At 39.0% G+C, this 144,179-nt stretch overlaps 5 protein-coding genes across 6 annotated transcripts in view; 4 read left to right on the forward strand and 1 right to left on the reverse strand.

Annotated features, from left to right (window-relative positions):
• The first annotated feature begins 19,209 nt into the window (after positions 1-19,209).
• On the forward strand, positions 19,210-20,383 carry LOC139149975 (tripartite motif-containing protein 2-like). Its single transcript, XM_070722120.1, has 2 exons — positions 19,210-19,560; positions 19,799-20,383. The coding sequence occupies exons 1-2, from the start codon at positions 19,210-19,212 to the stop codon at positions 20,381-20,383; spliced, it is 936 nt and encodes a 311-aa protein (XP_070578221.1).
• Positions 20,384-28,096: 7,713 nt separating this feature from the next.
• On the forward strand, positions 28,097-80,311 carry LOC139119635 (DNA helicase MCM9-like). The gene is given in 18 exon segments (XM_070683498.1): positions 28,097-28,327; positions 63,016-63,112; positions 63,974-64,115; positions 64,806-64,917; positions 65,339-65,427; positions 69,751-69,924; positions 70,217-70,293; positions 71,269-71,398; positions 72,017-72,067; positions 72,433-72,550; positions 72,553-72,591; positions 72,964-73,140; positions 73,564-73,643; positions 74,184-74,406; positions 75,063-75,159; positions 75,472-75,655; positions 77,245-77,323; positions 77,672-80,311. Coding segments are annotated over 18 exon segments (3,084 nt in total). The 5' UTR covers positions 28,097-28,272; the 3' UTR covers positions 78,832-80,311.
• A 1,270-nt stretch (positions 80,312-81,581) lies between these two features.
• On the reverse strand, positions 81,582-92,920 carry LOC139119800 (uncharacterized). Its single transcript, XM_070683742.1, has 5 exons — positions 92,825-92,920; positions 84,833-85,006; positions 83,215-83,322; positions 82,275-82,399; positions 81,582-81,738 (listed from the first exon to the last, which is right to left on the reverse strand). Exons 2-4 carry the CDS (start codon positions 84,989-84,991, stop codon positions 82,313-82,315), a joined length of 354 nt encoding a protein of 117 aa, XP_070539843.1. The 5' UTR covers positions 84,992-85,006; positions 92,825-92,920; the 3' UTR covers positions 81,582-81,738; positions 82,275-82,312.
• Positions 92,921-93,172: 252 nt separating this feature from the next.
• Positions 93,173-109,406, forward strand: LOC139119884 (uncharacterized). Its single transcript, XM_070683863.1, has 9 exons — positions 93,173-93,336; positions 95,499-95,655; positions 96,687-96,855; positions 97,437-97,546; positions 97,878-98,044; positions 99,073-99,092; positions 99,493-99,629; positions 101,699-101,877; positions 103,662-109,406. The coding sequence occupies exons 2-9, from the start codon at positions 95,513-95,515 to the stop codon at positions 106,766-106,768; spliced, it is 4,032 nt and encodes a 1,343-aa protein (XP_070539964.1). The 5' UTR covers positions 93,173-93,336; positions 95,499-95,512; the 3' UTR covers positions 106,769-109,406.
• A 25,320-nt stretch (positions 109,407-134,726) lies between these two features.
• LOC139119971 (caprin-1-like) overlaps positions 134,727-144,179 on the forward strand; it is a 12,562-nt gene continuing 3,109 nt past the window's right edge. For both annotated transcript variants that reach the window (XM_070683980.1, XM_070684064.1), the window contains exons 1-8: positions 134,727-135,001; positions 138,018-138,100; positions 138,498-138,602; positions 139,240-139,316; positions 140,912-141,107; positions 141,330-141,428; positions 143,375-143,707; positions 144,132-144,179. The exon at positions 144,132-144,179 is cut by the window's right edge and continues 368 nt beyond it. In XM_070683980.1, coding sequence (XP_070540081.1) covers positions 134,742-135,001; positions 138,018-138,100; positions 138,498-138,602; positions 139,240-139,316; positions 140,912-141,107; positions 141,330-141,428; positions 143,375-143,707; positions 144,132-144,179 — 1,201 coding nt within the window. In that variant the 5' untranslated portion in view covers positions 134,727-134,741. The remainder of the gene's footprint in view (positions 135,002-138,017; positions 138,101-138,497; positions 138,603-139,239; positions 139,317-140,911; positions 141,108-141,329; positions 141,429-143,374; positions 143,708-144,131) is intronic.

The following is a 144,179-nucleotide window of genomic DNA, read 5'->3' on the forward strand; positions in this document are numbered from 1 at the left end:
CTTCCCCTCTGTCTTTTGCTACACGCCAACGACGCCAAAGGAGTCTCGCCATAATGAGGTTGGGAGGATCCGGACTAACGGAAGGAAACCAATTGAAGAGGAATTTTAGTCAGACGTACGACACCAGGATGATAAAATTTGCCTAAGTAAAATTTGCTTCATGTGCATTATAACGTTTGTCTAGTCAAGCTTATAGGCTGATTTTCACGGTGTTTGATTTTGCTCTTGTTTTTGGGAAAACTATTTCCTCCAAAAACTAGTTTGAGGGTTTTCTTTCGGTTTTGTTCTTATTTTTTATCATCATTTATATTTTTTGCACAGTGCAATGAAAGCATTTGTTCTTAGGTAATATGAAAGACACATGTCAGCAGCATATCACTCATAGTTAGTTACTCGACAGGACTGTCCATGCAGCTCTATAAAGTACTACAAAAACAAGACAGAGAAACATTTATTACTGCAAGAGTATTTATTTGAAAATTATAATACTTATTGTTATACATGTTCATGGTGTTGTGAAATATAATAAAGATACTGCAATATGACTTAGTATAGTGTCTTTTTAGTGTCTTTTTTAATTCAGATCCTCAGTCATGAAAAGCAACACAGAATTACTGCAATAACAATACTGACTAAATTCAAGGTATCTCTTGTAGAAATACCCAAACTGCAGACCTTTACGATCCATCACCAAATTGACTAATCACAGGGCCAGGTTACTTACCCATATGACCCCATACATATATCATCTCAAAAACAAAAACTATTATAAATGCTTGGCAACCCTAAGATCAAAATTCTTTTACTCTCGAGAACACAATTTGTTATTGTACTCTACAATATCTGATAATGCAACATTTATTTAAAATGGGATCAAAATCCTAAATATTTATAATGGTGTATTTCCCCTCTTATCACTTAACATCGAATTCAGTTTAAGTTTGAACCCATCTAAAGTGCGGTAACGTACCCACTGACTTGATTCAATTCGTATACTGCCACTTGACGTAGCCGGCCCTGCGTATAACGCTGTATGTTCCTGGCGTTACACGGTTTGGAGGCCGTGTAGCGCCGGGAACACACACCATTGTACGCAGGGCTACCACTTGACGCAGCTGAACACTGGGATGAAACTGTGGACAGTTGAAGGCTGTATTTTTTTCACAAAAAGAATTCCTTCGCGGGCTGTTCTATAAGTCGCCATGCATAAGATCGTCATATTCTTGGTACGTCTACAAAGCTAAAACGTCGGAATTTCCCAAAATTGAAGTAGGCCGCGATGCATGTAAGAAAATGTCGAGTGTCCCCCGATGTCCCCCATGGCGCAACGGCCATAAAATGCTGGCCTTTGTGTCCACCAATTGTTCATCGACAGTGTTGTTCACGTGGGATGAAAAAATCGGCTAAAAAAGACACTGTACGACGGATTTGAATATAGCTGAATGAAATCATGGATATTCTGACAGAAACAACATGGCGGAAACTCTGAGAGGACCGCTGAAAGTATTGCATAAAATCTACCGGAAATCCGAACTTTCCACCCTCGCTGGTTGCCATGACGTTAACTGAAAGTCCAAACTGTTTCTGCTTCCAAGTTTGACCCGAATATGTGTCTCCATCGCCTTTACACAAGAGCCGAAAGCACCCGGTGCGGGACGAGTGCCCTGAGAAAAATCCATGTTCGTGTCGAACGGGTCGCTTATGCAAATGTCAATCTGCGCATGCGCAGTGCTCCAAAATACATCTCTAAATTAAGAGTGAACACGAACTGGTATATGCAGTGCAACAAGCAACTTGAGTTGCCCGTCGCATTGCCTCGTTTGTACGATGTCATCGTGTCACTCGATTACCATGGACGAAAACAACAATTGTCTGCGCAGCGTAAAAATCTCCGTGCTGTGTGAATTTATCTCTGCGCTCATGGAAATTCTCCGCGCTGTGTAAAATCTCGGTGCTCTTAAAAAATCTCCGCTGTGTAAAATAAATCGTGGCGGTGTGTAAAAATCTCGGCGCTGTTGAAAACTCTCCGTGCTGTGTAAAGATCTCCGCGCTGTGTAAAATAATTCGCGGCAGTGTGTAAAAATCTCGGCGCTGTTGAAAACTCTCCGCACTGTGTAAAAATCTCCGCGCTGTTTGAAAATCTTGGTGCCTTTTAAAATTTCTCTCTACTGTTTAAAATTTCTCCGCAGGCTGTTTCAAATCTCCCTGCTGGGAGACAATTCTCCGCACCGTTTCAAATTTCTCTCTACTGTTTGTTCTCTGCGCTATTCACTTCCGTGACTATTCAATAAGGAAAATGAGGGCAACTTCACACAGCGTATGCGTACAGCTGGCGATGTTTTACGGGCGAGTATTAGCCTGCTAAATACGTAGTGCTTACAATCGCCTTGTCAGACGTAGACAAAACAATTGAAATCATAAAAGTCGACAGGAAGTGGCCCAAGGATATATCCTTTACAATCGAATTAATGTAAGAGAACAATTTACAAAAACACTGAACATTTGCAATGTGCAGATTGCCTTAAAGGATGGTTACCTATGTACACTATGATGAGTGATTCCTGGAGATTCCAGCATCACCGACAGCTTCAGATTTTATAATTACTTTCTGGGAGGTCGTTCACAATTATTTGTCCAGCGGAGGCTTTTCATAATTTTGTTTACCACCTGATTTTTAAAGTTTCATACTTCAACTCGGACAATTGCGTATAGTGCGTACTGTACCCTGCCTAAATCATCAAGTCATACAATATTTTCACAGTACATTGACCGTATCGACATCGATAAAATACGAGTCGGGATAAAATAGAGTAATATATTTACAAGTTTTTCCTTCGCGACCGGTCGTAGAGTCGTGGCGATAAATGCCAAGAGAAATAGAATATTTTTTCAAAGTTTTTCTTTGAAGAAAAGGTCGTTGGGTCGTGGCGATGCATGTCAGGAGAAAGTTTAGTAGTTTTTCAAAGTTTTTCCTTCACGACCGGTGTGGGGTTGTGCACATGCACATGGAGAGAGTGTACGTTGGTGTACATCGCCCCATCGTGTCAAAGAATGATGGTATCCTTGTAGCGTTTCTAATGGCATCTACATTGCGTTTGAAACAGCCACAACACAACATTAATATTAGTTGAATTCCATTTGTCAACAACAACATCACGACTAATAAACATAAACAACAATACAGACAACAATAACAACAACAACTAGATTTCTTGGTTTTATGGTTTTAACATTAAACTAAGAACAGGCCGAGGTCATAGCCTGCCTGCCAGGATCGCTAGTCTCGTCTGATTAGCATGGCCACCAGCGCGGCCTCTCATTTTGTAGGGAAATCAGATCGTTAATTTTGACACCTACCATAACGCAAGCATTTAAAGATTTAGAAAGTACCCATTTCGATAAAGCTTATATGGAACAACCTCTCAGTTCATTCTGAGTTCTGCTCTCCAGGAATCACTCATCATAGTGTACATAGGTAACCATCCTTTAAGGCAATCTGCACATTGCAAATGTTCAGTGTTTTGTAAATTGTTCTCTTACATTAATTCGATTGTAAAGGATATATCCTTGGGCCACTTCCTGTCGACTTTTATGATTTCAATTTGTTTTGTCTACGTCTGACAAGGCGATTGTAAGCACTACGTATTTAGCAGGCTAATACTCGACCCGTAAAACATCGCCAGCTGTACGCATACGCTGTGTGAAGTTGCCCTCATTTTCCTTATTGAATAGTCACGGAAGTGAATAGCGCAGAGAACAAACAGTAGAGAGAAATTTGAAACGGTGCGGAGAATTGTCTCCCAGCAGGGAGATTTGAAACAGCCTGCGGAGAAATTTTAAACAGTAGAGAGAAATTTTAAAAGGCACCAAGATTTTCAAACAGCGCGGAGATTTTTACACAGTGCGGAGAGTTTTCAACAGCGCCGAGATTTTTACACACTGCCGCGAATTATTTTACACAGCGCGGAGATCTTTACACAGCACGGAGAGTTTTCAACAGCGCCGAGATTTTTACACACCGCCACGATTTATTTTACACAGCGGAGATTTTTTAAGAGCACCGAGATTTTACACAGCGCGGAGAATTTCCATGAGCGCAGAGATAAATTCACACAGCACGGAGATTTTTACGCTGCGCGGACAATTGTTGTTTTCGTCCATGGTAATCGAGTGACACGATGACATCGTACAAACGAGGCAATGCGACGGGCAACTCAAGTTGCTTGTTGCACGCATATACTATATGTCGGGTCATTTTTTTCAGATCCCCTGGCTCACTGGCAGAACACATCTGAATACGTCATATGACGTTGGTATGACGCGTTGTGACGTCTCATAAGCTTCGGCGTTGTCGGAGCAAAGTTAGTCACTTTAATGATGGGTTGGTTTATTGTAAACCACATTCTTGCACAGTCTACTTCAAGTAAAATCAGAGTCAAATAAAATATGATAGAATCCCTTTCAAACACGTTAACCAAATGCAGTGGATTCCAATTCACGTATGGTTTTCTCAACTCAAAAGTTCCTTCATTTAAATTGCATGCAGCATGTAGTGGACCCAATTCAAAATGGTTTGCCCCAACCAAGTCCAACACACAGACTTTCCCCCGACACGAATGCGTTCAGCTCAAAAAGCAATACAAATGCAGAATCATCAAATGAGTTGAGCTTCAAAGATAATCTAGGGAGTCCGATTCAAATAAGTCGCAGCGCAAAGCGAATGCATTTCAAGAGAGTTGCATGAGGTTCGAGCGAGTTGCATGCAGGTTCGCGAGTTGCATGTAGCTTCGTGAGTTGCATGCAAGTTCGTGAGTTGCATGCACGTTCGTTAGAGTTGCATGTAGCTTGGTGAGTTGCATGCACGTTCGTGAGAGTTGCATGTAGCTTGGTGAGTCGCATGCAGCTTCGTGAGAGTTGCATGTAGCTTGGTGAGTCGCATGCAGCTTCGTGAGAGTTGCATGTAGGTTGGCTCAATATGCAAGTTCGTGAGTTGCATGTAGCCTCGTGAGTTGCATGCACGTTCGCGAGAGTTGCGTGTAGCTTTGTGAATCGCATGCAGTTTCGTGAGAGTTGCATGTACCTTCGTGAGAGTTGCATGTAGGTTGGCTCAAAATGTAAGGTGTTAATTTTGGCATGGATTACACGCCATAGAATGTCACCCGAAAGAAAGCGACTACATTGAATTTGAACCGTATGAAGACTTCTGTGAAAGAAAGACTGTTGGAGAGATGCTGTTGATGCCGTGTATAACAGTGAGCAGCGCACCCAGTTATGCAAGAGTTGACGAAGATATCATCATAACTATAGCTGTGCCAAAAGAAGAAAAACCATCACAGAATGCAATGTCACTGTTAGCAGAGACTATTGAATCAACAATGAAGGCCCCCAACGGCAGCACAGAGAAAGTAGGGGTAGTGGATGATCAAAATGAATGTTTGACTTTGAAAACACTGCAAAAATTGAAGGAAAACACGAACTGTCAGTGTCTGTTCGTAATAAACCAGTGAAAGGATCACCTGTTAGAATTCAAGTTATTCCTAAGAAAGGTTTGCTTTGTAAATTTGGCGAGGAAGGTTCAGGGGTTGGTCAACTTAACTGTCCCTACAGTGTGAAAATTGTACGAAATGATACAGCTTTAGTTTGTGATCGTAACAATAGTAGAGTACAGTCGTCTTTTAATGTAAAATATGATAATATGGTTCAGTTCACGAAGCTAGATAAATCGAATCCCAATGATGTCACTGTAACCGATGACGGTAATATATTCATATCAGATGAAAGACGTAAGGAAATAATTGTCTGCGATGAGAGTGGCAAATTAGCTCAGTTTTTGGAAAGGAGAATATTTCTACACCCGTCGGAATTGAAGTCAACCCCATCAATAGCAAGCTGTATGTTGTGGATTATGGCGCACACTGTGTTCACATATACGATCAAGATGGCAGTCACATCAAATCGTTTGGGCGGAAAGGTAGCAAGGTAGGCGAGTTTATGTGTCCATGGTTTATTTGTGTAGACGGTGATGGTAATGTCTACGTGGCAGATAGCGATAACCATCGAATTCAAGTGTTTGATATTGATGGTCAGTTCATGTATTCATTTGGCTCCAAAGGAAGTGGTGATGGTCAGTTGAATTATCCCCTTGGCGTTGTTTTGGATAAACACGGCTATGTCTACGTCTCAGATCATGGTAATAACAGAGTTGTTAAGTATGAAGCAGGAGGTAAATTTGTCTGCCGTGTTGACTGTGATGGCGATGGACTCAGCTCGCCTCGTGGTATTTGTGTAACAGATGACAAACCGTATGGCAGAGTACTGGTCGTTGATAATGGAAATAATTGTGTCAAAGTTCTTGCGCAATAACTTCATGACAATAATAAGATGATAACATTGTGATTAAAGTTCATAGGCATTTTGAACAGACACTGTTGAAAAAATTATTTCATAAGTGTTTTTGAAAATGAATTCAGGAAAGAAAACTAACAAAATTATGTAGAGTAGTGTTTTCTCAGAAATTCTATGAGAAAAGCTTGAATATTTGTTTTCTCAACATATTTATTCTCTTGCAATTTCCCTTCTGGACTGTTACATTGTTATTGCGAAAATAAAACATTGTGGTTTTCAGTTACAGAGGTAATTTTATCAGTGAAAAATGAAGAAGGCATAATTTGATAGACACTAAACTTCAAGCCGTATTCAGAAGTGTGTCATCAATGCTGGTACATGTAATCGAGGCTGATTGCCTATACTGTACTTGAATAAAGTTACCTATATTTTTTCAAATTGTTTTCAAGCATAGTGTATTCTTTGATTAATTCTGTTGAAGTGATCGTTTTACATGTTGTAATACTTTATAAGGAAAATGTACTAACAGTGTAGTCTGACCATAGTGACAGACGAAAGTAAATTTGTTCGTACGGTAAGAAGTGCCAATGCAATGCTTGTTGGTATTGCATAATCAATTTGTGCGTCTGCACCTGACAGTGCCCAAGTGTATCTTCACCAGAATTTAGGACCGTTTTCGAGTTGGAAGCCATCTCTCTAGCCAATCGTCATTAGCTTATTATAAAACATTCGTATAAAAGAATACGAATTTCCTTTCCTTGGTTGATCAGTATCCCATGTTGGAGAGAAGATTATATACCGACCCTTGTGTATCCAAGAAAATGGAGAACATCAGGCGCTGTCCATCACAACTGGAGTTGAAGTTTAACATAGATCGATAATTTCCTTCATCATGCGTTGACACAACCTCCGGCATGTTTAATGGTACGCATCGCACAAGAACTACGTAACACAGTTCAATGTTCATTTTAGCGGTAAACCTGTACAATTGGGCAAAATTACCTCACATAGATCTACAATTTAAAAATAATAATGGCGTCTTAGCGTTCAAAAAGCTAAAGTTTGTATGGCTTTTGACTCGTTTACTTCTATGAGTAGAGAACACATCATCCCTGCCACCTCATTTATCATTTGCAGCAATGCGAAGAACTCTGGATTCTAAGGGAAAGTGCATCCCCAAATCCCGAAGTCGGAAAACTGTGTAGAGAAGAAGATTGAATGTTAAGGAGTTGTCTGGTAGCACCCTCTCTAACTCATGGATTATTGTATCTATCGTTAAAACGTAATGATATACAAGTAAAAACCATAAGTCTGTGAAAAGGTTAGGATGGACGAAATTTATTCTAGAAAACGTGTAACTACTGAACACTGATCGTCGTTCATGTTGCAATAATGAATAGGCGTAGATGTCTGAGAAAGGCTGAACGGAATGGAGTTCTTGGTTAAGACATTGGTTATTTCGTAAAATATGAGAATGGTTGTTTTGTTTTAAAATTTAAATTTGTATTTTCCCGATTCTGAAAAATAAAAACAAAGCATTGACTATAACTTCGAAAATAACCACTTGTCTGATTTTTTCAAATTATCCCCTATTTTGACAGTTCTCTCCACAAACGAACGGTAAAAATCAAAACTGTGCATGCTTCATTATACCTTTCGCACTCAGCAAAGCGACTACTTTTACACAACATTTTTCAACACTCTGGGACCTGAATTAGGCACATTTATTGTCAGTATCCAGAAATTGTGTATGTGAAAGATATCAAAGACGAAGATGTCGTTACCTGCGTTTAATCACGAATGTTTGCACGTGAAGAACATAAGTAAACATGAAGCGTTCCGTGCATGTAAACGACACATTCAATGGTCAACGATAAATAATATGGAACTTTGGACACATGCAGACAGTGTTGACAGGTTTAGCCATGTACGCATTTTGTCACAATTTTTGGAGTAGAAGAAGACATTGTAGATAGAACAAAAGCGCCAGAAAATAAGTCGAGTATGGAGCTTTGACATTAACATGGTTGTTTTTTTTTCATTTGAAATATTGCTAAATCGGCACTTTCCTAAAGTTTTTAATATATAGCTCATTTGATTTCTTGGTCAAGGTTTGGTCGACAGTTCACTCGTGTGTTCATAGACCTGTCTGCTCCTTGTGAATAAATGTTTTCGAAATCTGCGCTAAAATTTAACCTCTTTGCAATTTAGCATTTTTAAGTCTTCTCAAAACTTTCACCATTGAATAGCCTTTCAAAACAAAGGAGAATACCGTAAAAGCGCCGTACAACCGTGTGTCCCAGCAGGTTTCTGCACTGTGCTTAAAATTGAATGTAGAAACGTATCGGATGTCTGTAGGATAGAGAAAATTAATTAAGGCCATGGCGTTTTTAATGGACCCATGTGTTTTGTAATGCCAGATAGTTTTAAATTGCAGATAATGCCATTCTGTCCCGTATACGGTATTAGTATCGATTCATTGAGCAACCTGAAGTCTCTCGGGAGACATTAACTTCAGCAATACTTGTGAATGAATGAATGAATGAATGAATGAATGAATGAATGAATGAATGAATGAGGCCTTCTGCACGATAGATTTAAATTATTCAGTGAGGTCGTAGTCGTGTCAAATCATTTTTTGTTAATAGTACACGAATGTCACTTTAACGAGTGCTTTCTATGGTTTCAATGAGGTACGCCCGAAAAATTGCGTGAATTTTTTTCCAACATATATGAACAGTCCATACAATACTCGCCTGTGTAAATAGCGGTGACAAAAAGTTTGCATCGACTATATAGTTAAAACTAGTTTATTTGCCGCTCTATTCAGCTGTTTAAGTCAACGACATGCGCTGTCTAAAGTCCGCTTAGCTTTGGTTGAAATATAAAGTCGCATGATTTGAATACCATTTTCTGATAACGACGCCTGACCTGTATACCAGCTGAGGAGCGCTATGACCGCAAAAGAGACAAAATTTCTTAAGGAAACCGAGGAAAATTTTGTCTGTGTGGGATCTGTTCAAAGTGGTACAAGAATGCTAAAGTTTTACCGTGTCTACACAGCTTTTGTGAATCGTGTCTAGGTAAGCTGGCTGAGAAAAATGGCGTTATAACCTGTCCAATATGTCGGCGTTCACATGAACTGCTTGGTGTCGACGCGTCGGACATTGATACCAATGTTTTCCTGAACGGTTTGGTAGAGTTGCGTCGGAAGCCAAAATACCAAACAGGTTTAGATAAATGCCAAGGTTGTAGTAAGGAAGAGGGTTGCTGTGTAAGTTTGGAGGCAAAGGTTCCGGGATAAGTCAGTTGTTTACAACTTATAGGATGAATAAAACTACTTTAGTTAAAAACCATGGAAACAGTAGGTTACAATCTTTCAGTACAGACGGACGGTACCAGGATATATTTCAGTTCAAAGAAGTTCCCAAAGCAAAACCTAATGATGTTGCGTGTTTTGAGGGCGGGACTGTCTTCACCACAGATGAGCACTATGCCCAGGTCATCGTTTGTGATGAGAATGGAAAATTTACAACTTACAGGTATTTTGGAAAGAACAAAATTAAATGTCTTGTCGGCATCGGCGTCAGACTTGTAAGTAGCGCGGTATTTGTTGTAAATACCGGCAAACACGAGTGTATTCACATTATGACCAAGACGACATTCATATAAAATCGTTTGGAAGGAAAGGATCTCGTGAGGCTGAATTTGTGGCAGTTGTTGCGTTCTGTACACATTCTGTTGAGTTTGAAATCCTAATACATTCTATCTTAATATACTTTTGAACCAAGAAGAGGAGAGGAAAAGGTACTGTAACAACAGTAAATAAGAAAAGGTACAGTTCATGTGAGACTATTTCCATGAGTCTGTATTGTGCTTTGAGTAATGTGTAATCCATGGTATTCCAGATTTATTCAAATCTTTAGGTTGAAACCTAATTTGAACCAAAATTGTGTCCATTCCATCGTTGGCTATGCTCGTTATTGGTTTGCCAGTCCCCATCAACGTGTACTGTTACATTTTCTTCACAGTCTCGCTTCCAGACCAGCGACGCTTCGCGAACCAATCAGGGTAAAGAGCACAACTGGCGTTAGGGATAGCTTCCATGGGGGATAGACGAAGCGAGGATCAAGTCGACGCTTCGCTCCTTGATGCCGAGTCCTTCGCCACGTTCAAACCCTGCGAGTAAGGGATGGACCATTAGACCTTGGGAGGGGGGGGTGGTCACAATGAAATTGTGAAAATTTTTTTTTACTATTGTAAATTTCTGAAATTTTTTTTTTCCAATTGAGATTAGCTGTGCAAATTTTTTTTCAGAGTAAATTTTCAGATTTATAATTTTTTTTTCGTTCGTCGCTGTCTGAAGATAAAGAGGGCAAACATGTGGTGCCAAGCACCACAAGCGGCCACGCAAGCAGTCACGGGGGGGGGGGGGGGGAGGTCAGGAGAGGGGTGTCCCCTGCTGCTGTTGGAGCTTTTGAAAAATAGAGATTAAAATGGTGTTATTTGGTGGCACTTGGGGAGTATTTTTGCGGGGGGGGGGGAGGTAAGGAGGGGGTGTCCCCCTGCTGCCGTTGGAGCTTTTGAAAAATAGAGATTAAAATGGTGTTATTTGGTGGCACTTGGGGAGTATTTTTGCGGGGGGTGGTCAGGAGGGGGTGTCCCCCTCCTACCGTTGGAGCTTTTGAAAAATAGAGATTAAAATGGTGTTATTTGGTGGCACTTGGGGAGTATTTTTGCGGGGGGGTCAGGAGGGGGTGTCCCCCTCCTGCTGTTGGAGCTTTTGAAAAATAGAGATAAAATGTGTTATTTGGTGGCACTTTGGGAGTATTTTTTTCGGATTACACATCTTCCTCTGAAACATGGTCTTCTTGCTCCTCAGTAGCTTCGTATAGTTTTGAAAATTGACTATTTTGGTTTCCTGGCTTCCCTTTCTACTGCGTGGTGAAATGCCTACATTCACCCCACCAAACATCATGCATATCTCATGATTTACAATTGATTTTGACAAGCTGAGAAGCTAAAATAAGCTAAATAATATAGTGAAATTTGCATATTTGTGTTTTTAGAGCAATTGTTGCCCTTTTTTGATCAAAACATCTATTTCTCTGTAGCAGCATGTCCAAATTGATTGGATGTGTAGAAAATGTGTTGAAATTTCAATATTTGTCTTTTTGGGCAATTTATGCCATTCATGGTCAAAAAATCTGTATTCTCTGAAAGGGCTTGTCCAATTTCTTTGAAATTTGCTGCACAAAAACGATTAACCATGCAGATTTATTCAGTATTTGCTATCGAGAAACTTTCAAAGTTCAACCCTTTTATGTGTTTTTGTGTTGGGATTTGTTGGATAGATGGCATTCTACGTAGTGTATTGTTGAATGTTAAAAACATGTGTTGCTGTTGTTATTTGAGGCTGTTTTTGAGAAAAACGAATTGAAAATGCCTTTTTAAAAGCAAAATAATACATAATGACTTGATATGTTGTTTTATCATTATTGACGTGTTTCTACTTGTTCACCCATTCTTGCATTCATCATTGTAATAAAATGCTGTGAAAAATATGAAACTGATGTGGCCTGCACCTGTTTACCTTGATCTTAAAAGGCAAATACAACTTTCTGTCTTGACAACCATACCATAGTTTCAATGTTTTACCTAGTGTACCTGCTTGGTTTGTACGCAGGAAACAAGTAGAAAACAGGCTCTATAATTTCATAATTTTCAAGTGATCAGAATACAAAAGTCCTGAAAAGATAAGATAATCACAACTTCCAGTATAAGGGATACAGTCACTCTAAATGTATAAATTAAAATTAAAAATGTGCCTGGAGGATGTATTAAAAATACAGAAAGTTGCTTACTGTCGGTAAAATCTAAAAAAAATTCAAAATTTTAAAGACTTTTGCAGATTTTTTTTACGCCTTTGTCTTCTTATTTATTTTTTTTTATTTTGCAAACTAGTTTGAAGATTTTTTTTTTCCTAACTTTCTGCTCTGAATTTTTTTTTTCTGTTTTTGACCACCCCCCTCCCAAGATCTAATGGTCCATCCCTAAATACACAAGTCATTGAAAGCGAGATCTAGACTACAGTTTCAAAAAGCAGTTTGAATGTATGAAATGCGAATCATATTTTTCCTTTCAATATCTAAATAATCATAATCTAGTATTTGATCATCTGCATAGTAATTTTCCTAGTTTGACTGACTTATGAAAATGTGTAAGTGATGAATAAGAGAGTGAGTATGTGCGTGAGTACATCAACGAATTAAAATACTATTGAACACATATTTTGTCAACTCTCATTGGATCATGGGAGATGAAACTGACAAGAGATTATACGGCAATTCCCAAAACGCTAGTGGCAAATCTGATGGTCTCCGTTTTGTAGATTCGCCAAAAAATACGAAATTAACCCGTCCGCTCTCTCCTTACTGTAAGATTGGACATTCGAAGTTTGTTTTTTTACTAGTTCTGAACTCCCTGCTTGGCTTTTAACTTATAATCACAAATCCAACCTCAATCGACGTAAACTAAGGTTTCCGTTTTATAGATTCGCCCTACAAATTTTTAACTGCAAGTACGTTTGACATCCGAATTTTGATATTTTACCAGTTATGAAAACGCTGCTTTATTGTACATTGAATGAAACAACCATGGTCACATGGTCATTAAGAGAGTCATCGTTAAGGTCTTCTTTTTGTTGATTGTCTCTACCAAAACTACGAAGCGAACACTTTTACCCTCCTTTTGATATCCAAATTACGCTTACTTTTAATAGGAAATTCTTGCTCTGGTAGTGTTTAAAAAAACCAGTTCGGATATTAGTTCCATTAATTAATCCAAATGTTATGAGTTGTCATGGAAATCAAATATTCTTTATCTAGTAGAAAAACATCTTAAATTGTCGGCCGTCAATGTACAGATTGAAGCTGTCAGCGTAACACATATCTAGCTTACATCACTGTGTCATGTTTCAAAGTCTGCTATCCATCCTCGTATGTCTAACGTCAGGAAATAATCTAAATGTATGTGAGGTCACAAGTTGGATGATTGATGAAGTGCATAAAATGACTATAGGTGCTTACGATGAAGAAATCGTCACGAGAAATGTACTTTATCGCATTTTTGTCGACTCTCCCCTCCATCTCCAGAGGAAATTTCCTGACATCACGAATCTTATTCTGTGCAGACAATGATAAAAGCAACTTAATTAAAGTAGTAACCTATACACTTAGGGCGTAACTCAGACATCATCAAAATTATAGACAGAAATACAGTGATCAGTGGTGTGACGAATTCATTACCTATTATATTCACTGTGTTTTTGTTTGTTCTGCTCAGGTTCACAAGTGTATTCGATGAAAACAAATACATTTATTGCGATTTTTACGTACGAAAAACACATTCGGATCTAGCCTCTTTTCGTGTAAGAGATGGAGTAGCATTTCCATTCCATTTTAATTATCGATTGCGCAGAACTCCACCAATCTGTTTTTTTTTCTAGCTGATGTGCACGTGTATGAGCACTTAGTATGGGAACCGATTTATTGGGTCAACCCTGTGGAGCTGGAATTTCAGCTAATATTTTGCCATGAACATTACAGTAAACCGAGATATACTGAAATGTGGAAGTGAAAAGTAAAAGGTGTTTTTAGTATCATGTGGTGACGTGTTTGTCTTGAACTTCGTATTCAAAGCTGAGCTATAAGTCAAGCAGAAATGCAATCGCACATGATCGTTAAGAATTTCCAAGTTCCCATAGCTGAGGTTCTTGAGTTAGTTTATCAATGTAGTCACTGTTGTGATGATAAAGAATAACACACCGGCAGATCAAGTCGATACACTTATGTTTGTATAATCCCTCACTGTAACAACTTTCATTATCATCTTCATTATGACATCGCATGGGGTAAATTAATATTGTTGAATCACATGTTCATTATGTTGCATGGATGTATAATTATTTTCAATATTTCGTGATCTAACATTCTACAGCCTGTACAGGTGATGTAATGTCGCTTCAATTCAATATATCGTGATCTAACTTTCTACAGCCTGTACACGTGATGTAATGTCGCTTCAAACTTTCAATTGCTGTCAATGGTCATAGAATATATAGTTTTAACATAAGACAAAAAATACATTCATTCTCATTCGTTCAGGAAATTTAGGTCTCTCGTTTTGAGATCAATTCAAGTTACAAAGTAAAGATCACCGATATATGTTCACTTGATTTTGATGTAATTTCTTCAAGTCACTCTGGCTACACACATTGAGATTCTTATCTGGCATATTTCAAGATACTCTTGAATTGTCTTGTAAATTTCGGCAATTTCTCGTGCTGCAACGAGAAACGACGTCACAAGTTCAGTGTCAGATAAAAACTAAGATGATCATGATGATGGTGATGATGATGACTATTCATCTCATCATCATCATCATCTTCATCATCATCGTCCCCATGCGTTGAACGCGCCTCGGGGACAAATAGTCGGACTCTCAAATTTCTACAATTCGTTTCTGTTCTAACACTTTTCAGGGTTCATTTAAAGCTCTTGGAGAAAGAAAAACTTTAACCGTCCTAGTTTTTCGAAAATTAAAGTTTAAACCATTTGCATGTACATTGTGTGGCAGTGACAATTCGAGTATGACAATTAAAATATACTGGGCCACATTCACAGGTGATGTAAAGATGCGATTCATAATATCGTGCGAAATCGTGTGAAACCTTTGAATAGTTTCAACGCATTGCTCTTAGCTCCTGCTGATTACGATCAAACAGTAATGATTTGCTTCATTATTCGAATAGTTCGCCAATAATTAAATGACTTTATCGAAAAGAAAAAAAAATAGATATAGTCTCTCTCTCTCTCTCTCTCTCTCTCTCTCTCTCTCTCTCTCTCTCTCTCTCTCTCGCCACACAGTGTAAACAAAGCAGCTGGTCAGAACTTGAAACAAGGCTCCATTTCAATGCTTCCGTACGACTCTGTACGAGTACTGCTACTGCATTACGCATGTCATGTTCTCTCTCAAACGTGCCATCTCCAAGAATCCCTGAATCAGGGTATCCAATACATCACTTACCCTCGATATGAAACCGATTATTTCTGACTCAAAACTAATTTCGTTGCCACTACACCCTCAAAAAAGACTCACCAATTAAATAGTGATTCGATTGGTTCTAAATCTTACCACTGACACCTCAAGAGAGCGCTATTGAATTTTCACCCGGTATAGGGGCTGAACTAATTACCAAAGTCACTTAACATACTTCAGGTATTAAACTTTGTTAATATCTATAAATGTAGCTATATGGCATCATGTCATTGTCCTTTAACCATTGTTGTTGACAGTGTATAGAATGACATCGTAGTATTGGGATACGGCAAGCTATAGTCTCGGTTTACCCAGACCGCAGTGGGGCTCTACTTCCGCCCGCCCACTGTGTGGGCGGGCGGAAGTAGAGCCCCACTGCGGTCTGGGTAAACCGAGACTAGGCAAGCTACCGACTTAGGGAGGGGGCTAAACGTTTTTTAGGGGCAATTCATCTAAATTCAGCACCGAGGGTAAATTCCCCCGTTTCCGCCTCCTACGACTACGGGTTTAGAGATAGTCACTACCCTTTCAGCATTCTAAATCAAAACACATTACCAGTAATTTGTGAATAACATATTTAGGGACTGAAGTACACCAGTTAAAAACTGCTGACTGCATTTTACTATTCAAATAATAATTCTCTCGAAAAATAGATCGGATTTTCCTCTCATTATGCTTCTCTTTTGTGTCTGTGGTGAGACATAATTAAGATAAATGCGTGGAAAGAAGAGTGTAAAGGGATTTAAAAAGACTTTGAGAACCTGCTACGACATCTGTAGGTTTTTTCTCTGATGTATAAACGGTACAAATCAGCATCGACAGAGAAAAAATACGAAGACTTCACTCAAGTCAATGCCATTGGACATTCGCTGCACATTTGTAAGGTTTAATGCTTTGGTAGTCATAGTTGCATAAATTAAATAAAGAACCTTTGCCAACTACGGCTTTCCTTAAAATACAATAGGGGATAAAACTGAATCCCCGGCAATGGAAATTCAATAACCTCTTCGGCGTGAACTTTTTTACAGCGTTGTGGTCTACAAAAAGTTAAAGAGTCTATGATAGCTTTCAGGTCGCAGACTATGAAAGCCTCTACGGAGAGATATTTAGATATAATCGTATAATTACAGCATTACCACCGAGCAACTACTATTTTGTTGCACCGCTACTACAATAATTGCAACTCATTTTATGGTGATATCGTTCACATTTGTTGACTCTGTCATCAGGTTCTGGATTGTACAGCGACAGTAGACTAACTTTCAAACGATGTCCTCGATTTTTCAACTAAAAATACTAATTAAATGAATGAAAACGAAATTGCAATTTTTTTCTCAGCAAGGTTTAGATTAATCCAATTAACCCAAACTACTCGACATAATGACTTTACTTTTGTGATATGCAGGGATGTACACCTTGTTATGCAGACATGACATTTCATTTGAAAATTTTGCAACTATGTATAACTCGGTAAACCTGTCACCAAGTTATCTTTTTGGATAGTATCTGTATCGTGAGAAAAGAAATAAAACGTACAATTTTAATTATATGACTCACTAATTTATCTTCATTAATCGATCTATTCTGACGGTAACCTTATTATTGTTTGTTTAATAGGGCGCATTACACAGTGCGCTGTACACACACACACACACACACGTGCGCGCGCGCACACACACAAGAAGAGACGGAAACAAAATAAAAACAGCAGTTTGAGAAAATAGAGCGCAGAACTGTCCGGGAAAATGATGAACTGCAACGATGAAAATCAAACGTAGAGAATTCGTAATTGAGTATGAGTATAAAGTAAAGACTATTCTCAGTAATTGATCGAGAAAATCGTTGAGAGTTTTTCGACGATCCATAAAATGTAATTGATTTGACGTTGGCCATGGATATAGTACAATTCAAGTGTATACCTCGTAGCAGGCAAAGCCGTCGTTGTCCTCAATATTTCACATTTTCCTCGAATACAAGAGAGATTTTGGATATTCTGTAAAATAAATTTAGCTTGTGGTGAAAACATTTTTAAGGACACCAAAATATAAACTAAATATGGTAGAGAAATTGTTGTTTTGACCAAAAATGAGAGGCACTTTTCCAAAAGCTTTTTTGTAGCAAATATTTCTTAAAAGCAGAGGTACAGCACTTCATTTTGTTTTGCAAAAGTAGTAAAGCTAAAACACACTAGCAAAACATCTATATTAGCATCAAAATGTCACAGGGTAGAATGCACCTCGGGGAGAGATATTCGGACTATCAAACTTTTACAATTCTCTTGTGATCTACCATGCACTTATTGGGGTATAATTTAAAGCTCTTGGTGTATTGTCATCGATTTATGAAAGAAATCGAAAAGTCTAATTTTTCTCCATAGAGTTAACACAGGGATGGCGGCCATTTGAATTTTAAATATCGATAAATCTGTGGTTGTGTTTCTCTAGTACCGAAATTTGCATGATGACCCCCGAATTTTATTCTTGATTTTAAATGGTTGAAATATTCCTAGAGGAAAGTTTGAGCAAAAGTTAGTAAAAAGACGATTTGAACTAATTTGGGATAATTGGATCTTCATATTTCCCAAATTTCTCAAAAGTATCAGGTGCTCTACAGCTGAATGTTGCAATATTACAAATTACTCATAAAAACAAATGTATAGCTTAAGATGGAAAGCAGATGAGCTTACATTTGCAGATCAAACCAACATTACTTCATCATCCAATTATCCCAAATTAGTTCAATCGTGTTTAAAAGTCTTTAACTTTCGAGGCGCGTACTACTTCCTTAATCTTATTTGACGCTACTGTAACACTGTTGCTCATGTTGTTTGAATACTAGGGAGACGAATTTACGCTGAACTTTGCCAACTAAAATTAGGCCTACACATGATGCAAAATTTCACAAAATCTGGCGATCATATTTTCTGAACAAGTTTGTAGAATTTCAATATTTAAAGAGGCAGCTTTGTGTTTGACCATGCGTATGTGAAGGTCACAATGAAACTGTTAAAGACTTGGTTCAAGTCTGTGATTTGTGAACGTTTGATTGGGTGAACGCGATGATTTGTCTTCTATTTTCTGTATTTTTTTGTGAAAACGCGTGATTTTGTGAGTAGGGTGCACGCTACACACGGGAGTTTCTCCCGGTGACCAGTCAGAAACTTACTCTCCACTGCGCAGACTCAAAGGTTACGCGTTCAATCGCTAGGAAAACCTAGCCTGGGCTGCCAAATTCCGAATAGGTTGTATGAATTAGGAGGGACATATTACAAATGATATTACTTTTTTAAAATTCACCGGCTTGAACAAAGTCTAGATTTGTTATTTTGAGGTGGCACTTGTTGCATAATTCTACCAATGTGTATATGCAAATGGCACAAAGTCCAAGTAGTGTTGTCAGCTTCATTGTTATAAGCCTTTCAGTGCGAACCCGTTATCAGTTTATGCACTGATTCCTGAGAAGGTGAAGCTATGGAGACAAGGTACGAAAGATGTATCTAATTACAAATATCACCGCTGGTGGCAGCTCCATACAGCCTATACTGCTGCCACTGAAGCCACACGTTACCTCCGGGACGTTACCACACAGATTAAAAACAAAAATTGCAAGCATCACATATATTATTTTTCTATTTAACTCGAAAAGACTTTTCCATACTCTATTTCTTGTACATTTTTCACACGTGGCCCTCAACATTTTTCGCAAACCCGCCACTCCAAATATAAAATGGTGTGCCCCTGAATACGGAAGTACAGATTAGGCTACATGTCAAAGTTCACTGATCCAGGGAAAGCAAGCGCCATGGCTGCCAGTCAACCGGAGAGTCTGGAAAAATTCAATGAGAATTTTCTCCTGTGTGGGATCTGTTCAGAGCGGTATAAGAATGCTAAAATTCTACCGTGTCTACACAGCTTTTGTGAGCCGTGTCTAGGTAAGCTGGCTGAGAAAAGTGGAGTTATAACCTGTCCAATATGTCGGCGTTCGCATGAACTTCCTGATAATGGAGTGTCGGACATTGAAAACAATGTCTTCTTGAACGATTTGGTTCAGCTCCAAGATAGTGAAGAAAATGACCAAGGTTCCAGAAAGTGTGATGGTTGTAGACAGAGTGACCAGGTACAACATTGTATTGAATGTTCCATGGCATTTTGTCAGATTTGTGTGACAACGCACCAACAAATTCCTCTGACAAGCTCACATCGGCTGATGTCTCTTGTCGAATATCAGAAGGCAAAGTCCGTTGACCCAGTTTCTGTGCGGCCTCCGGTACACTGCACCAACCATTCAAACTACGAGATCGAATTCTACTGTGACACTTGTGACAAAGCAATCTGTTTGAAATGCACTGTGTTAGACACCATCCCTGACAGAACACAAGTACAGGTGTGTGAAAGACGCTGCCAAAGAATTCACAACAGAGCTGTCAGCTGCTATCGACAAAGTGAAAGTGAAAGAAACTCAAGCAAGAGATAGCAAAGCGAGTATTGCATCCGTACTGCAATCTCTGGAGACATGCGTACAGAGAGTAGAAAATAAAATACAAGAACACACTCGTAGTGCCATTGAGAATATTACTGGTATGATTCAAGAAAGTGGCGACCAACTCGTGAAAGAATTGAGAGAAGAGTATAATGCGAGGAAGTTGAATCTGGATGCACAGTTGAAAGAACTGGATATAATGGAGAGTGACCTGAGTAATGCGAGAGAATATGCAGAGAATGTGATGCATTATGGGAACACATCGGTTTTGATGTCGGCCAAAGTGGGTATAGCGAGTCAAATGGATCAATTAGTGAAATTAGAAGCGGAATGTCACCCGAAAGAAAGCGACTACATGGAATTTGAACCGTATGAAGACTTCTGTGAAAGAAAGGCTGTTGGAGAGATGCTGTTGATCCCGTGTAACAGTGAGCAGCGCACCCAGTTATGCAAGAGTTGACGAAGATATCATCGTAACTATAGCTGTACCAAAAGAAGAAAAACCATCACAGAATGCATTGTCACTGTTAGCAGAGACTGTTGACTCAACAATGAAGGCCCCCAACGGCAGCACAGAGAAAGTAGGAGTATTCGATAATCGAAATGAATGTTTGACTTTGAAAACCAATGCAAAGGTTGAAGGAAAACATGAACTGTCGGTGTCTGTTCGTAATAAACCAGTGAAGGGTCACCTGTTAGAATTCAAGTTATTCCTAAGAAAGGTTTGCTTTGTAAATTTGGGGAGAAGGGTTCAGGGGTTGGTCAACTTAACAGTCCCTATGGTGTGAAAATTGTACGAAATGACACAGCTTTAGTTTGTGATCATTACAATAATAGAATACAGTCTTTTAATTTTAATAGAAAACACGATAACATGGTTCAGTTCATGAAGTTAGATAAATCGAAACCTCAAGATGTCACCGTAACCGATGACGGTAATGTATTTATATCAGACGAAGGGCGTAAGGAGATAATTGTCTGCGATGAGAATGGCAAAGTAGTTCGAACTTTTGGAAAGGGGAACATTTCTAACCCCCTCGGGATTGAAGTAAACCCCGTCAATAGCAAGTTGTATGTTGTGGATTACACCGCACACTGTGTCCACATATATGACCAAGATGGCAATTATGTCAAATCGTTTGGGCGGAAAGGTAGCAAGGTAGGCGAGTTTAATCGTCCATGGTTTATTTGTGTAGACGGTGATGGTAATGTCTACGTGGCAGATAGCGATAACCATCGAATTCAAGTGTTTGATATTGATGGTCAGTTCATGTATTCATTTGGCTCCAAAGGAAGTGGTGATGGTCAGTTGAATTATCCCCGTGGCGTGGCTGTGGATAAACACGGCTATGTCTACGTCTCAGATCGTGGTAATAACAGAATTGTTAAGTATGAAGCAGGAGGTAAATTTGTTTGCCGTGTTGACTCTGATGGCGATGGACTCAACTCGCCTTTAGGTATTTGTGTAACAGATGACGAACCGTTTGGCAGAGTACTGGTTGTTGATTATGGAAGTAATTGTGTCAACGTTCTTGCGCAGTAATTCCATGACAATAATGAGATAATAACATTATGATTAAAGTTCATGAACACTTTGAACAGTAGCAAAATAATTATTCACCAACGTATTTTCTATTTAGTGAAGATAAGTGTTCTGAAAGTGAAAATGAATCCACGAAAGAAAACTAAAAAGAAAATCATGTAGAATACTACGTTTTACCCAAAATTTAATAATAAAAAAATTGAAAATTTGTGTTTTCATAATATAATGCTCTCATTTTGCGGTTTCCCTTTTCGACTGTTGGGATTTAATTGGACAAGCGGTTTTGACTGTGATGTCTTCGCTGGATGACTGATTTCGAATCCGATCGAAAATCTACTGAATTGTAATTGTGAAATTAAAAACACTGTGGTTTTCATTTACATTAAAGAATGGACAATGCGTATATCATCATGATAATTGGATGGATCTTAAACTTCAAGTCCTATTCAGAAAAGTGTCATTAATGTTGATACATGTAATCGAGACCGGTACCCTGTACTGTACTTGAATAAACTTATCGACATTTTTCAAATTGTGTGCAAGCATAATGTATTCTTTGATTAATTTTTTTGGGGTAAGCTTATGTATCATTTTGCATGCCATAAAACCGTATGTGCTGTCAGTGTATTTTGACCATAGTGACAGACGAAGTTGATTTGTTCGTAAGAAGTACAACTGTGATGTTATTCTTTTTCATAATTAATTTGAACGTCTATACCTTACCCGATTGCATGTTCACTCCAAAGTTAGGACGGCTTTCGAGTTGGAGCCACCTCCCTGGCCAATCCTCATTAGGTTTTAATGAAATCAAATGATATATTCTGATAAAAGGAATCAAATTGCCTTTCGATGATTGCCCAGCATTCCATGTTGGAGAGAAGACTCTATGCCGATCGTTGTGTATCTGAGAAACTGGAATATACCAAATATTTCATGAGGTTGAAGTTTTACACACATTGATGATTTCCTTTATTAGAGTGATGTGGTTCACAACCTTTATGCTGCACATCGCACAAGAACTATACGTAACACTATTCCATTGTCATATCTCTCATTTTAGCTGTCGACTTGTACAAATGAGAAAAATTCCCTTAGGCCTACTGGCTCTACATCTTTAGAAGAATGGCGTCTTAGCATTCAAAAAGCTAATAAGTTTGTGTGATTTTGTACTCGTTTACTTCTCTAAGTAGGGCACATTACGTCTTTCACGTCATTTATCACTTGCAGCAATACGCAGAACTCTAAATTCTGAGGGGAAGTGCATCCCCCATGTACCAAAGGTAGCATATATTTTCTTGCATAGCAAACCATAGAGAGATGAAGCATATATGATAAGGGGTTGTCTGTCAGCACCTCTAGCAAACAAATTATGCACCGTGTTTGTCAAGCGAAATGATGTACAAATAAAAATCGTAAGTGCGTGAAAAATTTAGGATGGAAGAAATCTATTCTGGTCCAGGAAAAGGAGTTGCTACTGTAATTAGATGTCGTTCATATTTTAATAATAATAGATGTCTGAGAAAGGCTGAACCGAATGATATAGTTGACTGAGACATTGGAATTTGGTAAAACATGAGAATGGTACGTTGTTTCTTTTTAAAATTCAAAATTGTATTTCCCTATCCTGAAAAATAAAAACAAAACATTGAATATGGCTCTGAAAAATAGAGGGTGATTTTTTCAAAAATTGTCCACTATTTTAACAGGCTCCATAAACAAACGGTAAAAATCAAAGTTGTGCTTTATTACTTTCGCACTCAGAAATGCAACCCAGTACCTTCTTACAAAATTTGTAAACAATTTTTGACCTGAGTTTGGCACGTTCATAGTCAGAATATCCAGAAATAGTGTATATATTATGCCAAAGATATCACGGGTGAGGATGTAGTCACCTGCCAGAATGTTTGCACTTGTAGAGCCAGTAAGCAATAATCGAGCGTTCCTTGCGTGTAAATGAACTGCTGAATATAGTCATTACAGGCAGGATCGCTATGTCCATAATTCTGAAGACGTATATCAATAATGTTACGCTTTCCAAGCACAATGTACACCCAAGCGCTCTTCCCATAAAAAACAGACAGTGCAAAGCTGTAGCTGTGAGAATTGATTTTGTTGTAATGCGCTCTTGGCATTTCTGCACAATTTTTGGAGTAGATCAAAACGAATTTCACAAACAGAACAAAAGCGTCAGAAATTAAGTTGAGTACACTTTATGGAGCTTTGACATAAACGTGGAGTTTTTTCATTTGAAATATTGCTGAATCGGCAATTTCCCAGAATTTTAATGTGTACATCATTTAATATCTTGGTTATGCTTTCGTCAACAGCTCACTTGTGTGTTCGTAGTCCTTTCTGTCACATCTGGATTTCATATCTTCGAAATCTGCGCTGTTGAAATTAATCTCGTTTGTCGATTTAGCATTTTTAAGTCTTCTCAAAATTTTACCATTGAATGGCCTTTCAATCAAAAGGAGAACACAGTAAAAGCACCATACAATCTGTATTTCCCAGTAGGTTTCTACCATGTGTATGCTTAAAATTGAACGTATTACGGAAACGGGCAGATATATGTAGCATAGAGCAGATAAAGACCATGAGATCTTGTTTATGGTTCCATGTGATTTGTGATGCCAGATACAGAATTCTTTAAAAGCAGATAATGTCATTCTGTCCGTATATTAGGTATCGATTTATTGAGCAACCTGTAATCTCTTGGAGCCATTGTTAATAATTTAGTCTGTACTGTATGTCCCACGTTTTTCATCACGATTTTCAAGTTCCATTAGCTGTTACTGCAGGATAACGAATTTTCCATATATCTTATTCTGTATGTAAAATAAGGGTTATTGTTATACTTATCAAATCAAGTATGTTCATCAGTTGCCATTATGTGAAGAAATGTCCAATGTTATTGTTTACAACTGATTTTAGTACGGACCAGAATTCATCCAATATATACATGTTGACACATTGTGTTGAGTTTGCAATCCTAATGCTTTGTTGTGATGACGTAATTGATTTGGAAGAGGAAACTGTATACCTGCAACAAATAAATAAATTACGAAAGGTACAAAGTGTTTGAGACTATATTTCCAGGACTGTGTATAGTGCTTTGAGTAATGTACAAAGGTATAATCCATGGTATTCGAGATTTATTCTAACCTGTAGGTTGAAACCGAAGTGGAACCAAAAACTCTACTTCCATCAATAGCTTTACAACGAGCCCTAACAAATGTTAGATAGGAAAAGAATTGATAAAATTTGAAGTCCCAATATCTGTCCCCGAGGCGCGTTCTACCTTAAACCAACTGACCACTTTAATACCGGTAGTTTATTTGCAGTTAAACGTCATTAATTAGTATGAAATAATTGATATTTACTGAATTAATTCTTAAACGATGGCGCAGTTCATTCTCGACAGGGATACAGTTCATATTTGTTCAGCTAAACCGCTAGTATGTCACTGTTTTCTGTAGGCCACACCACATATGTTGAAAAGTACCCTGCAAAGGCTGAGAAAAGCCAAATGGTTGGCAATTTGAGATCGAATGTTCGCTTTGATGCTAGGAATAACTCTAGTAAAACCAGCGGGAAGACGTCAGTAAAGAGAGGATTCTGCGTTCGGTGCCTTTTTTCCTCACCTACCTCGATGATACCTTTACACTTCGGAGCACAGGGAATTTCTTACCTTCTCCGCTACGTCTTTTCAACAGTTGAATACGTATGAGATGTCCAATCGAATACACCAGTGATATGCCTCGACTTTTCCAGGTGATGGATGTGCGGATAGTTGCCGTAGATCTCAGGTGTCTATTTTTAAAAGTTAGTCCAAACTATATTTTTATCTGAATGGGTGTGCTAGGTTTTGACGAACAGTGACGGATAAAGCAGCTAACATCCTCTTCCGTCAAAAAATATTAGGGTTTTATGTTGAGAAGAGATCCTTACGTAAAATACATCAAAATACAACTCTCTCTCTCTCTCTCTCTCTCTCTCTCTCTCTCTCTCTCTCTCTCTCTCTCTCTCTCGTGTTACTTTTAAAATTTAATGTAGATTTACAGCGGCAGTCCTTGATCCGTGGTTCTCGCAATAGTACTTGTTGATATTGATATCCTTTGTTGTTTCTTTGAAGTTACATGCAGTTGATCAATTTGTTTTAGAATGTGGGCTAGCTGATGAAAACCTGCTCCTTTAAGACCAAACTACATGCACACTCTATTTTGATCGAAATCTGGCCATATTTGGTACTGAAATGAATGACCAAAATACGAACAAGCGTCTCACTGAGGATGACTTTCTAGAGCGATGAAAAACCTTGCACCTCTAAAGGGAACGCTATGTCATCGTGTAAATGTCTGCTTGTTTTGATTCTTTAAGATAAAATCGGCCATCTTTGATCATGATATTCAGCAAACTTTGGAGTCGTTCTTCAATCGCACAATTTTCAATTTATAGACTCATACCATACACTGTAAGTTCTCGGCCCTACCATGTTACTTTGAACGGTCAAAGCTTCTGAAAAATGATTGTCACTTAATTAGTCATATCGCTGTATGTTTATAATTCAAATGTCTGCGGGAGTTTCAAGATATTTTGGGTACTTAAAATACAAAACGTCACAGCCTACGGAGCTCAAACACTACGTGTGCAAAAATGTAAGACTTACTGCTTACACCAATTTTCCATGCTTGAACGAATACACATGTGTAGATTTTCAAGACTGGTAGCATTAAAACTGCCATTTATTGAAAATCAGTTTTATCAGCTGCTGGATAAATGTTACACGCAAAACCTTGAAATATGACATAACAGTGATATACAATGCAGACACATCCCTAGATCCTTTCAACAGATGGTCTCCAGCAAACAACTAATGTTAAAACACAAGCATCGGCAGGGCTCGAAATTAACTTTTTCCCCGGTAGTCCCACTGGGCTACCATTTTCTGAAGTTGGTAGCCCAGCGACAAGGTCTGGTAGCCCATGCATGAATGAAGAGGGTTTTTTGTAAAGGATATTTTTATTTATATCTAGACAATGAACGATTTATTTTGCATGATTCTATCCAGTAAGTGAATTTTCTAGTCATTTGACATCAATACCTGCAGATCATAGCCTTAGGAGAACGGTATAGCATGTGCAGTGGACAACGGTGACGCCTCAAAGTTTGACGACCTATTCACACATACGCAGAGCTTATATGCAAATTTTGATGTTCGCAATGACAACGACTTTTCACTCAGCATGTGTAAACATAACATGGCTAAAAATAGATTGGCTATGAATTTCAGGATGACAACTTGGTACAGTCATGTTCCTAATACTTTCGTGGCAATTTTGACTATATTTCCCCACCATATCATTGCGAAATTTGTGGATGGCCCGACAGCTTTTTCTTTGCAGTTTGAATAATTTTGTGTTTAATTGTGATTGATAAATTGTGATTAAATAACTATGAAAATGAATTTTCATTGGCCATCATTTCCTGAGCCTGTTATCCAAGTACATCAGTTCAGATATAAATGATATTTTATTGAAAGTTTGTCGCAACAAAGTCGACATGTCCTTTCTGTGTCCAGCTGGGTTGACTGTATGAGCGTCGGTCATCTCACAGCGATCAACATCATGTCGCCCACTAAGTAATTTCATGTCCCAGGCTTTGGTAGTCCGTGTGGGCTACCATTTCATTCGTTTTGGTAGCCCTAGGGAAAAGTTGGTAGTCTGTGGACGCGGGACTACCGCTAATTTCGAGCCCTGATCCGGAAGGTATGCAAAATAGTTTGTAAGGCAGAGATCTTGCGATCGGGAGAAAGTTCAACATTGACTGTCTAAGTGAGTTTTAATCCTTTGTTCTCCTTTGATACTGTGAAAGTTGTGTTTAGTTAATGAGTTTATTCAGATGTGAAGCTTATAAAAAAATTTAAGTCAAATACAAAAGTTAAATCACCAAAAATACATTTTGCTTTTACATCATAGATTTTAAGTCAGACCTAATCAGTTTAATCAGGAAATAAGGAACTTTATAATTACTATAAGACAAGAAGAAATGAGAGACCTTTCACACGGATAGAATACTGCGGAAAATGAAATTTCATCAATTCTTGACCGCGGACATCCGGGAACTTGCGGTTTCACGTCATTTTGCGTCACACTGCCGTGAGAACAAAATATTGAAGTGTGGATTTTTCAACCTTTGCACCAGTATTCAAAGTTTCAACATTATGTCAATGATAAACACTAAGTTCTGTCTTTTGTCACATAATTTCTCATTGTTCACTGTCCTGTATAGTCAAATCCCAAGTGCGTGAGATGAAAGTGACGTCACTCCGCGGTCAAGAATAAACCTTCTCAAGACTGATTTACTCTCTACAGGCAAGCTTTTTGAAAATATTGGGTTAAAAGTCAACCCGAAGCTACTTTTACCGAAACGCAGAGTATTTATACCATATGAACTTGTGTAACAGTAAATTCCATTTCAGGAAAGACAGTTTCCAATGCCTGAAAACGATTGTGTTTTTTGGTAAAAAAACACGGTGTGAGGGCGTCCGTGAACGGGCTGAGGTCAAAGGTCGGTATCGTCTCAAAACAATATGTCCGCGCTCACTTTGACTATTCTAACTACGGTTCTTAGGCTCGTTTTCTGCCTTTGTCCGAAATAAGGTGATGTATTTATGATCAACTGACAAGTTTTGCCAAGTGAGATTAACCTCCGTTCATGTATTCAGCCATCTTTGCACTGCCAGAACTGGTTTTTGTGTCGCTGTCGTCTCAACTTCGTACTCCATTTGCGGGAAATTTGAAAATAACATGGCGGGTACGGACGCAGACGATTTGAACACAGAAGAGACAGAGGAGTACATGGGTAAGTATGAAACAATCTGACGTCAGAAGATGCTGTTGACTATTTAATTAGAGTTGCTTTCATCAAAGAAAGTTCATTTACCGTTTTGTAGCTGCAACATCTTGTCCATGTCGAGGAATTTTCTTTGCCGCAATGGGCCATGGGGTGGATTGGGATTAATTTGAAGGTTTTGAGAAGGCTGGGGTAGACTGGGAAGGTTTCTTGAAGCCCTTTTTGGGAGAAACCATCGTTCAGAAGTACATGTACTGCTGCTATATGACGTGCAGACTAACAAAATTCACGGCAGTAGCAGTCAGAGTTATGCATGCAGTCGTGAAAACCGGGGCTTCTCCGACGTATTTGCATGGAGGGTAGCTTTGCGTGGAACTTGGAAGGGCTGTATTCATGGTTACATCTCCCCGGGGCCCTGTTGCCATGCAGAGCTATAATACCCTCCATACAAGTGGCGGGAAAGCTGCGGGTCACATCACTGCAGTTTCAGAGAAGTTTGACGCCAACGGCAGTCTAATTTGAGTCAAGTGCGTGAGTTTTGAAAAATTGGAGGAGGAGTGTGTTCATAATATCTAACACTTCTGTAAATCTAGCTTTGTTCAATCTGATTAAATATGATGTAGAGATGGGTCTGTGTATATGTAATCATGGAGGTAGTAGATGATGTAATCATGTTGTGGTCTGTCCTCGGTCCTCCCATGTAGTACAGTACAACACCATTGTGTAAAAGTTCACGATGTACAGATTGAGTTTTGCCATCCCAACAGTGTACCAGTACATCAATCCCATCACAACACATGGAGTTCTAAATCAATGTAAACCATGGAGATATCTTTTTAACCTCTATGCTTAAACAAAGGAAATATAAAAGACACATCAAAATTTCCAGCTTTGAGTCCTGTAACTTGTGACATCTTCCAAAATATAATATTTAAGGCCAAATAAAAAAATATGTGCTGTTCCGATTACATGGTTTTCGAAAATAGGGTAGGTAGGTAGGGAATTTTTTTTTCAATTTTTTTTTATTCCTCAATGTGCATTTTGTACGCGTTCAAACAAACTATCAGTAAATAATTTCCTCATGAAACACACTCAAATTGAATATCAAACTATTAAAATAAAATAAAATCGCGTGATTTCATGGGTTTCATGTTTTTTCATATAGTTATGCTTACTTCCTGGTTTATGAAGCTCAAAAAGTCTAGGGTCGGAGGATAAAATTGGGGTAGGTCGGGTAATCGGAACAGCACATATTTTTTATTTTGGCCTAAGCGATACTGCCCCTTGGCCCATAATGGACGAAAGCAAATTTTACACGATATAACATATGAGGCAAAGCTGAGTACATTACGAGTTCAAAGTTTGCTTGAGTCATATATCAGCTGTGATGGGGTACGTTATATTTGGCAATGCCAGTAAATGTTTAGATGTAGAAAACATCTGTGGCCACAATCTTGGATAGTGAAGTTGGAATACATTATCAGTAATAATCTGGATGGATGACGTCACAAAATTCACTGGTATTGATAAAGCTATAATTCAGTGAATATTATTCAACAGTTTGTCTCCCCTCTTGCAAGAGTGTGGCAATCTATCTTACAGTGTTTTATCTGCCTTACTTTTGTTGTCTATGCCATAACAACATCAAATGATATGCTGATTGTAATTTCATCTTTATAAAGCCCATGACAATTTTCACAGTATGGAAAGAAATTTTGATGAAACATTCCCTGCCTTGACAGTGGCACTACCACATGATACGATCTTTTGAGAATGCTTCATTGTACTATTGTTTTATTTCTCATTATCAAATGGAATATACTATGTTCTTTAATGTATTTGTTCCTCTGTATATATAAGCAGTGTATACACTAACTATCACTTTTAGTGATAGTCAGTGATGGGCAATCTATAAAGAAACTGTGAACTTTCCACATCTCATGGGGTAACAGAATGTTGAACAATTTTTTTTCGAAAATTCGAATTTTTTCACCAAATAAAAGTTTGATGACAGTGTCAATATGAAACCTCATATCTATATAACTGTATACAGTAAAACTTGCTGCTACATGTAGTATAGCGCCCTCACACAGCTTTGCTGTCTTTTCTTATTCCACGGGTAATCATTGGACAAGTGATTATTTCTCTACAAGGGAAAACGTAATGTTCATCTTCATACCGGTCAATTCAACTTAATTTGCATAATGTAACTTTAGAGAGCCTGGGATATACCTGGTACATCATTTGTGATGTGGTCTTACTTTTAATACCAGTATTTGAACAGATAAATGTATGAGTTGATACATTACTACTGAACATCCAACTGAAAATATCATATTGTAAAAAATTAAATGACTACCTCGGTCAAAGCTTTCCATATTGGAGACTTGTTGTATAGTAAAACTACCTATAAAACATTTTTATTGCGTCCAAACTTGTACATTATTCAAGTGATTGAATAGCCTGTATACAGAAAACTTGAAAAGAATCAAACTTGAAGAAAAGTAATGTTTTCTATATATGTATATCCATCATAATTTGAAAGCACTTTTTTTAAAAATTAATATGGACATGCAGGATAGAAATACTTTTAATTTCTTGTGGCAAAAGTTTGCCACCGGATATGAAATCTGGTGGCAATTATGAAAAATTCTGGTGGCAGTTCAACACATTATGTGATCAGTACAATACAACATTTTGTCATTGCCACATACTCATTCTAATTTATAAATTCTCGAAAATATGGTGAGTACACGTCACAAAAAGTCAACCTATACTGCATGCCTCGAAAAAAATTTTCAAACTTACTAACCGTGGGACACGTGAATTTCATTTTTACTTGCCCGAGAGGAAAAAGTACTTGCCCTAAATTTCTAATAACTGTATCAGTAATTTGTAACAGAGAGCAAGAGTTTGGCCATATGAAGTGAATTCAAAGAGGGAAAAAACAGATTCAAACAAGAACTACATCTTGTTAAAATGAAGGACTATTACCAAATCTGAAATGTCCCAGAAGAAATGTGAGAATACTTTAGTCTTTTCTGTAGATTTTTGCTATTTAGAAAACATCTTTGAATTTGGAATTTTTCCACAACCTAGTCCAAATTAAAATCTTTGCATAAGAGTAATAAGATTGTGTGATTTACAATGTGCATGGCTGGCTGCTGCTCTTTATTATCAAGCTGAGATCACAAACAACTGCTCTGCTAGTGTTTATCTGCCAATGCATACGCACATGTACATCTGCAACTCTTTTACCTGTTTACATGTTTGCTCACTGAGCACAGCAGTCTTTCAAAGTTTATTGATAAATGTATTCGTCAAGAGAGCAGATTCAAGTTTCGTTTTTGTTACTCTCTAGTGCAGATTTGTTTTCTGTAAGTGAGAGCCGATCCCTAAAAACCAAGGTCACGTAATTTGAAACTGTCTGCATCTCACGCACTACGTAGCTGCAATATGTGGCCTCCTTGGTCGACTGAGCCTGTTTCGACTACGATGTAAACTTGTACTTTTTCATCTGGGTGTTGATTTACGTTGAACAGTAAGCATTGCCGAGATCTATGGCTTTGAATAAGTTTACATCCATTTACAAAGCACATGGTGCAATTACACTATCGCGTGAAGCCGATCGACTGTCATACAACTCATACGCTTGCACAAAGAGAATGGCAACCACTGTCAAGAGCATACCACTTTACGGCACACATACAAAACAGTGAGTTCACTCCGTGTCGTCGGAGAGAACATGTCGCAAAACTCTATTTTTACGACTTTTGTGTTTTACAACAGCAAGAACGATTATTTTGCGATGTCGGGCGGATTTTCAAGGGTTTTCAGAAAACACTTCTGAGAGTTGAAGGACTTACAATGATTGTAGACGTGTACAGACCTAATGAAATACGTTTTCAAGCTTGAATTGTCCAGAGCTTAGTTAATTCAACCGCTGGTGGACTTGCCCGTCGGACGGGAAGCATATTATTGATTTTAATTGCCCGACCGCAAAATTCGCTAGCAACGCTTAACGGGCGTCGGGCGATAGGAATTTTGAGCCTGTACTGGCTAATGAATTGCAAGTATTTATTATTATTAAATCACGCATGCTGCAGTTTGGCTTTGTTTTCAAAATGTCACAACATGCTTTTATCTTGTGCCCTATGACTGCATTATGCGGCTATCACAGAGAACAACAACATGTCAAGTGTACAAAAGCTGCTGTCATCGATATGGAGATTAGCCAATCACAAGTTTGGATTCACGCTATGTTTTCATTCATGCCAAAATGTCGCAATTAGTTTGGGTTTTTTTTTTAATGAGTTTTTTCCGCCGTCCGACAACGCGTGTTCCCGAAGCGGGGTCCAGACACTTCGCACCAAAACCAGTTCGCCCCACACAACTTCGTCCCAAAACCATTTCGCACCAAAACCACCTCGTCCCAACTACTACCTCGTCCAACGCCACTTCGCCCCAAGTACCACCTCGAACTAAAACCACTTCGCTTAAAGTATATTCCGTCAATTCGTCCTAAATCATCGATGCCACGATGTATCATACCGTTGTTTTTACCTGCAACTTGGCTACCACGAACCATTTATTCTTCCATGAAACCATAAACGGTATATTAGAAAAAAAACACGCAAACTACTAAATGGTACATTTCAGGTGCCGTGCGCGGTATCGCACGATGCGATGTCATTTTCTCGAAATGTGTACAATTTCAAGATTTCAGTACGTCCTGGGATGATAGAAAGGTGATTAAAACTTCACTGGCAGTGGTTGGTTATCTTCAGCTTTTAACGGTTAGCGATAAATTGGGGAGTGAAGAGGCATCGTTTTTGGGGCGAAATGGTTTTGGGCGACGTGATTTTTGGGGCGAAGAGGTTTTGGTACGAGGTTGTTTAGGTGCGAAGTGGTTTTGGTGCGAAATGGTGTGGGACGAGATGGTATGGTGCGAAGTGGTTTTGGTGCGAAGTGTCTGGGAACCCTTCAGTGTTCCTTCATTCAAGCCGTAGGATCGATGACATGATGACCCAAAATTTAGTGGCAGAAAAATACCACCAGAAAAAAATTTTGGTGGCAGATTGACAGTTTTTGGTGGCAAATGCCACCATTGCCACCGATTATTTCGAACACTGACATGTAGATGTGAAGGGGTTTTATAGTTCTACTGTCTGGGATATGCTTCAACAACAGAATTATGCCAATGTCAGCTTTGTTACTAAATATAGCCGCAGGTGTACAACTTCGGACACTACTGCTTGAAATTCATACAGATTTTGTTGTTGCATGTGTGGCTGTTGTTGCATCTTGTAGTCTGAGCCATAAATTAGTGTGACCTACGGTAATAGTAGCCTTTGAAATACATGTACTAACTGGCAGGTTTTATTTTCATCATTCTCTTGCAGAAAATGTGGACAATATTTTTGCATATTAATGAAAGAAAAATGACATCATTTGCGATCAGTGCTATTATCATGTGCTCTTTACACTGACTGAATGCCACAATACACCATTGATGGTTTAATGTGTGATATTCACTCACCATTCAGATTTGATTTGATATTCTCATAGTTCAAAGATGTGTCAAAATTTCAAACGTCCAATTTTCTATTTCGGCAAAATATGTAGTGTACCAGTCAGTTACAGTCTAGAGTTGTTATTTTGTTGTATAGCATACACCAGTGTTGCCGCCAGGACGGGCCCTTGCGACAATGTCCCCAAAACGAGACCTGTGTCCCGCATTCTTGCATCTCGCGGGTCACCTCGGGCGCGCTTTTGAGCCACTCTGTGGCGGTGTCGTTTGCAAGTAATATCTGACACTGACGGCGACCATTGTTTTGCATGTTTCTTTTGAGGCTTTTATTTACGTACTTTCAGAGCTAATTAAAACCGTCACTTGATATTACAATGTGCTTTCATTTGTAGTCCGACAGAGCTCTGATTGGCGGCAGATACTGCTACAATTACTTCCGTAAAATTAAGTCGTAGTCCGGACGCTTGAAGTTTGTTTTGAGAAACAAATAAGTCGCAAAATGATTCAAATTTGATTGACGACTGATGCATTTTCTTTTTGTTTGCGGAAAATTCCATTCTGTTGCCATGCATCGACAATTAAACGGCATTTCAGTAGGCAAGTTCAATATGGCAGAACATCAAAAGCGAATTACATCATTTTTAACGAGTCTAACTCGGAGTTTGTCAACCGATCGCGATCGCAATGACGATCAAACACCGTCTGTTGCCCAGGGTGATGACTCACACTCGACGCGATCTGATTGTAACACATGACACAGTGCGATCCACCGGAGTCGAAGAAAAAGAAAACCACTGAACGAAAGTTTCAACAGAGTTGGAGGAAAAATGAAAAGTATTCTAACTGGTTGGAATACAAGAGTGAAAAGAAACAGATACATTGAAAGATTTGTCGTGAAACTGGCAAGCGAAATACGTTTACTGAACAGTCTGGATGTGAACATTTCCGTATATCAACATTGGACCGCCATATGCGCGGTAGTGATCACTTGCAATCAATTGAAGAAGTCGCCTTGCGTAGAAGTTTCGACACCGCCATCAATCGAGCTCTGTCAGAAAATGATAAAGGTATTGCAGTCGGTTTATTGGTTGGCAAAGGAGGACATTGCCACACGAAAATATGAATCACTTCTTGAAAATCCTGAAATTGCAAGGCGTTCAAACGGTGGATAAGTTGGAGATCGGACAGAATGCAAGTTACACCTCCCGACAAACTGCCTAAGAGATGCAGGATACCATCGGAACAGTGATTGCTAATGTTTATGTTGTCCCCAAAATACACAAAATGTCCCCAAAAATAGACAGTGGCGGGACACAGTGTCCCCTGGTTTAAAAATCCTGGCTGCAACACTGATACACTGTATTCTAAACTCCATACATGGTGGTGGGGGAGGGTGTTTGAGGTTCAACACAATAAGGTTCATTTGCCATGTGGGGGTTCAACACTATCCAGGGTCAGTAAAGGTCAGAAGTTGAATTTCTATTGGAACTCATGAAACATTTAAAAGTATTGACAGAAGATTTAGGAAATTAGACCATAAATGATCTTATGAGTATAATAAAATCACTGTGTATTATAACATTTATTTGAAGCAAGTCCTTCAAACAAAGAATTTCTTTGGTGTGGCCATAGTCCTCCATTAGAAAAAGACTTCAGGGCTGTCTTTAGATTTTTCTGGAAGTGTTATTCAAGTTGCTAAGAGTGGTAAAACTATTCATTTGACTGACTCTCTGTAAAAATCCCCTCTGAGCTACAGAACCACCTGCTCTGATGTGTTGAAATCAATTTCTTTGTTTGGTCTTTTCAATTGTGGAGGGACAACAACTGATTTGTGTGTGGCAGTATTTATGACCATTGCATTTTTATGTTTGACCTCAGACATAAACTCAGCTACCTTACATAAATCTCAGCCAGTCTCAAAGTGTCGTTCACATTTAACGCACTTTAATTTGAGTTGCCCTGCTACTCAGCAACAAGCATATTTTGACTTCGTCAACGTTATTTGCTGTCAGTATTTTTACCGAGAGATGTTTTCCATGTGAATTCAGACTATTCTACTAATACCAAGGTAACGGTACATTGTAGATATTACTGCTGTCTTCTACTTAAACTATTTTTTCTGCTTGTGGAAATTTTGATCACCGTTTTTCCATCTCGGAGTCATGTCTAAACACTTGAGGAGCACTTAGTGAGGAATTAATAATCTTGGCCTCGTCCATGTATATTTTATTGACCACAGTTACATGCCAGTCTGTGATATCAGTTGCTACAAAGCCTTGCATCTGATAAAGCTGTGTTGTGTGTTTAACAGTGCCAGGTCTATGATATCAGTAATCTTAGTGAACACAATTGTCTACACTGAGTTTAAGATTCCAGGTGATTGAGAAAATAACTTTATCAGAATTCACTAACGGGGCTATTACCAATCTGTTATTAGTTACGGCAGTGATAGCAACTGGATGGCATTGCTGATAGTTTGTTCTGCAGTGCAGTATTGAACACTACATCAGTAAGTGTGACGCATCAGTTACATTGGTTTCTTGCATGGGAAAATGTCTAACGCAAACTTCCAGGTGTTTTTGGATACGATACCCCATGTCCAGCTTCGTATGAAGGAAATTGGGAATTGTCCTTCCCAAATGATCAGCTGGCACGGAGGAAAGCAGTGAGAACAGCTTTACTGAACTTTGCCTGGCGATGGGAAGATATTCCGGATGGCTGGAATCAGCTGGACTGTTACCTAATACGGAAAATTGGTGCAAACTGGAGGACATTTGCAGGACAGGAATGGCAGGAATATTTCGGCAACACATTCTTTATGATATATTTCTGAAAAGAATCCTGCTGACGGAAAAGACAAATCCATCAGAAGCTATTCCGTCTGTGATGAAGGAGTTTTCAAAGAAATGGGAATATTTTCCTGGCAGGTGGAAGCATCTTGAGCGAATGCTAACAATGAAATTTGGTGATAACTGGAGAAAATATACAAAACAGTGGAAGTCCTATGTTGAAGACATGGAAAATTTCCATGAATTTCTCAACAGTATTTCACTCACACATTCCCGGATGTTTCTGAGTCGTGACGATTCCTTCATTGATTTCCCAAGGGAGTCATCTTCCAAAATCACCCAGTCTCAAGTGGTTTCCCAAAGTCTGCAATTTTTCCATGACCGATGGAATGGTTTCAGCTGTGGTTGGACACATCTTGATCATCGACTGTGCTGTGTCATTGGCAGGGACTGGAGAAGTTTTGCCAAACGTAAATGGCGTGGATTTATAATTTTGAAAGATGCAGCTGTGCAGATCAGCAAGCCTGTCACTTTTACAGGCAGTGAAAATGTCAGATACAAATAACTGAAAGGTACATACATGTACCCACTTTTAAAATTTCTCTTTGTAGATGTGACAAGTTTTTAAAACTTGAACAAACAGTCTGAAAGGCCAGCTTGTACATGTACATGTACATGTATATGTACATTGATTTCTTATTTTTGCATTACACATGCTCTTTACCTGTATATACATGTATGTATTCCAAATATTCAGACATTTTGACATTTTGCAATTCTTCAAACATTTTGGCAGAAATATGTAATTTGAATCTCACACTAAAGTCTAGAGTGGACAACACCCATTTAGATCTAGAGTAGACATAGCAAGAAATAAGTACTTATCAAAGAATGTACAGCTGAAATTCTGACAAACTTGATACATGCATTTTCAAAACCAGCACCTATACAAATACTGTCTTTCAAAACCATTTCCCTTTTTCTGATGGAAAAATATTGAATTTTTTGTTCACAGACATTTTGTATGAATTGCAGCTTATGGTACAATGCAGAATGTAATGTACAGCATCAAAAAGGACAATTAAATTGGTGAAATGATTCAGCCATCATCAACACCTTTGCATCATCATCTTTTTTGTTTGTAATTCAACAAAGTTTTATCTGAAAAAATATGAATGTGTCTCAATTCACTGTTTGTAACCTTTATGTCAACTTTCTACATTGCAAATCTGACTTTAAACATTAATTTCGTTTCTTTAGAGAAAGAGACCAAATTCCAGTATAGTTATGCCAGGAGTGCCTATGCAAAGAATGTTATGTCAGGTTTTTTAGAAGCTTGTAAGTGAGTCAACATAAAAACACTGTTGTCATCATTCACTATCTGTGCACAGTTGATTGAAGAATTCAGTTCACTGTAATCCATGCATATCATTGTGTGATTGGACGATGTGGTATCGATGTTTTCTAGTCAGCCCATCCTACATAAAGCTCAATTACTCATGAATGATATCATATGAGATCTGCAAAGTAGATAAAAATTATCTCTTTTGCTTTACTGTAAACTGTAAATTAAAAACTGAGTTTGTTGTGCCACAGAGAAGGACAAATATTTTCCTTGCATTTCTTTGCAAGACAAGTGGAATATGATAAAATTATTTTGTATTTGGTGCTTCCTTGAACAAGTACAGTAAATATCCCTAGTGATTTTATTTCATGGAGTCTAAGCCTGGTCATTGCAAGTAAACAGTTATAAATAAAATATTTCAAAATAAGTAAAAGTAGATCAACTAACGATGCCTAACCTCTCTGTTTCTCTTTGTGAGAATGATGTGACAACTGTAAGTTACTCAAAGCATAGACAGTGTCTATGCTCAAAGACACAGCTCTAAAGTGAGTTGTAGATTTGTATTATGACTTTATACTGCAACAATGTCAAAATTGAAACCTTTACATTTACCAATGATTGAAATACAGTTCTAAGAAATCGTTTAATAACTGTAACTTCTTTAGGTATGCCCTAATGTCCTAAGAATTGTGGATTCCAGTTCAACTTTCTTAATTTTCTTGGCCTGGGGTGCCTCTTTATAACATTAGGTGAAACACCTTGAGGGTTATGTTGTAATGTGTTTATAGTTATGTTGTAATGTGTTCATAGTTATTTTGTAATGTGCGTAGGCTTAAGTTGAGGTGTAATTCTGCTTGCGTTGAATCCAGTATCAATTTTATCCCAATTCTTGGCAAACCTTATTGCTGGACAACAGGATTATTATGATAACAGTGTATTGTGACAGTGACAGTGTATTGTGATCTAGGTGTATTAATTTTTGACAATCTCTGTTCTGCACACTGTCTGATACATGTTACAAGCATACAAAGCAGCAGATCTTGTGACATTGAAAGCCAGTTTAATTATCCCTTTCACCACCATGGTTTGGCCCAAAACCAATTGTTATCAATTGTGATTACGGACCCGTTTATAGGGCATAGGGGTGAACAGGTTTGGTTAATATAACACGTGATGAACTGAACTGTTTGGAACTTTTAAAATTTTGTACTTTAATTTTGCTCAGTCATGAGGTGTGTCAAATCTCAAAATTGAAGTTTTAGCAAGGAATTTATTCATTTACATAAATATAAAGACTGCATTCATTGGTTTTCAAAGTGACTAGTTATTGTGAATGGCAACATTCATTGTGCTCTGTCATCATGACAGCAACTTTTAAGTTTAATACCAGTATGTCTTCATATAAGTCCATGTTTTAAATGGATTATTGAACTGTCATGTAGGACATGGTTTCTGATTTACAAGCATTATTTAGGAATCAAAACTAATGATGAAATATTTGCACTGTCATGGACCAGTTTTTAGCTCCGCTGTCAGCGACGCGGAGCTTATCAAATAGGTTGATTTTCCGTCGTCGTCCGTCGTCGTCCGTCGTCCGTCGTCCGTCGTCGTCGTCGTCGTCCGTCAACAATTGCCTTCTCCTCTGAAACTGCAAGTCCAATTGCTTTGAAATTTTATATGCAGTTCACTTGTGGTGACTACACTTAAGTTTTTTCAAGTTGTGGTGAAATTTGCATATTTGTATTTTTGGGGCAATTTTTGGTGTTTTTGGTAAAAAAATCTTCTTCTCTGAAACCGCTTGTCCGATTGCTTTGAAATTTGATATGCAGTTTACTTAGGGTGACTTCAGTCAGATTTGTTCAAATCGTGGTGAAATTTGCATATTGTATTTTTAAGGCAATTTTTGTCATTTTTGGTAAAAAAATCTTTAAAAATCTTCTTCTTCAAAATTACCAGTCAGATAGCTTTGATATTTGGTACATATGTCCCTAGGGATGATCTATTTCAGATTTGTTCAAATTGTGCAGAAATATGCAAATTTGCATTTTTAAGGCAATTTTTGCCACTTTTGGTCAAAAAATGTATTTCTCAAAAAGTACTGGTCTAATAGTTTTGAAATTTGGTATACAGGTTTCTATAGATGAACTGAGTAATATATATTGAATTTCTGATGAAATCTGAAATTTTGTATTTTTGGGGCAATTTTCGCCATTTTTGGTCAAAAAATGTGTATTTCCAAAACTATTTATCTGATAGCTTTGAAATTTGGTATACAGGTTCCTACAGATAAACTACATGATATTTATTGAAATTGTGATGAAATCTACAATTTTGTATTTTTGGGGCAATTTTTGCCATTTTTGGTCAAAAATGTTTTCTCAAAAATTAGTGGTCTGATAGCTTTGAAATTTGGTATACAGGTTTCTACAGATGAGTTCAGTAATATATAATGAATTTCTGATGAAATCTATAATTTTGAATTTTTGGGGCAATTTTTCCCATTTTTGGTCAAAAAATGTGTTTCTCAAAAAAAGTACTGGTCTAACAGCTTTGAAATTTGGTATACAGGTTTCTATAGATGAAGTTATGAACTAAATTTGATCTCTTGAAATTATGATGAAATCTGCAATTTCATTTTTTGGGGCAATTGTTGCCATCTTTGGTCAGAAAATTTTATTCTCAAAAAACTACTCATCAGATAGCTTTGGTTGACATGTTCTTAGGGATGATCCGATGTGATATATTCAAAGTATGATGAAATCTTCAATTGTGTATTTTGCAGCTATTTTAGCCACTTTTTTCTGGCCTCTGCATTGAGCTATCAAAGATTTCCACCTTCCTAATCAACATGTGTAAAAATAGTTTTTCTCTACATAAACACAGCGGAGCTATATCGGCCGCTAGGTCGCTTGTTTGACAGTAGTAACCTTGACAACAGTAGATTTTGGTATTTCTTCAGGATGTCATTTTGTGTACAGATTATTCACCCATTTTAGATTGCTGTAGAGATGTACACAAACTTGCAATCATGATGTAAATAAATATTTCAACACAGTTGTTTTATCCTTGTCCATTGTTTTATGAGGCATCATGGGTAATACCATACACAGATAGATAGGTGTGAAAAGGCTCACAATAATACAATAGTGCATACAGGTATAACCGCTCTATTCCTCCAGTCTCTGAGGTACCTGATAAAACTGAAAATATGTGCATAGTGTACATCCAACGGAATAGATTCATTCGGATGATTCCACATTCCTGATTTCACACGTCACCAGGAATGTTTAAACTGAAAATCAAGCTGGTATTTATGCCTGGCTATGAATTATGTGTACAGTTTTAATCAACAGGTGTTGTACTGAGTGAAGTGATGATCAAGCTATTCCTAGGGCTGTACCTGTACTTCTAATAATTTGTGGATTTACAGTTTGTCTTTGTGATTTTATCACCTTTTGAACGAATCTGTTTCTTATTCTGAAGAGATTTAGTATGATTTCTCCTCATCTACAATGTACACCTGTTTCAAAATCATCTCAATGCAGTCATAATTAAATTGTTAATTTGTTGGTCACTGCATACACATGAACTGAGAGAAAACATTGATTTCAGCATGACCATTGGGTCCACACTGAGATAAAAAGACTTTTATAGCAGAAAAACAATAGGTTTTAATGATACATGTATTGCACAGATAAAGTTAATTGAAGCCAGTATGTCTGTGTTCTTTGTGATCTGTGTATATCAAACATATCGGGTAGAAATGTGCAGTCTTGATTTTAAGAATAATACCTGAGTCTTGTTTTTAAGAGTAATACCCGAGTGTGTACATTTTTACCAAGTTTTCTAGTCATACTACTAGTTTTCACTCAGATATTAATGTTTTCATTCATATTTAGGTATGGCAGAAATGTTACCACAGTTTCATAACCATTCATCTACTGTTATACTGGCATTGTCCTAAATCTTTATGAAAACACTGGACATACATGTATGTTATACCTGCAACAATGAAATCATGAATGCAAAAGTACGTGATATGAAATTTATTTCAAGGTGATAAGGAATACATAGATACCACAAAAAGATTCATGATACCATTAAACTGATCAAGGTCATTCTCAAGTATCATATCAATGAAAATTCTCACAGTCAACTCATCAAAATATCAGTGAGATATCCGTTTGCTTAGCAACGTTTGAGTGTAATCCATTTTTTTATTAAACCTTGAAGTATTAGCAAAGTCATTAAAAAGTTATTTAAGCAGAAGTCAATCACATTGACCACTATGGCTGTTGACATTGCATATCTGTTTATTAAAAAACCACAATCCTTCATGTCAAGTTGAAATGATTTTAATCGTTAATCTTTGACCTTTGCTTCTGTACATTTGTGTATGAAGTGCTGATGAACTTTGGAGGGAATAACATAATATTTTATACATGGCTTTTCATTTAAGTTACAATATCTTTACTGAACATTTAGGATCATTAAAAACACATACCTTGGCATCATGCATTTCCTCTACAATAGAATAGAATAGAAACATTTGAATCAGCTAGTGAAACAAATGTTCCTAGATTTATTGCAATGCTTCTTGGTAAAAATTTTGTGAACTTCTACTCAGCCCAGACATCTCAGACCTGGCCAAGTGCTTCCTTATATTCAATTTAAGAAGAACCGTGACACCAGAACTCTGATTAGATAGGTATTTTGAGGAGTTAGAGAGAATGCCTTCAAGTTATCATCTGATTGTAGGTCATCCAGTATTCATCACAGAGTTGCCATAGCAACAACAACGTTTGATAGTTTATAATCTTATGATATTTGCTATGAAGGAAAGTTGACAATAAGTGTGAATGTTAATTATGTCATTTTGTGATGAACAGTGGACTGCTTACAATGTGTGTTCAGGTAGATCCATCGTGCCACAATGATGTTGTGTGAAGTCAAATACTGAGTGACAGTGGTAGAAAGTTCACATTCGGATATCAATTCACATTCATTTAGAAGCTGATGTATTTTCTGTTCACACAGACAGTACATATACATCTCAGTAGTAAGCAGTGTCAAAGCTAATGTAGCAGGTCTATTGCTTCTCTGTAATAGTGTAATTTACCAGGATGGCCTCTTTAATATTCATAGACTTTATCAAATTATTGCCATTTAGTAGCATTGATAATACACTGATCCAAGCTGATAATGTAAGGTTATTCACCAAATACTGAGATTTATGTTTTGGGACATAGGACAGCGGAGGTATTGTCTGAGATCAATGGCATACTAAAGTGTATGCTGTACAATGATACAAAGCCCGGTAGTTTGTAAATAGCCTTTTTGGTCAAATTTTCAAGAAATGTCAAAAGTATTGCCATTTCGGAAGGCGCCGTTGTCCAGTGCGTCAATTGATCTCATACTGACTAGGAATACCGGAATATGTTGAGGCATGTCCACCAAGTGTAGAAAATGAACTTGCGTAATGCAATTCACATGAAGACATTGTGGATCAGCAGAGTTATTTCACATAAATCCAAGTTTTGGGACTAGCCATAGCTGACTGAATGACTTAATGATGGTTAGATGTATATTTTTTTTGGGGAAAAGTGGATCTTGTCCTGTTTTTCCAAACTTGTTTATACAAAACTTTTGAGGTCAAAGGTCATGTAAACATCCAATGTCTGTCTTTGGATCAAACGTGTGAGATTTCTTTTCCATAGTCTTGATGTTTTTGTCATTTTTTACAACTGAATGGACAGTGTACAGTAGTAAAATGAAATATAGGAAAGTTGCTGATTGTTATATATTTCTAGTGGTTTTTGTAAGTAATATTGTGGAATATGAAGTTGAAAGTGTAGAATCTGTGTAAAAGAATAAACTTATGTAAACCTTCAGTTTTCATTCTAATGTAAAAATGAAAAACATCAGTCACGCCCAGATTTCTCTTCTCTTACCTGTATGGCTTAGTTACAAATTTAGAAAGTTATATTCTGTATATTCTGTATATGCTGATTATTCAATAAAGTATTTAACAACTGAGCAGAACAAACTATGACATTTCACTCAGTGCAAAACACAGTTCAGCAGTAGTAGATAAAAGATATGAAAAGAACTCTCATTGGCTGACATGTGGATATACACTCCAAAATGTATTTTTGGAGAGATTATGAATTCACATCATTCTGTTAGAATTGTGTTGTAGCCTCCTGGCAGAGTAAAGCAACGTCACTTGAGTGTAAAGAGTGTTGTCCTCAGTGATGACCATGACTGCACTGCATGGCTGTGATGTTCTGTGATGTTGAGGATTAGTGACCAACTATGGCAGTTTTCTTGTAATTTCAATTTCAGTATTGGCAGCATCATAAACATTTATGACAAATATGCTCAATACACAACCATAGTAACCGCTCACACATGTCCACCCATTGTTGAATTACCGTTTATGAAGTATATGGCATGACATGCATACAGTGTGTATAATCTGTAGTTTTATCAATGTTTAGCATGTAGTGCATTTTCTAAAACTGTATATTTACTTATTTTAAACAGAGCAATATTATTTCAGTTTCTATCCTGCCCTTCTGCTGAAGCTGTCATTGACCATGTATGCCTGCTACAGCATGGCATAAATGACATTGTGTTCAGAAAGCACTGTTTCTCAATACAGGCATAAATGACATGCGTATGTATACGTAGGGTATTCCCCTCTTTGTCTCCAGACAGAATAATTCTGTTGTGTAAAGATACTGTGCTATCAGGGACCATATAGAGATGGTAGAGTATATTTATCACAAACTCTTTAGGCTTGTTATTAAGTTTATGTTATGTGCTGTTGGTAATGTACGGATGAAATTTTTTTATGTACCAAACTGAATTAAAGACATCTCACATGTAGCATCTCTATATATACAGCTGAGTTGCAAACAAGTATCTACATATTTTGTACATGTTACATTATTAGTTTATCATGTAAGAAGATAGGATCACCTGGTGATATAACACTTGATACAGTATCTGTACAGTACAGTGTAACTGATTTGGCAAAAAAACAGAGGTCAGCCTTTTTATCAGTCACTTGAAAGAAATAAAGCCACATAATTGCCAATGTGCTATGCATGGCCGAAACTATTACATTGTCTTTTTTGGATGAAATGTGTGCACTGTGGTTTTGAAAAGTCAAGGCTAATAGATATCACTGTCATCATGACTGATAGCAATCAGAATTAGGCAGACAGTCCATGTAGCCGACAATGAGATGCTAATAATATGCAGAATGTACAAGTTTCAGGTTTCGTCGACCAACTTCCCCCTCTTGGGTACAACTTCAAACTCTGAAATACCAAGTCGGTGGCTATCGTCTGTTACATAATTCAATAGCAAACTTGTGGAAGTTTCCAAGTTCGTGGGACCCTCTGCCAACTTGCCAACTTACTTGCCAACTTTCAATGGGGAAGTTGGCGGGGGCCTCTGCCAACTTGCCAACTTACTTACTTGCCAACTTTCATTGGTGGAAGTTGGCGGGGGCCTCTGCCAACTTGCCAACTTACTTGCCAACTTTCAATTGGGAAGTTGGCGGAGGCCTCTGCCAACTTTCACCCATTAAAGTTGGCAAGTAAGTAAGTTGGCAAGTTGGCACAGGCTTCCGCCAACTTCCACCCATGAAAGTTGGCAAGTAAGTTGGCAAGCTGGCACAGGCCTCAACCAACTTCCACCCATGAAAGTTGGCAAGAAAGTAAGTTGGCAAGTTGGCAGAGGCCCCCGCCAACTTCCCTGTATGAAAGTTGTCAAGTAAGTTGGCAAGTTGGCAGAGGCCCCCGCCAACTTCCACCCATGAAAGTTGGCAAGAAAGTAAGTTGGCAAGTTGGCAGAGGCCCCCGCCAACTTCCCTGGATGAAAGTTGTCAAGTAAGTTGGCAAGTTGGCAGAGGCCCCCGCCAACTTCCACCCATGAAAGTTGGCAAGTAAGTAAGTTGGCAAGTTGGCAGAGGCCCCCGCCAACTTCCCGGTATGAAAGTTGGCAAGTAAGTTGGCAAGTTGGCACAGGCCTCCTCCAACTTCCACCCATGAAAGTTGGCAAGTAAGTAAGTTGGCAAGTTGGCAGAGGCCCCCGCCAACTTCCACCCATGAAAGTTGGCAAGTAAGTTGGCAAGTTGGCACAGGCCCCCGCCAACTTCCGGCAGACAGTCCATGTAGCCGACAATGAGATGCTAATGATATGCAGAATGTACAAGTTTCAGGTTTCGTCGACCAACTTCCCCCTCTTGGGTACAACTTCAAACTCTGAAATACCAAGTCAGTGGCTATCGTCTGTTACATAATTCAATAGAAAACTTGTGGAAGTTTCCAAGTTCGTGGGACACTCTGCCAACTTGCAAACTTACTTGCCAACTTTCAATGGGGAAGTTGGCGGGGGCCTCTGCCAACTTGCCAACTTACTTACTTGCCAACTTTCATGCATGGAAGTTGGTGGCGCCCTTTGCCAAGTTGTGGAAGTTAGCAAGTTGGTGGGACCCTCTGCCAACTTGCCAACTTACTTGCCAACTTTCAATGGGGAAGTTGGCGGGGGCCTCTGCCAACTTGCCAACTTACTTACTTGCCAACTTTCATGGGCCGAAGTTGGCGGGGGCCTCTGCCAACTTGCCAACTTACTTGCCAACTTTCAATGGGGAAGTTGGCAGAGGCCCCCGCCAACTTCCACCCATGAAAGTTGGCAAGTAAGTAAGTTGGCAAGTTGGCAGAGGCCCCTGCCAACTTCCCTGTATGAAAGTTGGCAAGTAAGTTGGCAAGTTGGCACAGGCCTCTGCCAACTTCCACCCATGAAAGTTGGCAAGTAAGTAAGTTGGCAAGTTGGCAGAGGCCCCCGCCAACTTCCACCCATGAAAGTTGGCAAGTAAGTAAGTTGGCAAGTTGGCACAGGCCCCCGCCAACTTCCACCCATGAAAGTTGGCAAGTAAGTTAGCAAGTTGGCAGAGGCCCCCGCCAACTTCCACCCATGATAGTTGGCAAGTAAGTAATTTTGCAAGTTGGCAGATGCCCCTGCCAACTTCCCACTATGAAAGTTGGCAAGTAAGTTGGCAAGTTGGCACAGGCCCCGCCAACTTCCCTGAATGAAAGTTGTCAAGTAAGTTGGCAAGTTGGCACAGGCCCCCGCCAACTTCCACCCATGAAAGTTGGCAAGTAAGTAAGTTGGCAAGTTATCAGAGGCCCCCGCCAACTTCCCTGTATGAAAGTTGGCAAGTAAGTTGGCAAGTTGGCACAGGCCCCTGCCAACTTCCACCCATGAAAGTTGGCAAGTAAGTAAGTTGGCAAGTTGGCACAGGCTTCCGCCAAGTTCCACCCATGAAAGTTGGCAAGTAAGTAAGTTGGCAAGTTGGCACAGGCCCCGCCAACTTCCCTGTATGAAAGTTGGCAAGTAAGTTGGCAAGTTGGCAGAGGCCCCCGCCAACTTCCCTGAATGAAAGTTGTCAAGTAAGTTGGCAAGTTGGCAGAGGCCCCCGCCAACTTCCACCCATGAAAGTTGGCAAGTAAGTAAGTTGGCAAGTTGGCAGAGGCTTCCGCCAACTTCCACCCATGAAAGTTGGCAAGTAAGTAGGCAAGCTGGCACAGGCCTCCACCAACTTCCACCCATGAAAGTTGGCAAGAAAGTAAGTTGGCAAGTTGGCAGAGGCCCCCGCCAACTTCCACCCATGAAAGTTGTCAAGTAAGTTGGCAAGTTGGCAGAGGCCCCCGCCAACTTCCACCCATGAAAGTTGGCAAGTAAGTAAGTTGGCAAGTTGGCAGAGGCCCCCGCCAACTTCCCAGTATGAAAGTTGGCAAGTAAGTTGGCAAGTTGGCACAGGCCTCCACCATTTCCACCCATGAAAGTTGGCAAGAAAGTATTGGCAAGTTGGCAGAGGCCCCCGCCAACTTCCACCAATGAAAGTTGTCAAGTAAGTTGGCAAGTTGGCAGAGGCCCCCGCCAACTTCCACCCATGAAAGTTGGCAAGTAAGTAAGTTGGCAAGTTGGCAGAGGCTTCCGCCAACTTCCACCCATGAAAGTTAGCAAGTAAGTAGGCAAGCTGGCACAGGCCTCCACCAACTTCCACCCATGAAAGTTGGCAAGAAAGTAAGTTGGCAAGTTGGCAGAGGCCCCCGCCAACTTCCCTGAATGAAAGTTGTCAAGTAAGTTGGCAAGTTGGCAGAGGCCCCCGCCAACTTCCACCCATGAAAGTTGGCAAGAAAGTAAGTTGGCAAGTTGGCAGAGGCCCCCGCCAACTTCCCAGTATGAAAGTTGTCAAGTAAGTTGGCAAGTTGGCAGAGGCCCCCGCCAACTTCCACCCATGAAAGTTGGCAAGTAAGTAAGTTGGCAAGTTGGCACAGGCTTCCGCCAACTTCCACCCATGAAAGTTGGCAAGTAAGTTGGCAAGTTGGCACAGGCTTCCGCCAAGTTCCACCCATGAAAGTTGGCAAGTAAGTAAGTTGGCAAGTTGGCAGAGGCCCCCGCCAACTTCCCTGAATGAAAGTTGTCAAGTAAGTTGGCAAGTTGGCAGAGGCCCCCGCCAACTTCCACCATGAAAGTTGGCAAGTAAGTAAGTTGGCAAGTTGGCACAGGCTTCCGCCAACTTCCACCCATGAAAGTTGGCAAGTAAGTAGGCAAGCTGGCACAGGCCTCCACCAACTTCCACCCATGAAAGTTGGCAAGAAAGAAAGTTGGCAAGTTGGCAGAGGCCCCCGCCAACTTCCACCCATGAAAGTTGTCAAGTAAGTTGGCAAGTTGGCAGAGGCCCCCGCCAACTTCCACCCATGAAAGTTGGCAAGTAAGTAAGTTGGCAAGTTGGCAGAGGCCCCGCCAACTTCCACCCATGAAAGTTGGCAAGTAAGTAGTGGCAAGTTGGCAGAGGCCCCCGCCAACTTCCACCCATGAAAGTTGGCAAGAAAGTAAGTTGGCAAGTTGGCAGAGGCCCCCGCCAACTTCCCTGAATGAAAGTTGTCAAGTAAGTTGGCAAGTTGGCAGAGGCCCCCGCCAACTTCCACCCATGAAAGTTGGCAAGAAAGTAAGTTGGCAAGTTGGCAGAGGCCCCCGCCAACTTCCCTGTATGAAAGTTTGCAAGTAAGTTGGCAAGTTGGCACAGGCCTCCACCAACTTCCACCCGTGAAAGTTGGCAAGTAAGTAAGTTGGCAAGTTGGCAGAGGCCCCCGCCAACTTCCACCCATGAAAGTTGGCAAGTAAGTAAGTTGGCAAGTTGGCACAGGCCGCCATCAACTTTCATCAATGAAAGTTGGCAAGTAAGTAAGTTGGCAAGTTGGCAGAGGCCCCCGCCAACTTCCACCCATGAAAGTTGGCAAGTAAGTTGGCAAGTTGGCACAGGCCCCCGCCAACTTCCGGCAGACAGTCCATGTAGCCGACAATGAGATGCTAATGATATGCAGAATGTACAAGTTTCAGGTTTCGTCGACCAACTTCCCCCTCTTGGGTACAACTTCAAACTCTGAAATACCAAGTCAGTGGCTATCGTCTGTTACATAATTCAATAGCAAACTTGTGGAAGTTTCCAAGTTGGTGGGACCCTCTACCAACTTGCCAACTTACTTGCCAACTTTCCATGGGGATGTTGGCGGGGGCCTCTGCCAACTTGACAACTTACTTACTTGCCAACCTTGATGAGCCGAAGTTGGCGGGGGCCTCTGCCAACTTGCCAACTTACTTGCCAACTTTCAATGGGGAAGTTGGCGGAGGCCTCTGCCAACTTCCACCCATTACAGTTGGCAAGTAAGTAAGTTGGCAAGTTGGCACAGGCTTCCGCCAACTTCCACCCATGAAAGTTGGCAAGTAAGTTGGCAAGTTGGCACAGGCCTCCACCAACTTCCAACCATGAAAGTTGGCAAGAAAGTAAGTTGGCAAGTTGGCTGAGGCCCCCGCCAACTTCCACCCATGAAAGTTGTCAAGTAAGTTGGCAAGTTTGCAGAGGCCCCCGCCAACTTCCACCCATGAAAGTTGGCAAGAAAGTAAGTTGGCAAGTTGGCAGAGGCCCCCGCCAACTTCCACCCATGAAAGTTGGCAAGTAAGTAAGTTGGCAAGTTGGCAGAGGCCCCCGCCAACTTCCCTGTATGAAAGTTGGCAAGTAAGTAAGTTAGCAAGTTGGCAGAGGCCCCTGCCAACTTCCCAGTATGAAAGTTGGCAAGTAAGTTGGCAAGTTGGCACAGGCCTCCGCCAACTTCCACCCATGAAAGTTGGCAAGTAAGTAAGTTCGCAAGTTGGCAGAGGCCCCCGCCAACTTCCACCCATGAAAGTTGGCAAGTAAGTAAGTTGGCAAGTTGGCAGAGGCCCCTGCCAACTTCCCAGTATGAAAGTTGGCAAGTAAGTTGGCAAGTTCAAACAGGCCCCGCCAACTTCCCTGAATGAAAGTTGTCAAGTAAGTTGGCAAGTTGGCACAGGCCTCTGCCAACTTCCACCCATGAAAGTTGGCAAGTAAGTAAGTTGGCAAGTTGGCAGAGGCCCCCGCCAACTTCCACCCATGAAAGTTGTCAAGTAAGTTGGCAAGTTGGCAGAGGCCTCTGCCAACTTCCACCCATGAAAGTTGGCAAGTAAGTAAGTTGGCAAGTTGGCACAGGCCCCGCCAACTTCCACCCATGAAAGATGGCAAGTAAGTTGCCAAGTTGGCAGAGGCCCCCGCCAACTTCCACCCATGAAAGTTGGCAAGAAAGTAAGTTGGCAAGTTGGCAGAGGCCCCCGCCAACTTCCCTGAATGAAAGTTGTCTAGTAAGTTGGCAAGTTGGCAGAGGCCCCCGCCAACTTCCACCCATGAAAGTTGGCAAGTAAGTAAGTTGGCAAGTTGGCACAGGCCTCCGCCAACTTCCACCCATGAAAGTTGGCAAGTAAGTAAGTTGGCAAGTTGGCACAGGCCTCCGCCAACTTCCACCCATGAAAGTTGGCAAGTAAGTTGGCAAGTTGGCACAGGCCTCCGCCAACTTCCACCCATGAAAGTTGGCAAGTAAGTAAGTTGGCAAGTTGGCAGAGGCCCCCGCCAACTTCCACCCATGAAAGTTGGCAAGTAAGTAAGTTGGCAAGTTGGCACAGGCCTCCGCCAACTTCCACCTTATGAAAGTTGGCAAGTAAGTAAGTTGGCAAGTTGGCAGAGGCCCCGCCAACTTCCACCCATGAAAGTTGGCAAGTAAGTAAGTTGGCAAGTTGGCAGAGGCCCCTGCCAACTTCCCTGTATGAAAGTTGGCAAGTAAGTTGGCAAGTTGGCACAGGCCCCCGCCAACTTCCCTGAATGAAAGTTGTCAAGTAAGTTGGCAAGTTGGCACAGGCCCCCGCCAACTTCCACCCATGAAAGTTGGCATGTAAGTAAGTTGGCAAGTTGGCAGAGGCCCCCGCCAACTTCCACCCATGAAAGTTGGCAAGTAAGTAAGTTGGCAAGTTGGCAGAGGCCCCTGCCAACTTCCACCCATGAAAGTTGGCAAGTAAGTAAGTCCGCAAGTTGGCAGAGGCCCCCGCCAACTTCCAGCCATGAAAGTTGGCAAGTAAGTAAGTTGGCAAGTTGGCAGAGGCCCCTGCTAACTTCCACCCATGAAAGTTGGCAAGTAAGTAAGTTGGCAAGTTGGCAGAGGCCCCCGCCAACTTCCACCCATGAAAGTTGGCAAGTAAGTAAGTTGCAAGTTGGCAGAGGCCCCCGCCAACTTCCCTGTATGAAAGTTGGCAAGTAAGTTGGCAAGTTGGCAGAGGCCCCCGCCAACTTCCACCCATGAAAGTTGGCAAGTAAGTAAGTTGGCAAGTTGGCAGAGGCCTCCGCCAACTTCCACCCATGAAAGTTGGCAAGTAAGTTGGCAAGTTGGCAGAGGCCCCCGCCAACTTCCACCCATGAAAGTTGGCAAGTAAGTAAGTTGGCAAGTTGGCAGAGGCCCCCGCCAACTTCCACCCATGAAAGTTGGCAAGTAAGTAAGTTGGCAAGTTGGCATAGGCCCCGCCAACTTCCCTGTATGAAAGTTGGCAAGTAAGTTGGCAAGTTGGCAGAGGCCCCCGCCAACTTCCACCCATGAAAGTTGGCAAGTAAGTAAGTTGGCAAGTTGGCAGAGGCCCCCACCAACTTCCACCCATGAAAGTTGGCAAGTAAGTTAGCAAGTTGGCAGAGGCCCCCGCCAACTTCCACCCGAAGTTGGCAAGTAAGTAAGTTGGCAAGTTGGCAGAGGCCCCCGCCAACTCCCCTGTATGAAAGTTGGCAAGTAAGTTGGCAAGTTGGCAGAGGCCCCCGCCAGCTTCCACCCATGAAAGTTGGCAAGTAGTAAGTTGGCAAGTTGGCGGAGGCCCCCGCCAACTTCCACCATGAAAGTTGTCAAGTAAGTTGGCAAGTTGGCAGAGGCCCCAGCCAACTTCCACCCATGAAAGTTGGCAAGTAAGTAAGTTGGCAAGTTGGCAGAGGCCCCTGCCAACTTCCCTGTATGAAAGTTGGCAAGTAAGTTGGCAAGTTGGCAGAGGCCCCCGCCAACTTCCACCCATGAAAGTTGGCAAGTAAGTAAGTTGGCAAGTTGGCAGAGGCCCCCGCCAACTTCCACCCATGAAAGTTGGCAAGTAAGTAAGTTGGCAAGTTGGCACAGGCCCCTGCCAACTTCCACCCATGAAAGATGGCAAGTAAGTTGGCAAGTTGGCAGAGGCCCCCGCCAACTTCCACCCATGAAAGTTGGCAAGTAAGTAAGTTGGCAAGTTGGCAGAGGCCCCCGCCAACTTCCACCCATGAAAGTTGGCAAGTAAGTAAGTTGGCAAGTTGGCACAGGCCCCTGCCAACTTCCACCCATGAAAGATGGCAAGTAAGTTGCCAAGTTGGCAGAGGCCCCCGCCAACTTCCACCCATGAAAGTTGGCAAGAAAGTAAGTTGGCAAGTTGGCAGAGGCCCTCGCCAACTTCCCTGAATGAAAGTTGTCAAGTAAGTTGGCAAGTTGGCAGAGGCCCCCGCCAACTTCCACCCATGAAAGTTGGCAAGTAAGTAAGTTGGCAAGTTGGCAGAGGCTTCCGCCAACTTCCACCCATGAAAGTTGGCAAGTAAGTAGGCAAGCTGGCACAGGCCTCCACCAACTTCCACCCATGAAAGTTGGCAAGAAAGTAAGTTAGCAAGTTGGCAGAGGCCCCCGCCAACATAGACCCATGAAAGTTTGCAAGTAAGTAAGTTGGCAAGTTGGCACAGGCTTCCGCCAAGTTCCACCCATGAAAGTTGGCAAGTAAGTAAGTTGGCAAGTTGGCATAGGCCCCGCCAACTTCCCTGTATGAAAGTTGGCAAGTAAGTTGGCAAGTTGGCAGAGGCCCCCGCCAACTTCCACCCATGAAAGTTGGCAAGTAAGTAAGTTGGCAAGTTGGCAGAGGCCCCCGCCAACTTCCACCCATGAAAGTTGGCAAGTAAGTTAGCAAGTTGGCAGAGGCCCCCGCCAACTTCCACCCATGAAAGTTGGCAAGTAAGTAAGTTGGCAAGTTGGCAGAGGCCCCCGCCAACTTCCCTGTATGAAAGTTGGCAAGTAAGTTGGCAAGTTGGCAGAGGCCCCCGCCAACTTCCACCCATGAAAGTTGGCAAGTAAGTAAGTTGGCAAGTTGGCAGAGGCCCCCGCCAACTTCCACCCATGAAAGTTGTCAAGTAAGTTGGCAAGTTGGCAGAGGCCCCAGCCAACTTCCACCCATGAAAGTTGACAAGTAAGTAAGTTGGCAAGTTGGCAGAGGCCCCCGCCAACTTCCCTGTATGAAAGTTGGCAAGTAAGTTGGCAAGTTGGCAGAGGCCCCCGCCAACTTCCACCCATGAAAGTTGGCAAGTAAGTAAGTTGGCAAGTTGGCAGAGGCCCCCGCCAACTTCCACCCATGAAAGTTGGCAAGTAAGTAAGTTGGCAAGTTGGCACAGGCCCCTGCCAACTTCCACCCATGAAAGATGGCAAGTAAGTTGGCAAGTTGGCAGAGGCCCCCGCCAACTTCCACCCATAAAGTGGCAAGTAAGTAAGTTTGCAAGTTGGCACAGGCCCCCGCCAACTTCCACCCATGAAAGTTGGCAAGTAATTGGCAAGTTGGCAGAGGCCCCCGCCAACTTCCACCCATGAAAGTTGGCAAGTAAGTTGGCAAGTTGGCAGAGGCCCCCGCCAACTTCCATCCATGAAAGTTGGCAAGTAAGTAAGTTGGCAAGTTGGCAGAGGCCCCGCCAACTTCCCTGAATGAAAGTTGTCAAGTAAGTTGGCAAGTTGGCAGAGGCCCCAGCCAACTTCCCTGTATGAAATTTGGCAAGTAAGTTGGCAAGTTGGCACAGGCCCCCGCCAACTTCCACCCATTAAAGTTGGCAAGTAAGTTAGTTGGCAAGTTGGCAGAGGTCCCCGCCAACTTCCACCCCTGAAAGTTGGCAAGTAAGTTGCCAAGTTGGCAGGGGCCTGTGCCAACCTAGACTCATGAAAATTGGCAAGTAAGTAAGTTGGCAAGCTGTCAGGGGGCCTCACCAACTTTCCAGTTGTCAAGTAAGTTGCCAAGAGGGCAGACGCCCGTGTCACCTATTATTGTCTTCTCATTTACATATTTTTCGTGTAACCCCATGTTCGTGTCGGCTACATAGACTATCTGCCCAGAATTACCGTACTGCTGCATGTAAGCATTTTCCATTGTTTTCATTCTGTGGTGTGATATTGTTGGTTTAAAAATAAAGTAAAAATCCTGATGTAACAGCAATCATGTCAGATGCCTATGATGGGAAACAAACACTTATTTTTTTACCTTAATAGTTGAGGAGTGAATACACACAGCAGAGATTGGATAAAACCAAACTATTTTCTTTGTACATTCAACAATCACATCATCTCAATCAGAAAGCCAATTAATTTATTACACAACAATGTAGCGTCTCCTTACTGGCCTGATTAATTTTAATCTGTTATTATGCTTACCTAGTGATTGAAGTGTGTTAACTAATTGAGATAGACACTTACTGTTCATCTGTGATGGGACAACACAAATACCATGGTGTTATTTCCTCTATTTGCTGATATAGTTTGTAGTATTATCTGAACCATTAATGACTTTAATTCTTAAATTCCAAAAGACAAACCAGGAATAAACATTACTTCACACAGAGAGCTAAAGTCATAGTATGGAAGGTCTTTGAAAATGACCATGACAACAATGTGATGGAAGTAATGTGTTTACAGACAATTTGACAATCAGTATCTGTCAATTTGTGATATAGACTCCGCGGTTGGGAAAAAATTGAAATCCTTGATAATAATGAAACAAAGTCTATTTTAAAATGGACAAACCTTTGTTTAGCACAGCAAAGTGACCATGCATGTTACATGTAGAAGAGGTCATCAACAATGGTCTTTCAAATTTGATTTTAAACCTTTTCCTGCCAGACAGTAATAACTGTATCACTTCCCCATCAGCCAAGTCAGTAAAAAGCGGTATTGAGCCAAAACATTACGTATTTTCACCCACTTGGCTTGGTAAGTTATAGCATCTTTGTCCAAAAAAAATCAACTTTACAGTATTATGTTTTCAACCGCCTTCAAATGTACAGTATTATGTTGAAATACATCGTATGGAATACGTTGTGTTTCATTAATTTTAACAATCTTGACCTGGTGGTGAAATATGGACTTGGCAGGAAAAGGGTTGAATCTGATTAATTTCTTCAAAAAGTTGACGGGGTATACAAAGTTTAGTCACATGGAAAATAGAATGTGGATATCATTATACAAAAGATAACTACATGGATGTTGAAAGTAAGATACATGCATGCATGTATACTGCCAAGTATTTTGATCAGTAGTCATTTTCCCAGGGCACAGTAGGGTGATATGTATTAGCTACTAAAAGTGGCATTCTGAGATATGTCAAAGTTCAAAGTTATCTACATGTACCTACTCTAAATTTAAACTTCACTTGACATGTGAAAAGTATCTTAAATGTATTCCAAATATTATATACCGAAATGCATTATCGCGTCTTAGATTATCATCACATTGCCTCCTTATTGAGAAGGGCAGAGAACTTGGCATTCTACGTGAACAGAGATTATGTCCATTTGGTTGCAATTGTATCGAGGATGAATATCACTTTACTCTTGGTATGTCCAAAATATGAGAATATTAGATCTAGATTTATTTGTCAATTTTTCTACTTACCTGCAAGTAAATGGAAATTCCTCTTACTATTACAGTCAGAAAATCCAAATACCTTAGAAAACCTAGGAAAGTATGTCTTTCATTCTTTCAAAAAGCGCCAGAATCTTCTTGATGACATGTTTTTGATAAAAGAAAAAATGATTTTTGTTTATGTGAGATATCATCTCAAGTGACTACATGTTCTTTTATAAACTGTGAAGATACATTGTACATTAAGGCCAATGGCCTGTAGTACTGAATAAATATCACTACTGTAACATGTATTAGCTACTGTGGTTTTATATGGACAAAAGGCAAAGATGTCATGCCTGTGTTCACTTTGAATGACACAGCGACTACTGCTGTCCATTTCAAAATGCTAAATCACTTTGTATACAAACAATGGAAGGCAACAGAGTTCAGAAAATCATTTCATGAACAGTTCAAAAGTAATAGATATAGCTTCAAGAGACATTTTACAATGCTTTGCAATGCTCTGATCTAGTTTTACCATGTTATACATACTGGTATATAATCAAATCTCTGCTTTGAATCATGTAATACATTGAACACATGTGATGAGTTGGTGTCTGATAAGACTATGTACAAACTTCATGTAACTGATGTTGATATAGATTTCAGTCACTATCAAAGCGATGCCTAAATGAAATAACTCTGATTTTCAATCTTTGTCACCAATCTGACCCCTGTATAGACATTGTTTCATAAAATTCAATGTTTAGGTAGTAGGCTGTTCCCCAACCTTTCCTCAATGAAACTTTCAACCCATTGTCTTACCAAATCAACAATAAAAATCGGGGGTCACCATGCAAAGTTTGGAACTAGCGAAACAAATTACCCAACATTTTGCGATATTTGAAATTCAAAATGGCAACCATTCCTGTGTTACCTCTATGGGAGGGAAATCAAATTTTGGATATTTGAAAACTAAAATGGTGAAAGTTTCGAGAGCTTTAAAATGGGCCCCCACAAGTGGTAGATCAGAAAAGAATTGTAGAAATTTGAGAGTCTGACCATCTGTCCCTCAGAGGCGCATTCCACCTGAAAATCAATGTTTCACAATCCATTTGTTTTCTCCTGTGAACTGTGTACAACACATGTCAGCAGAGGACTTTAACTAACGTACATTGTATTTTTCTGACGATAAATTAGACTTAAGTCGTCTTGAAAATTATTCAACAAATTATGTCGTAATTGTAGATAGAATAGTCTGTTGGAAGTGGTATATTACAAAAAAAGTGATGAAATCAGGGAAAGTGTCAAATGTGTTTAGAGTTGTTAAAATGTACAACAGTTCCCTGTAGTAAGCTGTCAGTGGACATCAGCATGTGTACTGCTTTATACAGTAATTGGGAAGTATATGATATGGTTAGATGTTATCCATCGCTGGACTACATAAGGGGAGAACCATTTAATTTCTGGGGGGGGGGATGGAGGATCTGGGGAAAAAAAAATTGTCGGCAGGTGAAGGACGGAAAAAAAAATTTGATCCAACAATGGCTTGAGAAAAAAAATTGTTCCAACAGACAGAGAGAAAAAAAAATTTGTCGCCATGTGCTAAAATCACCAAAGTTTGGGACTGATTTAAAAAAAAACGCTGGAGGGCGGCCGCATACGGCGGCACTAATATTTTCAATATTTTAGAGTGAATCCTGATGTAAAAAATCTGGCATATAAATAAACTTCAATACTACACAATGTTCAAAGTTTCATTGTGATGACAGTGTTTTAAATATGTTGCAATAAAGCATTGACACAGTCAGTATTAAAGGGGAACCATTGGACTTGCTGTGATCTGTATCTACTGAAAATTTAAAACAAACGACACAATTCAATGAACTACTTTTAAAAGCAATATATTATTCTCAAAATATATGTCTTTCCTTGCAATGAAAATACAATAACAAATAATGAAATACAACACAACTTTTGTAAAACATGACTTCTTTCCTGAGAAGTTGACAGTACTGATTTTATATAAACACAGCTATAGTACTGACTTTCACAACTGTATGATCACTACACTTCTATACTAGTCACTATCAGCCTGGTTTAACCAGACGGCTGATCTGTTCAGTGGATGGAACAGATCAGCCGTCTGGTTTAACCAGGCTACTATTACTCTACTGGAGACTATGGCAGTGGCTTCATGGATGACAGTAGGCAGATCCCATATCTTTTTGGTTCGGTACATGCAGGTACCTGCTGAGCACCTGTAAGAAAGGAAAATTGAAAGAAAGGAAAATTGTTATTTTTATTAAAAATTGTCTGCAGTAGTTTTGTGTTTGATTAAAAGGTTTCTCACTTTGGAAAGGGACAAAAGCGTTAATATTGGTGATTTTTATATGCATTTTTATATTACTCCAACATAAACAAAGTCATCACTCAAAATAATCTGCTGATATGACTACCTTTGTCTCCCCTTTCTTGTCTGTTGAATAAAGTGACAATGTCAGTTGAGTGGATGTCCTTTGCCATCTCTCTTCGGCACTTTGCCTTGACATGTGGATTGGTATTGAGTGATGCTGATATCGCAGCTCTTTTCTTCTTTCTTTTTTCGTTAGCAGCTCTCCTGTTATTGGCTGCTGCCTGCTGGCTAGCTCCGTACAGTTCTTTGTATTTCTCATGCACAGCTGATATGGTGGCCATTTTCTCATTTACCATTTGCACAACTGCCTTGACCTTGCGTGTAGAGAGTGGTAGAAAACCATACTTTCTTGGTATGACGCAGATTTCTTGTTGAGTTTTTCCATGTCTGCTACACAGCTTGAGTACAGCTGGTCAAGTTTGTCAGTCTGGTTTTTTACTAGTTATTTGTTGTACATAAAATTTTAATAGCAGAACCATGAACACAACAAGTTATTAAACATCCGGTTGTGAACCAATAACGTGTATGTATAGCATATTGTAATATTATATAGGGCTCAGCCCTTGGTGTCGCGCCAGGGGTTATTAAAGATTGGCAATGTTATTTGTATTGATTCATGATAAACTGTAATTGTTACTTCATAAACGTTTATATGACAACTATGCCCAGTTTCCCTCTGATGAAAGCAGTTCACGTACTTACACGACGTCAAACCCTGCAGCAGGGCAGGTATAGATTTTCTGTAGCGTGTAAAAATTTTGGACAAAAATTGGCAATTTTTACAATGATAACAGCCTATGGCGTTAAACAAGGGACGTATTATGCAATAATATCATTGCAATGGTAACCGCACTGCCCACCTTCCACTTGCAAGCTGAAAACTATAGCGTTCCGTCTAAAAACTTGCAATTTTTGAATCTAATTATTGACACAGGGGCGCTCTTCTATAATTCAATCCCAGCATTCTTTGCGTATGGCCCCGTTCATATGCACGACAGTTTTCTCCGTTTATCTATATCAACGATACTTTGTATCAGCGACAAGGTGTATAATAACATTTACTGGCTAATAAAAGAGGTATATTTTATAAAAGGCATGTTATATAATAGTAATTTGTTTCGTATTTGTTTATTTACGAGTACTCAAAAAAACCACACATGGCGGCGCCCATGAAGAGAAAGAAGGGTACACTTCCGGTTACTCGCATAGTATATTATGAATAAGCGCATGCGTAGTCAGTAAGCCGCTGGCGCGACTATTAAAAATTGGCAAGCGAGAAAAAAAAATTTGCTTTGCCACTGCATACAGAAAAAATAATTTGATGCAGGACTGACAATAGAAAAAAAAATTTGCTGTCACAGTCATGGGAAAAAAAATTTGTTGCCCCACCCATTTCCTCCATCCCCCCCCCCCCCCAGAAATCAAATTGTTCACCCCTAATCCTAGACTGGCCCCAGTCACTTGGCTTTTTTCGGCAGCAATTACTGGCTGATGATCTTTGCCTTCACCCCATGATCTACGCAACAAACTGCCAGAGTATAATGCTGAAGTCAATTCATTCAGTTCACTCTATATTTTGATATTTATATGGTGTCAGACTTTGGGTAACTCTAGACTTATCCCTGCAACCATATTTCACAGGTAGGGCATAGTTTGCCAAATTGCTGACAATACTGCACTCCAAGAAGAAATGCTGATACAGTTGTGTACAGTAAATAACCTCGGTAATGCGCTATATTTCAGAGATGTCTGCCATATACTTAAAAAGCACTCTGAATTTGGAAATAGGCACAGAATGATTGATATGTTGCAAACATTTGTTTGAAGTTCAGTTTTTGGTAAATTTTGAAAAGCTTGGAAGTACATGTACCGGGTGCATGTACCGTAGAAACAAGATAAATGTTACAGGTATACTGATAAGAACAAGCTTTATGAAATTGACCTAAGATAGTAAGTGCCTCAAAAGTGAAAGGCTTAAACTTTTGCTCAAACTTTCTTCAGTGAAACTTTTAACAATATACCTTACGGAACCAAGAATAAAAATCAGGGGTCTCCATGCAAATTACCTACCATGTACTGATATTTGAAATTCAAAATGGCAATCATCACTGTGTTAACTCTATGGGGAAAAATTAAGGTTATTGATTTTCAAGAAAATCAGGCAAATTTTTTTCTTATTCTAAAGCGCTTTTAAATGAGCCCCCACCATTACAGTGATTACAGTGGTAGAGCAGAAAAGTGTTGAAAAAAATTGAGAGTCAAACTATCTATCCCCAGGGTGCATTTTACTAAAGTGGAGTGTCCTTATAGCTGTGATTACATATCTTGCTTGTCTGGACAATTTTTAATATATTTATAACACACATAATTCAAAACTGTCATCTCACTGTAAACTGTACTATTTATTTCACATTGATAATCTAATGCCATTGTCCTACATCAAACACAGTGGTTGAAATTCTCATCTAGCAAAATGTAAAATACATCAAACGGGCCAGATGGACTCTCAGAGTTGAATTCAAAATGATTTGTGTTTTGTATCCGTGGAAACTGCAGAGGGCATACTTGAAATTAGTTGATGTACTCACAGCATACATGTAGCGGAGAAATGAAATGATGAAGTTTGTGCGTGTTTGAGTATTCTGTGCAATCGCTGTGTGTTTGAGTATCTCTGTAATTGATGTGTTAGAATAGTGATCAGCCTTGATCAGTCTGTTTATACCAGTAAAATGTGTGAATTAGTGCTATTACAATGTACCTGTATACAACTGTAGGGTACTTGGAAATTATACAACTGTTTAGGAGCATTGTACTTTATTTGAAAGTGAATGTTTTGCTGTCTCTGACACCATCGGTATACCATGTTTATTACATCTATGACTTTTGTTGCTAAAGATGAGTTTGGAATGCTAGACTCATTCCTACAGAACACAAGTTTCATTTAGTACTGTATAGCAGTACAGATTTACCATGGTGTAGTGAGCACTTCATGTTATTGTTGCTATTGTGACAAATCTGTATTTCCTATCCCAAACTGCAAACTTCAGTCTTTATATTTACATAACTTACATCGCTATATACTGTAGATGTCAATCATATACATATCTAACATTTGAAATGGTCATTTGCTTTTAAGCTGAGTTAATGGAAGGTTGAATCAAATTCTCATTGCAGATGAACATGGACAATAAAGTTTATTCATTCTCTCCCAGTTTTTATATTTTACATTGCTGTGACATCCCTGCAAGCATTGTGCTATACATTGCTTATAAAGGGTTCTAAAAGTATGTTTTGTCCATACAAGGGGGAACTCAGTGTTTGTGTCTTCAACACTCTGGTTTGATATGGTTTCCAATTGTTATGAATGGTACAGTATCTACATGTAGAAATGTGTAGTTAATTCTCAACGTACTATACAGATAGTTCAGCCATCACATCACTCAGAGTTTTGTTTCTCATACTGGTATCTTGATGCTCCATAGTGAGGGTTGACTTTCAAATTTCCTCCAAATGTAAGATTAATGACAGATTTGTTGAACACATCGGGGGATTATTATTGGAAATTAAGCCTCACAGCATCTATCTATAATTTAAGTCAATTTCCGACTCATCAATGATCCCTTTATCATCTGGAAATGAATAATGCCTTTGATATTTTCTGAGTTTTCTATCAAAGAATAGAACTAAGATATTTAGACCTTGTCATATCCACATTAAGGTCAAGATACACTGAGGTCAACATTTCCTGACAGTGTTCCGGAAATTGCACTTAACCAACCATATTTAACAACTGCCTGTTTTAATCCCACATGATAAAGGTTTCAAGGCAAACCAAATCTGATTACTTGACGACGCGATGTGATTTCAGTATTTTGTACTGCTCATTTCTGTCCATAAAAACTGTATATCTTGGTAGCTATGGCGATGGTCTTTCTAGCTTGCTGCAGGTGTTTGCTTTGCTGTTTTTACAAGTGTTTGACATTTCAACAAAGAATTTGAATGTTGCTGACGTGTTCCAAATACCAATGCATCTGAGATGTAAAATAAATGTGACGTTAAACATACTTTATTTATCCGTCTAAGTGCCTAGGGTCCAGGGAATGTAACTTTCCTCAGAATTTAGGGGGATACCCGCTTAGCCAGACCCCAACCCGTCCTGTTCGCATATGATCGGTTTTATTGCCATTGAACAAAAGGCATAAAAATGTGACATATGCTATGTTGTTCAGAATTGCTAATCATATTTTTCTGATGTCAAACCATAGACAGTAGAGAAACTATCTACGGTCAAACACATAAGCAGCTACCAAATATCTAAAGAAAACTTCTACCAAGGCAATAACAATGTATGATGAATAAGACTCACACACAACAAACATTTCAAAATTATTCATTTCCTATTCACCCAAACCCTGTGACAAATCAGGGCAGACACTTGCCTGAACATGGATGCTTACTCTAATAAATTGTTTGAAAAGTAAACATGATATTAGAAATTTTATGTAGATTTTCTAATCATCAAAAGATGATAACTTTGTTTTTGTTTCTTTAAAAGGTATCTTCAAGTCATACATACAAGAGCAACACGAGAAAGACATTGTGAATGTCCTCCTTGAAGATGATGACACAGCTCACTATGCAGTCAAGATAGAGTAAGTTACTTTCTAATGCTAATCTTGATACAGTATGGATCGGACATTTCTCAGAACAAGGGAACTTTCAAATGTTGTCTGTGAAAATCAACTCAGGTTTCATGTCATGATAGGATGCAATGCTGATGCCATTTAGTCTGTGTATAGGATGATGATGAGACAGTTATGAAAAAGCAAAAGAATTAATTCATCAAAATTTATGACACTTTTAGTTGTCTGTAGATTTTCCATCAAATGAATTCTGTAGCTTTTGGCTAAAATTTACATATCTGATATCTTGTTTGCATTAAAGTCTGCGAATGCAAAGCTGAATTTCTTAGTTTAACCGTTGGTGGTGCTGTTAAAAGAATTAGTGCAAGCTTAGAAGTGGAGAGAAACATGAATTGGAAGTGTTTAACTCAACTTTGAAATTTGCTTTGTAACCATAGTTGCTTTTCAAAGCTAGTATTCAGCAACTGCTTGTGTCAATTTGGGTATTTCAACCAATCTCTTTACGTTAGCCTCGTACTAGAGTGTGTGGTATGTGACATTTACTTTTCCTCAGTGAAAACTCCCTTGTAGCAGTGGTTGTGGAATACCATGCCTTTTATTAAAGTTCCACTCCAACCACTACACATACAATTTATTATGGAAGGGCATGCCATCATCTGAATGTCAATCATTGTACACAATATTTTCATGATGTACCATTTTGTTGAATGGCTACGTTTTACATTTGACTGGTACAAAGCTATGTCAATCACATAGTCCTTTGTATTCTCTTGACATTCTGTCACATTCCTTACAAATCTTAATATTCTAATAATTTTTTCACTTTAGCAGCAACTCTGAAAGTAAACCAATAGATCTATTTTTTCACAGTGTGATGACTCTCTTTGAAAGCAACATGGAAACCAGTGATCTATTGTTGTCTCATCCGTTGAAATTGCTACCCATTTTTGACTCTGCATTGAAATCTGTTGCTATGGTAACTTACAAGGACCACCCTGATCAGAATGAAATGGTGAGTGTTGCAAAAAATAAAATAATTACACTATTGAAATTTTATTATATTTGCAGTGTTCATGGCCGATACGATCTGCCAGCAAAATGACACAAGAGGCTATCATACCATTGCTATGGTTACTAGTGTGTACGGTGTATCTCCAATTTATCATAGAAAGTTAGCATTTCATCTCATTTATAAACCTGACAGTAGAGCATGTTGCCAAAGCTTTGTCTTCATTTACCTTCTCACAACATGATGATTGCAATATTCTTAGTTTACAAATCTTTTTAGCATTACTCACAATGAGTAGACTCTGTTTCCATTGATTAATGCTTTGTTTTCATCGTAGAGTCAAGAATGTCACAAATCAGTCAGATGCAATGAATCAAAATCAGTTTGTGTGGAAGTAAAATGTCAAATGGAAGTCAAATGTGGAAGTAACATTTCAGATGATTAAGGAATTCTACACAAATAGCATTGAAAGTTCACATGGAACAGAGCCTTCCAGTGGCTTTCAAATATCTCCCGACACATTTACTGAGCCATAATGTATAAGATTTTCAGAAATACTTGTTACCATCTAGCTCAATACAATCTGTCTTCCATCTTTCATCACTGTCATTTGAATCTATTTCTGTCCCACATCATCACACACCCTGTCATTACCATTTCCCTCTGTAACTTTTTTGTAATCATCTATCCCAGATGTTGAAGAGTAATCTTCATGCCAGACTGACAAATCTCCCAGTGTGTCCAGAACTGATCAGAGACACTCTACCCAGGACATCAGATATCGGCAAATTTCTGTCAATCATTGGTAAGATTTACCAGAACAAGTCAGAGTGGTATTATCCAAATTCCAATAAACTCTTACTCACTGTCTCATCAGTTTCTGCTAAATACCTCACAATTTCTGTATAATGTGTGGCATAGATTTGAAAATAAATCTGCATTAGTTTTGAATTATGATAACACTATTAAATATGAATATTCATTATGTATGGTTGTGCATAATGAATTGGTTTTTGTCAGATATTAGAATATACTGATACTAGTACTAATTTCAGTGACAATGATTTGGAAGTAGGAAGGATAGCACCAAAAGGTAAACACATCAACTTGAAGAAACATAAAACAGCCATTCCCAGCTATTGATTCATGAGATTGATTGTACATATACGGTTGAGAGAAAATTCATATTGACATGCAGAAATCTGATGATTTATGTACATCAACAGGTACTGTCATCAGGACTTCCACTGTGAAATTATTGGAATTTGAAAAGGAATTCATCTGCAATAAGTGTAAACATGTCTTCACAGTTCAGGTGAGTGAAATGTTATGGCAGTGTGCCCTCTATGATGATTTTATGTGCAATGATGCAAACAAACTTCTGGTGACACAGGCAACAATTTCGGTTTGCATTTAAAGATAACCGTATAGGGTGGATGCAAAGATTAGTACACAATTCTGCAAATCGACGCAACTTTCCAAAGAGGGCACACTGTTGATTAGTGAGATGAAATTAATCGGTGAACTGAATCACACTGTTTTGAAAGACAGAGACTTACAAAATATCCTGGGAATGTATCGTATCAATCCAGCCAGTCTGATGAATAGTTGAAAAGATTTATTTTGTGCAGTTTTCAAGCATTTTAAAACTGACAAAGTAAAACATTTGAAGAAATAATTTATTTAAATCTTCTCGTATCATTGACCATTGAGTGTAGTTTTACATCTTACATTACTTCAATTTTTCTTTATAATTAATAATGAAACTGCTTGGTCTATTATTTATTTATTTATTGTACTTGGGCCTCAGCCCAAGTACATTTGTTTTCATTCCGTGGGAAAAAACTCTGTAAGGTATAACCATTTCTGGCTGAGACCAGGGAGGGCAAAATGTCTTGGCTTCATCTTTCTTGGCATAATAAATGGCGTAATGATGTTAACTGAATGGAAGTGCTGCTCTCAGCCAGTCTTGAATAAGTGAGATGTGAATATTAATGCTTCTCTATCTGAGTTTTTGCCACAAAATCTTCTGAATATAATCAAAATGTGCATCGAAATGCAACAATTAATGCACCCTCCGTTTCCTACGCGATGGCACGACCCTTGCTACAACCCACTGGACGAGCCAATGTGGGAGGGGTAATTTCAGTTTGGTTGAACAGGAGGGCTCGAGACCAGAATTTAACATTTAAACTTGAAACATGTTTAATCGCTGACAAGATGTGGACTAGTCTTAATCAAACTGAAAGTGTAAAAAGGAAGGTTTTATATCCGGGCACAATGAAAAACATTACGACTGGAAACTGTGCCCCCAGTTGAGAATAGTAATGCCCACAGCGATGGAGAACACTTATCCTTGAGCTGAGAAAACCAGACCATCATTTCGAAATAGAGCTGCAGATTCGAGAAGCTCGTTCAAATAGCTAGGTACACCCCATAAAGGGGTGGTTTCGAGTTTTGAGGGAAATTTCGCCTCCTTCATATAGAAATCGTACGTTTGTTTTTCCAGGAGAACACACCATTTGACACAAAATTTGCATGTAAAGGGGTCGCCAGTAAGCACGTGGTCAAATCTGGCATAAGAAACAATATGAAATGTTGGGTAAAGCCAGTCCAAAATAAACTGATTTGAACTTTGTGTTTTGTAATTTATACCACTGCAGTAACATTACCTTTTTTTGGCAACATCACACAATGTAATACGTTTTGAAACTGAATACTCCGACGTATTCTGTGTCTCCTTTGCTAAAAAATACGGTATTGCCGATTACCATGTAAGGAGATGATGACGTCAAGACAGATTTGCAGTGCGTTTGGTCCTGGATGGTGCACGAAGTTTTGTCAAGGTGGCTTGTGTATTTATTTCCTAAATGGGAGAGATTAGGGTCGATCTAAACGAAGGCCGAAGAATGTTATGATACTCTAAGCGAGCTGAACTCTAACGCGAATGGTTGGATAATTTGGAGGATGTCTAGAATGATCTCGTCTCATTAAGATTATTTGGCGGTCAGTATTGAATTTCAACTGCGTCACCAGTTTGCGAAATGAGTATTCCGTCGAACGGTCAACGAACGATATTTTAGAAATCTGGAGACATGGCACATCGCATTTTTATTTTAGTATTCTATATTTAACAAAAGATTTAAGAAGCAATGATTTTGTCGAAAATTCTGAAAAAAATATATGAATATTTGATCGCGAACACATTTTCACTTGGGTCAACTAGCCCTGCGTACGATACTGTGTGTTCCGCTACAGCTAATCGCCCCGCTCACCACAGCCCTGCAAAGACCCGTACGTAGGGTCGGTGACTTCAAATCCATTTTGGGACTTGATGTAAAAAGCCAATTACTGCCGAAATTCAGCGTTCTTGGGCCCAAGTCGTATCCCACCCTACCTCAGCTACTCGATCGCTTCCAAAAATGACAGTCTTTTATTCACTTCTCGTAAATAACCGTCGATGTCGGCAACTCTCTCGCTAGCCCTGCGTACGATGCTGTGTGTTAGCTGTAGCACATACATCGTACGCAGGGCTAGGGGTCAACATGGGGTCGCAGCCATGTTGCCTCAAAACTTATTTCTGTCTGCACTCAAAACTCAAAAATGTCGGATATGAACCGGAAAAATCGATGCAATTTTGTCAAACTTCGGCGAAATTTTCAGCCTATAGACAAAATTTCATCCAGGTAAGGTAAATTTACTGAAATTTGATCGACAAATAATCCTGAGCTTGAACGTGACAGCTCGCCTTCTTCGGGAAGTCAAGCATCCAGCTAGCTGCACATACACAGTTGCCCATATGGCCAGGTTTATGAGATTGTTTTCAAGCGACGGCGGCAGACCGTACGGGGCTCTAGATATGAACCTACCGCCAGTGTAGCTGTAATAACTGTTGCGTTGTTTTTAGTGCCCACGGACGAAGTCCTGGGGGAGTTATAGGTTTGGTCATGTCAGTCCGTCGGCCGTCCGTCCGTCCGTTCACGCAGATATCTCAGACATGCCCTGGTCAATGTCTTTCAAACTTTGCACAAGAATAGTACCCAACCCCATACAGATGCACGTCGATTTGTTTCACAATGCGATCGAATTTGGCCGTGTTAGAGGACTTTTTAGTTTACACCTCCATAGACTCCCATGTATAAGGCAGTTCTCCATAGACTCCCATGTATAAGGCCAAGAAAAATAAAAATTTAGTTTCTCATCGTATTCATATTGCCTAAAGGATGCAGTGACACAGTTTTTTGTCCCCACGGATAAAGTCCAGGGGGCTTATAGATTGGGTCATATCCGTCTGTGAGTCCATCAGTGAGTCCATCGGTTCACGCAGATATCTCAGACATTTTGACAAAATATCATGTGACCTTGGTGACCTTTGACCTCAAATATACATAATTGTCCATAACTCAGTAACCACAAGTGCTAAACCTATCATATTTGGTATGATGGGACACCTTATGACGCCACATATTGTACCCCATTAATTATGCACATATCTAATTTTGAGCGAGCCAATAGAGCCAGAGGTCTGATTTTTGGTATATAGGGATAACTTAGCAATATAATTTGTTTGACAAAACGTCACGTGACCTCAATGACCTTTGACCTCAAATATACATATTTGTCCACAACTCAGTAACCACAAGTGCTACACCCTTCATATTTGGTATGATAGGGCACCTTATGACAAAATATATTGTACCTCATTAATTATGCGCATATCTTATTTTGAGCGAGCCAATAGAGCTAGAGGTCTGATTTTTGGTATATAGGAATAACTTAGCAATACAATTATTTTGACAAAATGTGACGTGACCTCAATGACCTTTGACCTCAAATATATATATATTTGTCCACAAATCAGTAACCACAAGTGCTACACCCTTCATATTTGGTATGATGGGACACCTTATGACACCACATACTGTACCTCATTAATTATGTGCATATCTAATTCTGAGCAAGCCAATAGAGCTGGATGTCCGATTTTTGGTATATAGGGATAACTATAGGGTAGAAATCTAAATATGCCCATCTAAATATTAGACATCTACCATCGAGAACAAAAGAAATTTGCTGTAATTTGAATATTTAAGGAGTTTAAGCAATGTCCACTATAAATAAAGAACCCCTGCCTCAAACTCCACAAAAGTTGCTAGACATATTTTGCCGTTGTCATGCCATTGCTTCGTTTAATAACCAGTTAATCAAATGCCTAATTGACAGGAGGAAATTCAAGACCATATTTGAATAGTAGTATATATTGTCCTCAAAATTACTCTATCACGGCCCAAGTACTCATTGCCTTCAGCAATACTGCCTTGTTTTAAATAAAATTACCATTGATTTTCAATTCAGCTGAAGAGAATCAAGGACTCGGCAAAATTGATCATCTCGTGTTGTTTTTAATTTACTTTGTTACGTCCAGAGCTATATTGATACCAGAATCCCCTCCAAAAAACTTTTCAATACTGCCTACATACTTTTCAGTAAGTCACAAGTTTTTGTAACACTAATGTAACTAAGACATATACAACTCTGGCAGATAAAATGTGATATAATCCACCATATTCCTTGAGAAATATACCAGAATAATTTCCACAATTTTTTGAATGCGATGTCTATCTGTTTATACCTTCAGGCAGATTTTGAGCAGTATTACAAAGAATGCAGGCCTGTACAGTGTACCAATCCTGAGCAGTGTAATTCTGTCAAGTTCATGTGTCTCTCTGACTCAGGATCATCCCCAAGCAGTTGCCGTGACTACCAGGAAATCAAGATTCAGGAACAAGTTCAGAAACTGGCTGTTGGGACTGTATCCTTTGATAATGTGTGTTACTTTGTTCTCAGGCTTATTTTCTAGGAATGATACTTCTGTGGCCTTCTAGTTGGCTATACTCAGTTGGCTACATCTATAGTGCTGCCCTCTACACCTGACATACTCAAAATCTCTTGATACCAGTATGCAGCCATATATTGCAGTGAGATAGAGTGATACAAGGCACATAAAGATAATCGATGTTGGCATTACAAAGTTAATAACTTGAGTTGCTTTTAAGCACTATAGCAGTGTTGAAAGTGATATTGTCCTTATCTTAGTTGATCAGATACCCAGATCAATGTGGGTGGTATTGGAAGATGATCTTGTTGACTGTTGTAAGCCTGGTGATGATGTCACAATAAGGTCAGTGTATAAATGATGAAGTTCATGGTGGTGATGCATTAGATTATCCATTCCTTGGGGACATATACTAGTATTCAGACCCTCAAATTTTTACAATACCTTTCTGGTCTACCGATTGTGGGAACTCATTTGAAGCTCTTGGATAAAATAAATTTTTCACAACCTTATTTTTTGTGAAAATTGATACTAACATTTCTCCCATGGAGTTAAAGGGAAACAATCGTTGGAACTGCGCCTGTGTGAGTTTCTTGTTAACAAACAATGTATTTCATGAATGATGTCTAGATGCAGCTCATCATCAGAGGCTGCAACATTTAAATTATAGGATGTAGATTATGACAGACATGTTTCAACTTTCATAAATCACCATCGTACGTACCTTGGATACAGTGTTAACATTGCTCATATGGGTCCCACATGACCTTTAAGCACAGTTCTGATGACTGTATCCTTTTAACACGGGGATGGTGGCCATTTTGAATTTCAACTGTAAAATCATTTTAGGTAACTTGTTGCTCTGGTACCAAAATTTGCAAAGATAATGAAGAGAATGGTGTAAAGTGAGCAAAAGTTTTAGTCTTTCAATTTCAAGCACATACCCCTCGTTACTAGCTTAAATTAGAAAACACTTCAACAAGAGTTGACTCTTTATTAGTTTAAAATTCAGGTAAACTCAACCTGAAACATGAAAATTCAGGAGATTTTCCCACCTTCTACATTGCAAAATGAAAATGAAAGTTTATGAAGCTAAATCTAGAAAACAGGAGCTGTGTCAGTTTGTTGAACTTGAACTAATGTAGTACTATCCTTGCTGTCATTTTCATTGTTAACACTTCATTTTTACTCTTGATTATGAAAGAGAGTAGTTTTAATTTACATCAAGCAATGTATAAGGGAGTTTCAAACTTGAATTTCATGGTACATGTATTACCATGATTTCAGCATATCACTAACACATAATGTTTGTTCTAACAGTGGTGTAATCATGAGACGATGGAGTTCTATCTATGCAGAGAGTAGACCTGATATTGAAATGGTGATGAAAGCCAACCACATCCTTGTGAAAAATGATCAGAGATCTTTGATAGCTGTCACTGATGAATTGGTGAGTTAGTAACCCTTCATTGTACCCATATTGGTGAGTTAGTAACCCTTCCTTGTACCCATGCTGAGTTAGAGAACCCCCTCTCCTTTCACAAACTCTGAGTTGGAGAACCCCCTCTCCCTTCACCCATTTTGGTCAGTATCGCAACCAAATACTGTTATGGCATGGAATGCATTCATATCAAATTGCAACACGTCACATTGATATTACAATAACAAAAGTTACCTTTACAAATGAATACCTAAGCCCCATCCCTTCCCAATGTCAGCCTTTACAGGTCAGATACATTGACTGTGAATTGGATCAAATGGAAAGCAGCAACACAAAAGCTACAGCATATGTATTTGATAACAGTTACAACTTATCATATAGCCTGGTCACCAATTCGAACACTGCCAAGTCATGACATCATCTTTGACAATCATTATCTTCTATCCTAGCACTATGATACCACACTTGTGTTCTGTGTCCATATGATGCGGTGCACTGATGTGTTTTTGTAAATGATGGTGTGTGGAGCATTCAATCTCATCAGTTTGTTTGCTGGTTGATTTTCCTCCAGTCATGGAACTCTCCATGCTATCATGAAGTCATTCTCACAATTCTGTTTCATTTCAGAGAAAAGAATTTGAAGAATTCTGGGAGAAGTATGATAGTGAACCAATCACAGTAAGTTATTCTGACATGTCCAATGATCAAAAAAGTGGATTGCTGTGTATGTCTGTGATTAGTGCAGGTGTCAAAATGCGAAATAATTACTGACACAGTGGAGTGTCGTACATGTATCTTTGCATGTGTCTGTTGTAGATTGTACCGGTAGTGGTGATGATTGAAGGAAGATTTATCAGTAGATATGGATTTACCGGTATCTTCTTTCTGCAGTTTTAAATTTTGGAAAGCTTAACGTTGTTGAGGTAAATTTAGGGTTGTAACATAAATGTCCAATCTTTGTATTTCAATGGAGGAGGACAAGCTCTCATGAAGACTTTACATAACACCAGGGGTTTTAATGAAAGTTGTTTCCATGGTTACAGGGTCGTAACATCATCCTTGCCAGTTTGTGTCCTCAAGTTTATGGTCTATATGTTGTCAAGTTAGCGGTTGCCATGGTGCTGGCTGGTGGAGTTCAAAGGATTGACTCATCAGGAACTAAAACCAGGGAGAATCTCATCTGTTGCTTGTTGGTGATCCAGGTTAGAAAATACATCATTTGTACACTAATATAGTCAATAGTCTTGCCTTGGCTACTGATCACAATGGAGACTCCGTTCATGTTGTAGTACTGAGATTAATGTGCGCATATCAACTTAGAGGGCGCCATTTATGATAATGCTTATGACACCAAATTTTAAAATGCTTCAAGTTCATATATATTTGTGGTGTCTTTGTGTTTAAAACTCTTTTTTTTCATAAAATTATCAATTCTACTTATTTTATTTGTTTATCTTCCTTGAAAAAGATGAGTTTTACATCCTTTACTATCATCTCTCAGCTGTCAGTACATGCTTGAGTCTTTCTCTGCATGATTCCTGTGTGTGACTCCAAGAGTGACTGTTCTTTCACAGGTACAGGCAAGTCGCAGTTTTTGAAGTATGCTGCAAAAATCACACCCAGATCTGTGTTGACCACTGGTATAGGATCTACCAGCGCTGGTTTGACTGTCAGTGCTGTCAAAGATGGCGGAGAGTGGCAATTGGAGGCTGGTGCCTTGGTCTTGGCTGATGGAGGACTTTGTTGTATTGGTAAGATTTGGAACTTAATAATGTAATGTTTGATTCAATAGTAAACTACTTGATCATTCAACATCATATCATTTAAATTTTTGAATCAATCATTTCCAAGTTTTGATTGCTGTAATTGTAATAACGTATTTCAAATTTTGATGAAATACTAGTTATAGTTATCTCATATAAATTTGTAAGCCAGAAACACTTGCGTCTCCCAATCATATTTCATGACATTATTATAATCTTTCTATAACTTTTGACGGCCATTTAGTTATTGTACTTGTGAAACTTTCAGTAAATTTTTATCTTGATCCACGTTAAAATATGCAATGACTGTCTGCATAATAGTAACAAAAACCAATCAGCCTTCGCTGATTTTCAAGGGCCTCATTTGAAAGTGGACTATGCACTGATGCAAATTATTTTTCACTTTAAAAGATGAATTCAACAGCATCAGAGAGCATGACAGAGGTAGTATCCATGAAGCTATGGAACAGCAAACAATCAGTGTTGCCAAGGTAATGATGCTTTACATTGAACTCCATTTTAATATCTCTATCAAGACATGGCCTAATATTTGGAAATGGTAATTTCAACATTATCTTCATTTTTGGTGCTTCATTTTCAGTATATTAATTAAAGAATGCAACATTGATAATATTTAAGTTTTCTTTTGTGCCAAACATATGGAAACAATTTTAAAATATTGTTGTACCTGGTGAACACTGGGTCCATTTAAAAGCAATGGACTAAGGGGCTCTTTTATAGCTTTTTGAAACAGCTGAACTTCCAAAGGTTACATTGATGTGTAAAGTAGTTCAGTTTTTGCACAGCCTATTTCTTCATCAACGCATGAGTCAAAAATAGTTATTCTCTACAAAACACAGCGGAGCTGTATCGGCCATTAGGTCGCTTGTTCAGTCTTGTGAAAACAACCTTCACGTAACAGTACCAGTACATCTCTGTTCAGTTTTAACTGAGTATCTTGTCAGTGTGTTCCTTTACTGGGCTGGTACATCTCTGTTCAGTTTTAACTGAGTATCTTGTTCTTTTACCAGGCTGGCCTTGTCTGTAAACTGAACACCAGGACCACCATCTTGGCATCAACAAATCCCAAGGGCAAATATGACCCTACTGAATCACTGAGTGTCAATACAGCATTAGCTAGTCCACTACTCAGTAGATTTGACCTTGTACTTGTCCTACTGGATTCTAACAATGAAGAATGGGATAAGATTGTCTCATCTTTCATCCTGGAAGGAAAAACTCCAGAAGAACACGGTTAGTGCTTTTATAATTACCGGTACTTTTATTAAGTACATGGTATTTTTAACCCTTACACTCCTCCCGGTACATGTATTCTCCTGTGTAGAGATCAAAGTTTTACCAGTAAAAGTAAAGGGGTTGATACCAGACTGGGTTGCTATAAATGGTTACCATTGTTGCAAGATTTGAGTTGATACCAAGGTTTTGCAAGACCTAAATCTGATAACTTTCTCTGTTCTTTGAACACAGAGAGGGAAACACTTTCACTCAAAAACACTAGTCAATAAATGAATACTTATTTTTTCAAGATGAAAAAGTCATTTGAAGGAAAATTAATTACAGCTGTACTCTAGTCTTAGACATCTATATTTTCATTCATTTGTCATGCAGCAAAATCCAAAATGCCTTTCTATGCAACAGTTTGGTGTGAATGCAGTTCTGAAGTTTTGGTCATTTTATTCTTTTTCAAGGAATACAATTCTGTGATTTTCAGCTTTACAACTAGCTTGCCATTTACGCATAGATATGGGTTTGACATTTCCACCCTACAGTTTATATTTCAAAGGGTTGAAACTATAAGCTTTGAATCATCAGCAAAATGATGGACATGTTTCTTCAAATAGTAGAATGAACAATTAACTCAAAGTGTTGCATTCTTCCTTTGTTGTCAGTTGTCCCTAAAGACAAGCTATGGAGTATGGAGAAAATGCAAGCCTACATTTGTATGATCAAACAGCTGGAACCAACGCTGACTCCAGAGAGCAATGCGTAAGTGTATCAGTTGTTTTATAGAACACTATCTTGCAGAGTAATCAGAAAGAATGAAAGTTTAGTGAAATGTATCTAATTGTATTAGATGCCACTTGAATGCCACAAGGTTAGTGTCCTGACTTGTCAATTGTTCCATATAGACAGCTTTCAATAACTTCCATGACGGCACTCTGATTGTATTATTTTTGTGAATGTAAAATAGAAAGACTGGTTTGAGAAATGCTTTGCCAATTAATACTTGTACATGATAACCTAAATAGTTATATGTGGATCTCCCACTATTTGTACTGATCTCAATTTGTCCATCAGAGTACTGAGAAGATACTACCAGTGTCAGAGACAAGCTGATCAGAGAAACGCAGCAAGGACAACTATCAGGTTACTTGAGAGTATTGTCAGATTGGCTCAAGCACATGCCAAGTTGATGTGTCATGATGAAGTTACTGTCATGGATGCTGTGGTCGCAGTGTCTCTCATGGAATCCTCAATGCAGGTAAGATTGAAGATGGTGAGATAATGCATACATTACCAAACAAACCAAGTACTTTGTTCAATTCATCGGTCACATAGCAATTGTGATAGACCAACTTTTGGTACCTACTGTACACTGAGACACACACAATAGTATGAAAATGACTGCAGGGTTTGATACTGTGTAGTGATGTTGTCTATATTCTGTTCATCTCTAATTCCCTGCCATGGTTCTGCTAGCTGCTCTGCAATAAAAATGACGCACAGTGTTCTACAGACTCAGTATGCCAAAGAGAACACCTCATGGGTTTGTTCATGTGGTTTTATTTAGTACCATGGTCCCATGGAATTCCAGGTTTAGCCTATTTGGCCCAAACTCATTGACAACAGTGAGTTTGGACCAAACCATTGTGTTGAAAGGGGTAACAGTAAATACATTGCTTCACATCAAACACCTTCCAGTAATATACAAAGTGTAGAAGCGGTAAATAGTTGAGTAGCATGCTGTGATTGCTGAAATGTAAATGGAACAGTAAACACCTATTGCCTGGTCATGAGGGCTATAGCGCCCGTCTATTACCCCGAGGGGCTGTGTGTTACCAGAAACACATCGCTATTCCCCGAGGCCGTAGGCCGAGGGGTATAGCGATGTGTTTCTGGTAACACACGGCCACGAGGGGTAATAGACGAGCGCTATAGCCCGAATAAAGACCAGGCTATAGGTGTTTTATAACACACCACATGCTCATGTTGTATTGTTATATAGTTTTTAATGTGTTTTGATATTTTGCACCGCAACAATCCATTGTGACAAGTTCACTGGGCGATGTTTCCACAGCGGTTTCAGTTGTACGTGGTACCACTTTCTTTCAAAAAATATTCTAAACATACCTAGCGACATCCTTAGTTGCACTTAATCTTTTCTGTCGATGAGCTGTTCAAGTTCCTATGCTGTTGGAAAGTTGGAAAATGTTGGAAAATCTGTTTTAGAGAATGTGTGGTCACCTATCCTGGACGTACATCACGATCTAGTCACCCGCCATTGTTGCAAAGATGCAGACGACACTACGGTCACGTGACCAAACACTTTTCTAAATTGGTCAGGACTATTTCCCTAGGGAAATAGCTTTTCAAAAATGCCCTCTGACGTCACTTTTGTCGATCCGTGGGGACTAGACGTATCTATTTAATCATCACGTGACGTATTCTGGCGAATCGCAACAGGGAATGAGTATGTGGCGTGTTATATATACGTGGTACAAATTAAGAAATTATTGATATTGAATGGTTTAAAATTTAAACTACCGTATATCCTGTATCAGCAAGGTTTTCAACTAGATCCACCAAAACAATGCCTATCTTGCACAAGAATTACATTGTACTGTACCATAGCATACCCCGTATAGGACAACATTTAGATATTAAATGGGGTTAATTTATCTGTAAACCTCAATTACAGGTATGCACCAGAGGAGTGTGGTCAATTTTCACCACTTCGACACATTGTTCTATGTAATTTTTGTCTGTGCAGTCTTATTTTGTGGTACTATGAATTTTTAGCATAGCAACATGTATTTTTTCTTAAACATCTCAATGTATTTGACTCTATAGGGTGCAGCCTTACTAGGTGGTGTGAATGCATTACATACCTCATTCCCTGAACACCCAGAAGAGGAATACAGGACACAGGGTAAGTCACCTTTCAACATTAAAATTCCAGGGAAGGGACACTGAAGTTGGGATAGACTCTCAAACGAGTGTACCTGTTTTAACTTTAGAATATATTTGCAGTGATACATTCTGGTGTAATGTATTCAACCATAGGAGCTGAGAAGAACCGGAATTAAGATTAAGTATGATAACACTCTACATATCATAAAATCTATGACAATACTGTATTGTTTTAATGCTGTTGCATTTACATGTACTTGACTTTACTTTCGACAATTACCTATGACAAAATGATACAATATTTACAGTGTTTTACCAGTACGCTGAGTCAATCAGGTAGATTTTCATATTGTTTTTTTCTCATCAGTTGAGCTAATTCTGACACACCTTGGACTTGAGGAGATTGCGCAGACAGAGATGGCAAAGCTGGCAAGGCATCAGATTGAAGCAGGCTCTGCAGCACTCAATGACCAAGATGAATTTAGAACTGAACAGGTCCATGTACCTGATCAGCCTGACACTACAGGTGATTGGAATCATAGACGGGATAGTGGTGATGGGGTTAATAACCATGGACAGGTCAACCTTGACAGAACATTGGATTTATACAATAGTATGATTGGAGAAGATGAACAAGACAGGGTAGTGGACCAACCAGGACAAAACATTCAGCTTGATTCTGTCAGAGCTACTGATGAAAGTGACCTCAATCATCAAAACAGAGCAAGAACAGATGAAGATGGGGATATTGTCATGGCAACTGCCTCACAAACTGATGATAATAACCGTGAGATGGAGATGAAGATGACAGAAAAGCAAAGGCAGTCTCGCCAGAGAGAGGAAGGCCCAGAGAAACTGTCAGCCAGGTTAGTTGCCAAGATGAACAGCCTTGGTGAAACTGTGAATAAAGATGGAAACTTAGACGACAAAGTTAGAGGTCAGAACAGAAATCATTCTGGTGAAATCAAAGAGAGCAATGCTGATGTTCATTCTGCTGTGAAAAGTAAGATAGCAACTGTGGATGATGACAAACTATGGCAAGTTGATGACAGTTTATCTGGAAACATTTCAACGCCTGATATGATCGCAGGATCTAATCAACATAATGTACACTGTGTTGTGAGTACTGAGGATAAGAAGAGTCCCCCAAACACTGGAATTAATTCCACCGCTCTGCAAAGGATCAAGAAATTTGCTCTGAACAAACAGGAAAAGAAGATGCCCAAACTTCAGCAGGTCCATGATGACAGGAACAATGCTAACAGAAAGGATGTTGCTATTTTTGTAGAGAACAATTTGGACACAGAGACAGGGAAGAAATTGCCAGTTATGAAAGAGAAAGAGAATGATGTTGTAAAAAGTACTATCACTGAAAAATTGACAAACAAAGTCAGAGATAAACAGACTAACAAGAACAAGTCTTTGTCTTTCTCCAGTGAGAGTGAATCAGTGATAAGTACAAAGTCTACGGCTTTACAGAGAGTTAAACTAAACAAGGCATCTACGTCATCTTCCTGGATAATGTGACCACATCTGGAAAGAGAAAACACAGCATGGAAATGGAAATAAGATTTCACCAGAGACTGTAAGAGTTTCATCATCAACGCTGTCAAAGCTTAGTAGATTTACATTTTCACCGAGATCAGAGGAGACACAGATAAACATGACATTAGCAGTGATGGCATAGCAGAATCTACAGTGTCTGCTGAGATGAAAGTAACAAAAAAACAATGACAAAATGCATTGGTAAGGATGACAATGGAGGCAGAGAGAGAAAGCAGATACCATTCAGTCTTGGAAAGGACCAGAGTATTTTCCAAACAGATGATGATTTGGATGATATGGAACTGGATTTCAGTTTTACTGGAATGAATGATAAAACCAATAAACGGCAAAAGATTGAATGAGCTGGCTAAAGTTTTGAAATGACTGACTTTCCAGCCAGTCTTTAACAATACTGGCATTTTGTAAGCTAAAATAACAATGCTCAAAACAAGCAAACATACATTGTGTTCACAACAATCATGGAGCAATGGTAACATTGCTTTACTGGGGCAGATTTTTGATCAGCTTTATAATTTAACATATAGATGAACTTGTCTGACACAAGTTTCAAAGTAAACATGGGACAAAAATCATTGAATCATGTTGGAAACAGAGATTAAAGTTGTCTAGTAGGGCTGATTTGGTGTACGATGTGGAAACTAAAGTAAAATATTACTTTGTAACCTGCACAGCATGTACAGTGCTACATGTAACTTTGGTTGCCCATGATAGAACATTGTGGTGATGATCTGATAACATGTGTAATGAACAGACTAGAAATTATGACACTAGATTACCATTGATATCTTGGTAGTCTGTAACACAGCTGTCCATTGGAAATTTTGGACTGCATTGTTGAACAGCTTTATTTAAACAAAAACAACCCCAATACAGTATAATAATTAAGCAATAAACCACAACCAGTGACGGTATACCACAAAATTTTGACCAGTTCATGACATATATGCATGAGCGATAGTGAGTGCATATATGAAGTGAACTGGTGAAAACTTAGTGGTATCCTCATTGCTGGGTTGACTCATAACTTAAAGTATATTGAAATTCTGGCATGAAATGTCAAAATAGGAATTTTTTGCTCTCTGAGAGCTTACGCATGTTCCAACCCTGCGAATATGGCACGGTTATCTTCATATCTCGACCAATCAGATCACTTTATTTGCACCATCAATATACTGGTATGATATAATCCTAAATACAAATGTTGCTTTAGAATGGTGAAATGCTATAGACATTCCCTGTACAAGTAAATCACACGATGACACAGTCACTATCATGTCATCTTCACTAGACACTTTGAGCAGATGTAACTTTGCTGAAATAACCTATCCATCATCTGACAAAACAATTGTTTAAAACCTAACAAATAATCAATCATGGAAAGCAAATTCACATCTTGAAAATTTTAGTAATTTTTGATGTTAACAATAACAATATCTTATTGTAAACTGATAGTTCAGATCATACATTATGTCCTTACAGGCACATGGGGCATATATTAAAATAACATAGTAGTTTCTCTGTGTGTAATTCATGAGTAGGTGAATAGAAAGTATTCTTGATCTACAAGGATAAGTGAGAAGAACAAATTATTTTGAAACACTGTTTAATCTGTACAGAATGATCTATTTTAATTGAAATCAAGCAAGCTGTGGGAAATTTGCTTGGCTTTCATTTGTTGAGAATAGCAATGTGAAGATGGCAGTTGTTAAAGCTTTATAATTTCATTATTCAGTAGACATGCCTCGTCTGTACAGTCTTTTCAAAACCAATGGGAATATGAGTGTCCTCCAGGTTTTATGTAAATTCACCTTGATTGCATGGTGCCTTCACATGTTATCTTATGCACTGGTAAACTTTTTATAACATTTCACTTTCTACAGGATGTACCAGCAGTCTATACATGACATTGCTGTTTGTATGATGCTGATTTGTAGAGATATTCCACGACAGCATCTTGTCAGTCATTTCACATTTACAGATGAAAACCTCAGATTTAAAAAAACGTTTTCCATGAAGAGATGAATCCAATTGCAATTTCTTAGAAGAAAATCTCCAAACAATTTGGTCTGTATCATCTGAGAGTTATGTTATGGTTTCCAGATATCATATCGCTATGTACATTACAGTAGTACAATGATTGCCGTTTCACACTACACTGAACAGCTTACAGGTGGTGTTGAAGGTAAATATGCACATAACTGGGATGTGGAAAGAACGTATTCAAGTTTATTTCAGTACTTGTGGCAACTGGCCAAAATGTACAAAAACATTATAATAATGTAATGTCGTACATGATTCACTGGGAAAAAGTGTGATCCATGATATTTAACAACAGCAGCTGAAATATTTCATAGTTTAACATGAAAGAAGAACAATACTATGGTCAACAGACAAATTATTTGGTACAACCCAACTGTTCCATGAGTATGTGGTAGTTTTGCAGAGGTTCATCCCACACTGGTGATGAATTATGCTGACAGTAAAAATCAGTCTTGTTTATTCCTTTCTTAATATCTGCATTTAGTACCAGTCACAGTGACATTGAGTAATGTTCCATTCCTTATCTTTCAATCCATAATCAATCCTATGATTTGTAAAGTTTACAGAATACACAAATGTTGATTTACTTAATACCTGTGGTGTTACCTTAGTGACTGATAGTCACTAGCCTGAGCCTAATGAGACTAAAATTTACACAATAAACGTCAAAATATGTTTGAAACAATGTTGTTTTTATTTTGTTTTCTGCAGTATCAAATCCATGTAAGCACCAGTCACTAAATCATCTTTATGAACACCTAGCTTATCCATTAAAGTGTTTGCGATTGTTTGACCTTCTTCAAAGCTCTGACTTGGTTCCATCACAACCTGAAATGAATGAGTTAGACTCCTGTCAATCAATCATATAGCCAATAGAACAGAGAACTTCAGTGTTCTTTATTCATGAATATCTCATCATGGTACTGACCTGAATGATACAAATTATGACCCATAAAATAGAAGTGCACTTTCACCCTTTGAGTGCCAAAGTAAATTTTATCACCTTTGTAGAATAAAACCCTAACAAATTTTTTCATATTTTTTTTCAGAAATACATAAAAATTTACGAATGTTGCACTTAAATTTTGGAGGGTTAAATGGGACAAAGTCACACTTTAGCAATACTTTTGGCTTGTACCGGGGGTAAGTGATGAAACAAAGCAATTTCTTTCTGCATTACTACTTTGCAGAGAATTAGTTCATTTGATGTCAGAGTCATTATGGACCTTTCATTTTTTCTTCTGATAAATCAATGAAAGTGGTGAGTATTCACTATGTGACTGTATGAAGTGATTAAATCACTGCAATACTGTGAATACATCTGATATATCTAGCTAGCTGTAGCTTTACTAATATTCACAAACCTCTAATTCAATGAAATCTCCAAGACCATCTACTTCATCTATGTGTATCCTAGTCTGACCAACCAAATACAACTGCGTGTTTTTCGTACTTCACCAATGACACCAAGGGCTTCTCCCAGGGTTAGCTGCAAATGTACAATGTAAATGGATAATACGATTAGACAAGCACTCACCAGGTATACTATGGAACTCTGTTTTCTTGATTTTTTCGTTGCATCTATTATTTTGATTGCAATTTCAAGGCATAAACACATTACAATGAATTCTGATAAATTTGCATTAGTACTGGTAGGTGATGAGTGCACATGACAAGCTGTCTGATTCATGATTCCTGAAATGATCAAATCTTTGTCTGGGACATTCAACAGCTGGAGCAAATAACTCAGTGTTTGTATTATGGGCTTTCTTTACAACACTACCAAGTATCTTTCTTTGTGGAAAAATGTTACGATAGCCTCTTGAAGATCAACGCATTATTGACTTTGTAAAGTTACTTCCAATATTATTTCAACTGGTTACAAGCCATAACATAATATACATCAGTGAGTAGACTGAATAACATACACACAAGATAAACTAGAAATGAAATCACACTGGTACATATTAAAGCAATGCGTTTTTGTGATCTCCATAATATGAGAGAGTTCATCACCATTTTAGTTGTGCTCTCTTGCTTGTTGTTCATTCTCTGAATAGCTAGGGAAGTAAAACTACTGATACTACAAACTATGAATTAAAATATCAGCCTATCTACCTGATAGAAATCAGAGAATATATACTGGTACAATCAGACATAATGTAGAATAAGATATGTTGTTACTACCGGTATGTGAATGGCACTGATTTGGTTTGATTCCCCTGGCATCTGAACTCTGAAGAACCAAACACTGATAATAGTCTGTGGTTAAATTTTATTCACACAAAAGATAGTACACTTTACCTTTAATTCCTCTGGAGCTGAAATGTGTGAAACTTGAAACTCAGAAGTTTTCGGACCAGCTGAATCTGCTCGCTTGTAAAAAATTAATTCTGCAAGTTTATCTTTGTTCTGGTGGCAAAGCAAAAGAAAGCGTTGTATTTCGTTGGTATCACAAATTCTGAACAAAGACACTGACAATGATTGATGACAATTACTTATTGTATGTTTTTACATACTGGTCACAACAAGCTTGGCTTCCATAAAATGTCAAGAAAATGTTTATCTCAGAAGCACATACTGAACTAATACATTTGACTTCTGCAGATTATCCCAGTGAAACAACATTAATTTTAGTCATCTTGCAAACAACTAAAGTGACATGTAGACTGAAAGATTCCATCGTATATAGATCTCCGCCAGCTCCAACCCCAACCTGGGGAGTTGAAGTTGGTGGAGACCGTACACGTCTGAGTCTTTTGGTCTAAGAAACCCATTACTGGTAACTCTACTTGGGATCAGTGCCTGAACTTACTTATCAATTTTATTTCCTTCCATCTTTCTCTTTCCATACGACAGAAGATGCAATTTCACATTCTCTAACAATGGCAGTCATGTAGCTTGAAATTGAACTTCTCATCTGATGACGTCATGAATGATCAGTTCTATGATCTGATATCGATGTGGAATTCTACAAATTTCTCCCTTTTATGTTTGTGTATCCATCTGCTTGAATTGATGAGTATTTGTGACTATAAAGAGCCATACTCCAAAATATCAACTTGCAGATATAATAATTCATTTTACATTTTTGTAAATGCCAGGAGTCACGATCAACCTTTGCCCTCCAAAGTTCATATGTCACCCTAAGGTCATGTTAGTTAAAACCAATGAGGCATTAAAATGTTCCATGTGTTACATTTTAACAAAGATTTGAATATATATATATATATATATATATATATATATATATATATATATATATATATATATATATTATATATATCAAGTAGTTCATTAAGTAAATTTCATAAATTTTACTTAATGAACTACTCCTGCAGCCCTACCTAGAAAATGGAACTGCCAACTACATACCAACACCTTTGCCACCTGCAAGCCAATGAGCATTCTGTATGTCGGGAGCTAGGATTCTTCAGCTGTATATATATATATATATATATATATATATATATATATATATATATATATATATATATATATATATATATATATATATATATATATATATATATATATATATATATATATATATATATATATATATATATATATATATATAATACACAGTGAAACCTGTCTAAACCAAAACCTGTCTAAATTGAACCCTTTTCAAATTTTCCAAGACCCATTCCGATGGTACACCTCTCCAGAAAACAATTTTCTCTGTCCCTGAAGGCTTTGGTTTTTTAGACAGGTTTTACTATACACACACACAACCCAGTAGGTATTGTAAACATGTTTACAAATTTAACCTGCTATAACGGTAATATACCATGCCAAGTAGGTGAAAATACAAGTAGGGCACTGCTTTTTACTGACTTTGCAGTGCAGATGGGTATGTGATAGACCAGGCAAGACAAGGGTTAATACCACTCTACCCTGAAGGTAGCCATTAACTCACTTTGATAACTCTGAGCTTTAATCTTCCATTTTCACATTTAAAGAAAGTGTCTTCCTGCTTCAGTATCTGTCTGTCCTGACTGCTGCTCAGCTCTGATGCCACTTGGTGAAGACGGATCACATTCCTTGCCTTGGCTTTGATCTCAACATTCTTTGGCATCCTATGATGATGCAACTATTCAAAAAAAGATACAAAAATGAAGGAAACCTGGACGTAAATACAACCATGTGCATACATATAGTAATGTGGAAGTAGTTAGAAGCTGGGGAAGTTTAAATGAAATCAAAATTGCTGCAGCTGACTTCATGGATTAGACTGGAAAGATTCTAAAGTGTTTTGAAATTTACTGACGGAAAGAGTTGCATATTGTATCACAGGAACCATTGTCATTCACTTTGGAAGATTGCCAGAGAATATGCTACCAAGACATCAGAAAAAGTTAAAACAAAGTTATTATTATTAACTTTTCTAAGAAAACTAGATCTATCAGCTATTAAATGGGAGCCTGGCCGGGTAGGTACTGTTCCATGGAACTGGCTAAATACCAATATGAAGATAAGCCATAATTCTGCATCACTACAATGCCTTGCCTATTAAATTATTTTCTGACTATTCCCCTTGGCCATAATTACACAGTGATGGTAAAACCAATGCATTTTATTCAATCCCCAATTTGTAGAAGGATAATTATTCCTACAGCATTCTCTCATTGTTACATCTACAACTTCAAGCAATGTGAGTGAAGTGCTTTAATTAGGTATGGACTGTTGGTATGACAACACATCTCAGCAACCAAAATGACACCAGTAAAACTGTATTGATGTAGCACAGTCCCTCTATGACAGAGGAACCATGGATATAGTAATAAAAGAACAACAAAAATAACATGGGTAATATTTGTTTACATTTGAATTGATCAGTATGCTATCATAACTGCTAGAGTTCAAGTATCTGGAGAATAGGATGTTTGAAATCAATGAGACCCTCCAATCTGCACAGACTGGATTTTGTCTTTTGGTTTTTGTCTACAAAGATATTAGCTACATATTTAACCCTTTTCCTGCCGAGCACCCTGTCCGTTATCCTGCCAAGTCGGTCAAAACCGGCCCCCTTTTCCGTGTCTACAGAAGATAGGCTCTCCTGCACGCTTTCCTGCCAGGCATTTGGCGGGAAAATACCGCATTTTCGGGTACGATTACCGACCATATACGTGTTAGACTTCAAAATTTTTGCATGCCCGTATAGAGGGGCAACCGCTGATGAGGTTGTGTCGAGAAAATAACGAGGTCTTGGGCGTTGTTTGCCCCGGGGGACGTGCACTTTTATGCCCTTTTCTAGCTTACTTTTGCGGAAGTAAAGCTCGTTCGCCGTCACGCACGTCCACACCGGGGAAACATCACCTCGCTCGTGGGTTAGTAGAAGACCCAGGGGTTAGTGCTATGGGTGCGGCAGCACCCTCAAACCTGTCCTGTTCCCCCTGGGTTGTGTCACTTGGCCACGTACTTTGAACGACTTGGAAGAGTCGCACAGTGCAGTCTGCTTTGACGTAGTGTCAACGACATAGCTTCGCCATTGAAGGAAGGCGTGTACGTAGTTTGGCCAGTTCAGTGCACACTTAGCTCGTTAGTGTTACCGTTTCCTAACAGGTTAGTTGTGCAGTTGTTACTAAGGTGCAGTTTTGTACCACCTTAGCTCTGGACAGTGCAACTGCTCTATGCACTAACCCAAACGACAGATGGTTGGTACAACGTCTACGTCGCACGAGCACAGCCTCCGTTGGGCTGTGCCCCTCCCACGTGATACAACGCACGTTCATCCATTACTATAGCCTCCTTACGGATCTGCCAAAATGAAAGTGGGGGTAAAAACAAAACAAACGAAAATATGCGATCATAGATAGTATTTTATTCGGAATAATTTACATTATGCCGAACAATAAACCTCGGAGTCTGTCTCGACGTCCGAGTGCATGGTCCGTGTTTCAAAAATTACAATCGGGGTGGCAGATCCGTGTTACAAAAATATAATAGGGGGAATTGTACAAAATAATCCGTCTAAACAAAACAAACGAAAATATGCGATCCATAGATAGTATTTTATTCGGGAATAATTTACATTATGCCGAATAATAAATCTCAGAGTCTGTCTCGACGTCCGAGTGCATGGTCCGTGTTAAAAGATTACAATCGGGGGATTGTACAAAATAATCCGTGTTTCAATTTACAATCAGCGGGATCATAAGCACAAAAAAACAAACGGCACAACCGTGCTCAAAATGTGATCATGGTCCGTGTTAAGAATACAGTCAAGCCACTGTTAGACGAAGCTGTCCCCTGTCCATTATTTATGTCGGTTCTCTTGCTGATGGGTGTCGTCGGGGCTGTGTGAGTAGAGGTCTGCACGCCAACGCTCCTCTTACCTCATAGCATCATGCGATGATGAAAAGCCGCAAAACACTCGCCCTCGTGAAGATGAACCCCGCACAGACTACATCCTTTGGACGTCTCAGACAGTCGTCCGCTCGCAGTGGTCTTACCCTCTCTGCTGCATACTTTACAGCATTTCTGCCGCCCCTCCAAACGGCTGACAACGTGCATCGGCTGATTTTGTGGATTTATGTACGAGGCAAGAGAAACGGTGGCCTCGACCTCTCTCACACTGGGCTGCGATCGCCCACAATAACCGCCAATGAGTTGTTTCCCGAAACGCAGATGAAACATCTTATGGGTCAGCTTACTATCAGGGTGTACATGCTTGAAGCATATATATGCATTTACCAGGCAACATCAATCAGGTACATGCCAGATATGTCCACCATCTGTGATTCTTGCGCCCAGTGTGAAAGTACTTGCGCTTCTGGTTGGCTCGGTCGACACCTCCCATGTACCGGCGATAATTATACAGCGACAGAGGCACTTGTCGCTGCTCGTCTCCCTCCCCCACTGGCACGCACTCCAAGGGTGGATAGACCGTATTCAAGATCAGCACCTGAGCGTTACTATCCTGATAAGCAGTGATGTTTAGACGAGAGTCCGTTCTGGTCGTGGCTTTCATATCCCCAACAGACAGAGGAAGGCGCTTCCTCTTACCCGGCGGAATTAATTGAGGGGGCATGGTGCGACGATTACGGCGGTTAAAACTCCCGACCATGTAGATCCCGGTCTCCATCAGCTCTCTAGCAGTAACGACCGTGCTAAACAGGCTATCACAAAATAGGCTGTGATTATATCCACAAAATGGCTGGACCAGCTCCATCGTAATTCTTTTCACCACACCTCACTCCTGCCGTCTCCCATCAGTCCGATCCCGAAATTTCACACCTAGGTACGGTGCAAAGTTAGCGATGTATGCAGTGGTGGAGTCGCACAGCTGCCATATCTTGAAACCGTCTCGATCAGGCTTATGCGGTAATCTCTGCTTAAATTTAGAACGGCCCTTAAATCGCACCATGCCCTCATCGATGGAGATCTCTCTCTACCCATCTTATAATTATTTACGCACCTGTCAACTATGGGCTCCATCCATGGATTGATTTTATAAAGGGGATCCTCCTGACACCGACGTCGGCGGCGTGCCTCATCAGGATCACGACGTGGATCGTTCTCTGGGTCTGCCAGATGAAAGTATCGCATAAGCTGCTGAAAGCGACTGCGGGTAATCACAGTAGAAATACCCTGGTTTCTCAGAATGGATTGCTAGACCAATAATCCTCCACTGATGATTTACGGTCGATACCCATACAGACTAAGACGCCAATGAACGCCTGCACCTCTTGGTAGTCAGCGTTACGCCAGTATTTATCTATCTTCCTAGCGATATATCGCTGGTGGAATTTGGCGTATTTATTAGTCTCGTCCTTTGCCAATCTGATCAGTGTAGCTGGAATAAACTTAAAAAGTAATCGATCTCACGGAGTGGCTGGGCAAGGTGAAAGTCGGTCCTCTCTCATGGTCAAAATCGGTCTCCTCAAATATATTAGCATCAGTAGTTTCCGACATACGCCAGACAGGAGGGGTGTCGTCCTCCGCCAACACAGCAGCAACGTCATCATCGTCGTCAGAGCTTGCCTCACCTACATACTGCCTGTCATAAAAGTCATCGTCCTCTGCCGCATCCTCGTCAACCTCCGAGTCGGACTCAGCGGTGATATCACCGTCGTCTGGGCGTCTGGGCCTGAACTCGCCCGTAGCGGCATCAAGGATCATATCTGGCTCAAAATCAGGTGGGCTATCCTGATAACGAACCCTCCGCACTATCTTTTTCGCGGGGACATCGCAGCACACGAAACTATGGCAGCAGCGGGCTGGGCACCTCTGCTGATGACAAGGACTCAAGCTCTTTCGCACTGGGCACAGGAACCTCTCCTGACGCAGGATGAGGGCTCATGGTGCACGCAACAGGTGGTGTCTCTCCCGGAGCAGCCGGGGGAGAACCAATGGCATCAGCCGTCTCGTTACTCACTGTCTCACTAGCAGCAGCAGACGTAGTCTGTGCAGGTGAAGTATCTCCCACAAGAGCAGATGTAGTCTCTGCAGGTGAAGTAGTCTCTCCCGGAGCAGCCGGGTGAGAACCACTGGCAACCGGTGACCCATCATCATCCTCATCGGCAGAACGATCAGTCTTACGTTTACACTTACCACTGGGTTTTTCAGCCGGAGATAGCTTCGCCTTACGGGAGCGTTTCTTGCCCGACTTCTTAGAACGTTTACTAGGGACATCACAACGATCGCTACCACTACCGCCCGGAGACTCTGCATCTTTGAGCTTCAGTCGTCTGCTCGCCTTCAGAAAACTTTTGCGGTCCGTCAAGCTCATGTCTGGAACAGTGTCGACAGACTAGCAGGTCCCACCCTTTTAAAGCCACAGGGAAACAAAGCCCTGGACATGATTGGACGCAGGGGTGTTTATATATGCAGCCACCTGTTATTATAATGGACCTACGGCAATCAGTCCACCACCGGCGCTGACATTCCTACCCGTCATGTAAATTGCCTGTCCGCACCATTTGATATGCTAATAATACTCATTTGCAATGCAAATCCCTCGAGCACTTAGCATAACATAGTCAATGTCATTAGCATCTCAACTTGACATTCCGTCCAGCTGGGTACGTGCATGCGCACCTGCCACCCAAGGACGTTGGCCCAAGCCCATGTTTAGTACGGGTGGGAAACCCGTATCTTTAACCTCATGTCCCTTCTATGTACGCCTGCGCAGGGCGTATTGTCATCCAAGTCGGTGACAAGCCAACCCGATAGATCGCCCATTAAGCAGTAATGGACTGGCCGTCTCGTTCTTGTACGGCAACGAACAGTGCTTCAGCAGCTTGTTTAGGTCATAACCGTCGCCTGCCGAGCGCTTACCCAACTAAGGCGGTCAAAGATGAAGGATGCCAAAATTGTCAACAGCTGTCTCGGCCTCGTCCGTTGGGCAAACATGGCTCCTTCAAATAACGTGGCCAGCACGTCTACGTCACCAGCGGTGATGACGACCCGTCATTGACGCCCGAGTGCGTAAAACTCGGAATATACCGACAGGTACCTCTACCTGAGTCGGTCATACTACGGTATAAACCAAACACAGGTCTGCCAACTCCCGTTAGACTCGGCCGTTAGCCGAACTTCACAGGGACAACATAGGCGTAACAAGTCGGTGAACAACGGTTCACGCACCTAACCGCAGCCGCCAAGTCGGTGAACAATGGTATCAAATTTTGAGCCCATGTTCGTGAATGGCAAGGCTGAGGCGGTGTGTTTCGTTGCACGGCTTGAACGTCTAGAGCCAAGTGCAGCCGACAACGTCCGACATCTGAGTGGGTAGTCTTTTCGAGAAGGTAACAAGTCGGTTAAAAGCGGTGGTTACCCTTCACAAATGTCGCTCAAGTCCGTTCGGATCAGTTCCATGTCAGGGACTAATCAAGCCGAGTCCGTCAAATCCGTCCGCACTTCCCGTCAATCAGGACTAAGTCCGTGATTTTCGTCTCGCACCATTGGCAAAAATTGCACCGCCAGCTGAGGCGGTCTTAGGCGGTTGCCTTACAGATTAGCGTTGCCGAGACGGTCAATTTCGGCCGCAATCTATGTAGTGCCTCAGAGCCAAGTTAGCCCAAACTCCGCTAGGATACGTCACCGTGCTAACCTGCCAAGTACGCTACTCGTCCCCCCCCAAAAAAACAGTCCCCCAACAGGTGGGGGACTGGCTGGGTAGCTTCTGCACCTTTCCCTGCCGTTGGACTCTCTGTGAACCCATTTCGAGAGCAAACGCCGTTCCTCGCCCAAAACCTGTCCTCGAACGACCCCTAGCGCGAGCAAGGGTTTGCTACACGTAGTTCCGTCGACTAGGCAGGAAAGGGGTACCAAAAAGTAGCCCGATTTCCACTGCCTTGGCAGGATAACGGCCGTGGCTGCTCAGATTCTAGCTACACCGAATTTCAAGCGGATTTTCACCGACTTGGCAGGAAAAGGTTTAAGACAGGAAATGGTACAGTACAGCTATTTTGTGTTCACTACGGTGTTATGGCCCACTTCCAGAATTTGAACCGTGAATGGTGGGATGGTTTTCCCACCAATTCATTTTTCAGTCAGGAAAAAACTGAGGAAGCAGGGCAATTACCAACCATGCAACACACAGTATGATTCTGTTTGACAAAGTCACTTAAGAATATCATTATTAGATTTTTTGTGCAATTGTCAACAGAACGTCTGCGGTATGTTTTGATTGTGTTGATACGGTAGAATGTAATATCATAGAGAGTGTTCTTTGTAGGAAGAGTGGGCGGTGCTCAATGTAACTTTTGATCATTTAGTGATTGGACATCAAGAGAAGTGGGCATTATAGATGGATATTCCTCAACATAAGTACAATAAACAAAATGCTAAATACCAATCCCTGATCACATTGCTTGACAAGGCTGGCCAGTGGCCAATGACAGCAATAGGAAGAACAGAGCATACTGTATGCTTTTCATCAGTCACTGACAGCCAGTGCCGGAAATGGGACAGGGAACCATATTAGGACTTCTTTTGCAATCACCAGATCAGTCATCAGTATTCTTACCGAAACTACTTTTTTGCTATTCTTTTTTCACTCTTTGAAACAGCTAGCTTTTGTTCTGTTTTATGCACTATTATCATTCTGTTTTTTTACTTCTATATTTCTTTTGTTTGTTTCACTCTCTTAACTCACTCTCTGTAGCTCTTAGACTTCTCATGGAACATTTCAAATACTATAAAAGAATTAATTATTCATGTAGATTTAATCTTGCCAATTTCGCTTAATAAATTTACTGCACTTCACAAAATCCCAGAGAAAACGTTAAATAGATGTTTCATTTGCACTATCCAAGTGTAAATGTCTCCAACACTAGTCAAATTAAATCCTCCGGAAAATTAACATTTTTACAGTACTTTCAATTTTCTTTCCTGTGATTTCAAAAACTTTGTAACCATACACAGGCACAGACTTTGTCAGCCATCTGTGAGAATAATTCCTATTCTGCCTTTGCAGAACTTGACCTTTGGCCTGTGCTTAGCATTTCTTACTGTCAAACAGCTCTTTCAATCAACAAAAACATTTCAACAAGAATTAAAGAACTGGGACAGTGTCGTTAAATGAGAGACAAACAACAACAACAACAACAAAACAAAAAACGCTTCCAGTGAAACGTAAAAAATATTGGCTGGATTGGCCGAGTTTAAAAATAATTCCGAATTGAGAAGGGGAATAATGAATAACGCACCCCGATCAATCACGCCCTGTCCAGCATATGTACATAATCCCTCTTTGGCTATTCCAAAGGTCGAGGTGTACCGTATATAAAATTCCAGGCAATGCAATGCGTGCACCGAGCTCCGAGCCATCCCAAAAGTGCCTCAGCCTGTTTTGAACATATGATAAAATGCGAATGAGCGATGGAAAATTCCTTCCCTAACTTAACACCAAAGTCACGGATAAGGTGTCAAATGTGCGGTAACTCCTGTAGAATAGAATTACCTGACGCTGGAAGAAACACCTAAATTTGACGTGAACAAGTGTGTTACACTGTCCCCGGCAACCCTGTGCATGCTGTGTGTACCGGCAAAATAAAACTTGAAGTTTCCACCAAAAATGCATGATGGGAAATAAAGTACCGGCACTACAGTTCTTTTGGTATGAATCTGTAGATACATCCGCAAGTACTGTGAGCAAAACTGTTTCTTTGCCAACAATTTCCTGTGCTGTTGAAGATACAGAAATCAATATTGACTCTAAATTTGGTGGGACTAATGCAGCTGACAAGGAAATCTTACAGCAGTCATGGTGCACTATTTTTCTTCCGCAGATGAGATGTGCAGCGGCTTGACAGCCATATTGGATTTCTGTAGCGCTAGACACTAGCGAAACCTTCCAGACATCAGGACGGGCATCAGAAAAAAAGTGAAAATTTGGGGGTTAGGACCGTGCGCACCTGCCATATTTTGGCAGACACCATTTCATTTGTTTAACTTTGTTCAGTACCTGACCAGGTAAGTTTGTTTTATAGCCTTGAGCCTCAATTATATAGATTTTTCCCGATCGCGTACGTATGCGAAACTGTCGGCGTTCGTTGAGCTACGAAATAATTTGAAAGAGCACAGGGCGTACATTTTTATTTTTCAAAAGTAAGTAAGAAATTTGAACTGCAACAAGAAGCATGATAAAATGAAAGAAATGATTAGTTATCCCCTTGTTATTTTATTATACATTTTCTTCTTTAAATTGAAAGTTTTCCGGCTGTCGTGATCGAATTTCTACAACGCTAGGGAGCCCATGACACCGTTGCCGCTGCTTACGTTGTGAGTTCCGTATTTACGTCGGTGGTTCAAAGGTCGTTGATTGGATATGTATCTGTGCAGAGCGTCCACAGCTGAATCAGTACATTAGAACTGCCGAGCTACAGCTGCGGGTTTCTCAGACCCATAGTAGAACTCCTTCCAAAAATCCGAACTGAACGATTTCTATTCTAAGGCGACAGACATGTCTGCCGGTTACCATACATATGTAGAGCTGAGCCGTTGTTTTCCAATACCAGGTGCTGAGTGCAGGGGGTGTTTCCTTTCAGACAGTGTGCTTGAATATTCATGAGAAATATTTCAATGAAATGAAACGTGCGCGTCAATATACTCTATTTGACTGTTAATGTCATGCCTGATATGTGCTGATGTTATCTCAATTCTAAATGGCCAGCAGGCATCTGCCTTTCCATATAATTTAGGACATATGTAGAGCTGAGCCGTTGTTTTCCAATGGTCATTTTGAGACAAAAATAAGAAATGATATTCAAGCACAGATAAGCAAGTGACAGTCACACTCTCTGAAACCATGGAGGTGCTGTGTTTGTAATCTCCAGTGATAACATGAAACTAAATGCCAGATAGGATGGCTACTAGTATCATATTTCTTAGTGTGATCGTAGAAGTCATCTGTCAAAATGAGGGCATGCAATAGTTATTTTGTTAGTTTATGTCACTTGGTTATCTAATTATTTTCAAATTGCACTGTTCTCACACTTCCTTTCTTTTCATATTTTTGCAAAATTAGCAGTACTGAAAAACCTTACCAAATTTTGGCTTTGCATGTTTTTCAACGTTATGGATCAATGCTTCCTAGCACCTTATAGTCCATCCCAGTGTGCCAACCAACTCAATAGGGAAATGCACATTTACAATATCAATCAGTTCCTGTGACTGTGCATGCTATATATAACTGTTGCTTACACTGTAACGGAATGCCATAGTGGAGGTAATTTCATTGACATAGTCAAATGAAGCCAGCTGCCCTTTATAGGCCGTAATGTGTTAAATATACCTTGAAAATACTCTTTGTACATTTTTTCAGCAATGGTGTGTGCGTTGAAGTTAGTAATTTACCTTGCTAGCTGACATCAGATACATTAATCATTCAAGATAAAGATTCTCATTTCTGGGCTGAGGTTTTACATGTAGACACAGGCACTGTAGGTAGCTAATAGTTTCTTAATATGAGTCAATGTATAAGAATATTTGTTCAGAAGTAATTAGTATTGGTAATGCGGAGGCCCAATGGTTAATTTTGGATTTATTATATTGAATAAATCTGTGAAAGTATTGTATTAGGTAAAGTGTTTTTGTTATGGCTGGTACCCAGGACATGTGATTCCCCTTTTCAGTAATGTGTATCAATGTAATCACATCAGGGTACAAAGGGGAAGGAGGTATTCAGGTGACCATTCCCAAACCAAGTACCTTTGCCCCCACACTTTATCAAAAACACTATTTGAAAGGATTTATCAATATTGCATACATTGTACTCTGTACTCTGTTGTTTTATCTTTCTTTTTCCTCATTCAAACTGCCCCTTAACGTTGCAAAATGTTCTTTCATTGATTTAAGATACTTGATATGCTTTGCAGTCAGATCACTCACTATCTTTTAGCGGGATATAGTGCTACATGTAGCAAGACCTTAGTAGGAATTTAGCACTATGCCATTCTTGAAATATCTCGCACTTGAATCGCCAGATGGAACAAAAATGTGTCCATAAACCAACATGCCACATCCATTTTCCTTGCAATGTCAGCTTTTCAAATGTTCCATAGCCAAGTCAGATCCATAGTTTGTATTACCATTTTAAAATATCTTATTGCAAGTGTCATTCATTTGTATTGCAGATTGTTCCATCACAATGGTCATTGAAACGTTTCAAGGGTCACGCTTTGCACCCAGTACAGGGATGACGTCTAAAGAATTGTGTGAAAATGATGACCTAGCAACCAGCCTGGTAGTTGATCCATATCTTGGGTTCACGACTCATAAAATGAATACCAGGTATGTTCATCAAAAACGTTCCCTTATTGGAAAATTGAAAAAGAAGATAACCTTTGTTTGGCAAGTGGGTAAAAGGCATGACCAAAGTTAATTCCCAATGTCAATATTCAGTGCATGAATGATTTGGTATAATGTGATTACGCTCCTAAAATAAAGTCATCGCTTTGTATCCTGAAATATTTTATATCAAGCTCGCCAAGATTTACACGAATGCTCATATAATTGCTCACCGTTAACAGTTTTCTTTGCCTGGCTGATCATCATCTGCCAAACTGTCAAATCAGTAAAAGGTTACAATAGCTAAAACCATGTTCACATACCTGGCATGTTTCATATACAGGAATGTAATATACTTGTGTCCGGCTTTGCAGTTTTATCATGTAGCAACTTTTATATTTCACTTGATTTGACATATTATTATGTAGAGAGATTACTAGATTTCACTCACTTAGCTGGGTAATGGCCCAGTAATACCAGCTTCTGGGCACCATGAAAATCAATGCAAATTCCACCAACATAGCAGATTTAGGGTTGCATTAGAACAAAGGGTTTCAAACCACTTGGAATTGCAGAGATGCCAGGAAAGGGAGAATTTAGACTTGTTCAATGCTGAGGTAGATTGTTTTATTTTACTCAGTTGCAGCCAAAAGAAACTGTCCATTGCTAGCATCTACAAGGTCATTTCAAACATACATCTACAAGGTCATTTCAAACATACATCTACAAGGTCATTTCAACACATGCATTTGCATTCTTTGAACATCCTGTGGAAGTTGATATTTAATGTTTAGGAAAGAGAAAAATTCAAGAACAATTTGAAAATTTCTGAATATGTAGCTAAGTCATCTTCCAGTATACATGTATGAGCTGATAAATTGGTAAATCTCACAAAGAGTAGCCCATCATTTTGCAAGGGTTCTCTCAGTATGTCATTGGAAATGTAAGTGTGATTGACAAACCATGTTACATGTATCTTTTTTCTGTGTTTGTGCAAAAAGTAGCATGCTGATTTACGGAGATCTTCATTTCAGGTTCCGCCCAGTGACTGCTAAGACAGAAAATCTCAAAGAAGCTGTTGAGAAATTCATCAGAAAGAAGTCCAGTCTTGATAACACTTTCAAGGCCCTGACATCTGGTGACTGGTACAGGTTATATTTCTTAAACAAATCAAAGAGCCAACAAAATACATTCAAAGAACATGTAAGTACCTCTGATGTTTATATTCCTCAGTGATAAAATATTCATTTCAGTTGTGAGTTGAAGTACAAATACTTTGCATTAAAGTCTCAGAGTGATCAACTCTTCTTACAGTATGTAGGATTGCATTTTGATAAATTCAAGTGTCATGTAGGGTGTTGTTGCAGAATTATACAGGCTTGAGCAAATCATTTGTAGAAACCCCTAGCCAACTGACAAAGATGAATAGATGTTGACTATTAAAACGTAAAGCACAGACCCTTGGTACAACAAAGTTTTAACTGTCATGGCCTGCATAAGGAGTGAGATAGAGAGATTTCAGCTTACAGAAGAGACAGATGGTTGTGTTTGGTACATGTATTCCATTGTGTTGTAATGCATTGAACAGTGGTACCCTTGCAGCAATGTTGACTTAACCTTTGACCTGTGCAGTCAGATGTGCAACTACTTGTAAAGTCTATTGTCGACTTTAATCATTGCAGGCAATGTATTCACTGAGTCTTAGTTCAGAGTACAGCTAAACAATATAAAGTGCACATTATATATTTCATTAGGTTTTATTGTTCTTTTTTTGAAATCTACAGGTATTTAGATATCTGTTAATGTTCTCAGATGAGGCAGGTGTTGAAATAAAGTCTTGTCATCGTTACTCTCTTGAGGGAGAAGGTGCAAAAATTGTCAGCACAAAGGAATGGTAAGTTGTAGCGGTTCTCATGGTAGATAACTAAAATTGTGTTACATGTACCTGCAAGTAATCAAAGATATTTGTAGTAAAAAGACTAAATAGAAAATAATAAAATGGAGAAGAAGAAACTGAAGTTAGCATTTGATCTTCTATCTTTTGGGATCACCAAAAATATTTTTATCATTACATTTTACATTTCTTGTCCAAGTTACATTGTATCCTGTACATGAAATATTGACAATACCAACCCAACACCAATGTTTAGACAGTAGAGTGATATGAAAGATATTACTATTTATTGATGCTTTACTTTGTATTGATGATTTGTCTTGTCTTGCAGGTCAAGAAATGAAAAAATCTCACTTCTTGTTGGCTGTATCGCAGAGCTGACTCCACTGGAAGAAAACCAACTTCTTCGCCATGGAGAGAATGACTTCAGTGTTATGTACTCTACAAGAAAGAATTGTGCACAACTCTGGCTTGGACCAGCTTCCTTCATCAACCATGGTATGCAGTTATTTGACATTTTGTCAAACATCATAGGATTTACTTTCGTCAAAGCTGCAAAAGTAGATAGATACTTACAAAATATCATTCTTTTGTTCAAATTTATTGAAGTGCTTTCAACTCAATGGCAACAAATTTAGTTTATATTTATCAATCAATGACTCCAGCAGTTTTGCACATAGATATATTTATCTTACCAGCTAACTTGTTGGTAAAGTAGTCGTCCTGATGTAAGCAGGAGACAGGTTGATTATCTGTGATGGAAGTGTTCTCATTCATACTTTCAAAACTCAAGGACTCATAATTACACTTTAACACCATGGGGCACATTCACTCAGTTAATCTTATCTGTGAAGCTCATTATTCTATTTTACCTTTGTAATGAGATACGATTTGTAATGCTATTGAGCATATCAGATTCAATGTCATGTTGCTAAGTGGCTTTATGAAAATCCTAAATCCTCAATAAAGTTAGTGTCATCAATTTATGAGTGCCAGTATTTTTTCAGCATGGTAGTTGACAAAGGTCTCTGTAAAAATTCATTGTTGGCTTGTCAATATATGTTATTCTGTACCTGAACAAGATATTGTAAATGATGGTGAAAATATACAATTGACGCTGGAAAACTAAAATGGTTGGAGAAATCCACAAGTTCTTACTTTTTTCCTTAACTGTAAAAATATATCACCTATTTGTGCCTGCTGTGTCAGTGTAGTCTGGCCTTGCATTGTAAAAGTAATCAGTATGCTTCAGGTTGCAGAGCTGCAGACACTAGTACATATGTTGTACATATGTGTTGTAAGACACTAGTCTGTGATTTATTTTCCAGTAAACAATGCAATGCTGGGAAAGTAATGAAGATTTTTCAATGGTTTTCAGTTGGCTTGTTCCATGCTGTATCTAATGAAAATTGGAAGTAATTAATGCAACTTCTCATAATTAATAGGGTCATTTATCATTAGCTTTCTGTTAAGGTCATGGCCTTATACAGATCACTAATACAATCTATTGTTATGTTCTGTTCCAGATTGTCGACCCAATTGCAAGGTAAGCACTGACTTCATCAATTTATCATCAAGGACAATAGCAAGTAATATAATTCCTAATTTAATAATATCCCAATTGTAGTAGATACAACCAGTTAGATATTTTATGGCAAATTTCCAAATTTCAAATTGCTTGTGTATACTGCTCATATTGATGTTTTGTGAACTTATTGGAATCAGAGAGTTAAGTTAATATTTTCCTAAAAGTGCACAGCTAATCAGAATTAAACAAAACTCATCAGGACCAGGGTATTAATGGTATGGCCTAATTTATACTAGTGACCTTGACATTCTCTTATCTAATTATTTTTTAACAAAACTATGTATTCTCTTTTTAAAAAACTGAAATTTCTTTTAAGGTACTGTGAACATCACAATAATGTATAATCTTTGTGTTGCAGTTTGTGTCGACTGGCAGAGATACTGCCTGTGTGCAGGTACTGAGAGACATTGAACCAGGAGAAGAAATCACTTGTTTCTATGGCGATGGTTTCTTTGGAGAAGACAATTGTTACTGTGAATGTGAGACTTGTGAGAGGTATGTAGTCATTTCATGTTTAAATACCTCTGTCACTCATGGTGTCTTGTTGTGAGACATGTGAGAGGTGTGTAGTCATTTCATATTTTAATACCTCTGTCACTCATGGTGTCTTGTTGTGAGACATGTGAGAGGTGTGTAGTCATTTCATATTTTAATACCTCTGTCACTCATGATGTTTTAATGTGAGACATGTGAGAGGTATGTAGTCATTTCATGTTTTACTGCCTCTGTCACTCATGATGTTTTAAAGGTCTGGTGAAATGCCCATGTTGCAAAATCACAGAAATACAGTTGATGGTCTATAAAACAGTTACATTCATTTCTTTTTTCGTTTAGCGCGCGTGATTATGAAATATGGCAAAAGAAAAATGCAATGTGGGCGTGTTCCCCGAGCCTCTCCAGTCGACTTTTTTCGGCTTTCCGAAGTTTGCCCGACGCCGTATCTCATAACGGGAAGTAAAGTATTTCACACCTCTCCGTAAGCTCCCTACGGGGGGTAACTTCTAGGGTTTCCGCTTACATGATCAGGACAGTGTCCTCCTTCACTATGGGAAGACGTTGTTCTTTTGGTGGCTGTGACAGCGGCAAGAACATGAACGGCTCAACTGTAAACTTTTTTCAAGTTCCCGTCAAGTGTTGAGTGTTTGAACCATAATGTGCTTGTCTCTGCTGGTTCGTACGATCGGCCACGGTCCCTCGGCTGAGCCTGCCTCGCTACTCGCTACACAGAAGGTTGGGACCGCGACGTAAACGTTGTGACTGCCATTAAATGCACTTGTCTACAACACGGAACGTCGGGACCGCAATGCAAATCGACAGTAACTTAAAACGTAAATGGGACCGTGATTAAAATGCACTACAACCACAACACGGAAGGTTGGGACCACGATGCAAACCAGCTGCATGAACAGCAACACTGAATGTTGAGACTACCATTAAAACGAACAACAACACGGAACGTAGAGATCGCGATACAAATCATGGAGGTAGAGTCCTCCATGATACAAATCGACAGCAACACGGAACGCGTCGATGGGACGGCGATTAAAATGAAGAACAACGGGGAATACCGGACCACGAGGACCGCCATGCAAATCGACCGAAACATGGAATGAGTAAACTGCACAAAACAGAACATCAAGACCGCAATGTAAATCAACTGCAACGCCGAACCTTGTTGCCTCGATTAAAATGCGTATGTCTGCTATGTATAGCAAAAGTTTCAATTCTCGCGAGCGAGCGTTCCTTTGCCCGCTGTACACTAGACAAAATGACGTCAAATTTATCGCGAGGGCTCGATTGCGTGTGTCTAAGTTTCAATTCTCGCGAGAGCCATTTATGCATGCTGTACACTAGACTAAATGACGTCAAATCTCTCGCGAGACTCGCGAGACTTGGCTCGATTGCAAATATGTACGACGGAAATAACGCAATAATACGGAAGTAGACACAGTTTTTGCGAATCGCCAGTTCTCCAGTTATGTTTTCATTTGAATTGTAAGAGATCACATCTATCCAGTGTGCCCACTAAGCCAATTTGACACATCATGACACAGGGAAAACCCATTTGACGCATTGAAATTACAAGTAATGATGCAGCTGTATAAAGCTGCCGATGACTAGAAACGCTCAGCAGATTCATAATGTACACAGATAACATGTTTCCCTGTAGTTTCAGGGCAAAAGAATATCTGAATATGTCATTTCTGTATGTCTCTGCGGTAATACTAAGTGCCGATAGTACACTTATCTTGCTGATCGATCGACGGGGAAGGAAGCAGCCATTGGTGTTTTCATTGTCTTCTCACTGACAAAAAAGTACTAGGAATAGGGAAAGACACTACCATAGAGGGCGCTATACTTACAACTGTTGACTTTAAGTTATAACGATTTTCATTCATGCGGTGACGCATAGCAAGTCAAGTTTTCTTCAGTTGACTCAAAAATTGTTTTTTTCACCTTCCCTTAGAGGGCACACTGCATCTATCACATTCATTGAAGTACACATGTCTAGTGTCGTTACTTTATGCACATATTTTATGCAACCAAATTTGAACTTTTTACAGGAGACAGACAGGTGCCTTCACAAAGAAAAACTCATCAGAGCAAGATGTTCTCACAGAAACCACATACAGGCTGCGAGAAACAGATAATAGGTTATCTCGAATGAAAAGGGAAAGTGAAAAGAAGAAAAACAACAGTTCTGTCAAAAATGGAAGATGTCAATCAGCTTATGGAACTAGAAGTAAGTGAGATCACTCAAACAGTGAAATGAATTGAACTGATTTGATTGGAGCATCCATTCTTACCTTGGTCACAGTTACTGACTTACAGCAAGTTCAAAAAAGTTGATATGAGCAAAATCAGTATACACATCAAGGAATTAAATTTTGCCATACAATCTCTGAGAATTGACGGGGGCACTGTGGATTTGGCAGTGGTCACTATCAAAAAAAAAGATGGTGAGTTTGAGGCCTGGTAGGTCCAGAGTAATGGACTTGCTGTTTGAAGTTGGTGAGTTCGAGACTCCAACACGGTGTTGTGCCCTTGAGCAAGGCACTTAACTCCTCAGTGCTCCATTGAGTAGTGGGTTATGGGTAATAATTTGTCTATGGGTAATGATTCATGTAATTCGTCTGTTGATGATGGATGAATAAAAAAAATGTCAAGGGCTGTGTTATTTGCGTACAAACGTAAATTTGTACAGTCATATTTTTGCATTTACACTCAAATTTTGTACAGAGAGTGGTTGCATGACTGAAAAAGACTAATTTGAAGGAGCTTATTCTGAAAGTCTAGTCTAAAAGTGAAACTCTGTAATTTTCAAAGCCCTATCCAAGCACCAGTGCTGTTATCAGATCTCCACCTCTGTGTTTGCAGAGTACACAGACATCCATGAAATTTGTGTAGAGCTCAAAAGGTTTTTAGCTTGCAATTTGACATGCAAATTGATGAGGTCCTTCCAAAATATTATTCTTGTCCTTTGAAACAATAAGGGAGTATTAATTAATGCCACATTGATGATGAATGTGTTTTCAGTGATCTGCAAATCTCTTCAATAGTATCTCACATGTATATCAAGTTCATGATTAGTGTGTTTACAAGTTCATAGATTCATTAGCATCACTGTGCCATATTGGTGTAAAATGTTTATAATAATAAGGGTTCTTATATAGCGCACATATCCACAATGTGCTCAAGGCGCTTTACAATTATTACCCCTGGTCACTGGACCTAATATGATACCACTCAACTCCCTGAGGAGCAAACAACAGCTCACATGTGCAGCCAATAAGCGCAGCAGAGCTAAACGCACACATTACAACCACTGTCCTACCAGGTACCCATCACTCCAGGGTGGGGAGGAGCTATGAGGAATAAAGTGCCTTGCTCAAGGACAACACCATGGCCATGCCGGGACTCCCACTCACCATCCTGTGATTGTGAGTCCACTGCCCTAGCCACTGGCCCAGGATACCTCCTTACACAAGCAATACATTTTACAGTATGATCAACCTTTTCTCACCAAACCATCATTAGGACATGCACGTTTTGGTAAAAAACTTAAAGAATGTAAATGAATTTGCTATATTCATTCCATACACTGTTTTGTATATATGTTTGTTCTGCACTACAGTTTTTGCAAAAAAAAAACCTAGTGCAGCGTTTTACACAATTTGAAACACTCTTTTTCAGAACTTTCAAAATTAAGCACTCAACCATAAATACAATCACAGATATTGAACATTCAGTTCAGTAATGTATCATCAAGTAAACTGGATCAGAGAATTCATGAAATACTGTATGTCATTTGTAGGTCCAATGATCATCTCACTGCTCATAATGTTACCTACAATACCTCATACACGTAGCATAAGACATTCAGTATGTGAAGCATGTAATAAGGACAAACTGTCTAGAGTTCAATGACTGTGGTGTTTTCAACCAGAATGTGTTCTGCTGAGCATGGCTGCATATGATGTAATGTACATGACAGGGTTAATGCTTTGCATTGTTTGCTTCCATAAGGTTCTACAAGTGGTAGTGGTACCAGGTCTAGACATCGCCGTGGTGGTAATTCCCCAAGTGCTTCAAGACACAGAAGATCATCATACACCTCAAACTATGGCAGAAAGAGAAATCCCAAACTGACCAAGTATGATGCAGAATTGATCAAAGCTCAGGGCTATTCCCTTGCACAACCAAAGATTGTTCTTACACCACAGAAGCTAAGTCCCTCACAGTCTGTGAAAGTTGGACCAGAGGGGGAAGTCCTTAAAGTTTTCCGTAAAAGGTTGACAATGGAAATGGATGAAATGCAAGGAAATGACACAGCAAAGGAGACAAGTAAAGTTGAACCTGAACAAATGTCCAACATTGAAACAGACATTTCAAATATTGATCTGAATGAGACTGTCAAGCAAGAGCCAATTGGTGAGGTGAAAGTCAAGACAGAGAGTCCTGACTCATACCAGGAATATACACATGCTGAAAATGAACTGAAGTTGAATTTTGAAGTCAAGAAAGAAGAGAGTGACATTGCTGAAGATGAGTGTGTGGCTTGCATAGCAGATCAAAATGCCGACAAAGAAGACAATGTTCAGAAACACAATGAAAGAGACTCTTGTGATACTGATTTTACAGGAAAGGATTGTAACATCTATAATGACATGTGTAATCATCTATCTCCTCTGAGTTCTGTTAATTCTACAAGCTCCCTTGATGTCAGGGATGAGTATGGTAGCATACCAATGCAAGTTCCCGTTGCGAGGGAATCTTTCCTCTTCGATCACAGCAGCAACTCTGTAGAGGCCCTTACAGCACCTGTCATGGCCTACCAGCCTGAGTCAATACACAACGCCCGCATCAAAATCAAAATCAAGCAGCACAAATCCCGTAAGTGCAAATGTTTGGCGACAGAGACTTGCAGCGGTGAGTGTAGTGGACGGAGGAAGAATCGAAAGAAACAGAACTCATTCAAGTGCTGCAGGTTGAAAATCAAGCTTCCTAAGGAAAGCACCTGCCAAGTGAAATTATTCAAAGGTGGAAAACTGAAAAATGGAAAGAAAAGACGCTATGATGCCGAGGTGATAGCTCAGGAAGACAAAATTCCCAAAATAACAATCAGGCTAAAGAAGAACGGGAGTGAAACCAAATCATGCAACAGCAGTAGTGAAGAAGAGCAGAGGATTGTAGATGCTGGTAAACTTATGAAATCAGAATGTCCTATTGGCACTAAACTGCCTAAACTGTCAGATTTCTATGTATCAGAGGAATCTGATTTCAGTAAAGTAACCAGTGAAGAAGAAATTCAGTCAATCGCTTCACCACAATTTGCATATAGTGAATACTCTCATCTGTTGAAAACTTTGGAACACTGTGAGTACAGTAGAAAGACCAACATCAGAGCTGGAGAGCTTGTCAGTGCATCTGGTTTTGAATATGAGAACAATAATGGTGTTGATGAATCTGTTTGCACAGATCTACAGGAACTACCTGACTTGGGTCCTTTGAAAGACTCGGACTTCTACACTGGCAATCTGGCTAATATTAGAGAGATTTCTGATGACAGTGAGGATGACACTCCTCCTGGTCTTAAAACTGTAATGATCGGAGATAGGGCAATATCATTCCCTAATATTTCATATTTCTATGTTCCTGAGAAAGAACGAACAGAGAAAGGCAGGAGATGTACCCCTATCATTGATGAAGCCAAGTTACTCAATTATGCAACCAAGGTTGGCCAACTTCGGGATAATCATGTGGATTCATTGAAGACTATGTGTACTGGGCAGACGTTGGACAGTGCTAAACGTAATGCTTTGAGAGTACTTGATGCACAGAGCAGTGATCAAGATAGTTACAGCAGTGAGCATTTGGACTCTAGTCCCTTGAATAGCAACTTTATCCAGTCAAGGGAAAACTCTAAAAAACTCTTTGATACTCTAGATGCAGAGACAGGTGATCTCAACCAGATCAGTATTAGAGGGAGGGAAGTACCATTATCCAAAATGTCCTGTTTTTATAATCCTAAGGAAGAGTTTACTGAGAAAAACAAAACCCATGCTCCTATATTTGATAATGCTAAATCAGTGCATGTTGGAATCCAGTTTGGTCTATTGGCAGATAATAGAGATAAAGCTAGAAATACTGGGCAAAATCTAGATAATTATGAAGCAAATCAAACAAGTTTTCATTCAGTATCCAAAAGTCTGAAAGACCAAAAGCAAAGAGACCTTAATGGTACAAACAGCTCACAAAGTCAGTTTGGAGTGAAACCATTACGGCAGACTTCCTGTGACTTTGAAAATCAGTTTGGAGTGAAACCACTTCATCAGCCTGCCTACGCTGCTACCCCACACTGGGATGTGGATTTGAATTTGTGCCCTGATTTGCATAATGCTCAGGAAATCCATGAGCCGGACAGAGATTGCCAGACCATGGATCAATCTTCATATGACATGGGAACAAACTGCCAGGCAAATGAACAGTACCAAAGCAGTGCGCCAAAACATAAAAAAAGGAGGCGAGCAAAAAAATTTGAAGATCTCAAATCAGACCGTGTGACTCGTAAACGAGTGATCCCAACCCCTGGGGTCATGAGCTGGAACAGCAAAATGCCTAGGGAACAAAAAGCGCACTCACAATCCAGAAAAACTAAAAGGAAAACAGCGACAAAGAAAACAACCACTGCTTACTGCATGGCTCCTAGGTTATCACAACTCAAGGACATGTATGAGAATCCTCACAATCCAGCATATCAGAATAGTGACCAAATCAACAGTACTTGTCAAAGACTCAAAGAAGTGTTGCCTCAACAGTCAACTCATTCTGTCTCCAAATCACAGACAACTAGTCCTCGAAGTAAGCATAATGATGATCCTGTATCATGGCATGACCATAGAGACAGCAGGTCTGATTCAACAACTGTGCATATCAGGGAGTCTTCACAGCCCACCACAAAAAGGACAGACCAGTATAAGTATTGCATGCCCAAAAAACTGAAAATGAAATTTGGGGATGATAGATTTGAACGTTCATTCTTGAACCGAGTGTGGATTTACCAAGTGATGATAGCAGTGATGATGACTCTGCGCCAGAAAATTAGCACTTCAAAGAATTATTTGGAGGTATGAACTTTGATAGGCTTTAGATAATTGCATTGTATTTAAGAATACAATTGATAGTTTTCTTTAGTCCCCTTTATTGTGACTTCTCAGTCGTGTTGACTATGAAACTCTTAATTTCTATCAACACAGCAGAAGTTACTTTATGCTGCCACATTAGCAACAATCACAAAGTTTGAACTTACTGTATCGTAACATCTACTAAAGGACTAAAATCTGATTGCATGTTCACCCACCGTCAGTTTAGTAATAGTATGAATGTCTGAATGTCATCAGATTTGCAATGTCAGCATCCAGTTGTAGACGTATTGTTTGTAGAATGAGATGTAGTCATTGTATATCGACTCAAACTCAGAAACTCTACTCAAGAGACTGTTTACATTTTGTATCTGAGACAAGTGAAGCTAAGAAATACCTTCTTTTTTATGATTCAGGGAATGCAGGTTGTGCACAGGGTTTTAGCTTTCAATTATTCAAGCTCTTTAACACCATTGCCCATTATATCAGTTCCTAGAAGAATTGCATTTGATAATTGAATTAAACATTCCATGCATAGAAGCACAATCTTCAATTCTGATTTTTGAATCCATACTCTAAGAAGGACCAATCAGATCACTTGATGTCACTTATATGCAAGGTAGAGTACATGTGCTCTCTCTCTTATTATTTCCTTCATCATTTTCAGGATTACAACTTAGACTTATCTCCTTTTCTGTTAACTTTTCATTGTACATCCATCAGAATGAGGCAAATTTGTGTCAAGATAGCCATTTTGAAATTGACAAAAATATTTCAAAATTATTTCATGGTGTCCATGATAATTTCAACAGATAACTAATACAAAGGAGATACTGTATATTGTATTTTCTGTGACATTTTCATCATCACAAGAGTGGCAATATTTTGATGCTATTTTGCTTCATATACATGTATGTTGCCATGTCGTTCCACTTTACCCATGACGTTGTTTGTAGTAGTGCTACTTTTGTTGCAACTTAATCCAAACCTAGAGGCAGTGAGAACAATATCAATAGTTAAACTTGTCACAGACAATACATCATATAGCTCCATAACTAGCAGCATATACAGACAATTGTGTCCATATTTTATACATCAATGAAATCTTAGGATATTGCCAGTGTAATCATGATGTAAAATGTAGAAAATTTCAACAAGCAACATAACAAAGTAGATGCTGAAAATGTGAACATAACATCAAAGAGACAGTATTTGTCTCGATGATGTATGAAATATAATATTCAGCTTCCACAGTCAGTGGATGACATGATAGAAACACTAGCAGCAGATTGTGATATTATTTCTGTACATTTACCATGAATACATGTCAATGAGCTAAACTGACATGAATTCCTGTGCTTTATGTTTGAGCTCATCATGTGATGTTTTGTTAACATTCATGTGACACTGGATATTGCTTGAACAAATTTTAAGTCTACAAGAATACCTTTAATCTATTTATTAAAGTCTAAAGCAGCTCATGTTGCTATATCGTTGATATGTCATTTGACATGTAAAATCAGGGAAGGTTATTATTGTAGAGATAAAGGCTCTTTAGGGTCACTTAAGTATGTGAATAGTTTAGTCAATGTACCACTTACACAAGCCTGTATAGTTTTACTTGCCTTTTTATAGTAAACTGAGACTAGGGTTGAAATTGACAAGAAAGCATGTAGAACTAACTGGTAACTTTTTCTGCTAAAAGCAGTTACTGAAATATTTTGCTTGACAAAGTACTGTATGTGAGGTTGTTGATTTGTACGATATATCTGGTAATCTTCTGAATTCGACATTTACTCTATATTCTGATGGCAGGGAATCTGATTCAAATTTATGGGAAGTTTCCTGTAGTGGAGTTATTGGTTCTGTGCAGAGTAATTGTGAAAAAGATATGTCATATTTTGTGTCATCCTTCAGTCTTTCGTTTGTCTTTGACAACTTACCGTAGATGTGCAAAATTCTCTGAATGTATTTGCAATTGGTCACTTCACAGTGTCACAGTATTGCCTTTGGTTCTTTGCCAACATGTATTCTGTCAAGGCCATGGTAACTAGTACCTTGTTTTTGTGGTGAAATTTCTATCCAAATACCCCTCCCAATGATACATACATCCTACTTTTCTATGTAGATGTATTGCTGAGTGCTTTCACATTCATGTAACAGTATTTACTACTTTGACAGACCTTTACTAGCCTCTGTAAGCAAAATACTAGATTTTCAAAGCCTGTACTTTGATATTTTACCTGCCTCTCAAATTCCCTATTAGTTACTGGCCTAGTATAACTCATTGTCATGTTCCACCCCGGTGACTGTATCCAAAGGTAGTCTGGCTCCTAGCATCCAACACTTGCTCCATAATTCCTGGCTTGTATGATATCATTTCTATCAAACAGTAAAGATTTAAGCATAACAGTGTATTTATGTAAGAATCCGCATAGAAGAGACTTTGTGATATGTATGAATCTGCGTACAAGAGACTTTGTGATATGTATATTTGATGTAAATGATGCCACTTGGTGCTGAATTCATTAGCATGAAATGTAGATTACTGGTTAAATTAGGACAATGCTATATTGAAAAATAAAGCTATAGTAGTACAGTGGCAGCTTTAATGCTGTCACAATCCTGACATGTGTCTGTTCAGTGTTGTTATTCATAGCATGGAAAGTAGAAAGCTTGTCCTTTCTACTCTCAAGGAATGTCTGACAAAATGGGCAACTGCATAATATCAAAAATATAAAAAATGAAAGGCCAAAGCAGAGCTTCTGTTAACACAAAATTCTGCGTGTTTCACGCATAATTACTCTGCAGTACGGAAGGTAAATTGATGTCTGTGTTATCCGATAGTCTCCGTAACAAAGACGTGAGCACACGTTATTTCCCTCCAGTGGTTAGTTTATCCAGGACCAAAAATAAAATGTTTGCTGATAAAAAATGTTAATGATTCTATCAATTATGTAACATCAATTGTTTCCTTCAAGGCTGTACCAATAAAAATATAACATGTTCAGTAGAGTTCGTCTTTATTTCAAAATGTTTTTTCCGTTAATGCGTACCTGTAAACCCTGAGGATCTCCGCATCGAATATCTTAAGCTAATGCCACGCGGACTTAGAAATAATAGTTTTATTATGGGTCTGCGCACTTCTTTTCAACAAGTATAGTGAGCTCTTTCAGACTATTGCAAAGTTAGCCATAATTGCAACCATGATTTCAGTCTCATCTGTCCCGTGTGAGTGTGGGTTCAGTACCCAAAACAGGATTAAAACATTGAAACGTAGTTTCCTGAGTGAAGATGTCATAATGATCTGACGGTTTATAATCATGGAAAGCCTGAGATTTGGCAAATTTGATTTCAGAGCAGCAATGATAGACATCGTCGGAAGTAGTAGACAGAAAAAGTAACAATTCTGCAGAGAATAGAACAGACAGTATTAAAGATTGTAAAACTCATCGGCAAAAAAATTTTTGCTGCTGATGTTTATTCTTGACTTTTTAACTTGTTTTCAATATTGCATATACCTATGCCATAACATAGTTGTGTGCATTTTTGATACATTTTATGCAAATGAAAAAACCATTTGCGTAAGCTTTACGCAGGTTTGAAAATCCTAACAGAAGCTCTGGCCAAAGATATCCTCCAGTAATCATTCAATATTTTGCTTGGTTATTAAAACCTTGTAACATCCAATGGGTGGCAAAAATGTGTGTGGATAACACAAACTAGTAACTGTACTTTTCAACTTTGGCAAAACTTGGCTTGCTATCAATTCCTACCCAGTCAGCAAATCTTTAAAGTTGTGTGTTCATACCGTTATTTACAAGGTTCTTCAAAATTTCACTTTTATGTGACAGGAAATGTGATGTTTTTGTTGAAGCTGGTTGCTTGCAGTCTGTGGGACAATGCTATATTGTGACATTGAGTACAGAGCCACAATCCAGTGACCCAGACACCCACTTTCACTAATAGAGGAAATTGAAAAGAAATTCATTTCATGATAGATAGAGACAATATTACTGATGCCATTTTAATTAATGATATGACGACTTCATTGCTAAGCACCGGTTACCATGAGTCCTTTGGAAAGGTTTAATAATAAACATCTGTAATCACCAGCTTTTCCTCGTAAAAATTCAGTAATATTGTTTCATCCAAGACTGGAAGTTCACAGTGGTTCCTGTCTTGCTGAAATTGTCATTCACAGATGTATGAAGTCTCAGAGTAACAACCCTAAAGACATTGCATGGTCAGACAGTGAATGAGTGAAATTATGTGTGAGTACATTTCAGAGGTGGGTGCATGAAAGAAATAGACAAAGCCTGTAATTCTGTTGAAGATGTATTAAAGAGGATGGGGGGGGTATGAAAGAGGATGGGGGGGGGGGGGGGGTGGAGGAGGGGAGAAGCCCATATATTTTTAGGTGTATCAGGCATTGGACAATTCTCACAGGCAGCCTGATAATTTACTTTAACCATTATTCCTGATACATTGCTTGTGATAAAACTAATTTGCCAATCAATATTGAAAATACAATATACCAGTAGCCAACACAATTGTGAATCAGAAGCCTCTCCGTGATATAGGTATCTGTTGGAAATGGCAACCTGGGTACAGCTTTGACCTCTGAACTTTCAATGGCAATGCACACTGCTTGATCATACAAGTATCTACAAATCATAGCTGTTGTCTAACAACTCAAATCTTTTTCTTAAAATCATCTGAAGAGATAATTGATTGTTTTGTTAAGATACAGAATTGATTGGACAATGGATCACTGCTATATATTTACACATGGTGAAAAATTGCTTGGCTTGCAGCTGATCACGGATACCACACTCCCTCAATCAATATCAATATTTTTGCCCAAATCAGCTAACAAATTTTACAAAAACGTAATCTCTACATGTCCTCCTTTTTGGTTTTTAGGACATTGACCAAAGTAACTTTTCTTGCTTTTCAGTGGGCAACATTCCTCAAGTGGTAGAGTACCACACTGGTAGCGCCACATCTGCCACAGACAACAAAACACAAAGGCCCTGGTAATGGCAACATATGCAGCAGTTTGTTGAAGTACCAATTCTTGAATGTTGGCCTTCTAATAAAAAATACAAATCATTTGTAACATCCCTATACTATACATAGCATATCAGCTTCCTAAGTTATAGTGGCATATTTTGACATTTCTTGAACATCTGAATGAACACTTTCATGTTTTGAAATCTCAGAACCTGCATGAATTTTAATGCTTATCATTCAAACATGTTGAGCCCAAAGTTACAACAGAGAATAAAACTCATAATCTTTTAAAATGTGCTTCAGAAAAAAAAAACACTTTTATAAATATAGCTGCAAAGCAGCAATCACCGGGTTTCGAGACATCTCGGCAACAGGGGCAATAGAGAATACATATGCAAAAAGATGGGAGGCTATGGAGGTATTTGTGAAATCGAGGTCAAAAGTAGTCGAGGTGATGTGACATTTTTTTAAAAGAATTCAATATCATAGTTATCCCTTTATACCGAAAATCAGACCTCTAGCTCTATCACCTTAGCCTAGAATTAGATATGTGCATAATTAAAGAGGTCTTGTCATGTGACATATTGACAATTGATTTCTATCCCATAGTACTCCCTGTGTACCAAAATTCAGATCTCTAGCCCTATTGGTTAGCCTAGAATAGGATATGCGCATAATTAATGAGGTCTGGTCACGTGACATATTGACAATAGATTTCTATCCTATACTACTATCTGTGTACCAAAATTTGGATCTCTAGCCCTATTGGTTAGCCTAGAATTAGATATGCGCATAATTAATGAGGTCTGGTCATGTGACATATTGACATTAGATTTCTATCCCATAGTACACCCTGTGTACCAAAATTCGATTTTCTAGTCCTATTGGTGAGCCTTGAATTAGATATGTGCATAATTAATGAGGTTAGGTCACGTGACATATTGACAATAGATTTCTATCCCATAGTAGTCCCTGTGTACCAAAATTCGGATCTCTAGCCCTATTGGTTAGCCTAGAATTAGATATGCGCATAATTAATGAGGTCTGGTCACGTGACATATTTGCAATAGATTTCTATCCCATACTACTATCTGTGTACCAAAATTCGGATCTCTAGCCCTATTGGTTAGCCTAGAATTAGATATGCGCATAATTAATGAGGTCTGGTCACGTGACATATTTGCAATAGATTTCTATCCCATAGTAGTCCATGTGTATCAAAATTCGGATCTCTAGCCCTATTGGTTAGCCTAGAATTAGATATGCACATAATTAATGAGGTATGGTCACGTGACATATTGACAATAGATTTCTATCCCACAGTAGTCCCTGTGTACCAAAATTCGGATCTCTAGCCCTTTTGGTTAGCCTAGAAATAGAATATGCGCATAATTAATGAGGTCTTGTCACGTGACATATTTGCAATAGATTTCTATCCCATAGTAGTCCCTGTGTACCAAAATTCGGATCTCTAGCCCTATTGGTTAGCCTAGAATTAGATATGCGCATAATTAATGAGGTCTGGTCACGTGACATATTTGCAATAGATTTCTATCCCATACTACTATCTGTGTACCAAAATTCGGATCTCTAGCCCTATTGGTTAGCCTAGAATTAGATATGCGCATAATTAATGAGGTCTGGTCACGTGACATATTTGCAATAGGTTTCTATCCCATAGTAGTCCCTGTGTACCAAATTCGGATCTCTAACCCTATTGGTTAGCCTAGAATTAGATATGTGCATAATTAATGAGGTCTGGTCACGTGACATATTTGCAATAGATTTCTATCCCAAAGTAGTCCTGTGTACCAAAATTCGGATCTCTAGCCCTATTGGTTAGCCTAGAATTAGATATGCGCATAATGAATGAGGTCTGGTCACGTGACATATTTGCAATAGATTTCTATCCCATAGTAGTCCCTGTGTACCAAAATTCGGATCTCTAGCCCTATTGGTTAGCCTAGAATTGGATATGCACATAATTAATGAGTCTGGTCACGTGACATATTGACAATAGATTTCTATCCCACAGTAGTCCCTGTGTACCAAAATTCGGATCTCTAGCCCTATTGGTTAGCCTAGAATTAGATATGCGCATAATTAATGAGGTCTTGTCACGTGACATATTTGCAATAGATTTCTATCCCATAGTAGTCCCTGTGTACCAAAATTCGGATCTCTAGCCCTATTGGTTAGCCTAGAATTAGATATGCGCATAATGAATGAGGTCTGGTCACGTGACATATTTGCAATAGATTTCTATCCCATACTACTATCTGTGTACCAAAATTCGGATCTCTAGCCCTATTGGTTAGCCTAGAATTAGATATGCGCATAATTAATGAGGTCTGGTCACGTGACATATTTGCAATAGGTTTCTATCCCATAGTAGTCCCTGTGTACCAAAATTCGGATCTCTAACCCTATTGGTTAGCCTAGAATTAGATATGTGCATAATTAATGAGGTCTGGTCACGTGACATATTTGCAATAGATTTCTATCCCATAGTAGTCCATGTGTACCAAAATTCGGATCTCTAGCCCTATTGGTTAGCCTAGAATTAGATATGCACATAATTAATGAGGTCTGGTCACGTGACATATTTGCAATAGATTTCTATCCCATAGTAGTCCCTGTGTACCAAAATTCGGATCTCTAGCCCTATTGGTTAGCCTAGAATTAGATATGCACATAATGAATGAGGTCAAGGTCACATGACCTGACCCAAAATATTTCGGTGAACATTAACAGCCAATGATCGTCTATGTCGAAAAAGAACCAGACTCCTAGCTCTATTGGCTAGCCTGTAATGGGCATTTGTAAATCTATAGGGGAGGTCAAAGGTCACTGAAAAATGTGAAAAATAATACTTTAAAAATCTTCTTCTCAAAATCGGCAGGGCCTATGACTTTGAAATTTGGCATGAAGGAGCCTAGCCTGGTCTACAAAAATATCTAACAGAATTTTGATTGGTTTATTTTTTATGCAAATTAAGCCAAGTTGAAAGTTTAATTTCAATATGGCTGCCAGGTCACGTGACCCATTGTTATGGTCATGTGATCAAAAATTACTTGTGAGGAGTTTTACCTATGTGCCAATTTGAAGCCTCTAGGTGCAACAGTGTTCGCGTGGCAGTTGCATTTAGAGGACGGAAGAAGAAGAAGAAGAAAAAGAATAATAATAATATATAATAATAATAATAAAAACGGAACGATTACTAGAGGGTTTCGGACCCGTGGTCTCGAAACCCTAATGAATAGAGTACACACAAACGCAAGTCAATGTTTTTGTCAAACTTTTATTAACTTTGATCAGCAAAAAACGCATCAATGTGAGCAAGGGCAAAATTAACATTAACATTTAACATTTAACATTAACATTTTATTAGTACTCAACATACACTATCAGAGAGTGTTGTACGGTACAGTACTCTTTAGTACAGAGTGGAAAATTACATAATTACTTACTGAATTGCATCAGTGAATGCAATAAATGCAACAATGAACATACATGAGTAAACAACTTTGCAAAGTATCTAATTACCAACTGGGCAGAGTCACTGGAGGAAGCAACTGAGGCTGACTGTTTATATGTCTGCCTTTACAAAATACTGTGTGAAGACTTTCAGAACAATGGATAGCTTTCATGCTGAACTGAATTATGTTTTTGATCTATAAGCTTTGACACCTTGGGTGGCTATCCATGAATCCTGGTGAATATGCAGACATTTCTTTTACCGTGGAAATACCAGATTACAGCTCCTAGCAGTGATAACTTGTTAGTTGTCCGTGATTTCTGACTTATTATCAGCATTTTGGCAAACTACCATAAACCATGGATAGTATTTCTGGACAGAAAATATTGCCCTTTCCTATGGTATAAATTGCACAATAATGACATTATTGGTTGGGTCACCATACTTTCACTATTGAGACTTGCATGTTGGATGTAACTCACTTGGTGCACAATGTAACAAGAACACATAAAATAGAACTCAACAATGCATAAATGTTATAGATTCTCTCTAAACTCAATAAACTTTTTCAACTCTTATATAAATTTGTTCTTTGTGAACACTTGTCCATCAAAAGAAACTTGATTGGTTTTATAATGATTAAAATAATTCTCAGATTTTTAAACTTGACAGATTACACTGATCATTTGAGTGTATGGCTGCCACAAAGGCAGTTTTATCCACCAAACTGAATGTCAACAATGCTGTGACATCAGTGTGGCACTTTGAAAAAGTTTGGTATAAACATGATTTTGCACACCATTGAGATAAACGTGTCAAGGTGGCTGTTTTCAGCCAAAGTTCAAAAAGTAAAGTATCGAATCCTAAATGCTTGAGGCCTGCCGGCCGTGCAGCGTTCCCATCCATAGCATGCAGCCAATGAATCGTACTCCCTTGGAATACCTATATTACGATGGTTAATTTTCACGACAAAAGCATTTCGAGAAGTCATGATTCGAATTGTGTACTCACTAGTACTTGTTTCAGATGCTGAGTAGAAAATATATGATCAAAGACGAAATGTCAGATCCGAATAGGAAAGTGAGATCTCTGTAAGTTTTATTGCGGGTTTCACTCAATAGGCGGAAAAGCCCAATTAATTCTTGGAGGCGCTGTTCATATTCCTAATGGCGCAGACAAATAAATAAACTGTTTCTATATTTGTCTGTGCTAATGACTAATATATACGCAACAATAATCTAGCGCATCCATCCACTCACTCGGCCGTTTCAGAGAAATCGTCACCAGATGTGTTTTATAAACTTACATTACACAAACTATCGATAATGTAAAATGTGTTTACAAGAAGTAAATGCAAATTTTTGCTTCTTCTTCTTCTTCTTCTTTTTGCTTCTTCTTCTTTATCAAATTGAAGATTTTGCTAGTTCAAATAGTTTCGCCACTTTGACTCTGAGGGTGTCAGGTGTTTCAGCTGTCACAACGTCTGGGGGTAAATTATTCCAAATTCCAGTCCTTAATAGTTCAGGGGGGAGGGGGAGATCCTTTCCTGTAATCTTTCTTAAACCTGGGAACCTGATGTTTACAGTGTATGTGTCTAGCAAATCTATTTGGAAATTTCAGAAATTTATCACTGTCAAGTGCTACCAATCGTGTACTAATCTTGTGAAGTATAGCTAGCCTTGCCTCTTTTCAAATCTAGTTTTTCAACATGTCATTAACACTGGACTGAGTGTGATGCATCGAACGGCTCGTCTTTGTATTTGTATCCATAACCTCAGTCTGCCTGTAGAGGATGCTACATAGTGGGTGCGTATTCCAATGTAGGTCTAACAAGAGTTTCGTAGGCTTTTTCCCTCATAGAGCGGGAGCTAATATGGAGAATTCTGCGAAGAAAACCAAGAGTTTTATTAGCTTTGTTACAAATGAAATTTATATGATCATGCCAAGTTAGATGTCAAAATACATCCAAGATATTTGTCTGGTGTTTAATATTTTAGTATTTTGCCATCTAGCTTGTAGTCATACATAAGCGGTTTACGTTTTCTAGTAACCGAAAGTGAGCACTTATCTACGTGAAAGGACATCAGCCACTTTATCTGCCCAGATAACTAATCTATCAAGGTCAAGCTGAAGATTTTGACAATCTGACTCTGATGTAATATTTAAGATAGGTAAATGTGTCATCTGCAAACAGACGTACTGTAGATTGAAGACTTTCGTGGATGTCATTGATTTTTTAAGTTTCTTTATCCGTATCTTTTTATGTATTTTTCTTTTTCGATAAGATGGTTTGAAATTAAATGCAACCGATCTGAAAATGTGTCAAAGGCGTTTTCAAACGTTAGCAACGAATATACTTGGAATTTACCAACCACTACAACTCAAATATGGTTGCTACGGAAATATACGTCTATCTAAGCTCGTGAATTTAATTGGTCAAATCCAGTATCAAGGATTGGAATCTGACATTTTCAACGACAATATGGGTTAATAACAGGAAGCCATCATAATACTCTTCTCTAAAGATTTAATAGCTGTTATTGTTTTGGGTAAGTTAATGGGACTGCCTTACAGTTTGAAACGTCCAAATCTAATCTCAGACTCTTTAATCGTATTAGAAACGAACGAACAAACACGGTTGCGGTCAACATGGGAATTTACCAAACACAACAAATTATCCAAATTGATATCAGACGAGATTTGAGTCTCATATTGTTAATTACCGTGATACCACCAAATTGTAAGGCATAGTCCGTACTATTTAATATATAACAGTACCGGACAATCATTATTAGCCTGTAGCGGTTTTTTCTATTGGCGCTATATAAACCTTGTTGTTTGATTTTGATATGATTTTATGAGTAAATAATAATCTTTTTATCATCATCAGTACAGAGATTTGGTTATATGTAGTTCAGTTTAACGTTTTCATAAGGGGGCGTTCAGTTATTACGGTCGGGGTGGGCCGGCAAATTATTCCTGCGCATCAGTCAAAATAAGTGAACCCCCCTTACCCATTGCCCCCCCCAAACAATTGACGACCCCATTTTAAGATGACAAATCATTCATACCCCTCCCTCATATTGCTCGAGTAAGTATTGATCCAATCGTAACACTGGCCATTACCGGTGTGTAGATACAATATAACATCAGTGGAAAAGAGATAATTTACAAGATCCTGCGCTTCTTCAAGATATCGTATGCACTATACTGTGTCTCGGGAGGTTCGAAAAGTTCTCCATCACTTATGCTGCTGCCAATTTCATATATTACAACATCATCGTCCTCTTCCTCGGCAAAAAGCTCTGAGTCTGATATGCCATGTCACTGCACTTTAATGCTACCTGAAGGATACTTTATTAATATAGTATATAGATATTACTAATATAGTATATAGATATTTTATATTACTTTAATATTTATAATACACAAAGTTATATGATGTATTTCTTCCTTATTGATAATTGACATAATTAAAAAACAAAGTCAAACTTTTCATATTTTCCAGCCTTTGTGTCTACAGATAAGTTTCGTACATCTCTTTCCTGAAAACTGGTCAGATATGAACCTTTCAACGTAAACCGGATTTCACTTTAACATATAGCTTGCAGCTATAGGCCTAATCATTGCCTTAGCGAGCTAAATTTATAGTAAGACAGGCCTGTATAGAGTTTCCAAGGCAAAATGTTCATGTGACAGATGATACATGTACTTTTAACGGTGAAATAACTTCAGAGAATGATGAAATCATGCAGAGAATTACTTAATTCCCAGAATATTTTTGTGCACTGAAACTGCTTTTTGACGGGAAGGATATTTATAGAAAACAAGTGACCCCCTGCTTTTTGAAACATAAGCTTACATGACGCCCTCCCTTTGCAGTTTTCAAATTTAAGGTGACACCCCCCATCCCTGGATTTTGCTGGCCCAACCCCGGCCTCGGTAACTGAACGCTCCGTAACGTTTATATGCAGGCACGTGCAGATTCAAACTATATCGCACTGTTTGCTCTAATAATAAACGGGGTTTTTAAATTCCTTTTGAAAATATCCAAGCTTGTAGTTCTTGGATATCTGGTGACGGCAAATTTTAAATTTTATGAAAGAATTCGAAGGAGCATGTGGAAGAAAGCCCATACAAATAGCTGATGTTTGAATTCAAAGATGTATGTGTTAAAATCGTCTGCTGCGAAGAGCACAATATACAAGTTGACATATGTGGCTTGAGTAAGTTACGTACATATGAGTGTGAATCGCCTAGGAAGTTTTAACTTTTGAAAGTTAAGTTACATGCTATAGGAGCGAACTGGCAACAACGTGAACACTTCAATGCCACCGAATATTACCTGCCCTCTTTTCTGGACGGAAAACACGAAAAATGGTCTATGATTATTAGTCGCTTGGTATAATATGAATAGTCCGTACGTAACTGCAAAAAACTTACTTTCTTTTGATTTATTTAGGAACCAATTCGACCGCTTAACAGAATTTATAGTTCTAGTCGACTACCCAGGAACCGTTTTCACTTTTGTAGCCACAATCCTCATGATTGGCAAGATGGTGGGTTGCTGTCGAAACGTGAACAGCTAATTCTCCTTTCCTGTGGTTTGCTTTGGTCTTTGTCTCGTTTTATCATAAATCTGAAGATAGATATGGCCTTATTTCACAATTTTGTACAGATATCAGTTCATTTCATACTCCGTCAAACCAGGCAACGGCAGCTACTACCATGATTATTCTACGGTACATCAAGTACTTCCAGGCGCGCGGGCACCGCCATAGTTGACAGCGCTTTTACTGTGCAGTAGAGAGGGCGGTACCTGTGCATTCCAGGTGCAGCAAATGGTAAATTTGGTCAATTTTACAAAACCATCACAAAACATGTTCCGAAGGCTTATATACTGATTTTATATATTTTTGACCTTGACCTTAAAACTTGGAGGGGGAGCTGTTGACAACACAGGCACGTGGAGTGTTCAGTTTACAATAACGTATATACGCTACTTGGCAATTCCGAGCACCTGTGGTTCCTAACTGCCTTCCCAAAAGCATACGGGAAAATATGCCCCCGCTGAATTATGATGCCCACTGTCCTCGAGTATCAACCTCCCCACTGCCCTTTCCCCACCACTGAAAGTTCTCGCTAGATGTACTTATTCCAAAATGATGTGTACGTTTCATTTTGCACCAATTTATATCTATCACCCTATGTGTGCTCATCAATCGCCAACGTACTCTATACCGGTCGTAGGGGGTCCCTGTCAACCTTTTTGCATAGTTCAAACGACCCCCTCCCTTTAATCTCCCCAGGAGTTCTATCAACCACGGCATTCCCCTCCCTCTAGCCTACATATTTTCCGGTATCGACTGCTAGGAATTTTCACCCCGTCCGCTCACCGGTAAAAACTGAAATTTGTTCCCCTCCCTTGTAAAAGTTGACTCCCCCCCCCCCGTGATTAGTATTTCAATTTGCCCGCAGCTGAAAATTGGCGCACGAACACATTTTTGCACAGACAGCCTCGTTGGCTGTCTACATCCCAGACAGGCAGTCGCTTCAAGTTGTCGAGAACATCCAATACTGCCGCGTATGCGCATGCGTAGTACTCAGACACGAGTCTCAGCAGTGAACCGCAGATGGCCACGTAGTATACCATGGTCATCCTATAACATCTAGGAGTGTGTAAGTTGGCTTGATTCTACCTAAATCTTTATAAATAAGATATGATAGAGTTAACAAAACGTAGATCACTTTTTAGTCAGTTGGTTTGAAAGTTATGTGCAAATACCTAAAAACATACAATAAAAATGCATTGAAAAGGCTGTCCCGGGAGGCTTTTGAGCCGAAACATAATTATTTTAATGCTAAAACGGCAGTATTAACAAAGCATATCCAATGTGTTATTTCATTTCATGTGACACGAGTAAACCTGTTTCTATATAGCTGCTATAACGTTAGCCCTGGGTAGGACAGTCTGGACTGTGCACTGGCTCAAGTTGTATGTGATGACTTTGAACCGTAAACATATAAAACACGCAAGAGGCCATCGCAATGCACGACACAAATGATAAAATTCAATGCAGTTAGTGTCCCTGATGGTGCTGGAGCTCCGAAAATATCTATGCAGCGATGCTTTCCTGGCCTTGCAAGACCCGCTGCGAAAATCAAAGCAGAATTATCAGTAAACTTAATTACCAGTATGCAGAAAATTATTTAAAACCTTCAAAATAACTTTTAGCTATCTATCCGGTTTTAGTAAGGGTGTTGGAATAAATGAATTGTATGCAAACATCCCGTGGCTGGTTTGTACGTGCATAAACAAACGAACGAAGGTGTACAAAAGTTCAATTATGCTGTCGAGCGTTGCTGTCGAATGTATACACGGTTCAAGTCGGTGAATTGCTAAAAATAAAATCATTTGCAGTAGTTTCTCTTGTGTCTCTCCTATTTCATACAAACCTCTTTGGAATTTGGAAGCCTTGGCCAGGTTTTCCTAGCGATTGAACGCGTTGCCTTTGAGTCTGCGCACTTGTGAGTTAGTTATCGCCGGATTCCGGGAGAAACTCCACTGTATAGCGTTCCCCCACTCATCGCGTTCACCCTCACGCGTTTCACATGAAAACAGAACACAAATCATCGCGTTTACCCTACTCAAACGTTCAAAGACCACAGACTTGAACCAAGTCTACTGTCGAATGTATACACGCAATCTACTGGGAGACATAAATAATGTGACGTCTCTCTTTCGTGCATTTGCTCGAAAGTATACAGTTGATATTTCGGGTAAGCTCCATTCTCATTCAGAGAAAGCTCAGAACACTAAAACTTAGTTTGCACATAGATCCTCGAGGATCTATGGTTTGCATCATATGTAGGCCCTAAAGTATGATTTGATTTTTCTTCTCAACCAAAGACAATTTGTAAAATTAGTTCCTTGAGTAAAAGTATCATACCGTTTACTTTCAATAAGACTATCCACCGAAAAAAAATCACACATAAACTTATAGACTAGTAAGCTTATATATACGATTCAAACTAACATACTTTGTAACCTAGGCTACGGAACCGAACAGGCAGTGCCAGCTAGGCATGGAGCAAGAATTTGATGATGATACAAAACCCAGATACTTGAGTTACTAATTGCGCCACTGATGTCAAGAAGCTTGACACCCATTTTTCTGAAAAAGTAAGTGATTAAAACAGAAGGATTGGGTACATATCGGTACTGTTCCGTATATGTTGCACCGATGCGTGCCCGGGGATGCGTGTTCCCAAAATCTCGGAAAAGGGAGAGATTTTTGTTCATCATCTAGGTCCATGAAAGGGGTAATGTGCAAATGCTCATCCGCCAAAGGATTAGAATACTTCATCTGAAATCTGATAAATAATTTTCTAACATTTACAGCCGTACCAGCACTAGAAAATGGGAGTTTTTTTTGAGGACGGCGTCATGTATACTCTTTCCTCAAAAGTTATCGTCGCAGGACAGTCTACTCTATGGGGTGTAACTGTATTAGCAACTATCTCATCCACTACTAAGTTTTATAAATCAGTCAGTGTTCTCTTTTCTTTCTCCTACATTTCTTATAAGAAAGGTGCCTCTTTTGTTGAAAAATACCAGATAAGAGGTGTTTCGAAATTTTGCTGAACAAGTAAGCTTATGGGAGCTTAGCCAGCCCTTCGGAATTCCTGTGAGTGCTCCCACTATGTAAGGAAGACCGGTACCTTTACGTAGGTGTTGTCGACACTGACGCGATGACGTTTGATTCATGAGATAGCAATTTCGAGTATTCATCAAGCCGTATCATATTTAGTATACGGCATTAGGCCTACTGTATTAAAGGTCTCTTATACTACCGAAGGACAATTTATTTGAACTTCGAATTTAACTCGTGGCGCGCCTGCCTCTGAGTCAGTAGGCCTAAAGTGCTGTCAGAATGACGAGTTTTGAGGGTGTTCACTCATATGTCTATTGCAAGTAAATCATACACACTCCATCCCGCTATAGGCCATGATGTTTGCATGAAATTTTATCAGACTTTAATCTGAAGGTTGGCCTAAGCCTTATATTTTGCTTGACAGGTGAAAAATGAAGGAAATGCTAACAGAATTTCACCTGAAAAAAAGAAGATGAACAGAGAAAATGGAAAGGAAGGAAATGAAACGGTGTGGAAAAGGAAGGAAATGAAACGGTGTGGAAAATAAAAACGACAGTATCGAATTTTGAAGTTGATGTCCATTTGGATCATGGACCAGAGATGACAAAACTCGATGAACGGAGTCAACTATAGCAACTGTCCACGTCGGTGGTGTGTGAACTCGTCCCACTCAGTCATTCAGCAGTGATCAGATTGGCGCGACGCATGTCACAACCTTGACTAGGAAATGACGTCATTGCAAACTGACCACCTCATGTCTCCCATCTTCTCAGAGGACCTATCGTACCTCCATCCTATTGTGTCATTGGACAAAATTCACCCATGTTCATGAATAAAATGATCATAAGACACAATACGGGAAAGAATTCTGGAGAAAAAACGTCCTATAGGAGAACCTACTGTTATTTTACGCCAGGGTTCGTACTAGGCATGATGGGTAATTATACTGTCTCTGGGTATGAGGTAGCATTAAAGGACAACACGTGAATCATTTTTTCAGTTGTTCGTTTTCCTATTTTACCCAAATCATGCCTTCTGCTTCGTCGAAACAAGCCTCTCAAACCTCCAGCACGGAGGGGACTGACGCCATGCGCCAGTCTCTTGCCGTAATTGAGAAGAAAATCCGTAACCTGGAGAAGCGAAAGGTGATGTATAAGTCATATTGTCGAGCGCAGAAGGGTAATAGTTGGGGGAAAAATATGCCGGGTTGTGAGCATTTCCATAGAAGGAAGTCTGCGTCACTGTCGCACCATGTGCCAGTGGGTCTGTGTTGTTAGGGAGGTTTAAGAGTATTTTGCGGTTTTAAATGTACAGAAAAGCTAGTGAAATCTTAAAAGTGGACGATACGGCAGAAATAATTTCATTGTTAGGAGCTAACTGGGAACATGAGTGAAAAAAGTCATGACCGTTCGCAAGGTCGAGGAAAAAGGGAATCCACATGGCCGCCAAATGTGGCATGGCCAACTTGCCTCATGCAAGGCTTCATGTTCTGGAGACAATTCAACGAAGTACGGGCAACCGAAAGACGTCATGTGGTTGTTTGAATTTCACTTATTTCCAGACAGTAGCACAATGATTAATAAATTACGTGCCCGCCAAACATCACAGACTGGCCCACTTAAATCTCTATCGTCAATCGCGAACATTCGATTTCTTTAATCACAGCATCATAAAGATCGACTGAGAACAGAAGGGGCCTGCCAGCGGGAAGTTTTAAGGGTTACCGATCTGTGTTGTGAAACAAGCTATTGAATATAATGCGTCTATAACCTCCCTTCTAGAATTCATACCGAATGTTTTGTTGTGAACGTGTATACGTCGTGAAACTGCTCAATATATATGTCGTTGTCGTTGATAAAACATTCTTTCGCCACTCCCATCACGAACATCGATACAAGCAAGTACAAAAGATTACTGTATTCTTTCTGAAAGATGTGTCAAGGATATATTTCAACCCAATTACGATGATATCCCTCAAAATACTGAGAATAAAGCGCATAATGTTGCGTTGTATTTCCTTTGTTACCAAGACAAAATGTCCCATCAATTTCTCACGGAGCGAATGAAATATGAATGACCCCTTTCTTTTGGTTGTTTGACGTGTCCAGTCTTGCTGGCTTTGCTAAAAGGTAAAAAATTATCTGTGAAATGATAGGTTCCTTCCTACCTGCTTGGTTGACAGAGGCACATTACATTGACCTTGTGTGAAGGTCACAGAGTTTATGTGGAATTGCTCATTGAAAGCATGGCTGTAATGCAACGTACGATGTCATGGTCAGTCAGACACATGGAGTTAATTGTCATTGTGATACAAATACAAAATGTGGGTCAACTCTGGTTGTTAGTGTTCCAATCTAAGTGCATTTGTATTACTGTAATTGTATTTGTCCGTCACTCATTAAACCATAGTGTTCTGCCTACGAGACAATGATTTTTGAGAAAAGAAGTGGCTTGATTGTGATTTAGGAGAATTCATAGTTGGAATTCTACCTGGTGTTGTGGCCACTAGACTGGAGTGATGTACAATCTATAGTGGTACATGTGGCGTTGGCAGTGAATTGAGAAATTTGAAAAACTACATGTGATGATGTAGAGTGAAAACTGGAAAGGCTTTTGTAGACTTCTAAAAGCTTGTATTGTAAGCCTCTTAGAACCTAGATATAGCTTGTCTGAAAGCAATGGGAAAACCAAAACATAGCTTTGAAATAGTCCTTATAGCATATTTCTTCTACCGCACTTGTAAGTAGGAAAGCATTCCTCTTTCTTGCATATATTCTGTATCTCCTGTCAGTAGTTGTGAAAATGTGTATGTCAATATCCAACTTATTGCAAGTAAAAATGGCAAAAATAAAATGTTGAAGACTAGACGTGCTTATTTTGAAACAATGAAATCTTTCCACCATGGGATTCCTGCTGCTTCAAAGTGAAGTGATTTCAGTTCTTGATGTGAGAGATTAAATTTTTAAGTACCAAAAGATAGTAGCTACATCATAAGATTTTTTGAAAGCCAGTCCATTATTTCGATCAGGAAGAAATCTCTATCCAATCAAGATTTCCAGCTAGGTCTTCTATAACAGTTTGAAGTAAATTAAGCAGTAAATCATGAAAATAACTTTTTTCAAGATAACTATAGTAGCACAAATGAGTAGCCGATAACAATGTCTTGGTTCCTGCTGGACATTGTACATGGACAAAATTCTGCACTTGACAGTTCAGTTTAGATACTTTATTCATTATTTTACCATTGACAAGGGCAAAGTTTCTGTGTTATTTGAGACTTTTTTCACAGGCTTTTTAACTGTAGCTGTCATTTGTGTGTCTGTCTGTCACATGGAGCCAACATTCATGTGTTTAATATGAGTGTGAACAGATAAGTCATTCTGGTGTTGAGATAGCTTTGCTACTTCTGGTAAATCCATCGTCAAAGCTCCTTTTACAGAGAAAGTATTATGAAATTTTTGTCACCGTTTGAAGAATTTGCTGTGACATCGGTATGAAATGAATGAGTTGCCATTGCAGATTAATATCATTATGGTAGTGAAGTGAAAATGCATGGAAATAATATTTGATATTCTTTTGCTTGCGAAAATTGGTGAAAGTTTATTATTCACCCACATTTTCAGGTTACAGTGTTGTATTGGTGAAAATATTGTCATAGGATCATAGCTGCACCATAAGACTCCAAATATGAACGGAATCTGAATGTCTTGACAGAGCATCTTGTGTCTTGTAGATTGGTGGTGCACTATTTGCATGATTACATTTGAACCCAAAGCAAACTTTTATAGTGTCCTACTAGGGGATTCAGTGAAATATTTAGACAAAGTAGAGTTTAGAAGGGAACAAAGTGTACTGTATAATTTTATGTATACTGTATTAAGAGTTGTGGGCACAATTATGGACCAACTGTACAGCATATTAACTCTGATATGCTGTGTATTGAGCCACACGCAACAGGAATTGTGACGTGATCATAATTTTCATCAAACTAACTCTGTTTTTGTTCAATGCTCAGTGTGTACCTTAAAACAAGCAAATATTATAATGACAGCATTAATTTAAATTGATTTTATCGCCATAAAATTTCTTGTACAAATAATGTAAAGGAGTGGTCTATTTGCAGGGTTCTCCATATTTGAATAAATATTTAATTGAAATATACATGTAAAGTAGTGAAGGGATTGCTCAAGCAAATAATACATTAAGCCTTTCAGGCCTGACTTTCTGGTAACTTACCAGATCTACCCCTATATATAGGGGTTTAGGCCTGAAAAGGTTAAATAATTTCCTATTCATGATTGTCAGTAACTATAATGCGTATTATGTGTGAAAGACTCGCATTATAAATGCTTGTTTTATCTTGGGAAATGCATTGTGTGGAAATGAAAAATGACATCACTTTCATTGTGGAAAAACAGACCATGTGGATAACTGATGCTGATCTAGAAACATGTTTTACAAAATTACTATCATGAACAGCTGGTCAAATAGTCTACAAAATAATTTCACACAAAGTATTTCAGTTGTAAATGATAGATAATGATAGTTATTTTGTTATAAAAAATCTGGACAGTGTGATTATTCATGTATTTGTAGTCGTACTATTATGATGTAATGCTGTTATTTTAGTATCAAGGCATCTGATCCATTGGTAACATAATATTGCTTTATTTGTCCTGCATTATCAACTCATTTCAACTACCCCTCTTCCCCTTTCCCCCTTTAACAGACATGTATACATTGTATGTATTACACACAATGACAACATAATTGCCAATAAGCCATGGATTTGCCCTTTACAAAAACTTGAATTAAAGTGATCTCCACAACATTTTCTGTCTAATCAAACTGCAGAGTATGAAAATGGTGATTTTCAAGAAGGTTGTCCACTTGGGGATTTTCAGAACAGTAACCAATCCTGCAGTATCCTTCAGTTTGCCAGCCAATGAAATCAAACATCATAACCCATTTACAAACCGTGTAATTCCTGTTCATGTCAGACTCATGGGATGGACCAAATTATAAATGGTGAATGGGGTAAACACTGAAGTAGAAGAGGGGAAGCTACACTGTTAGTTCTTGTCTACATGTACCTTGGTATGTCAGTGATCCATGTATGTAGTTAAAGGGGCTGGTCATGTATCAGCAGTATCTGGACATCAACTGGCCAACTTGGTAAAGATTTCAATGGAAACCGAAACCATGTAAATACTGCATCAGGGCTCGAAATTAGCGGTAGTCCCGCGTCCACAGACTACCAACTTTTCCCTGGGGCTACCAAAGTCCATGAAATGGTAGCCCACGCGGACTACCAAAGCCTGGGACATGAAATACTTGGCGTGCGATGTCCGTCACTTTGGGACGAGCCAAATGCAGTCAACATGCAGTTTCATTTGTTTGAAGAAATCATCCTTTCATCTGAGAAGAGTTTTTTTTTCTGGTGACTATTACAATTTTCACTGCTATATTGTTGTTTAACAAGATGCAGAGCGTTTGATACTAGAATGTTGAGTTGCTTTTCCGTGTATGTGCAGTCTTTGCATGCAAGTTCGGACTATGCTGTTGATCGCCAGTATACACGACGTACTTGTGTCAAGTTTTGGTGTTTTGATGCTGAAGTTTCACAAAACTGTCACTTCTGTATCCAGAGATTGTATTATCAGTTTGATTTGAAATAGTAATATAAAACACTGTGTCAGTTAAGCTTGGAAGTCGTGGCTGAGTTTCACTGTCTTTTATCTATGGTTGTTGATCAATATCAATGTATTACGGTCTGTATGGAGAGACTCGGGTGTAACACGGCATGCCAGTTCATAAAGATCATAAAAATATTTTTTCTTTGTTTTCCTTTACTCAAGTTACAAGCTCTTTGGATGTACAAGCCGATTTTGAAAGTGATAGAAAAAGTATAAAATGTACATACATTAAGTGTTCGTGACACATAACATGGGGTTTCTCGAGTGGAAGCCCCTACTTTTACTTCTATTTTGTGTTGCTGAACCGGGGCTTATACTCGGACGAGTACAGTATCCCTAAACTAAAATATTCATGGACTACCAGCCATCGTCACTGGGCTACCAACTTCAGAAAATGGTAGCCCAAGTGGACTACCAGGGTAAAAAGTTAATTTCGAGCCCTGTGCATGTCAACAAGAATTCATGCAAGAACTGAGAACTGAACACTGCCCTTTAAATTCACTGTGAAATGCATTGTATATGTATACCTTGACAAATCAAAACAAATTGTACAAGAGTTTATTAATTATTTGTTTAATTTTTGTGTATTTTTATTGTATACAGGGGAAGTTAGATGGTTACAAGAATATGGTTCAGGCAGGTGAAGAGTTGAACAAAGATCAACGCGACGCCATCGCCAAGTTTGATGAAGTTGTCAGTAATTTGGAGTTTGCCAAGGATCTGTTCAAACAGTTCCAGGTTATTCTTCAGGATGTAAGTACCTTATTCATATCAATTGTACTGTCTTGCAAAAATGTACTTGTCCTTTTATTTTGTTTCTTTTTTTTTAGTCCCCATGGACACCGTCGGGGGGACTTATAGGTTTGGTCATGTCCGTGCGTGTGTGCGTGCGTGCGTCCGTCCGTCCGTGCGTCCATCCGTCCGTTCACGCAGATATCTCAGAGATGCCTGGAGCGATTTCATTCAAACTTGGTACAAGGATTACTTCATATGTCATACAGATGCACGTCAATTTGTTTTTTGATACGATCCAATATGGCTGCCAGGCGGCCATTTTATTATGATTTTTCATGTACAGAGCCATAACTCAGACATGTTTCAACTGATTTTATTCAAAGCTGGTACAAGGACATTGACCAATGTCATAGATATGCACATCAATTTGTTTTGTGATACGATCCAATATGGCCGCCAGGCGGCCATTTTGTTACGATTTTTTCATGTACAGAGCCATAATTCAGGCATATCTCAACCGATTTTATTCAAACTTTATACAAGGACATTGACCTATGTCATACATATTCACGTCGATTTGTTTTGTGATAAGATTCAATATGGCCGCCAGGCGGCCATTTTATTACGATTTTTTCATGTACAGAGCCATTACTCAGACAAGTTTCAACTGATTATATTCAAAGTTGGTACAAGGACATTGACCAATGTCATAGATATGCACATCAATTTTTTTTGTGATACGATCCAATATGGCTGCTGTGCGGCCATTTTGTTACGATTTTTTCATGTACAGTGCCATAACTCAGGCATATCTCAACGGATTTTATTCAAACTTGTACAAGGACATTGACCTATGTCATACATATGCACATCGATTTGTTTTGTGATACGATCCAATATGGCCGACATGTGCAGTGTTTCATCTAGGCTGCGCGATTCCCCCTCTTTGGTGTGGTGCGCGCCGCCAAGTGTACGTAGAAGGGGCGACCCATCGCGCACTGCACTGAGCTGGCTGGAATGGCATATCAAATATCATGGGTGTCACACTTCGATGCTTTTGACCCATTATCGGCACCTGTTAATACTTTGGCAACAGGCATTGTATAGTGTAGCAAGAACATTTACATGAAAGGAACTAATTTTAGTTCGATTTTGATACTTTTTGTACTTTCCGTATGCTGATTTTGCATATGAAAGCATGTCAGCCCATTGAGATTACGTTCACAAAAGTTCATTGCCCTTGTCTCATTATCTCTGTACGATCGAGAACAGGAGACAAACTGAAGTTTTGTGCATAGTATGAATGTCCGTAACACTATGGAAATAATTCTGGTTGCAAAAATTGACTCGGAAATTTGACTTTACTTTTACAAAATGTTTTCAGTTCAGTGAATGGCATTGGCACTGTGACGGGATTGCATGCAATGAGAGTCACAAGCAAGCTGTAGTGTCAATGGGCCCGGTTTTTGAATTCAGTGAACAAACATGGACTTATTTTTCGGGCAAATACATTCTAAAATTAACTGTTGATGACAACCAACATTTCTGTTTGTTATTTTCCCACTGTAAAATGACTGACAAAAAGCAATTGGAGCGAATCTGACATCGAGAAACTCCACATTCAAAACACGGCAGACAGAGACCTCCTAAGTTGTTCGTTTTAAACTCTACTGAGTCTGCGCACAAGACTACAAGACCAGCTAGGTCACTAGAAAAATACAGCTAACTGGTTTGTATAGGGCAATCTTGATCCAAACTCTGCTGTGGTTAGGGATGATATAAGCACAGTAAAAACGTGACAAACAAATATATATTACAGTGTTCATTCTAGGACGAAAAACAAGGGCCACTTTGGGCCCCTACTCCTGTCCCAAGGGGGCCATTTTATAAATTGGGGGCCGTCATGATCACACATGTAAAACCCTTGAATTTTCTGCTGAAAATACCATAGTCTATCAAGTCAAGAAAAGGAGAATACTAGAGATCGGGCCACCTGTAACCAACGAAGCCTACAGCAAAGTTGTGCTCCGTATACGCAACAGGCCCAACAATGGCAGGAGCAAACTAACCGTTTGGTTTGATTCAATTGTTTACGTAACTTATGTGATGAATTATTGATGTCGGACTTTAACAACTGCACAAATTACTACGGACTGTGATTTTGACTGGAAACGATCATGATCAAAGCTTAGCGCACCGGTAGGATTTCTCCGAGTGGCCCCCGATTTGCACTGGTCGACAATTATCACACTGATAGTGATACAACACGAGAGTGTTAAACCCGTACGACCTACATAAAGTGATCGATACATCAACTTTTAAACATAACTTGTATGTATTAGCAATTGTATGTTTGCAAATTTACGATCATTGGTTCTGATCTGGCTACTCTGGAAACGAGATATGTCCGACCTAAACTGTGTTGCTCTTCAAAACGATCATACTGGCCGGCCAAGCATGAATGCTTTCCTTGCAGTGTTCAACGTTTCGCTGGTATGCACGATAGACGTTGCAAACGCTTCAATTTAAGGGACTGCCCGATCATCCTGGGTTCATCAACTATTATATAGTACTGGCTTTAAAAATCTGAGCGGCGACTAGCTTTTCACAATAACGCGGCGGCCGCGGCCGGAGCCGTTGTTTACATTCATCGATCGTACCACATGCGCACGGCTCCAATACACCATTGCCCCTACATCAGTCCTTTTTACCCAGCTTTCTATGTACCACCATATATGCCGTAGTGGGCAAAGGTCGAAGGGTAACTGAATCGTTTAACATGGCACACTATGACTGAGGTAATGACCTTCGGCGAGCTACGTAAATGTACTATGAACTAAGTAAACTCTGCGTGATCGACCGACCCATTCATAAAATGTTGCGCCCTTGGTGGCGCATCAAAGGTAGAAATGAGGGCCATTCGAGATTTTTTTGCGCAAATTGCGCAATGGCGCGTCCTAGAATTAACTCTGATTAATTTTTTCAGAAGATAGGAAAGCATTCCTTTATAACTACTAAAGATTTTTCTCTTGCTTTGTGTAAGTAACACAGTTCAGTTAAAAATGAAAAAATCCTTGAAGGTTCATGTACAGTGGAAATGGCTAGCTGTTAACAAACATACAGAATATTGTAGCATACAAATTACGCTACATTTTTTCCAGGAATATTAATGCTTACGAATATTAATGAGCCATCCGCCAATCTTCTAAGCTCTACATACATTCACAACAGAGATACTCAAATTTGTTGACTTTTGAAAAAATCTTCTAGAGGATAGTTTTTCCAGCCAGCAGCTTGGATTGTGTAAGCAAGTGATTTATGGTTTGTAGTATGTGTATTACAAGTGACATCACTGCAACATTAAAACTTATGTGTAAAGCCGTGATTATATGTTTTAGTTAAATCCCCCCTAAAATTTTAAAATCCCCTCAAAAATTCCTGCAGAGGGGGACCAGTCCCCCCCTGGTGTAGCATCCTAGATGAAACACTGCATGTGCCCATTTTATTACGATTTTTTAATGTCCTGACTACAACTCAGACATGTATCAAGCGAATTTATTCAAAAGTATTTTTATCACAGACCTAAAGAAGAGGACTCTATCCTCTCTGAGGACATGTAATCAAAGTACCCATTAACAAGTGGGGACTGTGTCATCAACGATGACTTTTTTTTTGATTTTAATTTGAATTTTAGGAGATGAATACTCTCAATTCAACAGAAAACAAAGTTTAGTTGAATGTTCTATACATACACAAGTACAATCCTGAACATAATTTTTATGCCTTAGACGAGCCCATAGTGTATATTGGTTATTGTGAATGCAAGACTCCGCAGGGTATTGTGCCCCTTAGCAAGGCACTGTACTCCTCATTACTGCATTGGGTAGTGTGTTATGGAACATCTGTACCTCATCCTGTTATTGGGTTAGCCTGTTGGATGAGCAGTAAATAGATAAAAAATAAAAAAGACTCTTTATAGAGGGATTTTCAGTTTGTACAAAACTCCTGAAAATGGAAATTAAAATATTCTGTCACCAGACTATGTAGGTCTAGATAAGTAAAGATTTCGGCTCTAGAATAGTAGTGTATGTGTTTGTTTTCGTAGTTGTTTGCTGCAAATGGTGCTGGTCAAAAATCTACTTTCTAGCACTGTTACTGAAAAGTCTTACTTTATTTTGTGGTACATTCAGTGGTATTTTACATCAATATATTTATAGACAAAAAAAGGCAAGATCATGTAGCCCTCCTCTGCAGTGAAGTAAAACCACGTATTTCAAGACCAAGTTAGTTGTACTGGTATATGGTTCTAGGAGTAAGCTGGTACTCAGAGGTCTGATATTATGAGAACAATGGTAATATTGTTGTCATGATTGTTTTTATCATGATGATGATGATGATGTTGATAATGTTGACAAAGATGATGATGATGATGATGATGATGATGATGGACAATGAAAATAACCTAATATGTTGGTGATGAACAAGGCTATTGATGATGTAGAAAAGTAATTATTTCTACCTGACAGAAGTGAAATACATGTACATGGGTTATACATGTATGCATTGCCGTGTTGTAAATGCATGTAAGAACATACAAGTTAAGTAAGTAAGCACTTAATAAATGGAAAAGTTGTGTCAGTATAGATTTGCTTAAGAATATTTTATTTTCTAATAAATTCAAAGACAAGGGAAAATCTGTGCAAAATGAAGTTTTGTACCAAAATCGCTCCATGACTATTTCGTTAATAATTGTATTTGTCAAGAACTTTTTTCTTAGGAGTTAGTCTAGTCTCTACCTAGTGTCAGCAGAATTAGCAAATCTTTGATTATTTACAACTGAATTCATTCCCCCAGGTGTCATTTATTGGCCAAAACTAACAAAATACAACATTAAATGCTTCAAAAATTTGAACAGAATCATTTCTATTATTACAGAAGGGTTCATACAGTTCTTTAATTTTCATTTCTCCTGGAAATTCCTGGAAATTCCTGGAATATGACGTACAGTCCTGGAAAATTGACAAGCCTTATAAATTTTGAAAATGTAAAAATGATTGTTCATAATATTGTAATGATATAAAAAGGACGCTGGGAAAGTAGTATTTTGGACCTAAAAAGTGTAATTGAAAATTGCTCAAAAAGCCCTTCAAAGTCCTTGAATTTTACTTGACCTTGCATGAAGTCAGTGTCTTGAAAAGCATAGTCCATACAAAGCTTGGCTGTAGAGATTAGTCTTCAAATAGTGTGCTATGTGTTTGGAAGATTTGTTTCTCATTCAGTATTTAAACCACAGCACTTTCCTGTGGTTCATAGAGGGGAGGACACTGACACCATAGACCAACCACCAGAATGGTATAACATGATTTGATTTACATCTTGACTCTATGACAGGGTTAAAGCAGCAGAAGAAAGTTGCAAAGCGTGAACAGCTGCATCGACAAGAACATGAACAGAAGAGATTGAAGTCTGTGCTGGAACTACAGGACATGCTGGAACAGCTTGGTTCTGAGAATGTCAGAAAAGACTTCACTGAGGGCAGTCATGGAGCCATCACACTCACGCAGGAGGAACTCAAATATATTGATGAGTTCTACAAGTTGGTTTTACCAAGCAGAGAGACTGAGGAAGGAGAAGAGAAGGACAGGTAAGATGCTACACAGTTCAGTGACCTTGACTCTCATTGACCTTGACTTGAATGCAACTTGTGTAATTGTATCAATTGTAACAGTGAAGGTCAGTGAGAAGTGAAATGAAATAAATCATCTCTTTATGTGGAGACAATATTTCTTTCATGTACATTTCTCACAGTGTGTGTGTTGAATTTAGTGTAATTCCTGTAACCTTTATGCAGCATCTGCTAAGTCAATATAAAGTGATATTGCACAACAACCCTGTTACTTACCTATCTGCCAAGTCAGTATAGAGTGATATATCACCAATCACCATCTGCCAAGTCAGTGTAAAGTGATATTGCACAATAACCCTGTTACTTACCCATCTGCCATGTCAGTATAAAGTGCAGGGAAAGACACTAAGGGTTGCCCGATTGCCCGGGGCAAGTGAAAGTCGCATTCGGGCAAGTGAAACAGCGATGCCACTTGCCCGAACGGACAAGTGAAAAATAATTACCTAGAAATCAAATCCATAAGATCGATTTTCTGATGTGGGAACATGGACTTAAACAACAAATAATAATCATTTTACTTCATTGTGAGAACTAGGATAAAGTTTTTCACAATATTGCATGATCATTTTCAATAAACAATACCATCGGTTAATTACCGTACGCTGGTTTAGCGTATGTCCACAAAGTTCCTTGCCCTCACAAAACAAGGTTATGGTGTCACATGTCTGTACGATCAAAAAGACATACAAAGTTTTTTTGTTTTGTATGAATGTTTACAACACTATAAAAATAAAATTAGGTAGCGAAAATTAGCACCAAAAAATAGTACTTTTACTAAAACATACTCTACAATGCAATGTTCAGTTCAGTGACTGGCATTCACGGGGGTCATTGTGGAAAGACTGCATGCAAAGATGACAGCATGCATGGTCACAAGCAAGCTTTGGTGTCAACGGGTCCAGTCTTTGAATTTTCAATGAACACTGACTTATTTCTCAGGTCAATGAGCCAAAAGTTACTTGTCCGTGGCAACCAACCTCTCTGTTTGTGAATTTTCCCATTCTAAAATGACTGTCAAAAAGCGATCGGACCGAATTTCACATCGAGAAATTCAGCATGCATCACATCGTGAACTCGCTGACACCCTCAGTTGTTGATTAAAAGTTTACTTAATCTGCATATGAGCATTAAAAAGAGACCTAGGTCATCAGAAAAACATGTATAGTGCAATGTAATGAAAACTTCATGGTGCCATGCTGATGAGGGATGATATAGGCAGTGTAAAACATGACAAAGAAGTACATTATTTTTCAGAAGCTTCAAAACATTCCTTTATAACTTCTAAAGATTTTTTCTTTCTGTATAGTTCAGTTAAGACTGAAAAAATACCTTGAAGGTACAGTGGAAGTGGCTGTTATTATTTGTACATTATTATAGCCCTGAGAAAGTAAACATACAAGCATTTAAATTTTTTTCATGAATATTAATGAAGATGAATATTAATGAGCTGTCCAGCACTCTTGGAAGTCTGGAGAGAATAGTGAGAGAGTGACTGACATTTTTCACTAGTGATCATGAAGTTTGATGAATAACATGATAAAGGTTGCAAATAAAGTGTGTGAAATAAAAAATCAATGATTTTGCTTTCGAACCACATAATTTTACTGGGCAAGTGGTTTTCCAATTCGGGCAAGGGAACTTAACCCCCCCACTTGCCCGAAGGGCAAGTGGATAAAAAAATAAGTGTCTTTCCCTTAAGTGATATTGCACCAAAACCCTGCTACTTACCCATTTGCCAAGTCTGTATAAAGTGATATTGCACCAAATCCTGCTACTTACCCATCTGCCAAGTCAGTATAAAGTGATATTGCACCAAAACCCTACTACTTACCCATCTGCCTAGTCAGTATAAAGTGATATTGCACCAAAACCCTACTACTTACCCATCTGCCAAGTCAGTGTAAAGTGATATTGCACAACAACCCTGTTACTAACCCATATGCCATGTCAGTATAAAGTGATATTGCACCAAAACCCTGCTACACTTACCCATCTGCCAAGTCAGTATAAAGTGATATTGCATAACAACCCTGTTACTTACCCATCTGCCAAGTCAGTATAAAGTGATATTGCACCAAAACCCACTCATATTTCCACCTACTTGGTATGTTATATCCATGTCATACAGTAAAAATTGTGTTTACAGTATTTCTGTTTTCAAGGGCTTTCTCATTTTCAAGTCTTTGTTAAAATGCAACATAGGGAACATGTTATATCTAACTGCTTTTAACCAAGTTGACTTTGTGGTGGTGACTTGTCAAATTGACAGGATAAGGGTTCAAGTTGTGACTGGGCTAGTGGAAGTCCAATGTGATTTGGTGTTCTACAGCTATCACTGATAATTTTATTTCAATGTTTTATTTCAAAAGTTCAGCATTAACAGGGCCTGACACCCCCCCCCCCCCCTTTTATTCATCATCAACCCACAATTTCCAGTGTTTATTTGGTATCAAAATATATAAACTTGTAGTAATACCTTTGTGAATTATTGTAATATTTTTAGATTGTATCTTATCTTAGCATGGACAAGGTTCAATTCCATACAACTTGACTATATGAAAACAGATTAGCACAACATTAATTATTAAATAATTTTTCTGCCTATTTCGAGGTCAATATAGTAACCTTTAAGTGTTACGTGGTTTTCAATTTGAAGAGCTAATTTGTACTTTCAGAAGAAAGCAATTACAGAGAGAATTTGTGACCAAATCCCCTGTGCCTCCAGACAGTCTTTTCACAACAGGTCTTTGCTTCTAGTGTGTGTATGTAGTATGTGCAACTTATTCATACGTAGTCTTCATAGTGCTTTGCTTCAGCAGGTTTTTTTTGTGAATTCACAACACCTTATAAAATCCTCAATCCTTGTTTGTGAATTCACAACACCTTATAAAATCCTCAATCCTTGCCATAATTTACTGAGTATTTGTGTACTAGGATAGCGTTAATGAGTCTTTGATGTTGGCTTTTTTTCCAGTTTCTCTGAGAAACAGAGCAGTGCCAGTGAACATCTTATCAGCTTCTTAGATGCCAAGCCAAAGGATGTCTGCGGAACAACTTGTATCCTTAAAAATCCAGGGAAATATATAAATGATGGGGCAGGGTTAATCGGGGATTATGAATATGTAAAATCTAGTAAAGAGGTCTGAAGTTTACTTCTGTGTCATTGTTCTTGGGGTGGGGGTTGGTCTCATATTTTAGTAAAATGGTCTGAAATGTTCTTTAATTTCATTGGTGTTACTTTGGCTTACAGCAAGACCAGTTTTGATAACTTAAAGTCTTTGGCTCGTTAAACAACTTTGTTGTGCTGTTTTCTCATCATATATGTATGGATTATTGCCAAATGGTGCTGGAGATAATACATGTTATGTTTGATTGTATGTTAGTCTGTCATAAATGGAAGTTATGTCTCATCAGCATGTATGAAAACCTAGTGTTTCCTTAATAAATCTAACAGACAAGGGTCTGAAGGACATTTTTGACCGTGTCATGGCTTGTGGTTACTTGGAAAACATCCCTTCCCATTCTGAGAACGGTGAAACAGAAGCTGAACCAGAAGAAGGTCAGTATTTGATTAAGATGTATAGGAATACATAAATGGATATTGTATTTGAATGGGTAATACTATGTATTTCAGCACATCATTCGGAAGGATAAGGAAATGTGTATTTTTACAGAACAAAAATAACCGTTTTCCTGCCAGACTGTATCACTTCCCCCATCTGTCAAGTCAGTAAAAAGTGGTATTGAGCCAAAACCATATGCAGTGTTCTTCATGGCCTGTAAAAACTGAGGGATGGCCAATCTACATGAAAATATATAATTTGCATATAATGTTCTGAAAATGTATTATTTTGTACATTTATTAACATATGATTAGATTGCTCACAAACTGGGTGTGCCACCCCTAACATCACCCCTGTGGAGGACCCTGCGTATGTATTTTCACCCACTTAGCTTGGTGTGTTTCAGCACTTATGGTCTGCAAAAATCATGTTCACAGTAGCTCTGTGTTCAAGGGCCTTCAAATGTTCATTGTTTTATTGCAATGCAACATATGGGACACATTATTCTTCACTGGTTTTAACGAACTTGACCTGATGGTGACACATGAACTTGACAGGATAAGGGATAATGAAAATATCATCAAAGTTTACAGTTATTTGCCCTTTAAATATAAATTACTGATTTATTTTCAGAAGTTGAAGAAACCAAGGAAACTGAGGAGTATGTTGTTGTGGAATCTGATGAGGTACCGCCAGCTGATGCTCCAGAGGTGTGTACATGTACTGATACTATCAGTGCTTTCTTTGATGTCGATGTCTTTGTACTGATACTATCAGTGCGTTCTTTGATGTCGATGTCTTTGTACTGATACTATCAGTGCTTTCTTTGATGTCTATGTCTTTGTACTGATACTATCAGTGCTTTCTTTGATGTCTATGTCTTTGTACTGATACTATCAGTGCTTTCTTTGATGTCTATGTCTTTGTACTGATACTATCAGTGCTTTCTTTGATGTCTATGTCTTTGTACTGATACTATCAGTGCTTTCTTTGATGTCTATGTCTTTGTTCTGATACTATCAGTGCTTTCTTTGATGTCTATGTCTTTGTACTGATACTATCAGTGCTTTCTTTGATGTCTATGTCTTTGTACTGATACTATCAGTGCTTTCTTTGATGTCTATGTCTTTGTACTGATACTATCAGTGCTTTCTTTGATGTCTATGTCTTTGTACTGATACTATCAGTGCTTTCTTTGATGTCTATGTCTTTTTACTGATACTATCAGTGCTTTCTTTGATGTCTATGTCTTTGTACTGATACTATCAGTGCTTTCTTTGATGTCTGTGTCTTTGTACTGATACTATCAGTGCTTTCTTTGATGTCTATGTCTTTGTACTGATACTATCAGTGCTTTCTTTGATGTCTATGTCTTTGTACTGATACTATCAGTGCTTTCTTTGATGTCTATGTCTTTGTCAATCTATCACTGTAATACTAGTGATGACAATGTCAGCTGTAGACACAGGCTATAATAGCATATCTAACTTTGACTTAATATACATGACAGTCTGCTGAACTTTTGACAGACAGAAAAAAAACATTCAACAAAATTCAACTGGGTGAAAGGGGGATGAAGTTATGATACAGTGGTATAAACATGAAATGCAATTTCTCGTTTGACCTGATTACTGGAGAGCCATTTGTTTAATTACCCGATTTTTTTTTTTTTGGGGGGGGGGGGGGGGAACACAGATGGTTTAAGAAATTGTTGCATCAGACAGACAGAGTGGTACTGGTATGAAAGCTGTATAGTTACAAAAATATCAATTTATTATTTCAGAGAACAATTCATCATTAAACCAATTTTATCTGTCCGGTCACTAAATACTCCAAATGCACAGCCTGGCTTGCTTGTTCTGCTATGTTATCTCAATTGTGATTGTCTGTGACATTGCCAACCAGTTTATTGTGTTGGGTTTGTAAAGTCCTGATTGTTCACTAGACTCTCTCATGGCCCCTTGGTTGGCCACCGGCTAATCTGTTATCTACACTGATGTGCTCTCAATGAGCAGGCTAAGCAAACCCATGGTAAACACACATCCTTGCTATACCAGCTTTCTGTACCAGGTACTCTATGTTCAAAGTCAGAGCAGGAGAGTATTAAACAGCATAGCCAATTAAGAGTGTCTGTTTACCTGAGTGTTCAGTTCCCTGTTTGGTACTGTGAATGCCAAAGTAATGAAAATGAAAACATCTTCCTGGAGTGTGTTTGTGATGGGGAAAATAGCACAGACATGGCCATAATCGAATGATTCTTGAGTTGTTTTTAAAAGCTAACATTTACGATGAATTTATTGTTTAGATTACATCATCTTTACCACCTGCTGAGTTACCACCATCCACCACTGAAGAACCCACACTGCTAACATCAAGCAACGGCCCTCTCATGTCTGAGTCCATCCTACCAACCCACAAACCCCAAAGAGACGTCAATGAAGTGTTAGCCGCTGTCCAGGGAGACTTCAACTTTATGCAGGAATCTATGATTGATTTTCAGTGTAAGTTTGAACTGTAAGAAATCTAAATGTTCTCTGTGTATTGGCAGTGTATATAGGCAATGCTTTGTTTGTGTCTGTACAGACATCGTCATTTGGTTTGACATTGATGTGACAGTACTTCATCACATCCTTACAGTGGTTTGTAGGATTCCTTCGATTTGAAGTTGTCTAAATAACTGAAAATTTTATGTTGTCGTTAATTATAGTTTCTTTCTGTTGCAGCACCACACATGGACCCTGCAGTTGTAGCCGTAGCAACATCACAACCACTACTACCACCACAGCAGAGCACACAGACAGCAATACCACAGTCATCTCAAGGTGAGTTCAAAGTTCAAAGGGGAAATAAGGTCAAGAAGAACTTACCCAAGTGATTTGTTATCCAATATTAAACATATGCTGTACCGTAACTATTAACGTAACTGATAGAGTTGAAGTCACTTATATCCCCACAGACACCGTCCGGGGGGACTTATAGGTTTGGTCATGTCCGTGCGTGCGTGTGTGCGTGCGTGCGTGCGTCCGTGCGTGCGTCCGTCCGTCCGTTCACGCAGATATCTCAGAGATGCCCAGGTCAATTTCTTTCAAACTTTGCACAAGGATAGTACCCTACCCCATACAGATGCACGTCGATTTGTTTCACAATGCGATCAAATTTGGCCGTGTTAGAGGACTTTTTAGTTTTCACCTCCATAGACTCCCATGTATAAGGCAGTCTCCATAGACTCCCATGTATAAGGCAGTCCATAGACTCCCATGTATAAGGCCAAGAAAAATAAAAATTTAGTTTCTCATTGTATTCATATTGCAAAAAGGATGCAGTGACACAGTTTTTAGTCCCCACGGATGAAGTCCAGGGGGCTTATAGATTGGGTCATGTCCGTCCATGACACCCAGTCTCATTAATTATGTGCATATCTAATTTTGAGCGAGCCAATAGAGCTAGAGGTCTGATTTTTGGTATATAGGGATAACTTAGCAATACTATTTTTTTGACAAAATGTCACGTGACCTCGGTGACCTTTGACCTCAAATATACATATTTGTCCATAACTCAGTAACCACAAGTGCTACACCCTATGACGCCACATATTGTACCTCATTAATTATGTGCATATCTAATTTTGAGCGAGCCAATAGAGCTAGAGGTCTGATTTTTGGTATATGGGGATAACTTAGCAATACAATTATTTTGACAAAATGTCACATGACCTCGATGACCTTTGACCTCAAATATACATGTTTGTCCATAACTCAGTAACCACAAGTGGTACACCCTTCATATATGGTATGATGGGAGACCTTATGATGCTTCATACTGTACCTCATTAATTATGCGTATATCTAATTCTGAGCAAACCCATAAAGCTGGATGTCTGTCATACATATGCACATAGATTTGTTATGTGATACGATCCAATAAGGCCGCCATGTGGCCATTTTATTACGATTTTTTCAGTGTCCTGAACTACAGCTCAGACATGTATCAAGCGAATTTATTCAAAAGTATTTTTATCACAGACCTAATGAAGAGGACTCTATCCTCTCTGAGGACCTGTAATCAAAGTACTACCCATTAACAAGTGGGGACTGTGTCATCAACAATGTCTTGTTCACTAAATTTTCAGATATCCATGTACAATACAAAGGGGTACATCAGCCATATTTACTCAATGAAGCACTTGTAGCTGCACCATACAATACAATATTACTGACCATGCAATATTAGTGGCGCACATGTTTTTTGTGGCTTAACAAGTCAAAAACTGATTGGCTTTTGTAAATTTAAGTGACCAAATTCCTTTGAAGGTACCTGCTGTCAAATTTCTTTCCCAAAATATGTTGACAGATCCACCAGGTAGATGGAGTTGACCTTCATCTAGAATGTGGTAAACACGTTTCACTGGTGTCACCTGTATACCATTGAAGAGTAGAGAGTAGATTTGTCTTGAATAGTTTGAAGTTGTAATAAAACACAATGTCTCTCTCAAGCCACTATGATAACATTCATGTACATGATGGTTCATCAGTAGTCAGTATTGTTAACCCAGTAGCCATGTATTCTTACATACATGAGTATGTATACTGTATTTTCATAAGCTGTCTGTCAAACAATGCAGTTGAAAATAGTAAGGGGGAATGTGATGACATGAATCTGCTAACAAACCACACTGCAATTGTAAAGCTTTCTTATAGTATTCGTCTGGAGTTAGTACCATCAGTTGAAATTTTGCGTTAAAGTGTTTCATATGTTGCTTTCTTTACAGACCCTTCAACACATTCAACACTTGAACAGTTGTCACATCACACACCACTAGACCAGCTGACGCAGCAAACGACCAGCGCCCTGGAATCAGTCATGAGATCCTCAAATTTACCAAGCCAGACTCTCACACAGGAACAATACTCAAGCTCCACAACAGACCAGAGCTCATCGCAGCAACATTCAAACTTAGGCGCAAGTCCAAGCCTCTCCACACCGTCAATGCTAGCACAACAGTCATTAGTTCCAGCACAGACAGTCCCCCTCAGTAGTACAGATAGCCAAACAATGTCAGCAGCTCACATGTCACAAACACTGCCCCCACAGTCCATGACAGGTTAGTTCCTTTGTTTATAAATACTGCCTGATAGTTAGTTAATTAATGACAGGCTATTTATGTAATGTTGATATAAATGAACACAATAAAGACAGCAGCCCATTCAAAACTAAGAACAGCTTTGCTAGCTGTGTTTCAGTTTAACCTTCAGATAAGAATGTATGTATGTGCCGGGCCTTGTCTGTCTTGAACTGTTTTATCATCAGCGAACAGAAGCATGCTTCTGTGAATATTCTGTGAAATGTGATGCTTTCAAAGCTATTGTATTCATATGCAGTGATTCCAAATGAAATATTAATATAAAAGAAAGTTCCTGTCAAGAAACTGGTGTTTTGCATGCGATATGTTTATCCAGCTGGAGTTGAGAACACATACTGAATACAGTGTGTAAAGTTACTGACCAGCTTGCTGTTTTGTTTTGCAGCTCCCAGTCAGTTAAGTGAATCAAATCAACTCCAAGACTCCTTGTCAT

This window comes from Ptychodera flava, chromosome 1 (genome assembly GCF_041260155.1).
Source record: "Ptychodera flava strain L36383 chromosome 1, AS_Pfla_20210202, whole genome shotgun sequence".
NCBI classification, from domain to species: Eukaryota; Metazoa; Hemichordata; class Enteropneusta; family Ptychoderidae; genus Ptychodera; species Ptychodera flava.

Bases quoted from the DNA above. Each gene is read 5' to 3' on its own strand.
- LOC139149975 (XM_070722120.1), top strand. From the start codon at position 19,210: ATGTCAAAGTTCACTGATCCAGGGAAAGCAAGCGCCATGGCTGCCAGT. The intron at 19,561-19,798 runs GTACAACATTGT...GCACTGTGTTAG, and splicing joins GTTGTAGACAGAGTGACCAG to ACACCATCCCTGACAGAACA.
- LOC139119800 (XM_070683742.1), bottom strand. From the start codon at position 84,991: ATGCCAAAGAATGTTGAGATCAAAGCCAAGGCAAGGAATGTGATCCGT. The intron at 83,323-84,832 runs GTGAGTTAATGG...CTTTGCCACCAG, and splicing joins TAAAGCTCAGAGTTATCAAA to AACAAAGATAAACTTGCAGA. The intron at 82,400-83,214 runs GTAAAGTGTACT...GTACATTTGCAG, and splicing joins CAGCTCCAGAGGAATTAAAG to CTAACCCTGGGAGAAGCCCT.
- LOC139119884 (XM_070683863.1), top strand. From the start codon at position 95,513: ATGGTCATTGAAACGTTTCAAGGGTCACGCTTTGCACCCAGTACAGGG. The intron at 95,656-96,686 runs GTATGTTCATCA...TCTTCATTTCAG, and splicing joins ACTCATAAAATGAATACCAG to GTTCCGCCCAGTGACTGCTA. The intron at 101,878-103,661 runs GTAAGTGAGATC...TGCTTCCATAAG, and splicing joins ATCAGCTTATGGAACTAGAA to GTTCTACAAGTGGTAGTGGT.